The sequence below is a fragment of the Globicephala melas genome, chromosome 9 (assembly GCF_963455315.2).
Source record: "Globicephala melas chromosome 9, mGloMel1.2, whole genome shotgun sequence".
In the NCBI taxonomy this organism is placed as follows: Eukaryota; Metazoa; Chordata; class Mammalia; order Artiodactyla; family Delphinidae; genus Globicephala; species Globicephala melas.
This window is the reverse complement of record NC_083322.1, coordinates 10,975,158-11,119,336: the sequence shown is the minus strand read 5'-3', so window position 1 is coordinate 11,119,336 and position 144,179 is coordinate 10,975,158. Positions and strand designations below refer to the sequence as shown.

The 144,179-nt window shown below is 37.9% G+C and overlaps 2 protein-coding genes and 2 pseudogenes across 2 annotated transcripts; all 4 read left to right on the top strand.

Annotated features, from left to right (window-relative positions):
* Positions 1-2,608: 2,608 nt before the first annotated feature.
* Positions 2,609-3,573, top strand: LOC115851803 (olfactory receptor-like protein OLF3). The gene is given in 4 exon segments (XM_030854091.2): positions 2,609-2,692; positions 2,694-3,042; positions 3,045-3,121; positions 3,124-3,573. Coding segments are annotated over 4 exon segments (960 nt in total).
* A 15,019-nt stretch (positions 3,574-18,592) lies between these two features.
* LOC115851804 (olfactory receptor-like protein OLF3) lies at positions 18,593-19,534 on the top strand (annotated as a pseudogene).
* An 11,222-nt stretch (positions 19,535-30,756) lies between these two features.
* LOC115851946 (olfactory receptor-like protein OLF3) lies at positions 30,757-31,697 on the top strand (annotated as a pseudogene).
* A 24,633-nt stretch (positions 31,698-56,330) lies between these two features.
* OR6B1 (olfactory receptor family 6 subfamily B member 1) lies at positions 56,331-143,512 on the top strand. Its single transcript, XM_060305240.1, is given in 5 exon segments — positions 56,331-56,955; positions 56,958-57,134; positions 57,137-57,255; positions 142,563-142,869; positions 142,872-143,512. Coding segments are annotated over 5 exon segments (1,869 nt in total).
* The last annotated feature ends 667 nt before the right edge of the window (positions 143,513-144,179 follow it).

The following is a 144,179-nucleotide window of genomic DNA, read 5'->3' as shown; positions in this document are numbered from 1 at the left end:
TATGAGCTTCGGAGTCTAATAGTTTCTGCTTTGAATTCATTCTCTTCCACTTCCTGAAGCAAGCCACTTGGCCTCTCTGAGTCTCATTAACTCTTCACCTATATAATGTGGATAATATTGGCCTACTGAAAGGATCATCGGTGAAATTAAGCAGTTGAAGACCCAACTTTCCTATACTAATAACTGAATTAGGGCAGGTACCCATTATTTGGTGATGATAATTGATCTAACCTTTGATTCCATGCTCTCTCTCTCTTTCAGGATCTTATTTCTTCATTTAGTCTGTCATCCTGGGGTTTCTCCTGCTTCTGATGGACTCCCTTTCCCTCATTATAAAAAATATACATGCCTCTCACCGTGGAGAGAGGAATCTTTGCTATTTTTCACTCTAATTATTTCTTTCTTTCACATCCAGAGTTCTCAAATGATTGGTATCCACTTGCTGGGTTTATTTCCTCAAAACATTCTTCATTTAAGCCATGGAAATGCAGTTTTCACCTTCACTAATCCATAGAAACTGTACTCTTAAAGGTCACTCATGGCCTTCCTGGCATCAAACTCAGAAACTTTCATTTCATTTTCATTGCTAACTTTTAACAGTGTTAACTAATTCCTCCTTCCAACTCTCAACTCTATCATTCACTTCTGATCGGATTTTCCTCCAATCTGTTATTCCTCATCTGCATTCTTGGGTAATTTTCCTAAATTCTCCTACCCCAGTACTGTGAGAACTTTGTAAGTTTCTTGCTCACAGTTAATACTCTTCTTTCTATAGTTTTCTTTTCTTGAAGGGTTTTTGATTTCTAACTACAGTAATATTATCAACTGTATGTAGCTCACCCTCAATTCTACATTTATCTCCTAGACTTCCCTCCAAAGCTCCAGATGCTTTTCCCAACAATTTAAAAAATATTTCATAAATATCTCACGAACATCTCCATTCATCTCCCCACATGCTGTATTCCTTCCTCACTTCTTCATGTCTGACAATGGAACTAAAAGTTCTCCCACTCTTCTAACACATCATGATTGATTTTTTTCTTCTTCCTCACCACTCCATAGAATAAATCCTCATTTATTTAAGCCTCAAATAAATAAATAAATCTTTGTTTTAATTACGTATCTTCCATCTTTCATTTAGTGTTCATTCACACTTACGTTTGCCCTCATCAATCCCACTTTATGAAGTGTAATGCCTTCCTTGTAAATTTCCCTGACGTAAGCTCTACCCACTCCACACATCCTACACACTGCCTCCACGTTAATCATGCAACACAAATTTCTTCACATCACTTTCATGCACAAACAGATCTATGATGTGTAAATGTATACAGAATTAAGTTCATCCTGAGCAGAATTCCCACACAATCCACAATCTTGTCCTGTCTTATTTCTAAAATTTATTATCTGTAGAATTATTATACTATGCTTTACAGCAAAGTATTTTATTAAAATAGCTGAAATATCTTCCGTTGGTATGCTGATTAATTTTAACCTAAGACTATTCATTTTTTTTGAAAGCCCGCGTACAGCAAAAAAAAAAAAAAAGGTATTTAAACATTTGCTTCCCTTTCTCTTTTGTAAATAAAAAGTCAAGCATTCACACTCTCATTTCCTTCACTTTGAGCCCATATAAAAGGGTAGATTTTTAACAGCAGCAAGTTGAAAGGAGAAAAATGAAAAGAACAAGTACAATTACAATCATCTACCCCACTGTATCTCACTGAGGCTAAAGAGACCCAAGGCTATCAGAAAGACAAATGGTCCCCAGGTCCTCAAAGTGACCCAGCTATTCCTAAGCCCTCAGTTCTATTAAAAGTTGCCTCCAATATTATTTATGACTGAATTGTTGAGGGGGGGGTTACATGGGAAAAACATGTTTGCTACTTTATTTACGCCAAGGCAGAGATCATATGACTACTAATACCCATACTACTACAGTACTGCTACAAGTAATAGTTCACAGAGTACTTTCTCCATAAATTACCTACATGTGAGCTTAAATGTACTTGTGAGTTGTATAATATTACCTGTTTCATATGTAAAAGTTTGTCACTAAACCTACATCACATAGCTGGTAAATAAAATCAGTTTTCAAACCTAGATTCTCTGATTCCAGATCTTTTCACAAGCCCCTGCCTCTTTTCAATATTTCTTTTTATAATAGATTTATACATGTCATCATAATGGATCTAGTTGACATATTTAAGGTAGTTTTTGTAACTTTCCTACCAAGTTTTTCTTCACTGTTTATCAGTTTACCTGCCATTGCTATCTACCATCCTTCCCTTGCCCTAGAAACTTAGGCAAGTTGGTAAAGATGTGCAGCTCCTAAAATTGTAATGCATTATCTTCAGGCTTTAACTGGGCCTCCCAGGGACAACATCAAGTCCTTAGGAAGGTGCTGTCCTGTTCTCTGATGCAGAATGGATACAGTGTATATCAGGATGAAGCCTGTCATCTTGGCCCATGAGTGATGTGAAACATCTGACTAAGGGTGGCCAATTGTATATAGTTTGTATTGATAAAAGTTATTTTTATGGTTCTGTGATTCAGTAGATTCTGTTATTTCTGTCTCTCTGCAGATTAATAATCCTCACATTTTTAAATGGGAGCAGATAACCATACTTTGGTGAGAGAATTCATTCTCCTTGGCCTGTCCAGTGACTGGGACACTCGGGTTGCTCTCTCTGGCTCTCTCTGTCCTGTTCTTGGTTATGTACCTGGTGACAGTGCTGGGGAGCTTCCTCATTATTCTTCTGATCAGACTGGACAGCCGACTCCAGACTCCCATGTATTTCTTTCTCACCAACCTCTCCCTTGTTGATGTCTCTTATGCCACAAGCATTGTCCCTCAGATGCTGGTGCATTTTCTTGCAGAACATAAAGGAATCCCATATGTGAGCTGTACAGCCCAGTTATTTTCCTCCCTGGGCCTGGGTGGGATTGAGTTAGTTCTTCTGGCAGTGATGGCCTATGACCGCTATGTGGCTGTGTGTGACCCCCTGAGATACTTGGTCGTCATGCATGGAGGGCTCTGTACTAGTTGGCTATCACATCCTGGGTCAGTGCCTCTGTCAGCTCTCTCATGCAGACCACCATCACCTTTCAGTTGTCCATGGGCACAACAAGTATATTGATCACACATCCTGCGAACTCCTAGCTGTGGTCAGGCTGGCCTGTGTGGACACCTCCTCCAGTGAGATCGCAGTCATGGTTTCTAGTATTGTTCTGCTGATGACACCTTTCTGCTTGGTTCTCTTGTCCTACATCCAGATCATCTCCACCACCCTAAAGATCCAGTCCACAGAGGGGAGAAAGGAAGCCTTCCACACCTGTGCCTCTCACCTCGCAGTAGTTGTCGTGTGCTGTGGCGTGGCCCTTTTCACTTACATCCAGCCACGCTCCAGCCCTTCTGTCTTTCAGGAGAAGTCGATCTCTCTCTTCTGTGCCATTTTGACACCCATGCTGAACCCCATGATTTACAGTCTGAGGAATAAGGAGGTGAAGGGGGCCTTTCAGAAACTACTAGGGCAGTTATCTGGATTAACGTCAAAACTGGCAACTCGATGAATCATGAGCATCACTTAGAGAAAAGAGCTTTGCTCGTGTGCTTTCCCACCCAACTCAGCTATGAAGCATTGTTACTGCGTTGCCCCGGCAACCAGGAAGGAGAGGACAAAATGTGTACTTGTGGTGCCGGGTAGGGGGCTGAGTGATTGGGCTGGGGTGTGGGATGTCAGGGTGCTTTCATGTCCCAGCAGCATGTTCAGAGAAACTAAGCCCTGCTGTAATAGAACTTCCCACTGTTAACCACTCAGTATCCGTTCATATGGCCTCAGAGTATTTGAGGAAAATATCATTTATTGTTTTTGATAGCAGCATGAAAAATCGTTGTAATCATTGACCCATTCTTGGATCGTACCTTGGAACACTGATTTTATTCAACCACATTTTAAAGAGGTTATTGTATTTCCATTGGGAACAAAATGCATTTTCATATTTGAACACTCACTTAAAATATTGTGTGGCATATATAGTCAGGTTCATTAATTGTGTGAGTCAGTATCCTAAGGGGGGCGCCGCTGTCAACGCTGACTAAAATGTTTTTGTGGATGACCTACCGCATGTGGGTATACAGACTCTGTCTGAGTAATGGAAATAAATGAGAGGAGAAGCATCGACCAAAGTCACATTTTACCATGATAAGGATATAATCGAGGGTTGTTTGTACACAGTGACATTATTTAAGAAAAATATGAGATTAAGTTACTGCTAATTAGCATATGAATAATTTAATAAGAAAACTATTGCATGTATATTGGGTACCATTCAAAAGGTAAAATTGTAATTTCTGAAAATTCAGCAAACTTTCTTTTCTCTGAGATCTTGGGAAAAAAATAAGCAAATAAACAAGGAAATAAATGAATACAATGTTAAGACATAGTTAATCTAAGAAAAGCAGTTTTCTTGGAGAAGCCGGTGAACGATAATACAGCTTTGGTTTTGTGTTATCAGGATAGGTCAGTCTGCTCTGCAGGTGTTATTCTCAAGTCTCCACATTAAAGGCCTTCTTGTATTCCCCTTCCCATCACACACACACACACACACACACACACACACACGCACACACACACCAAAACTCTACTTAATCTCTGTAAATCTTGTGAGCTGGCATTGTCTGTGAGTGTACCTTGTCTCTCAGGATAAACCTAAATAAGGTAAAAGAGGGGAAAGAAATGATTACACAAGGGATAGGTAAGGGAAGGAGACAAAAAATATGGTAATAGTGGGTCCTCTCACTCTCTTCAAGGAGTATAAAAGAGGGCCTCTTCTTTTTTTTTGGTCTCATTATTAAGTCAGTTGATTGGCTTTTGGTTGATTTGCGTTTGGGCATTGGTGATCAGAAGTTGAAGGGTTTCCACCGGCACCTATTTTCTCTGTGAAATAAGATGGAGTACCCATGGCTGAGAGTACAGGGGAAGGAGGAAGAGATACAGGAGTGAGACTTGAGAATGGTGCAGGTTTTTTGTTTTTGTTTTTTTTTTGGCTGTGTTGGGTCTTCTTTGCTGTACTTGGGCTTTCTCTAGTTGTGGTGAGCGGGGGCTACTCTTTGTTGTGGTGCGCGGCCTTCTCTTTGCAGTGGCTTCTCCTTTTGCGGAGCGCGGACTCCAGGCACACGAGCTTCAGTAGTTGCAGCACATGGGCTCAGCAGTTGTGGCGCAAGGGGTCTAGGGCATGGGGGCTTCAGTAGTTGTGGCACATGGGCTCATTAGTTGTGGCTTGTGGGCTCTAGAGCGCAGGCTCAGTAGTCGTGGTGCACGGGCTTAGTTGCTCCACAGCATATGAGATCTTCCCTGACCAGGGCTCGAACCCGTGTCCCCTGCATTAGCAGGTGGATTCTTAACCACTCCACCACCAGGGAAGTCCGAGAATGTGAAGGTTAATAGTCCACATGGGTATAGACAAATGTGCCCCTTTTACCTGTGGACATCACTGAGCCTAAAGTATGTCTGAATTTCATCTCAGTGTCTTCAATTACAAGGTCACAAAGGTCATATTTTTCCTCTAATTTGACCAACTTTATCTTTATTCTCAGCCTTCTCTAAAACAAAGTTACAGTTGATCATTTTGTAGGCATTGACTTTGTTGTAGACAGTGCTTTTGACATTGTGGGGTATCAAAGTTGTGTTCAGGTATAGCCGCTACCTCAAGAAATTTACAGTCCTCTAGGGCAGGGGTTGGGAAACTGTTTCTGTATTAGGACAGATAGAAAATATGTTAGACTCTGTGGGCCATACATTCTACATCACAGCTATTCAGCTCTGCCATGGTAGCAGTAAAATAGCCATAGATAATACATAAAAAAAGAATGAAGGTGGCTGGTAGCAATAAATCTAAATATATGGACACTGAAATTTTAAATTTGAATTTTATATAATTTTTACATCATAAAATATTATTTTTATTTTTTCAACGATTTAAAAATATAAAAATATTCTTTTCTTGTGGGCCATGCAAAAACAAATGGCAGGCCAAATTTGGCCTTTGGGCAATAGTTTGCTACACCATTATCGGGGAAATAGAACAAAAGTGCAAAATTATAACACGAGGTATGCGCATAAAGAGCCCTGACACTCAAAGGAAGAAAGGGTTCATAAAGAGTCCTGATATTCAAAGGAAGAAGGGATTCTTTTCTGCATGTAGACTGTTATAATGGTGAAGGCTTCTAAGAGAAAATGAAGTGGCCCTCACTTCAGTTTGCATTTCAGAAAGCATCTCATTTCTCATAGTCGTTTAGGTCCATTTACCCAAGATCTAAGGACTCCATACTAATGGGTGAATGGAGGACGTGAATCGCACACTGAGCATAATTCTTAGATCTCGGTTGAATATTAATTGGATGATTTGTATTACTTCTTAGCCGTAGCAGCATTTAACCACAGTGACAGGTCTTTTGGGGACACATTCCCTTACATACAAGCTGAAGCTTCACTCTGTAACTGTCCCTTATCATGATGTCTGGGACCATCAGGTTCTCCCCTATTCATCCCACTAAAATTCAGGATTTTGAGATCTAAGCCTATTGTATAAAATATAGGTCCTATAAAATATACACAACCAAGTCAGACTGATGTGGTTTGGCTGTCCTTCTCGTTCCAAATTGGGGCTAGGCTACTCTCGGTGAAATCTGACCCTCAGTATCGTGAGATTGTTTTCCATCTCATGGAAAGTATCGCACCACTGTACGCATACTATTTCCTGACTGCTTTGAGCCTTCTACATCTTCCTCATCAAAGTGTAGCAGGATAACAAAACAAGAAGTGCGATCCTGGGCAAGTTATAAAACCTCTCTAAGAATCAGCTCTCTTTTTCATAACTTACAAAGAATAATAAGCTCCTCATGAGAAATTTGAGAGTATTGAGTGAAATATATGTAAAGCAGTTAGTAAAATGGCTGACACACAAAAAGCACTTGATAACTGTTTGCTATTATCTTTGTTTTTTTCCTCATAAAGTGTTCTACCCATTTTCCCCCACCTCCTGTCCTCCCTGACCAACTCACTAGTCCATCCCAAACAACCTAAGGGCTCTGACAGAAGAGTAGACGCCAGAGTAGTGTCTAGAAAACAGACCTCTAATTTTTGGCAACAAAGAACAAATTCTGTCTCATGCATTCTCATTGTAGGAGGTATCATCCCGCAAGCGGTGAAAGTTGGTCTTCATGGGCGGGGGGCAAAAATATCTTCGGTATTGGGCTTCCCTGGTGGCGCAGTGGTTGAGAGTCCGCCTGCTGATGCAGGGGACATGGGTTCATGCCCCGCTCTGGGAAGATCCCACATGCCGCGGAGCGGCTGGGCCCGTGAGCCGTGGCCGCTGAGCCTGCGCGTCCGGAGCCTGTGCTCCGCAATGGGAGAGGCCACAACAGTGAGAGGCCCAAGTACCGCAAAAAAAAAAAAAAAAAAAAAATATATATATATATATATATCTTCGATACTGCAATGGCTTATGGTCCTTCAAAGGGACCATATAAACAGATATACAGAATATCTAAGGTATTAAATTTTCATGGGGTGTGTGATTAAGAAAAAGATGTCTAAAAAGTTTTCTTTGAGGGATGATGATGAATAAAGGGCTGAGACAAACTGCTCCATCTGTAGAGAACTATTCCTTGTTTGGGCACCAATATTCACAAGTGAATCATAAGCACAGAGGTCAGAAGACGTATAGTCCTAGAGTTAATTCGTTATAGGCTTGATGTCTGCTTCATCTGTTTTTTACTATCTTAGTCTATAACCCTGGGCCTTGACTACCTTGACCTACTCTATCTAAGCAAATCTTTCTGCCCAGTTGGTTTCTACCCCTACTTTTGGTCTTTACGGCCACAAAGGTATGGACAACTGAAAGTTGAGTGAATTCACCCTGCTGTGGGACCTGAGTCACTGGAGACCCTGTTCAACTTCTGGCCAAGTACCTGGTGGCAGTGCCGTGATACTTCCTCATCAAGCCCTATGAGCAGTCCGGACACTTGATCACCTGTTCTATATATTTTTATTTAATGACTGCTTTGCGGGCTTCTGTTATAAAGTAGTTCTGTCTCACAGACGCTTATTCACCTTTTGGGAGCCAAGAAGTCTAGAGACTTTTAGGGGGGTATTAGAATTCCCATCAGTTATATAAATATAGGACTTAAGTCAGATTTATAAAAATCTGAAAGAGCAGAGTAATATTAGCTAGCTCTGTGCTACACTCACTAATTTTAAACTTTAAAGGTCTCCTAAATTCTGTAAGCTTATATTAATGCCTTTCCTTAAAATACAGATATTATTATCCACATTGGGGATAAAATATGAGTTTCGAGTATACGTAACTCACGCAAGCTCAGACAGCGAGTAATCAACACATACAGCCGAGATGCAGTTCAGCCTTGGCTTGTCTGAACCCAAAGGCGTCCTAACTCTCGACAAGGACACCCCTTTTGGGATACCGCAGGGAGTTCTGGCACTTTAAGTCTGCTGTGTGTGGATCAGCGTTCAGGTGAAGATGTGAAAAACCCACAGAGCCGTAGTGTTACCATTATAGTTAGGACCGTTAGAGTGTCAAGTGACAAGACCCAAAACAAACTGGAGAAGCAAAGCTAAAAATTAAATACCTTAACTGTGGAATATTGTAATCAGTATCATGAATAACTGAATCTAGAGTCTAAAGATTTTCTTGAAGTTTGTCTTTTTAAATTTTTTCGTATTTCCTGCCTCTTGGCTTTGCTTCTCTCTGTGGAGCTTGTTCTTTTCTATCATTCATCGATTTCCTCTGTGAGGTGGAAAAAGTGACCCTTGGAGGCCCCAGATATACAACATGATGTGAGAGACAAAATCCTGACTTGTCTGCTAGCTCCAGCGGAAAAAGCTCAGAGATGGGTCCAGGTTGGCTTACCCTGGGTGATGTGGCCCTTCCTCAGTCAAGCCCTCTGTTAGGGTTATGAGGCATTAACATATTTTTTACTTGAATTGTTTTGCTTAATGGAAACTTATTTTATCACCAGTCATATGTTCAATCTTTGTAAATGTCGCATACATACTTGAAAAAAAGATGTTTTCTGTAATTGTTGATTGGAGTATTCCATAAATGTTAATTAGTCCACTGTTGATAGTGCTGTTGAAGTTTTCTATTTCCTTACCATTTCCTTATTATTCGCTTCTTTCTACTTGTTCCATCAATTATTGAGAAGTATTGAAATCTCTAACTATAATTGTGAATTTGCCTATTTCTCCTTGCATTTCTATCAGTTTCTGCTTCATGTGTTTTGAGGCTGTGTTATTAAGTGCCTCAGTATTTACAATTCTTCTGTATTCTTGATGAATCTTTTACTATTATGAAATGCTTTTCTTTATCCCTGGTAGTGTTCTTTGCTCTGAAATCTACTTTGAGTGATATTAATATAGAAACTCTAGCTTTCTTTTGATTAGTGTTAACGTGGTATTTTTTCACCATATCTCATGGATCATTGTCCTTCATTGCCTGATGTCCAATGCCATGAAAATTGTAGTTTAATATATTTTGTCCTGATCTATAGTTCTTTCTGATGGGAGGGTAAGTTCAAGCCCTGTTTCTGTCTCTTGGCTAGAAAGGGAAACTTCTTTTGTCTGTTCCATTGATCCATGCCTCTACTGATAAAGCAGTGTTAGATTGTATTGAGTACTGTAGCTTAATAGTAAGTCTTTAAATCAGAGAGTGTCACTCCAAATTTGTTCTACATTTTCAAAATTACTTAGTCTGTATTCTAGGTTCCTTGTTTTCCACATACATTTTAGAATCAGCTTGTCAAATGTTTCAAAACAGCCTGATGGAAATTTGATTAGGATTGCATCAAATTTATAAGTCAAATAGTAGGGGAGAACTGTCAGCTCAGCAATATTGAATCCTACAGTTCGTGAACATGGTATTTCTTTCCATTTATTTAGGTCTTCTTTAATGTCTCTGATCAATTTGTTTGTAGTTTCCATGATAAAAATCTTACACATGTTTCATTAGCTCTTTTTCTAGTATTCCGTGATTTTAATGTACTTTACATGATACTCTATTATAATTTCAGTTTCCACTTCATTCATTGCTAGAATATAGAAATAAAATTTATTATTTCATACTGATGTGCATCCTTTGTCATTGTTAAAACCCCTTATTAGATTTCCTTTTTTTTGTTATTGGTAGATTCTCCTTTTATTTCTTTTTCTTTCTTTATTGCAGTGACTAGAACCTCTAATACAGTGTTGAATAGGAGTGTTGAGAGTAAATCTGCTTCATTTTTCTGGATCTTAGAGGGGAATCATTCAGTCATTCACCATTAAGAAGGATGTTGACTATTAGAACTTTGTTAATGTCCTTTTTCAGACCGGGGACTTTCTCTTCTATCTCTAGATTCCTTAGTTTTTATAATTAATGGATATTGAATTTTGTCAAAATTTTTCTCATGTCTATTGAGATATATCATATCTCATATAGATATCATATATATCATATATATCTCAATAGATATCATATATATCATATATATATCTCAGTACATATATATTATCATATATAGGTAATCTCTGTAGACTCTTGATTTGGTAAATCACATTTTTTAGTTTTTTTAAAAACGATTTTATTTTGAACTAGTTTTAGACTTAAGGAAAGTTTGAAAATATAGTACAGAAAGTTTACCGTAAAGTTAACATCTTACATGACCATAGTACAAACAACAAAACCAGGAATGTAACATTGGTGTAATTAATATTATTTCATTTTTAGGTAAATTATAGTGCTTGGTCTAATTTTATCAGTTTTCTCACTATTTATTTATTTTTTTTAATTTAGAATACTATCCAGGATCCCACATTACATTTGCTTATCATTTCTCTTTAATCTCCTTCATTCTGTAACAGCTTGTCTTTCCTTGTCTTTCATGCCTTGACACTTTTGAACAATATTGACCAGTTGAAAGTTTTACTAACTTTGCATTTCTGGGATAAACTCAACTTGGAAATAACATATTTATTATAAGCTGGATTCAATTTACTAATATTTTAAAAGTATTTTTGTGTCTATGATGATGAGTGATTTTGGTCTGTAGTTTTCTTTTTTATTTGCAATGTTTTTGTTTGGTTTAGATATCAGGGTAATATTTAAAGAATTAAAGGAGCAAAGTTACTTCTGCTGAAGGTTTCTAGAAGAGTTTGGTAGATTTTGCAATACTTCTTCCTAAAATGTTTGGTTTAATTCACCAGTAAAGCCATTTGGTCTGTTGTTTAGATATAGGACCATTCACGTTATCTGTTTCTTCTTTTACGAGTTTGGCAGCACAAAACTTGTGAAAGAAATTAAAAATTTTTCCATTTCGTCTGAGTAGTCAAATGTATTAACATAGACTATATTCATAAGGTTTTGTTTTTATTCTTTTGATGTCTGTAGGATCAGTAGTGATGTCACCCCTTTCATTTTTTATATTGATAATTTGTGTCTCGTCTCTTCTTTCTTGATCAGTCTAGATAGAAGTTCATCAATTTTATTGATGCCTTCAAAGACTCATCTTGATTTTTTTTTCTATTTTTCTCTTTTCCATTGATTTCTATTCTCATCTTTATTTTTTCTTAGGTGTATGTCCTTAACTTTGCTTGTAATATTTTGTCTGTTGACTATGAATACTTTTATCAATAACTGAAAGTATCTTTATTTCTCTTTTATTTTTAAAAGACATTTTCTCTGGGCATAGAATTCTAGGTTGGCATTTTTTTTCTTTCAGTTTTTCTGTTAATATTTTTTTTCTCTGTTATGTAATGCATTTTTTTTACAACTGCTTTCATAATTTTGTTCTTATTATTGCTTTTCAGCACTTTGATAATGTAGCACTTTGTAATGTTTTTCTTCATTTTTAAAAAATGCTTGAGGTTTGCTGAACTACTTGAATGTGTAGGTTCTTTCTCTTCATTATATTTGGAAATTTGAGTTTAATATTTTTAAAGTATTGGTTATGTCTTCCCCTATACCCCAGTACTCCTTTTTACTTCTGGGACTCTGATTTCATGTTTGGTATTTCTCACAGCTTATTGAAGCACCGTTCAATTTTTTTCACTCTTTTTTTCTCTACTTCATTTTGGATAGTTTCTATTGCTATGTCTGCAAGTTCTCAGATCTCTTCCTCTGCAGTGTCTAATCTGCTATTGATTTTATCCAGTGTATTTTTCATTTTAGGTATCATATTTTTCATCACCTTATAGTTTGAATTGGGTATTTTTATATCTTTGGTTTCTTTCCTCATCATGCTTAGTGTTTTCTCTGTCTTCTTGAAATGTGAAGTGTATTTATAATGCTATCTTAATGTGCTTGTATTCTAATTTTATCACCTCTGCTGTTACTGCATAATTTTTATTCGTTGATTTTTCTTCTCATTATGGCTTGTTTGCATTCCCTCTCCTTGGGCTGTGGCCTGGAAACTCTTCTGCCTCTTTGTATGCTTGGAAAAATTTTTTACTGGATTACAGACACTGAGTTTTATGTTTTGGGGTGGTGGATACTTCTGTTCTCTTCACCTGTATCTTAGGAAATTTTTCATGATGTTTGATTTCTTTTATAGTTTCCAGATTTAAGTGCTTGAAAGAGGAAATATTTGTCTTCTCCCTGTACCTATTAAATGGTATTTTCTAAGGGGTGGGACTACCCCATCTTTGTTCTCCTTGCATCAAGTGATATTAAAAATAGTGTATAGTAAACTATTATCCATTTCCAAGACAAATAAAAGAAGACAAAGAGAAATGGAAGAAATAGGCAATATTAGGAAAGAAAAGAGACATTACCACAGATTCTATATACATTAAAATATATAAGAAGATATTAACAGATTTGGACTAATAAATTTGAAAAGTTAGATGAAAAAGATAAATTCCCAGGAAAGATAAACCTGACCAAAATGGACACATGAAGAAATAGAATAGTCCTATATACTAAGAAATTTGAATCCATATTTAAGAATTTTTTAACAAAGAGCATTTCAGGCCAGGTAGCTTCACCAGTGAATTCTACCAAATATATAAGGAAGAAATAACACCACTCATCCACAAAAGTAATTTCATATATACATATTTAATATATAAAAGCCAGTTACATTTTTATATAATTTAAAAGTTACTATTTAAAACAGCACTTCAAACCATCATACCTGGGAACAAATCTAGTAAGACATATACAACACACAGAAAAAATATACATAGAAAAAAGGAAAGGTATTAAATAAATGGGAGAATATTTTTTTTTATGGATTGGAATACTGAATAGCATAGAAATGTCACTTCTCCCCAAATTGATTTTTAGGTAAAATCCCAATTAAAATTTCACAAAGTTTTTTTTTTCCCCTGAAAATCTAATTCTAATTCTAGAGTCAGATTGAATATTCAAATAGCCATGAAGAGCCGAAACAATTTGAAAATGTAGAATCAAGTTGGAGGATTTATACTGCTATAAACAAGGTTTATTATAAAACTACAGTAATTGAGACAATGCAGTACTGGTATAATAATAGATCTAAGTAGACCCATGGATCATTGAAAAATAGTCTAGAGAAAAACCTACACATACAAATTAAAATTTGGTTTGTGGTAACACAGGAGAATAGTGAGGAAAGAATTGTCTCTCAATAAAAGTGGATATTCACATAGAAAAAAATGAATCTAGGTTCCTGTGTCATATGCACAGAAAGAAATTCCAGATACATTGTTGATCTAGATGTGAAAAGTAAAACATTAAAACTCCCAGAAGATGGCATTGAAGAATAACGTCATGATTTGGGAGAGACAGAGATTTCTCACTCAAGACTCAAAATGCAGTAACTATATGAAGAACAATTATGAATAGAACTACATTAAAATTAAGAACATCTCTTCATCAGAGACACCATTAGAGAATGAATAGCTGGGAGAAAATATTTGTGATACATATAAATGACAAGTGACTCATATTCAAAATATATAAAGAACTAAAATCAATAAGAGAAAGAGAAATAACCCAATAGGAAAATAGGCAAGAAATTGAACACACACCTCAGAAAGTGGAATATCCGAATAGTCAGTAAATACTTAAAAATATGTAGAGCCTCATTAGTTATCATAGAAATGTAAAATATAATCACAGTGAGATACTACTATGTACACATCAGAATGGCTAAAATGAAAAAGACTTAATCCAAGGACAAAGAATGTTAGAGCAAAGGAATACTCATACGGAGTTGGTGGGAATATAATTGAAACATCTGTTTTGACAGAACTGGTGATATTAGCTAAAGTGGGACACACCCATAATCTGTGATATAGCAGTTCCACTACTAGGCAACAGAAATGAGTACAGTACATGTCTGGGACAAAAGATGTGTGTGTGTGTGTGTGTGTGTGTGTGAGTGAGTGTGTTTATGTGAATGTTCATAGCAGCGTTGTTTCTAATAGCCACAAATTAGAAACCACCTAAATATCCATCAATGGGATGGATATCAGATTTGAGATGCCTTTAAGTGGGTAGTAAATTTTTGTAGTATTTTTAGAAAATGAGGGCAAAAATCTAGATACAAAAATACATAGTGACAATGCCCAGTTAAAAGGAACCTCCCAATAGTGAGACAAAATGGAGATATGTCCCATGAAAAAGTTGCATAAGTTGTGTAGATAATAGATGATCATAGCTTATGTACAATTTCAGAACCTTGTTACAGGAGATATTGCCCAAAGATCCCCTTGACGGTCCATAAATAATTGGGCACTTTGGCTCAGATAGTCTCAATCATGAGTACATGGACAGAAAGTCATCGGCAAGTTTTAACTACCTCAAAGTGAAACTTCAACAAAGACAGGAGAATGTCTCCAGGGGAACTGGGGATTCAGATTCTCTTCTCTCCTGTTTGTGGCTCAGGGAAAACTGAATTCTCACTTGTAAATTCTTTTAAAAGCAGATGAGAGTTTAAGGTGAGAGAGTCACCATACAGAGAAGGTGAAAAAACAATGGAAACCTAACAAGCACAGCATAATTGGCCTGTAGAGATTTTATCTCTGAGGGAAAATAAAATCCCACTTCTTGCCCAGCCCTGCTCTTCCTGGGCAATGCTGACCTCTTTTTCTGGAGGTAAGGCAGTCATGCTCAGAGGCTCTCCATTGGGTTCTTAGGATTATGAGTCAAGAAGCAAGGATTTCCTTAATACACAGCTTCTTTCTGGGCTCATGTGAAACTTGGGTTGAGTTTGGTTACTACAGAGATTAAGGTCCCATTTTTGCAATTGGTTTTAAGAAAATACATTTGGGTAGCCAAACTGGGGAGAAATTTCTCTCGAATACCTCTGAGAAATGAAGCACCTAGCCTGGGGCTTTTACTGCATTCATGGGAAACATTGAACTTATTTGCTACAGGTCGTGTTCCCTGTGTCACATTGCACTCCCCCCAGCACTTGTCCACTGCTGGAAATTTGGATCTGAGAACAGGTTTGTGTTAACTAGCTCATTCTTAAACAGTGATGGTCAGACGGTAACTTCGTCTAGATGACTGGCTCTAAACTTTCTGTTGCTCCAAGCAGTGTAGTTGTAGGTATGCATTAGGGAGTGGGAATGGGGTGGGGATAGCAACTTAGCCAGTCAACATTGGTGGGAAATCTCAAGCTTTCCAGGTGGCTTCTTTTGAGAACACTTCTGATGTAGAACTTCAGGACGCTTGAATCACAGTTCTTGGAAGGAGAGGTGGTTTAGGAATGCTGTTTATCTTACTACTATTGTCACTTACAACACCTCCACCTTATTTTTGAAAATCTGTTTTTAACTTTTATTTACATACCATATTTTCAAAAGTGTTTTAAACATTTTACTTTTGGTTAAAAAATTATTCTTTTTCCTATTGATGTCATATCCTTTTTCTATTATCCTCCCTACTTCCCTCACTCCAATGAATTGGGACAGACTTGAATTTGTGCTCCCTTTAGACAGATGAAGAAGCTACAGTTGGACCTCCAGATCCACAGGTTCTACATCTGTGGGTTCACCGACCATGGATTGAAAATATTAAAAAAATTCCAGAAAGTTCACAAAAGCAAAACTTGAATTTGCTTAATGCTAGCAACTATTTACTTATCATTTACTTTGTAATTAGATATTATGAGTAATCTAGAGATGATTTAAAGTGTACAGGAGGATGTGTGTAGGTTATATGCAAATACTAGGTCATTTTCTATAAGGGACTTGAGCATCTGTGGATTTTGGTGTCCACTGGAGTCCTGAAACCAATCCCAGGGATACTGAGGAGCAGCTGTAGTAGTGACAGTCGAACTGGGAAATGCAAGTTCATTGGCCAGGCAGGTCGTTCATTCACTCCTGGGGAGAGGCACTTTAGAAAACATGAAGATGGTACAGAAATGTGTCATGTGAACCATGAGTGTTTCTATTTGTAAACAATACCTTGCTGAGCCTTTAAGCGGAATTACTGATCCAAGACCAGGGATTACTACATTTTCTTTGTCAAGCCCTTAACTATTATTAGTTTTTAAGAAGTGGAAACTCAAAACCACAAGATACTATCATCAGATTTTTCAGTCAAGTCTCCTTATCTGGTACCTGAGAAGACCTTAAAGAATCATCAGCTACCTCCTGCACTGTATTTTTTTTTCCTTTTAGCCCTCTCCTGGTGAACTCATGTTACATGAATTGTTTCATGTATTATAGCAGAATCAGAGACTGCCTCACGCACCTCCCTAGGAATATTATCTATTAAATTATCATCTGTACATTGTCAGGTTCCGCTGACAGGTCTCAGGCACTGATTTTCCCCTTTGAAGTCACTTCTCTCTCTTTTGTACCTGAGGTCTTCACCAGTGATAATTTTATATTCCAACTTTTCCCTTTTCATTGGGGATAAAAAGGTAGGTTTCCTCTTTCTTTGATAGAAATATTACAAAGTGGCTTGCTGATCTGAAGCTCTAGAGTAAATTCTAAAGAATTAAGGAACATTTTGTACTTTCATTGCCTCCTCTTGTAATTTACATAAATTATCTCTCAGAGTAGGAATGGTTTATCAAGCTTAATTCATTTCTAGATAAAAGATTATCAAATGCAAATGCCAGTAGACCCTTCTCTGCTGGCTAATCCAATCACCTTTGGCACCCTATTTATCTGCAGTTAGCTGCCCTTACTGTCATGAATGCCCTCAACACAAAATATGATTCTCATCATATATTCAATGGCACTATCTGATCACAGACAGCAAACAGATAATATCTCCTTGTCACAGCAGTGCATGCGTTTCACTTTCTCTACCTAAAGGACAGAGTAATTAGAGGGACAGGGTATGTGGGAAATCTAGAGTGGGCTTTGTTCAGTCCGTGAGGTTTTTGGAAATCACTTGAGATTTGACAAGGTACAAATAAGATTACTAAGAGTTCCAGAAAGAATACTAGAGCCCTTGAGCTTTCGGAAATACTAATATATCAGCAGGATTAGAAAGTTTGGGGATGGTATTGAGCAGAGTAGAGTATTACCTTCTGGTCATGTGAGTCACAGTAGAGGGAGCATAGCACAAGGATGAGAAAAGACAGAGTTTTCTAAGGGGCAGGGGATAGTCAAATATTTCAGATAAAGATAAAAGTAAGGACGGTTAAAGGAAAGAGATCATCAACAGTCATTTCACTGAGTTAATTCTAATTAATTTTTTCCATCACATTATATGGTCTCCAAATCACAATAATCACTATCTAGAATACATACAAATAGAATCAGAGGGAATGTGCAACCAGTTTCCCCTTACCTTTTAGTTAATAGGCCAGCACGTGTGGCAACTCTTCGAGCTCTTAGCATTTACTAAGGAAGACAGCGCATCTTTGATTTGTTTCTTGACAGCCATACTCTGCTGTCGACCCCGTGATCTGCTGCTCTTTCAAGGGAGGAGAAATGCAATATTGCAGATTGTTTCCTCTTATTCTCTCAGCCAGGTAAAAGACAAACAGGTGAAGATTTTTCAAAAATGAGCCTGGTCACCCAGGTCTTCATTTTTTATCTCACTGACTCTAAGATGTAATTTTTGATAATTTTTAGCTACTAAAAACTATTTTATATTTGCTACCTTCTAACTTACAACCCCAAATTTGTGATTTTAAAAGGGTGGAAATTTAATATCTCATTTTCATAGTCAAAGAATCCAGAAGTAAAAAAAGTAAATTAAAAAGAAAACCTGTTCATACCTATTAGGTTCCATTCAGTATGGATTCTGAGATAGTAAGGAGGGAAAAACCGGTGCCTAACAGGGAAGTAAACAAACTCCATGGTTAGGAGTTGGCTTTAAAGAAAAAATATCATGTTTTACAGTTAATCTTTTTAACTCAAATAAGCATTTTAATGAAAACATTTCTGCTTAAGGAAGCTTCTCCTTGGATCTGAGCCACATCAGTGGGTTCTGTTGTTTCCCAGAAGGAGACATACAATCTGAAAAACCACACCACTTAATACTAGATGGCTGTTTGGTCTAAGTGACCTTATAAGGTCCTCTGGCACCTTACGTATCTAGTTTTTTTGATTTATAACTTGGGTTTGGTCTTCAGAAGCTCATGGGCAGGGAAGACCAGACATGGATGAGTGAGTTCATTCTGCTGGGACTGTCCAGCTGCTGGGAGACTCAGGTCTCCCTCTTTGTCCTTCTCCTGGCCATATATCTGATGACTGTGCTGGGGAACTTCTTCATCATCCTCCTTATCAGACTGGATAGCAGGCTAAACACACCCATGTACGTTTTCCTCAGTATCCTGTCATTTGTGGACATCTGTTATATCAACATAACTGGCCCCCAGATGCTCATTCACTTCCTTCTGGTCAGCCCAGGAGTCTATCACATTCTACAGCTGTGTGCACCAGCTGTTTATCTCCTTGGCAGTGAGCAGCACAGAGTTCTTCTTGCTGGAAGCCATGGCCTATGACCGCTGTGTGGCAGTGTGCCGTCCACTGCACTGTGCAGTCACCATGCACGGAGGGCTGTGCCTGGGGCCGGCTGCTGGCTGCTTGCTGGCTGGTTTCATGAATTCACTGATGCAGACAATCATCTTTCAGCTACCTCTGTGCCATAAGGTTGTTCATCACTTTGCCTGTGAGATGTTGGCTGTGCTGAGGCTGACCTGTGTGGACATCTCCTTCAACAAGGTCATGGTGGCCATCTCATCTCAGGATTTCTGGTGATCATGCTTCCCTGTTTTCTTGTTCTGTTCTCCTGTGGTCGTATAGTTGCTGCGATTCTGTGTCTTCATTCTGCCCAGGGACGCCACAAAGCATTTGGGACGTGCGCGTCTCACCTCATTGTGGTTTCCATGTGCTTTGGAACAGCCATCTTCACATACTTGAGACCCATGGCTGGCTCCTCAGCAGAACAGGAGAAGATGGTCACCCTGTTCTATGCTGTGGTGACCCCAGTGCTGAATCCCTTAATCTACGGCTTGAGGAACAAGGAAGTGATGAGCACCTCTAGAAGAGTGTGGGGGAAACTTAGTGACAAAGGGTAAAGATTCATAGAATTTCTCCTTCCCTCCAACAGCCCATAGAACGACATTCTAAACAAAGAGAAAATGATGGACATGCCCTTTCTTCTCAGATTTTCTCATAAGGTAGATCACGGTGAACAAGTTTTTCTAGACTGACTTTCCACATTCATCCACATTTTGACCTGTTACACATACGGTAAAAAAAAAAAAAAAAAAGCCTTTAATTATTAAGCTGCAGTCTGCTGGATAATCTCTCCTTCTAGACTTCATATGCTCCCTTTTACTTTCATATACTTCCTGCCTATTCCCTCAGAAAATGAAACATAAACAGTAAAAATTTTCAGGGTGAGAAGAGCCACACTTTGTTTCATGACCCCACCCATCACCAGCAATGTTGCTTTGAAAAAGGTACTTAACATCACTGACCTCTAGTTTCCTCAACTATAAAAAGAAGTAATAATATCCAGTGTGTGTGATTATTTAGAAGATTATAAATTATCTATGTAAAATGCCCAGTAGAGTGCTGCCATAGAGTAGGTATCCAACTGTTTTTAAAATAGCTTGTAGGACACAATTATAGCACTACACACTGTGCAGAGTGACTCACAGTGAATGTTCTCCTTGTGCTGTGGCTCTAGTGGATCACTGTTCTGTGTCTGCTCCAGGTAGCCACCTTACCCAGAACCACGGCATCTGTCCACCCAATTTATTATCTCTCCATCCATCCATCCACCCATTCATTATCCATTCATCCATCCAACTTTTCTGTCTCTATCTATTTATCTATCTATGTATTTTTTAGCTCCAAGCCAGACAAGACCTTTCTCATGATCTCCAAACACATGTATCAATGCTTGCTTAACTCCTTTCACTTACATTATATGAATCTCATTGATAACATAGTTAAAATAGAGCTGTTGTTCTTGCTTCCTCTATCCCAAGCTATTCCTTTCCTGTTGCCCCAATACGCCTTCACTGTTTTAGTAAAAGGATCCATCATACATCAGAGTAATTCCTGATTCCTTTATTTTACACCCTACCCAGCAATAGATTCCATTAGCTTGTCAACAAAATATGTGATCAACTGGTCTCTCTGTTTCCACTTCTGCTTTCTACATTCTATTCTGCACACAACAGCTTTAATTTTTAAAATTATTATTTGTTTTGTGACTTTATTTTGTAAACTAAAACACAGGCAGAACACCGCACTAAATAAATGTTAGCTTAGTGAATTATTGTAAGACAAACCCTCTTGTAACCACCACTCAAGTAAAAACAAAACAAAACAAAACAAAATAAAAAACAGTTCTGCCAGCTACTGTAGCAGTCACTCCATGTGCCCCATCATAATCACAACTTTTTCCCAAAAGTAACTGCTCTAGTGACCTCTGTAGTAATCACTGTCTTGCATTTCTTTATGGCTATATTATTCAAGCAAACATCCCTAGTCACTGTCACTGTAGTTTAGTTTTGCCCATTTTTTTCAATTTGATATGCTTTGAAATCTCATTAATCTATAGGTCCCCTCCAACTCTTTCTTTTCCCTACAATTTATTTGAGTGACCTGGGCCATTTGATCTGTAGAAGTCTCCTCTATCTTAGAAAATAAATCAAGTTACATCCTTTTCCTGCTTAGACTAAAATCCAAACTCCACAAGTACAGGACCTAACTTGGTCCAGCTGCCGCCTGCTTCTTCATCTGCATTTTGACTCCTTCCTCTCTCTGCTCTCATGGCACACTGCTTGTCTAACAAGGGTTGGAAGAAAACGGCTAAATCTCTATAAAAGGAAAATTTTTTTAACAAGTCATAGACATTCATGGAAAAAATAATTGTAGACCTGTACATTTTTTGTATGTGAAATCTGAGACTTATCCAATGTATTAATAATTTACTAATAAGCACTAATAAATTTAGTAATAAATAATTCCTTTCACTGGAAATTCTGAATCCTATCAATTAGCATCATGAATAACTGGGCTCAAATTTCTGAGTAAAATCTCAAGAGTAGAGATGTTTTGATCTCCCAGTTTTACAAGGAGGAAATTCAAGTTTCTGCCTTGGAAAGGGCAAAGTATTATATTCATCAGTTAGACTGTAAGGTTCTTGAGAGCAAGGGCTATGCCTTTTACCTTATTTGTGTTCCCAATGCCTTAACAGTGCTAATAAATTCCTGCCGATTGATTTATTAATTGAAATTTTCTTTACTGTTCTAGAGGTTGCCTCTTATGAAATATATGAAGATAATGCTTGTTGGAATTTAGTATAATAGTAAATAGGCTTTAAAAATCTCAGGCTCAGAGTTAATTGGTTCATAATACTGTTCAGTAGATGAAATATTATCACCCATACAAGGCTTCTTTTATTAATTAATTCTGTTTTATCCCATTCTTTATTCCTCAACTATTCTGATATGTTTAATGCATATAATGATGTTTGAGAGTACATTTATGTATTTAAAATATAAACTACTCAGACTGTATCTTAGTTTTTTTTTTTCTCAACACTATATTTTTAAGAATGATACATATTGCTAGTCTATTACTTTTAACTGTTCAGAGTAATCCACGGTGTTCACCATATTTTAGCTATGGTACCCAGCTCCCTACCCCCACATATAGCCCGAGGATGAACATCATAATACATGTGCACTTAAGGACCTGTGAGAATTTATTTAAGGAATATACACAGGAGCCAATTGCTAGGTAATGGATAATGCTCTCCAGAATGGCTTTATAAGTCTACACTCGTACGTCAGTGCCTGACGGCTCTTATCCATCCACAGCCTGCACGTTTTGAATTTTTCTAGCCTAAAAGATATAAAATTGTCTTACTTTGCATTACTCTGATAAGTAATCAGTATGAACGTGTCTTCATATGCTGAACTTCTGATTTGTCTGCCTTCACCCAGCACCACTCTATCCATGCCCTCCCCGCTTCAATTCGTGGTAACTCCATCATTGCAGTGATTAGGCAATTTCCCAGTCTTTTTCTCATAAATTGGCAAGAGTAGCCTGTTGTCTCTATTTTCAAAATACATACATAGTATGATCACTTCTCAGCATCTCCACTCTTACACCCCAGTGTGAGCCGCCCTGACTTCCCACTTGGGTTACTGCCATTGCCTGCATCAAATTTCCCTGCTTCTATTCTTATATCCCAGCACTCAGTGATCCCTTTAAAACAGAACTCGAATCACGTCCTTCCTCCTTATATCCCAGCACTCAGTGGTCCCTTTAAAACAGAACTCGAATCACGTCCTTCCTTCTTTCAACCATGCAGTTATTCAGAATTAAATCCGAAGTATTTACAATGAACACAGGCTTTTCTCCTAACTATGCCTCTCTACCTGGAATGCTTCTTTCTCAGGTAGCCACTTCCTCATCTCCTCCAGTTCTTCATTTAACTATCATCACTGCCCTATTTGATGCTGCAGACTTTCTCCTTGCCCCCTACTCCTGTTCCCTCTTGCCTTGTTATTTAGTTTTTTCCAAAGAACTTATCTTTTCTAACATATTTGCAGTTAACTCATTGTTTAATGTCTGTCTGTCATCCCTCCACTGCCCCCAGAATATAATGTAAGCCCCTTGAGAGCAGGGCTCTTTGGTTCAGGTAAATATATGTACCAAGAATATAGAATAGTGTCTGTCTTACAGTCAGCACCAAATAAATATTTCCTGAGTGAACCATATTGTCAGCCTTTTGGGTTTCTATTGCTGGACACTCTGTGTTCATCTTCTTTGCTCATTTTTCCTTTGCGTTTTCTACCATTTCCTTGTTGGTGTGTATATGATAAATATGAATCCTTTTTGGTTATAGCCATTGCAAATACATACCTCTGATCCATCGCCTCTCTGTCAGTTTTATTCATAGAATCCTTTGTTGAATGAAAAACCTTCATTTTGATATAATCCAAATTATCGCATTTTTGTCCAATGATTTATGCTTACGAAGTTTTGTTTTTCTAAAAAAAAAATCCCTGTATCTAGGTCATAATATATTCTGTGTTATTTAATTAAGTTTTATACTTTTACCTTTCACAGTATTTCTTTAGTTTATCTTTAGTATTTTAGTATTTCTTTAGACATCTGCTTCTACATATGTTGTTAAATATGGATCTAGTGTTTATGTCCATGTGTGGTCCATTTATTAAACAGTCTATTCTTTATTCAGTCATTTTAATAACTTTCATGTACATTAAGTTTACCTATATATGGGTCTGTCTTTGAATTCTATTCTATGTGTTCGTTTGTTCTTGCACCATGTAATCCTGTTACTCTACTTCTAAAAATTGAAGTATAGTTGACATACAATAGTATATCAGCTTCAAGTATAAAACATAGTAGTTTAACATGTATATACATTACAAATTGATCACCATGATAAGTCTAATAACCGTCTGTCACCAGATAAATCTATTACAAATTACTATGTTCCCAGTACTGTTCATCACATTCCGTGATTTATTTATTTTGTAACTGGAAGTTGGTACCTCTTAATCTCTCTTGCCTATTTTCCCCAACCTCCCACCCCTCTTCCAATCACCAGTTTGTTTTCTTTATCTGTTAAGTCTGCTTCTGGTTTTTTTTGTTGGTTTGTTTTGTTTTTTTAGATTCCACATATAAGTAAAATCATTCAGTACTTCTCTTTCTCTGTTTGACTTATTTCACGTAGCATAATATCCTCTAGGTCCATCTGTGTTGTCACAAATGACAAAATTCCATTCTTTTTTATGGTTGAGTAATATTCCATTGTGTATATAGCTATATATCACCTCTTCATTATTTATTCATCTATCTGTAGACACTTAGGTTGTTTCTATATCTTGGCTACTGTAAATAAGGCTGCAATGAACATAGGAGTACATATATCTTTTTGAATTAGTGTTTTTGTTTTCTTCAGAAAACACCCAGAAGTGGAACTACTGGACTGTGTAGTACTGTTTTTAATTTTTTGAGGAACCTCCACATTTTTCCATAGGGTTGCACCAATTTACATTCCCACCAACAGGAACTGCCTAGAGGGTTCCCCATTCTCCCCATCCTTGCCAAGAATTGTTATTTGTTGTCTGTTTGTTGATAGCCATTCTGACAGGTGTGAGGTGATACTGTGGTTTTGATTCACATTTCTCTGATGATTAGTGAAGTTGAGCATCTTTTCATGTGTCTGTCGGCCATCTGTATGTCTTCTTTGGAAAAATGTCTATTCAGGTCCTGTGACCATTTTTTAACAGACCTCTTTGGGGTTTTTTTTTTTGATATTAAGTTGTGCGATTTCTTTAAATATTTTGGATATTAACCCCTTTTCCAGTATATCATTTGCAGATATTTTCCTTTGTTCAGTAGGTTGTCTTTTCATTTTATGATTTCCTTCATTATGAAAAAGCTTTTTAGTTTGATGTAGTCCCATTTGTTTAGTTTTGCTTTTATTTCCCTTGCCTGAGGAGACAGACAAACACACACAAAATATTGCTGAGACTGATGTCAAAGAGTAAACTGCCTATGTTTTCTCCTAGAGTTTTATGGTTTTAGGTCACCAGAAGATGCTTTTGTCACCAGCTCCCAGAATAAGCCCTTCTCTGGGGCAATGCCAGGTAGTTGAGCAGAGGCTGAGAACAGACTGGGCACTCTGACGTGGACAAGGCGCACAGTGGAAATCTCCCTTCCCACTCCTGGCAAAGGGAAATGGGGACTAGAGGTACCACTGCACAGCACTTAACATCCTCACTAGAGGGTTTTCACAGAGGAGGTTGTACTTTTATTAAGGGTTCCCAATGCTAAAAATCCCTAAGTACAAACCAGGATATGAAAGATCATCTTCCTTAAAGTGAAGGGAAAGGTGAAATTGCTAAGGTTACAGGATGTGATGGTAGAATTCCAAACCTGAGAGCAGCCCAATAATAAGCAACATCTGTTTAGGGATTGGCATAAAAAACTCTCCCTGTCCAACCTCGGATTAGATGATGTACCATAGAGCATCTCAGTGGTCCTGTGAGTTGCCTGGTCCAGGAGCTATTGCTTAGAGGAACGTGGAGATGGATGAGTTGGAATGAGAAAGTTTCGATTTAATCTTCACGGTCCTAAAGTGGGATAAAAATTCCCACCATCCAAAAGTGTTATCACTGAAGACTCAGACACACTTCCCTTGAGAAATTAAAGTTTGGCAAGCTCCTTCCCGTGCTCCAGGGACAAGGAAACAAAATGTTCATTTGCAAAGTTGAAATGTAGGTTAGGGTGTTAGATGCAGAAGTGACCAGACAGAGGGAAATGGAAAATAAAAGAAATCTAATAAAAAAAAATAATTGGCCCCTTGAGGTTTTATCACTAAGTTATAAAAAGTTACCTGTTCCAACTGCACTTGCTTCAAATTCCATAACTTTCCCAGCCCTGCCATCTTTCCAAGGCACAGGGTGGCCTCCTCCATTCTCCAGAGGCGAGCCAGGCATTTTCAGTCTTTCTTCATCACTCATTTAGCAACATAAATTGTGAAACCAGGTTCCTGTGATCCATGGCCTCTCCTGCCATACTCCTCAAACCTAAGAGTATGGTGGCTTGATATATTGGCCTCTAGTAGAAATTTATCCTAAAAAATATGTTCTGGCTCTTCAGATTATGTTTGTGAGTGTACAGCTGAGTAGGTTTGCAAAGGAGCTTGTCAACAGCTTGAGCGTGAGTGAGTGTGCTTATGTGTGGGATCCAAAGAGGACACTATGGAAAGTGTTCCTCTGAGTGGAGAGAACTCCTGGCTCTGTCCTCCACCTGTGTAATGATTTTGGCTTAGCTACATGGCCACTCAGCAGTTTTCCTCTGCCTTTGGTGTGACTGCCAAGTGACCTGGAAACACAGCCCACTCTTTATGTTAGTGCGATAGTAACTGTTTACACAGTAGGGGATGTATTGGCACTATTTATAAGCACTCACCACTACAGAGAATAGATTCCAAGTTCCCCGTGGGAGACAGCTCAGAAGGGACAAATCTTCCCAACCAGATAAAACTCATACCTTCAGACCAGGACCCTTCGTCATGTCTCATCTCTTACTTGTTAGGGATATTTTTGGCTAGAGAAAACTATCCTTAGGTTCAGATCTTCTTTTGAAAGCTAATTAAAAAAAATAAGCACTCGATTTATCCATTTCTGTTAAATTGTTTTTTTTCCTTATTTTCCATAATTAGAGCCCTTAATTTTCTCTTATAAGAGGAAGAAAGAACTTCCTGCCATGTATCCATTATAAGATGTTGTGTTTTCATCACCATATGAGACACAAAGTAGAAGCATGATCACCTTTTCAAATTTATGAAAGAGGCCAGTTAATCACATACTTCATGAAGAGAGTCCCTAATAGGGGTGATGGGCTGTGTTTCTTTTCCTTATGTTGCTGATGTGGCTTGAAGGCCAGACTTCAACTTCATAGGTGAGTGAGAAGTACCTGCTCTGGTCCACCATGACTGTGAAGTAAATGGATCAAAAGTAGGAACTCAATTAGTCCTCTCGATATGTCTTCTGATTTCCATGTTAGGTGAATCCACAACCTTTAAAAAATGACTGTGCTATATACACAAGGTCTGCTATGTGTAGGAGCAGGATGATTGATGTGCCCCAGGCTATCAGATAATCCTGTTTACCTGCTGACTCCTCCATGGTCTAGTCCTTTTCCCATCTGTAAAACAGAGCTAATAAGCCAAAGTTCAGAGTGTTGTTGTGAATATTATGATACTATATTATATTAGTAGATGCATAAAGTAGTATGATGCCTAGTACAGAGTAAGTGTTCAGCAAATGAAGTATTTATATCAACTCAGTATAAAAATAAGTGTAATTATGATTCTTATTTCTTCTCTTACCATCTTTCCCACTCCAGTGGATTTTTGCACTCTGGGCAAAAGTGTTTCAGGAGCTTGTTTGTTTTCTTCCTGCCATTTGTCTCCAAAATAATAGACAAGACTGAGAACATTTTCTAAAACTGAACCTTACCATTCAGTGATTCACAGGGCAATTGACCTGTAAATTATTTGAAACAGTTTTACAAAGAAACAGGTTTACTTTGACTTTACACATCACTTTTTAAAAATATCAAATGTACTTTATTTAAAAAAGACAAAATTGCTTGCAAGGAATGTGTCACTCGGAAATTCACTTGCTTGACTTCATTACTGAGCAAAAGCAACATGACTTTAAGCACAGATACCCTTTTTTTGGGATATGGTTTTGGAGATAGGTAAAAAGACACCATTTATTTTTTTGTTGTTACATTGACTTTTAAAAATTGACATTCGTTTGAGTCCTGGTTATAGAAGTGTAAACAGTGTAAATGAATCTACCGTTAACTATCACTGTCACATCCATGCTACCTATCTGCACGTATATACCTGCTGATAAACCTGGAAGAGTTCCTGCATCACAGTTACATTTGAGCCCCGGGAGACAGGCCTGAACATACAACGTAGGACAAAACACTGGTATTCCTTTAAAGAACAGGTCACAGTAGAAATACTGCTTGGAAACAATTCATCCACTTTGGTATGTTTTAGGTGTTATTAGTGATTTACATAGTTGTTTATTTAATTAAATCATAACATAAAGCATTAAACACAAAATATTAATTTCTTCAATATCTATGTTGTTAGCAAGTTTTGAAAAAAATACACACATATATACAGTTGACCTTTGAAACATGGGTTTGAACTGTGTGAGGTCACTAATACGTGGAACCACAAATATATGATATACATACACATCATGGCCATCTATAGCCATCATGATATTAGGTGGGGAAGGAGAAAGTAAAAAGAAGAGCAAACACTTCCATGTGGAGAAAATATAGTTCAGATGCTTAGATGCAAAACTGATATCCCCAGATAAAGTACTTATAATGAATTTTCCAGAAAACTCCCGTCTGTCACAAGGGGCCTGATGACTCTCTCAGTCCATATATTCTGAGAACTGCAAGCATAGGCAGCCGTATGTTGGGAATAAAGTGAATGGATGCGGAAGGATGGATGGGTCTTGCATTTAGCTGTATTTTATAGTGTGGTCTCTAGCTATTGGTAAATCTCTAAAAAGCATTGGAATGCCAGAGTCTATTTACATAGGAATAGGAAAGCACTGTAGATATTACCAGTCCATATTTTTATCATGGCTTGAAATGACTAGGAAAATTTCCAACAAGTATAATGACAATAATTTTTATTCCAGTGTAAAATGTAGCAGAACAAAAAGAGATTGATGTATAAATAGGTAAAATGCAAAATAAAATTACAAAGAAGGGAATGCACAATAATTAAGACTAGGCTATTGGTTTGTAGCTGTGAGGCTGACAAGCTGTTAATTTTCAACATTCTAGAAAAAAACTCATTCTTGATTATAAACTATACCTGTTTGTCATCAAGAGTTTGAATTCTTTATCTTTTCATGTAGTGAAGAATATTATTTATATCTTTAAATGTTGTGCATTTCTTTGCCAATGTTGCAGCTGAGTGTCTTGTTCCAATCAATTTTGGTGTAAGTGACTGAAAGCTTTCAGTGCAAGGCCTTGAACATGGTATCTGACATTGTTAGATCATTTCCACTAATTTCTGTGTGATACTCAATTTCTGAAAGCTCTCTTTTTAATAATTCCTTGACATTTTGGACCTTATTCAAAGCAATATTAAATTCTGAATATTTTATAACTAACCATATGATAATAAACTATAATATTAAGTCCTCCAACCATCTGTGTTATAAGTGGTGTGATCTGTAACAGTCATTCTAAAAGTTTTTATGCTGAAACTGGAAACTTTCAGTAAGTGTAATCTGCTGTCCATCTGTAATTATAGCATGAATAGTATAGAAGCCATGGGAATAATTCTCTTCACGTGACTCTTTCATGTACTGTCCCAGGATGGTCTCAGAGACCTCAAACTCCCGTCTGTGTATTTGAGTTATGGATCACTTATTTCTTTCTTTAAGTGAGCAAACATAAAAGAAATTTTGATTTGGGGTCAAAAAACTACTACTGTCTCTGTCGTCATGTTCTGTAATTAAGACCTGATTATCTATCCTTCTGCCTTCTCTGCTGGGGACTGATCCCTGTTATATTGGGAAATAAGTTGTCCTTTCCTTGAGAAAACATTATTATTAAGTAATAACCTGACATCATTACATGCTTTATTAAATTTCCCTTGGGGGACATAAGAGATAAACTTTAGCAGCTCTGTATACCTTCTCTTCATTCAGCCTGAGTCTTGAAGTTGGCCATCCTGGGTTGATCTTGCCCACCTGGGCCACTGGTATGAGGTGGGTGGAGAGGAGGCCTTCCACCTGCCACTCTCAAATTAAAAGGGCAAATTACAGAAAATAAGTTTAAAATCACTTAGTAATAAGAAGTATGAGAATATCACTTAAAACATTCAGGATTTCATGGATACAGTTCATTAAGGAGGGGTGAGTAGAGTTGTGTCTGAGGTATCCAGAGTAAACAAAACAAGAAAGTTAAATGGTATAGAACAGGGCTTCCCTGGTGGCGCAGTGGTTGAGAATCTGCCTGCCAATGCAGGGGACACGGGTTCGAGCCCTGGTTTGGGAAGATCCCACATGCCGTGGAGCAACTAGGCCCGTGAGCCACAACTACTGAGCCTGCGCGTCTGGAGCCTGTGCTCTGCAACGAGAGGCCGCGACAGTGAGAGGCCTGCGCACCGTGATGAAGAGTGGCCCCCACTCGCTGCAACTAGTGAAAGCCCTCGCACAGAAACGAAGACCCAACACAGCAAAAATAAATAAATAAATAAATTTACTGAAAAACAAACAAACAAAAATGCACACACACACATTAAAAAAAAAAATGGTATAGAACATCATGTAGAATTCAGAAAAAGTCATGTGGGCTAAAGAATGTCGCACCAGAAAGAAAGAAATTATCCCCTATAATAACTACTAAATTGACTAGGATTTTGTCTGACCACTTCATTAATTTCTTTCCTCCATTTAAGAGCAGATGTTTAGGAGAAGAAATTATCTTCCAATAAATTGAATTTCAAGAATGTAACTTTTTTTCTCCTTGATTTCCAGCTGCAAAACTGGGTCCCATTGTGTTCTTCGTCTACGGATATGTTCAAGCAGAGTTTGGATGATGATTTGGCCGAGACATTCAAGGAGAACTTTAAGTTCAGGTGGGTAGGTTCTCCCTGTGGTCTAAAAGCCACCTTCCAATTCTGATTTTCCTTAATTTGTTATTTTGACATCATTAGTTCAGTCCGGAGAAACTCATGGGCCAGGGAAATAAAACGCAGACATGGGTGAGTGAGTTCATTTTGCTGCGGCTGTCCAGTGACTGGGGGACTCAAGTCTCCCTTTTTGTCTTGATCTTGGCCATGTACTTGGCGACTGTTGTGGGAAATTTCCTCATTCTTCCTCTGATCGGACTGCACAGCAGGCTGCATACCTCCATGTATTTCTTCCTTAGCGTTTTATCTTTTGTGGACCTTTGTTATGTAAACAGCTTTGCCCCACAAATGCTGGCCCACCTGCTCTCAGTCTAGAAGTCCATCCCGTTCCACAGCTGTGTGCTCCAGCTCTGTGCACCCCTGGCACTGGGTGGGTCTGCGTTCTTTCTGCTGGGAGCCCTGGCCTATGACCGCTGCGTGATGGTGTGCTACCCGCTGCACTACACAGTCGTCATGCACAGAGGGCTGTGCCTGGGGCTGGCTGCCGGCTGCCTGGTGGCTGGTTTCGTGAATTCACTGATGGAAACAGTCATCACCTTTCGGCTTCTCCCGTGTCACAGTGTTATTAATCACTTTGCCTGTGCGACGCTGGCAGGGCTGCGGCTAGTCTGTGTGGACGTCTGCTTCAGCGCGGTCATGGTGGCCGCCTCAGTATTTCCGGTGGTCATGCTTCCCGTCCCCTGGCTCTGGTCTCCTGTGGCCGCACAGTTGTGACCATTCTGCGCATTCGTTCTACTGAGAGACGTAGCAGAGTGTCCGGGACGCACGCTTCTCACCTCACTGTGGTTTGCGTGTGCTTCGGGACTGCCATCTCCACCTACCTGGGGCCACGGTCAGCCTCCTCAGTGGAAGAGGAGAAGACGGTTGCTCTGTTCTATGCTGTGGTGGCACCTATGTTGAACTCCTTGATTTACAGCTTGAGGAATAAAGACGTTACGGCTGCTCTCTATAAATTTTTAGAGAAATTCAGAGATAAAGGGTAAAGACTTTAAGAACTTCTTGCTATCTATTAGCAGAATCAAAAAGGAGATCAGATAAGTGAAGGTGGGACTGCCACACTCACACTAAGGAAGACTATTATGGTCAGACCCTCGCTTTCAAATGAAGAATTCCTCCACGTGATTAATGGCTTTCCTTATATAGGCCAATACCAGATAATTTACATGGCAGTGATTCAGCAGAGGGCCTTTTTTAGATCATCTTCTCTCAGGTATTCAGTAGTATTTAGACATCATCTGCCTGTTTAAAAATTTTATTAGCGTACCAGTGTTTAAAGAAATCAGCCATGACTTCATCAAGCAGACCTGGTTTGTGGATTGAATGGGTAGATGAATTCCACCAATTAGGTTCACTTATACTTTTGTGGAACAGAATAGATAATGTCTGTTTTTCTTTCTACATGACAATACTCCAGTTGTTTGTAGAATAGCTTAATTTCCTCCAGGATAACCACAAATGGTTTTTTCAACTCTTTAAAAAATAATATCAGTTTTGAAACTTTCAGTACCATCTGTGCCTTAGTCTAGACTGTGATATTATATCCTGAAATAAATAATATATGATAGAATGTTTGTTCCGGGCATTATGCTGGATCTCATTTGCTTTTAAGATGAGAAATCTGTGGCTTCACTGTAGTCTTTTTTTATTGTGGTAAAACATACAATATGTAACAAAATTTGCTGTTTTAGTCATTTTTAAGTGTACAGTTCAGTGGTGTTAATTACATTTGCAATGCTGTGCAAACATCACCACTATCTTATTTCCAAAATTATTCATTACCAGTCTTTTTTTGGCGGTACGCGGGCCTCTCACTCTTGTGGCCTCTCCCGCTGTGGAGCACAGGCTCCGGACGCGCAGGCTCAGCGGCCATGGCTCACGGGCCCAGCCACTCCGCGGCATGTGGGATCTTCCCAGACCGGGGCACGAACCTGTGTCCTCTGCATCAGCAGGCGGACTCTCAACCACTTTGCCACCAGGGAAGCCCACCAGTCTTTTATACAACTAATTTCCCAAGACCTGGTTCCTATAATCTGGTTACAAAGACTCTACACCCATTACACTCTTTTCTTTTTTTTTAACTTAAACAAAGGTATATGCATTTTGTTCTGCTAATTGTTCCTGATTTTCACACATCACACCAACTTGCCAAGATTATTTTGAATTTTGATTCTCCAGTTCATTCCTTCTGTTTATTTCGTCTTTCTTTTTCAATGGATACAATAAGCAGAAAAAGTTATAAAAATAAACACCAAAATAGTACATGTCAATTATGTATCACTGCAAACTTGGAAGAAAGTGGTCCACAAGGTCTTATAGTTGGAATCGTATAGTATGCAGCCTTTTCAGATTGACTACTTTCACTTAGAGATTTACATTTAAGTTCATTCATGTCTTTTCATGGCTTAATCATTCCTTTTTGGAACTGAATAAAATTCTATTGTCTGCATGTAGCACAGTTCATTCATTTACCTACTAAAGGATATCTTGTTTGCTTCTGAGTTTTGGTAATTGTGAATAAAGCTGCTTATAAACATTCGTGTGCAGGTTTTGTGTGAACATATTTTCAACTCCTTTGGGTAAATACCAAGTAGCATGATTGCTGGATTGTATGGTAAAGGTATGTTTTGCTTTGTAGGAAACCACCAAACTGTCTTCCAAAGTGGCTGTATCACTTTGCGTTCCCACGAGCAATGAATGAGAGTTTCTATTGCTCCATATTTCACCAGCATTTGGTGTTGTCAGTGTTTTGTATTTTGGCCATTCTAACAGGTGTGTAGTGGTATTTTACTGTTGATTTAATTTGCATTTCCCTGATGACACATGATATGAAGCATCTTTTCATATGTTTATTTGCCAACTCGATATATTCTTTGGTGACGTGTCTGTTAAGGTCTTTGGGCCATTTTTTAATCAGGTTGTTTGTTTTCTTATTGTTGATTTTTAAGAGTTACTTGTATATTTTAGATAACAGTTCTGTATCAGATGTATCTTTTGCAAAAATTTTCTCTCAGCATCTGGATTGTCATTCCATTCTCTTGACATCATTCACTTTTAAATGGTGATAGAAATACATACTTACATACGCAAGAACTCAAAATTATGACCCATTCATCCTTCATTAAGACTACAGGCAATACAACAAAAAATGTGAAAACTTCAAACAAAAGATGGTTTAAATGAAGGACTGGGGGGCATGAAACTGAAGTTGTGATAAGACAGGCAACAAGCTAAAACCTTCTGAGTGTAAAATTGAGTTTTAAAAGCTCTAAATTTCGAGGAGAGGAACCAAGATGGCGGAGTAGAAGGATGTGCTCTCACTCCCTCTTGCGGGAACACCAGAATCACAACTAGCTGCTGGACAGTCATCAACAGGAAGACACTGGAACTCACCAAAATAGATACCCTACATCCAAAGACAAAGGAGAAGCCACAATGAGACAGTAGGAGGGGCACAATCACAGTAAAATCAAATCCCATAACTGGTGGGTGAGTGACTCACAGACTGGTGAACACTTATACCACAGAAGTCCACCCACTGGAGTGAAGGTTCTGAGCCCCACGTCAGGCTTCCCAACCTGGGGGTCTGGCAATGGGAGGAGGAATTCCCAGAGAATCAGACTTTGCAGCCTAGTGGGATTTGATTGCAGGACTTCGACAGGACTGGAGAAAACAGAGACTCCACTCTTGGAGGGCACAAAGCAGTGTGTGCATCGGGACCCAGGGGAAGGAGCAGTGACCCCAGGGGAGACTGAACCAGACCTACCTGCTAGTGTTGGAGGGTCTCCTGCAGAGGCGGGGGGGGGGGCGCTGTGGCTCACCGTGGGGACAAGCACACTGGCAGCAGAAGTTCTCAGAAGTACTCCTTGGTGTGAGCCCTTCTAGAGTCTGTCATTAGCTCCACAAAGAGCCCAGGTAGCCTCCAGTGTTGGGTTGCCTCAGGCCAAACAACCAACAGTGAGGGAACCCAGTCCAACCCATAACAGTCAAGTGGATTAAAGTTTTACTGAGCTCTGCCCACCAGAGCAACAGTCAGGTCTACCCACCACCAGTCCCTCCCATCAAGCCTCTTAGATAGCCTCATCCACCAGAGGGCAGACAGCAGAAGCAAGAAGAACTACATTCCTACAGCCTGTGGAACAAAAACCACATTCACAGAAAGATAGACAAGATGAAAAGGCAGAGGGTTATGTACCAGATAAAGGAAAAAGGTAAAACCCCAGAAAAACAACTGAATGAAGTGGAGATAGGCAATCTTCCAGAAAAAGAATTCAGAATAATGATAGTGAAGATGATCCAGGGCCTCAGAAACAGAATGGTAGCAAAGATCAAGAAGATGCAAGAAATGTTTAACAAAGACCTAAAGAATTAAAGAACAAACAAACAGAGATGAACAATACAATAACTGAAATGAAAACTATACTAGAAGGAATCAACAGCAGAATAACTGAGGCAGAAGAATGGTAAGTGACCTGGAAGACAGAATGGTGGAATTCACTGCTGCGGAAGAGAATAAAGAAAAAAGAATGAATAGAAATGAAAACAGCCTAAGAGACCTCTGGGACAACATTAAATGCAACAACATTCGCATTATAAGGGTCCCAGAAGGAGAAGAGCGAGAGAAAGAACCAGAGAAAATATTTGAAGAGATTATAGTTGAAAACTTCCCTAACATGGGAAAGGAAATAGCCACCCAAGTCCATGAAGCACAGCAAGTCCCATACAGGATAAACCCAAGGAGAAACATGCTGAGACACATAGTAATCAAATTGGCAAAAATTAAAGGCAAAGAAAACTTACTGAAAGCAGCAAGGGAAAAACGACAAATAACATACAAAGGAACTCCCATAAGGTTAACAGCTGATTTCTCAGCAGAAACTCTACAAGCCAGAAAGGAGTGGCATGATATACTTAAAGTGATGAAAGGGAAGAATCTACAACCAAGATTACCCAGCTAGGATCTCATTCAGATTCGATGGAGAAATCAAAAGCTTTACAGAAAAGCAAAAGCTAAGAGAATTCAGCAGCACCAAACCAGCTCTACAACAAATGCTGAAGGAACTTCTCTAAGTGGGAAACACAAGAAAAGAAAAGGACCTACAGAAACAAACCCAAAACAATTAAGAAAATGGTCATAGGAACATACATAGTGATAATTACCTTAAACATGAATGGATCAAGTGCTCCAACCAAAAGACACATGCTTGCTGAATGGATACAAAAATAAGACCCATATATATGCTGTCTACAAGAGGCCCACTTCAGACCTAGGGACACACACAGACTGAAAGTGAGGGGATGGAAAAAGATATTCCATGAAGATGGAAATCAAAACAAAGCTGGAATAGCTATACTCATATCAGATAAAATAGACTTTAAAATAAAGAATGTTCCAAGAGACAAGGAAGGACACTACATAATGATCAAGGGATCAATCCAAGAAGAAGATATAACAATTATAAATATATATGCACCCAACATAGGAGCACCTCAATACATAAGGCAACTGCTAACAGCTATAACAGAGGAAATTGACAGTAACACAATAATAGTGGGAGACTTTAACACCTCACTTACACCAATGGACAGATCATCCAAAATGAAAATAAATAAGGAAACACAAGCTTTAAATGACACAATAGACCAGATAGATTTAATTGATATTTATAGGACATTCCATCCAAAAACAACAGATTACTCTTTCTTCTCAAGAGCGTACAGAACATTCTCCAGGATAGATCACGTGTTGGGTCACAAATCAAGCCTCAGTAAATTTAAGAATATTGAAATCATATCAAGCATCTTTTCTGACCACAACGCTATGAGATTAGAAATGAACTACAGGAGAAAAAAAGTAAAAGACACAAACACACGGAGGCTAAACAATACGTTACTAAATACCCAAGAGATCACTGAAGAAATCAAAGAGGAAATAAAAAAATACCTAGAGACAAATGACAATTAAAATATGATGATCCAGAACCTATGGGATGCAGCAAAAGCAGTTCTAAGAGGGAGGTTTATAGCTATAAAAGCCTACCTCAAGAAACAAGAAAAATCTCAAGCAAACAATCTAACCTTACACCTAAAGGAACTAGAGAAAGAAGAACAAACAAAACCCAAAGTTAGCATAAGGAAAGAAATCACAAAGGTCAGAGCAGAACGAAATGAAATAGAAACAAAGAAAACAGTAGCAAAGATCAATAAAACTAAAAGCTGGTTCTTGGAGAAGATAAACAAAATTGATAAACCATTAGCCAGACTCATCAAGAAATAGAGGGAGAGGACTCAAACCAATAAAATTAGAAATGAAAAAGGAGAAGTTACAACAGACACCGCAGAAGTACAAAGCATCCTAAGAGACTACTACAACAACTCTATGGCAATAAAATGGGCAACGTGGAAGAAATGGACAAATTCTTAGAAAGGTATAACCTTCCAAGACTGAACCAGGAAGAAACAGAAAATATGAACAGACCAATCACAAGTAATGAAATTGAAACTGTGATTCGAAATCTTCCAACAAACAAAAGTCCAGGACCAGATGGCTTCACAGGTGAATTCTATCAAACATTTAGAGAAGAGCTAACACCCATCCTTCTCAAACTCTTCCAAAAAATTTCAGAGGAAGGAACACTCCCAAACTCATTCTATGAGGCCACCATCACCCTGATACCAAAACCAGACAAAGATACTACAGAAAAAGAAAATTACAGACCAATATCATTGATGAATATAGATGCAAAAATCCTCAACAAAATACTAGCAAACGGAATCCAACAACACATTAAAAGGATCATACACCATGATCAAGTGGGATTTATCCCAGGGATGCAAGGATTCTTCAATATACGTAAATCAATCAATGTGATAAACCATATTAACAAATTGAAGAATAAAAACCATATGATCATCTTAATAGATGCAGAAAAAGCTTTTGACAAAATTCAACACCCATTTATGATAAAAACTCTCCAGAAAGTGGGCACAGAGGGAACCTATCTCTATGTAATAAAGGCCATATATGACAAACCCATAGCAAACAACATTCTCAATGGTGAAAAATGGAAAGCATTTCCTCTAAGATCAGGAAGGAGACAAGGATGTCCACTCTCACCACTTTTATTCAACGTAGTTTTGGAAGTCCTAGCCATGGCAATCAGAGAAGAAAAAGAAATATAAAGAATACAAATTGGAAAAGAAGAAGTAAAACTCACTGTTTGCAGATGACATGATACTATACATAGAGAATACTAAAGGTGCCACCAGAAAACTACTAGAGCTAATCAATGAATTTGGTAAAGTTGCAGGATACAAAATTAATGCACAGAAATGTCTTGCATTCCTGTACACTAATGATGAAAAGTCTGAAAGAGAAATTAAGGAAACACTCCCATTTACCAGTGCAACAAAAAGAATAAAATACCTAGGAATAAACCTACCTAGGGAGACAAAAGACCTGTATGCAGAAAACTATAAGACACTGATGAAAGAAATTAAGGATGGTACCAACAGATGGAGAGATATACCATGTTCTTGGATTGGAAGAATCAACATTGTGAAAATGACTATACTACCCAAAGCAATCTACAGATTCAATGCAATCCTTATCAAATTACCAATGGCATTTTTTACAGAACTAGAACAAAAAGTCTTAAAATTTGTATGGAGACTCAAAAGACCCCGAATACCCAAAGAAGTCTTGAGGGAAAAAAACAGAGTGGGAGGAATCAGACTCCCTGACTTCAGACTATACTACAAATCTACAGTAATCAAGACAATATGGTACTGGCACAAAAACAGAAACATAGATCAATGGAACAAGATAGAAAGCCCAGAGATGAACCCACGCACCTATGGTTAACTAATCTGTGACAAGGAGGCAAAGATATACAATGGAGAAAAGACAGTCTCTTCAATAAGTGGTGCTGAGAAAACTGGACAGCTACATGTAAAAGAATGAAATTAGAACACTCCCTAACACCATACACAAAAATAAACTCAAAATGGATTCGAGTCCTAAATGTAAGACCGGACACTATAAAATTATTAGATGAAAACATAGGAAGAACACTCTTTGAGATAAATCACAGCAAGATCTTTTTGGATCCACCTCCTAGAGAAATGGAAATAAAAACAAAAATAAACAAATGAGACCTAATGAAACTTCAAAGCTTTTGCACAGCAAAGGAAACCATAAACAAGACGAAAAGACAACCCTCTGAATGGGAGAAAATATTTGCAAACGAATCAGTGGACAAAGGATTAATCTCCAAAATATATATACAGCTCATGCAGCTCCATATTAAAGAAACAAACAACCCAATCCAAAAACAGGCAGAAGACCTAAATAGACATTTCTCCAAAGAAGACATACAGATGGCCAAGAAGCACATGAAAAGCTGCTCAACATCACTAATTATTAGAGAAATACAAATCAATACTACAGTGAGCTATCACCTCATACCAGTTAGAATAGGCATCATCAGAAAATCTACAAACAACAAATGCTGAAGAGGGTTTGGAGGAAAGGGAACCCTCTTGCACTGTTGGTGGGAATGTAAATTGATACAGCCACTATGGAGAACAGCATGGAGGTTCCTTAAAAAACTAAAAATAGAACTACCATATGATCCAGCAGTCCCACTAGTGGGCATATATCCAGAGAAAACCATAATTCAAAAAGACACGTGCATCCCAATGTTCATTGCAGCAGTATTTACAATAGCCAGGACATGGAAGCAACCTAAATGCCCATCGACAGACGAACGGATAGAGAAGATGTGGCGCATATTTACAATGGAATGTTACTCAGCCATAAAAAGGAACGAAATTGAGTCATTTGTTGAGACGTGGATGGATCTAGAGACTGTCATACAGAGTGAAGTAAGTCAGAAAGAGAAAAACAAATATCATATATTAACACATGGATGTGGAACCTAGAGAAATGGTACAGATGAACTGGTTTGCAGGGCAGAAGTTGAGACACAGATGTATAGAACAAACGTATGGACACCAAGGGGGGAAACTCATGGTGGGGTGGGGATGGTGGTGTGATGAACTGGGCGATTGGGATTGACATGTATACACTGATGTGTATAAAATTGATGACTATTAAGAACCTGCAGTATAAAAAAACAAACAGAAAAAAAACAACTAAACTTTCTTTGGGTTATTTGTATGAAAATATGTTAATATAAATGTTTCAGGTATTACATGAAAGTTCTAAAAATCTTATATGTTCTTTTATAATGTTATAAGTCATAATTCTAGTTATTACTTTAAAATGTATATGTCAGAAATAACTAAATTTCCTTGTCAATTGCATTATTATGAACTTTCATCAAATCTTTAAGAAAAAAAAAACCAAAACTCTAAATTTCTTTATGTTGAAAGTGAAGAAACAAAGGCCAGAGTGGGGAGTACAAAATGAAGCTGCTGCCCCCCTAGGGAATAAGGACTTGGATATAGCCCAGTGTCTAGAAAGAGGTCTTAATTACCTCTGATTAACCACTTTCCCTTAAGAGACTATCCCAAGTAATTCTTTCATGCCTCTTAACCCTGTGTATCTGAGGCTTGGCAGGAAGTCCACAGTTTACAGCCTGTCCTTCATCATCTGGGCTTTTATCTCAATTTGTCCTAAATATCTGACCAAAATACTAATCTGCTCTGATTATCACAATCATTCCCAGTTGTCCCCTGAAACTTGTGCTCCATTATCAGCAAAATGCTCTATATTCTGAATGGCTTTTTAAAAATGTATTCTTCTCTTTCGTACTTGAATGTCAAGCCGACTGTTCACTGAGAGCTCTGATTCCACTCAGTCCTCTGAAATGCACACTCATTTTCGCTAATACTGAGTAGGAAAGTGAAGAGGGTATCTTTCCTGATCCTCTGCCACTTCCAGACCATTGCTCTTTTTACTTTTTTCCTAAATTACTCTAATTCCTTTGAAGCATATGGTATCAGACTGTTGCACCATCATCCCCTCTTTTTTTCTTCACTTACCATCCATCCTCCTTATTTTATGCTGGTTTACTACTAATTCTGTTGTACACGTGAAAATTTCTACATCAATGCAAATATCCATTCAGTATCCTGGCATCTCTGTTATTTGACTTTCTATTTCTTTCCATTGTTTTGTCCTCTGACCCACTTCAATCATCAACTTTGGTGATCATACCCTAGACCTCTGCTCATACTCCATTATTAGAGAAATGCAAATCAAAACTACAATGAGATTATCACCTCACACCAGTCAGAATGGCCATCATCAAAAAGTCTACAAATAATAAATGGAGATGGTGTGGAGAAAAGGGAACCCTCCCACAATGTTGGTGGGAATGTAAATGGTACAACCACTATGGAGAATAGTGTGGAGGTTCCTTAAAAAACTAAAAATAACATTACCATATGATCTAGCAATCCCACTCCTGGGCACAAGAAAACTATATTTCAAAAAGATATATGCATCCAGTGTTCATAGCAGCACTATTTACAGTAGCCAAGACGTGGAAGCAACCTAAATGTCCATTGACAGATGAATGGATAAAGAAGATATGGTACGTATATACAATGGAATTACTACTAAGTCATAAAAAAGAATGAAATAATGTCATTTGCAGCAATATGGATGGATCTAGAGATTATCATACTAAGTGAAGTAAATCAGAAAGAGAAAGATGATTACCATGTGATATCACTTACATGTGGAATCTAAAATGTGACACAAATGAACTCATTCATGAACAGAAACAGACTCACAGACAGAAAACAAACTTAGGGTTACCAAAGGGGAAAATGGGGCTGGGGAGGGATAAATAGGGAGTTTAGGATTAGCAGATACAAACTACTGTATATAAAATAGATAAACAAGGTCCTACTGTATAGCACAGGGAACTATATTCAATATTGTGTAATAAATCATAATGGAAAATAATATGAAAAAGAAAAAATATATACACTTTGGTCTACATCAGAAAAACTAACACAACATTGTTATCAACTATACTTCAAAAAATTAATTTGTTCAAAAAAATACTAAGACAATATTTTCAATAGATTTACACCAATAATCTCAAGAATTTAGATGAAATAGATAAAATCCTGGAAAATCAAAAAGTACCAAAACCTGCATAAGAAGAAATAGGTAACCTGCAAATTTTCTACCTATAAAAGAAATTGAAGGTACAATGAAAAACCTTTCCTGGCCCAGATGGCTCCTCTAGTGAATTCTATTAAACTATATATACTAGTTCAAACTCTTCCAAAAAACAGAAAAGGAGTAAACACCACATTATTTTATGAAGCCAGTATTACCCTCACACTGAACCAAACCAAGACATTACAAGAAGAAAACCACAGACCAATAACATTCATGAACAGACACACAGAATTCTAAAAACATTACCAAATATTACCAAATAAAATCTGGTAATTTACAAAAAAAGAACAGTTTATATTTTAGTTTAAATAAATCAGTGTACATATTTCAGTATATCAACAGACTAAAAGGGAAAACCAATTGATCACCTCAATAGATGGCAAAAAAGTAAATAAATTCAACATTAATTATAAAAATCTTTACTAGGTGTAGAAGGAAACTTCTTAACCTAATAAAGTTTATATATAAATAACATAGCTAACATCATACTTAATGGTGAAAAACTGAATAATTTTCCCTTTGAGATTGTGAACAGTACCTGATGTCCATGATCATCATTTTTCTTTATCTGGAAATTCTGGCCAAAGTGATAAGGCCAGAAAAAGAAAAGGAATGCAAATTAGAAAGAAATAAATAGAATCATTTTTATTCTCAGGCAACATTATCATTTACATAGAGAATCTCCAAGAATCTACAATAAAGGCCTTGGAATTAATAAGGGAGTTTGGCAAAGTTGAAAGATGCAAAGACAATATACAAAGTATGTGTGTGTATATATGCATTTAAATATGTAGGTTAAATATATAAATATAAATTATATTCTATACATATTTAAGGTAATGTTTCTGTAAACATTACTGAAAATGGTGAATAGGGAATTTCAAGACTTTATTTCTCCACAAAACAGCAAATAAGCTGGCAAAAACTTTTGGAATTAACTTTTGTAGAACTCCGAAATCTAGTAAAAAATTGACTACAAGAAGGGGAAAGATTAATAAAGACTGAAACTGCTGCATTTTGGTAAAATAGTGCTGGGGCATTTCAATTGCCCACTTATTACCTCTCACCTCCCATATTGGTGACAGCCATGAATGTGACAGTCTATACTCCTGGTGGAGGTTGCTAGTTAAAACCAGCAATCTGGACCTTATTGTCAAAGAATTTTGGTTGTTTCAACTTATCTGGCAGCTACCTGAAGGGCTGACATAAAGGCTTGCCTTTGTTTCACTGACTCAGTGTTCTTAGGGCTGGGATGGCTTTCCATGTGGCGTTTGCGGAAAGTATTTAAAGGCAAAAGTATTGCAGCCTGACACTAGGGTTAACAGTCGAGACAGCCAACAGCCAGACTGAAAAGATTGGGAAGGAAGAGGCTGGAAAAGGATATATATAGGAGAATAAGGGCTTTTAAAACCTCAGGTACATGCCAGGGAATTGAGAAGGCTTCAGGCATGCTCAAGGCTGGAGTCATGCTTAGAAAAAGGCTGAGAAGGATTTCGCCTCTGGGTGACCTTCAGGCTCTGCAGGAAGTGAAGACCAAGGCAGAGATATATACGTCTTGGGTAAGTGTCTAAAGCATGCCTCAAGCAGAACCAAATGTCCATCAAGTGGTGAATAGATAACAAACAGGGTAATATCCATATACTGGAATACCACTTAGCAATAAAAAAGTGAACTGTCCTTTACAATTAAAAAATCTGGGCATAACAGAACAGATACAAGAATACACCGAAGAAAGGAAAAACATAGCCAAGGGACCTCAGGACCTGAGGGACAACACAACAGACAGTGAGTTCCCTGGGTTTCCTTAATGCTTCCCACGTATCCCGGACAGAGATCTGCAAAATTCTCCAACCTGGAACTGCCAACAAGTATTAAAAAACAGCTCCAAGAAAAGCCTGTATAGCTGCTAGGATAAGATAGTGTCAGCATGTCATGGAATATAGCCGGTTTGTATCTGATGAACTTCTCTAACCTATTTGGGATTATTTGTATGAAGTTCGGACCCTAAACGTGCTGTATAAAGGCTCACAGACACAGTAATTCATAGAATTACTAGACGGACATTCCCTATCTTTGGAGTAGAAGTGTGCTCCCCCTTTTTAGTCTCCCTGGCACACTGCCACCACAACAGGTGACCAGAACGTGGTTGGTGCAGTTATTGTTTGGTGGACACTCTGCCATTTCTTTCCATTAGTGACCACCACATCATGAAAGATTTAAAATCCATTTTGGAAAATTGTGGATGATACCAAATGAAACGTTTTGGCGGATGGCAGACATTTTGGGGGATGCTAGGATTTTGAGATAAATCGGGGTCAGGGATTTGAAAGAAATGCCTTACTTTTATTTGTTGCAATTTGTTTTTTATACTTCAGCCCTAAGATAAACTATGTTAAAGGCTGCTTGATTACCATAAACACATGTGGCAGACTGAATTGCTTATAACTGCCAATATTTCCATTTATCATTTTATGAAACCCCAGTGAATTTGACAGCTTTTCTTTCTGTGAGGGTACTTAAGAGTTCATCAGATTACAGAGGAATGATTTCAGTAAACTAGAGTTTTGTCCCAGAACATGAAATACTGGTCAAGTGGTTCCCAAAGGCAGCTGACAAAGTAATAATGATCCCATCATGGTAAATTTATTTAGCACACAATTATGGCACAAGCATTTAAAACAAAAGCTTTTATTTAAAATTTTACTGAAGTCTAGCAATATGTTTACTTTGGATATTAATATCTCCCCTAGAGTGCTGATATGATTGTCCTGTTTCAAGCAACTGAAGATTGAATAATAATTGAAAATCTATAAATAGATTTAAAAGTAGTACTTTTTCTTCTTTTCATGTTTCAGCAAAGAATAAATTCAAATTGTGGTTCTTCTCAAAGCATGTAGCCATGAGTGAATTTCTTTCCCCTGTGGAACTAATGTTGTATAAAATAAGATTATACAATAGGCAAATAGAAATTTCTCATGGCTCCCACGAGAGGCCTGAACTGCCATTGTCAAAGTACTTTTCTCTTGGGTGTTTGCAGAGATGTAGGGCAAAGTCTTGAAACCACATAAAGCCCTCAGAATGCAAAGATCTTCACAGCTTGGTGTGCCTACGACCACTGTAGCTTCCACCAGGAAGGCAGTGGGTGCTCTGGCCCCAGGGTGCTGGCATGGTCATCCCGGTGCCACGTCAGGCACAGATGTGGTCCTGGTGCCCAGGGCTCACCTCTCATCTGGTCCTGGCGATCAGTTTGGAAGCAGTTGGGTAATCTGTGCCCTTTCACACTTTGTAGGTTTTAGAGAGTGGGTTCCTCACAGCTATTCAATACCTGAACCTTTCTTTTCTACTTCTTCCTATTTTAGAATCAGTGAAGAATTTCTTTTCACATTCTACCCCCTCAGAGGCTGCTGAGAGCCAAGGTAAGTGTCCCCTCTCAGAACATCACCTTCTAACGATACAGGCACCTCTGTTTCAGGTTCATACAGCGCGGCAATGTTTAAATCCAAAATTTTAATTCTGTTATCACGCTTCTCCCTCCTACCCACCCTCAATCTCCAGCAATCAGTCAGGGTGATAATCTCATCTTCTGAACTCTAAGTACAGCCATATATGCAGTGAGCAGAGAGAACACATTCCTCCTACTGTTTTTGAGGGGCATCTCTTGAAGTTGGGTCAGAAACAAGCACATCCGGTTCTGATCCCAACCTACAGATTCCTGTTAGGCCTTCTGACATCCATGTACTGCAGGCTGCTGCATCTTCCCGGCAATTCATTTGTGATGGTGGCTACAAAAACTGCTGTTGTCTTGACAGGGAAGGAGGTTATATTTTTATCAAATTTTAATTGCTTGGAATCTACCCTTGTACAGAATCCAGACAGAATTAAAAGAAAGTGTACACACAGCAGGCACAAGAATGGAGAGAAAAAGCTAAGGTGTTTGATTCTAGATCATTGGTAAAAATCTCAAATGAGGGCGTAACAAGTTTGAGTTCACTGTAGTGGAGTTAGCAACTACTATGAGTGAAAAGGTCTACAAAGTTTATGGTCAGATAATACATTGACAACACATATAGTTAATTCCTCCTATCTGTGTGCAATGGTTAGTGCTTATGCGCTCTTCATTTAGTTGATGAGAAAGAGGGAGGTCTTTTGTTGAGCTTCCTCTAGGAGTGCAGAGTTGCTTGTATGACTTATGAGCAGGTATGTCTAAATATTGGTTGTCTTTTTTCTTTAACAAATATTGTAACTGGGGTGATTTTTCTTTTCTTTGTGTGTGTCTTTAAGAGTGTGTCTGTAAAGTATGAGGATGTATTCCAACTAGTGTCTTAATCTCTGATTTGGCAACCCTGACCATCCAAATCCACCCTCCCTCACATCAGTAACCAGGGTGGAATGTGAGGATGTTATCAGCTGCTGAAAGAGGTTCAGTGATTACTTACTGTCTATAATACGGGATAATTCTTAAATCCCTTAGTACTTCATATGAAGGTCTCCGTAATCTGGTCCTTAACACTATTTTATCTCTCCTTTTCTCTCTCTCTCCCGTCCCCCACTTTCTCTCTCTCCTTTTCTGTTCATTCATTAACTTGCCCACTCACAGAGCAGGTAAATCTTAATGAGTTACTTCCCTGAAAATGTCAGGCTATTTCCTATCTCTGTGCCTTTGTTCACTCTGATTCATCTGCCTAAAATGCCTCATCCTCTAACTTACTTATATTTTAAGACTCAATCTAATGATTATCTCTTCTCTGATACATTTACCAGGCATTTTTATGTGTTCATTGCTGTTTTATATGTGTGATTAAATACGTATCTGTGTCACATTTCTTAAAATTTGAGCTCATCTCTAATAGCCTGTGCCTATAATGAAATTTCAGTACAGTTAGAGAACATTTCCTAAAGTTATCAGAAATTTTAAATCTAAAAAAGGTGTTGAGGGCAAACTCTGGTATTCCTTGCCTGTACATGAGAGAGCCTAGCGGCTGAGGCTATGCTTTTGTAGTCAGACAGACCATGGCTTCACTGTAATTCTGATTTCATTACTCTCAAACTTGGAAATGTTACTTAATCAGTCTAAACTACAGTGTCCTCTGTGAAATCAGAGTAACAATTCCTCACTGGTTTGTTTTGTGGATTAAATGGGATATTCAAAAAATACTTAGCAAATTTCCCAGCACCTAGCAATAATTGATAAATTATTATTACAGAATATTCTGGAGTGATTGTTCAGGCTTCATGTTAAAACTCCTCAAAACAAAACCCTACCAAATTCATGCCCATTGGCATCTCTTCAAATCTGAGGAAATGTCCGTTAACATCCCAAGATTTCCCCATCATAGTAAATGGCACACTTCCATATGATAAGCCGTATACCTGAGATTCCTCCTTGATTTCTCTCTTCTCTTACCTCCCATATTTAATCCATCATTTACCATTAAAGATGCTTCTAAAATGGATCTTCAGTGCACTCACTTCCCTGAAACCACTGCTTTCAAGGTTACTGTCACCTTCCCTGAGCACCCTCCAATAGTCTCACAACTCCCACTCTTGCCTCCGTAGAATCTTTTGCAATGACAAAGTTATCTTTCCAAGCATGAATCATACCGTGCCCCTGTTCAGCTTGAATCCTTTCACTTGCTTCTCATTGTATTTTCTTTAACATCTTTATTGGAGTATAATTGCTTTACAATGGTGTGTTAGTTTCTGCTTTATAACAAAGTGAATCAGTTATACATATACATATGTTCCCATATCTCTTCCCTCTTGTGTCTCCCTCCCTCCCACCCTCCCTACCCCACCCCTCTAGGTGGTCACAAACCACCGAGATGATCTCACTGTGTTATGTGGCTGCTTCCCACTAACTATCTGTTTTATATTTGGTAGTGTATATATGTCCATGCCACTCTCACTTTGTCCCAGCTTACCCTTCCCCCTCCACATGTCCTCAAGTCCATTCTGTACGTCTGCATCTTTATTCCTGTCCTGCCCCTAGGTTCTTCAGAACCACTTTTTTTTAGATTCCATGTATATGGGTTAGCATACGGTATTCGTTTTTCTCTTTCTAACTTACTTCACTCTGTGTGACAGACTCTAGGTCCATCCACCTCACTACAAATAACTCAATTTCATTTCTTTTTATGGCTGAGTAATATTCCATTGTGTATATGGGCCACATCTTCATTATCCATTCACCTGTTGGTGGACACTTAGGTTGCTTCCATGTCCTGGCTATTGTAAATAGAGCTGCAGTGAGCATTGTGATAAATGACTCTTTTTGAATTATGGTTTTCTCAGGGCATATGCCCAGTAGTGGGATTGCTGGGTCGTATGGTAGTTCTATTTTTAGTTTTTTGGTTTTTTTTTGCGGTACGCGGGCCTCTCACTGTTGTGGCCTCCCCTGTTGCGGAGCTCAGGGTCTGGACGCGCAGGCTCAGCAGCCATGGCTCACGGGCCTAGCCACTCCGCGGCATGTGGGATCTTCCCGGACCGGGGCACAAACTCGTGTCCCCTGCATCAGCAGGTGGACTCTCAACCACTGCGCCACCAGGGAAGCCCTATTTTTAGTTTTTTAAGGAACCTCTGTACTGTTCTCCATAGTGGCTGTATCAATTTACATTCCCACTAACAGTGCAAGAGGGTTCCCTTTCCTCCACACCCACTCCAGCATTTATTGTTTGTAGATTTTTGATGATGACCATTCTGACCAGTGTGAGGTGATACCTCATTGTGGTTTTGATTTGCATTTCTCTAATGATTAGTGTTGTTGAGCATCCTTTCATGTGTTTGTTGGCAATCTGTATATCTTCTTTGGAGAAATGTCTGTTTAGATCTTCTGCCCATTTTGGGATTGGGTTGTTTGCTTTTGTGATACTGAGCTGCATGAGCTGCCTGTATATTTTGGAGACTAATCCTTTGTCATTTGCTTCATTTGTAAATATTTTCTCCCATTCTGAGGGTTGTCTTTTCATCTTGTTTATGGTTTCCTTTGCTGTGCAAAAGGTTTTAAGTTTCATTAGGTCCCCTTTATTTATTTTTGTTTTTATTTCCATTTCTCTAGGAGATGGGTCAAAAAGGATCTTGCTGTGATTTATGTCATAGAGTGTTCTGCCTATGTTTTCCGCCTAGAGTTTGACGGTGTCTGGCCTTACATTTAGGTCTTTAATCCATTTTGAGTGTATTTTTGTGTGTGGTGTTAGGGAGTGTTCTAATCTCATTCTTTTACTTGTAGATTTCCAGTTTTCCCAGCACCACTTGAAGAAGCTGTCTTTTCTCCATTGTATATTCTTTCCTCCTTTATCAAAGATAAGGTGACCATATGTGTGTGGGTTTATCTCTGGGCTTTCTGTCCTGTTCCATTGATCTATATCTTTTTTTGTGCTAGTACCATACTGTCTTGATTACTGTAGCTTTGTAGTATAGTCTGAAGTCAGGGAGCCTGATTCCTCCAGCTCCTTTTTTCTTTCTCAAGATTGCTTTGGCTATTTGGGGCCTTTTGTGTTTCCATATAAATTCTGAAATATTTTGTTCTAGTTCTGTGGGAAATGCCATTGGTAGTTTGATAGGGATTGCACTGAATCTGTATACTGCCTTGGGTAGTATAGTCATTTTCACAATGTTGATTCTTCCAATCCAAGAACATGGTATATCTCTCCATCTGTTTGTATCATCTTTAATTTCTTTCATCAGTGTCTTATAGTTTTCTGCATACAGGTCTTTTGTCTCCTTAGGTAGGTTTATTCCTAGATATTTTATTCTTTTTGTTGCAATGGTAAATGGGAGTGTTTCCTTAATTTCTCTTCAGACTTTTCATCATTAGTGTATAGGAATGCAAGAGATTTCTGTGCATTAATTTTGTATCCTGCTACTTTACCAAATTCATTGATTAGCCCTAGTAGTTTTCTGGTAGCATCTTTGGGATTCTCTATGTATAGTATCATGTTATCTGAAAACAGTGGCAGCTTTACTTCTTCTTTTCAAGTTTGGATTCCTTTTATTTCTTCTTCTTCTCCGATTGCTCTGGCTAAAACTTCCTAAACTATGTTGAATAATAGTGGTGAAAGTGGGCAACCTTGTCTTATTCCTGATCTTGGAAATGGTTTCAATTTTTCACCATTGAGAACGATGTTGGCTGTGGGTTTGTCATATATGGCCTTTATTATGTTGAGGTAAGTTCCCTTTGTGCCTACTTTGTGGAGTGTTTTTATCGTAAATGGGTGTTGAACTTTGTTGAAAGCTTTTTCTCTATCTATTGAGATGATTGTATGGTTTTTCTCCTTCAGTTTGTTAATATGGTGTATTACTTTGATTGATTTGTGTAAATTGAAGAATCCTTGCATTCCTGGGATAAACCACAGTTGATCATGGTGTATGATCCTTTTAATGTGCTGGTGGATTCTGTTTGCTAGTATTTTGTTGAGGATTTTTGCATCTATGTTCATCAGTGATAGTGGTCTATAGTTTTCTTTCTTTGTGACATCTTTATCTGGTTTTGGTATCAGGGTGATGGTTGCCTCGTAGAATAAGTTTGAGAGTGTTCCTCCCTTTGCTATATTTTGGAAGAGTTGAGAAGGATAGGTATTAGCTCTTCTGTAAATGTTTGATAGAATTCGCCTGTGAAGCCATCTGGTCCTGGGCTTTTGTTTGTTGGAAGATTTTTAATCATAGTTTGAATTTCAGGGCTTGTGATTGGTCGTTTATATTTTCTATTTCTTTCTGGTTCAGTCTCACGAGGTTGTGGTTTTCTAAGAATGTGTCCATTTCTTCCAGATTGTCCATTTTATTGGCATATAGTTGCTTGTAGTAATCTCTCATGATCCTTTGTATTTCTGCAGTGTCAGTTGTTACTTCTCCTTTTTCATTTCTAATTCTACTGATTTGAGTCTTCTCCCTCTTTTTCTTGATGAGTCTGGCTAATGGTTTATCAATGTTTATCTTCTCAAAGAACCAGCTTTTAGTCTTATGGGTCTTTGCTATCGTTTCCTTCATTTCTTTTTATATCTTATCTAATCTTTATGATTTCTTTCCTTCTGCTAACTTTGGGGTTTTTTTGTTCTTCTTCCTCTAACTGCTTTAGGTTTAAGGTTAAGTTGTTTTTTTGAGGTGTTTCTTGTTTCTTGTGGTAGAATTGTATTGCTATAAACTTCCCTCTTAGAACTGCTTTTACTGCATCTCATAGGTTTTAGGTCGTCGTGTTTTCATTGTCATTTGTTTCTAGGTACTTTCTGATTTCCTCTTTGATTTCTTTAGTGATCTCTTGGTTATTTAGTATTGTATTGTTTACCCTCCATGTGTTTGTATTTTTTACAGATTATTTCCTGTAATTGATAGTTATTTTCATAGCGTTGTGGTCAGAAAAGGTACTTGATACGATTTCAGTTTTCTTAAACTTACCAAAGCTTGATTTGTGACCCAAGATATGATCTATCCTGGAGAATGTTCCATGAGCCCTTGAGAAGAAAGTGTATTCTGTTGTTTTTGGATGGAATGTCCTATAAATATCAAGTCCATCTTTTTAAATGTATCATTTAAAGCTTGTGTATCCTTATTTATTTTCATTTTGGATAATCTATCCATTTGTGAAAGTGGGGTGTTAAGGTCCCCCACTATTATCATGTTCCTGTTAATCTCCCGTTTTATGGTTGTTAGCATTTGCCTTTTATACTGAGGTGCTCCTATGTTGGGTGCATAATTATCTACAATTGTTATACATTCTTCTTGTATTGATCCCTTGATCATTATGTAGTGTCCTTCTTTGTCTCTTGTAATAGTTTTTATTTGAGAGTCTTTTTTGTCTGATATGAGAATTGCTACTCCATCTTTCTTTTGGTTTCCATTTGCATGCAATTTCTTTTTCCTTCCCCTCACTTTCAGTCTGTATGTGTCCCTAGGTCTGAAGTAGGTCTCTTGTAGATAGCATATATACAGGTCTTGTTTTTGTATCCATTCAGCCAGTCTATGTCTTTTGGTTGGAGTATTTAATCCATTTACATTTAAGATAGTTATTGATATGTGTGTTCCTATTACCATTTTCTTAATTGTTTTGGGTTTGTTATTGTAGGTCTTTTCCTTCTCTTGTATATCCTGCCTAGAGAAGTTCCTTTAGCATTTATTGTAAAGCTGGTTTGGTGCTGCTGAATTTTCTTAGCTTTTGCTTGTCTGTAAAGGTTTTAATTTCTCCATCGAATTTGAATGAGATCCTTGCTGGGTGGAGTAATCTTGGTTGTAGGTTTTTCCTTTTCATCACTTTAAATATGTCCTGCCACTCCCTTCTGGTTTGCAAAGTTTCTGCTGAAAGATCAGCTGTTAACCTTATGGGGATTCCCTTGTATGTTATTTGTTGCTTTCTCCTTGTTGCTTTTAATATTTTTTCTTTGTATTTAATTTTTGATAGTTTGATTAATATGTGTCTTGGCATGTTTCTTCTTGGATCTATCCTGTATGGGACTCTCTGTGCTTTCTGGACTTGATTGACTGTTTCCTTTCCCATATTAGGGACGTTTTCAACTGTAATCTCTTCAAATATTTTCTCAGACCCTTTCTTTTTCTCTTCTTCTGGAACCCCTATAATTCAAATGTTGGGGCATTTAATGTTTTCCCAGAAGTCTCTGAGACTGTCCTCAATTCTTTTCATTTTTTTTTTTTGTTCTTCTCTGCAGTAGTTATTTCCACCATTTTATCTTCTAGATCACTTATCCATTCTTCCTCCTCAGTTTTTCTGCTATTTATTCCTTCTAGAGAATTTTTAATTCCATTTATTTAATTTCATTTATTGTGTTGTTCATCATTGTTTGTTTGCTCTTTAGTTCTTCTAGGTCCTTGTTAAATGTTTCTTGTATTTCTTGTATTTCTCCATTGTATTTCCAGGATTTTGGATCCTCTTTACTGTCATCATTCTGAATTCTTTTTCAGGTAGACTGCCTATTTCCTCTTCATTTGTTAGGTCTGGTGGGTTTTTACCTTGCTCCTTCATCTGCTGTGTATTTGTCTGTCTTCTCATTTTGCTTAACTTACTGTGTTTGGGGTCTCCTTTCTGCAGGCTGCAGGTTCATAGTTCCCATTGTTTTTTGTGTCTGCCCCCAGTGGGTAAGCCTGGTTCAATGGGTTATGTAGGCTTCCTGGTGAGGGGACTTGTGCCTATGTTCTGGTGGATGAGGCTGGAACTTGTCTTTCTGGTGGGCAGGACCACATCTGGTCGTGTGTTTTGTGGTGTCCATAAACTTAGTATGATTTTAGGCAGCCTTTCTGCTAATGGGTGGGTTTATGTTCCTGTCTTGCTAGTTGTTTGGCATTGGGTGCCCTGTAATGTGGCTTGCTGGTCATTGAGTGGAGCTGGGTCTTAGTGCTGAGTCTGAGATCTCTGAGAGAGCTTTCGCTGTTTGATATTACGTGGGGCTGGGCAGTCTCTGGTGGACCAATGTCTTGAACTTGGCTCTCCTACCTCACAGACTCAGGCCTGACACCCGGCTGGAGCACCAAGACTCTGTCAGCCCCCCGGCTCAGAAGAAAAGGGAAAAAAAAAGGAAAGAAAGAAAAAAGAAAGAAAATAAAATTATTTTAAAAAAAGTATTATTAAAAATAAAAAAGTAATTAAAAAAAGGAGAAAGCAACCAAACCAAAAACAAATCTACCAATGATAACAAGTGCTAAAAACTATACTAAAAATATAAAAAAAATAAAAACTGACAAACAGAACCCAGGACAAATGGTAAAAGCAAAGCTGTAGAGACAAAATCACACAAAGAAGCGTACACATACACAGTCACAAAAGGAGAAAAAGGAAAAAAAAAAAAACATATATAAAAAGGAAGAGAGCAACTAAATCAATAAGCAAATATACCAATGGTAATAAGGATAATAAACTCTAAATACTAAACTAAGATAGATATAAAACCAGAAAAATTTAGATGCAGAAAGCAAACCCCAAGTCTACAGTTGATCCCAACGTCCACCGCCTCAACTTGGGGATGATTTGTTGTATTATTTGATGATTTGTACCTGGAATACAGGTATTCCACAGATGCAGGTACATCAATTTGATTATGGAGATTTAATCCGCTGCTCCTGAGGCTGCTGGGAGAGATTTCCCTTTCTCTTCTCTGTTCGCACAGCTCCCGGGGCTCAGCTTTGGATTTGGCTCCGTCTCTGGGTGTAGGTTGCCTGAGGGCGTCTGTTCCTGCCCAGACAGGACGGGGTTAAAGGAGCCGCTGATTCAGGGGCTCTGGCTCACTCAGGCCGGGGGGAGGGAGGGGTGCAGCATGCAGTATGAACCTGCAGCGGCAGAGGCTGGCGTGTTGTTGCAACAGCCTGAGGCACGACGTGTGTTCTCCCAGGGAAGTTGTCCCTGGATCATGGGACCCTGACAGTGGCGGGCTGCACAGGCTCCCTGGAGGGGAGGTGTGGAGAGTGACCTGTGCTCGCACACAGGCTTCTTGGTGGCGGCAGCAGCAGCCTTAGCATTTCATGCCCATCTTTGGTGTCCACGCTGATAGCCACGGCTTGCACCCGTCTCTGGAGCTCGTTTAGGCAGTGTTCTGAATCCGCTCTCCTGTGCACCCCGAAACAATGGTCTCTTGCCTCTTAGGCAGTTCCAGACATTTTCCAGGTCTCCCTCCTGGCTAGCTGTGGCGCACTAGGCTGTGTTCACGCAGCCAACCCCAGTCCTCTCCCTGGGATCTGACCTCCAACGCCCAAGCCTCAGCTCCCAGCCCCCTCCTGCCCTGGCAGGTGAGCATACAATCCTCTCGGGCTGGTGAGTGCTGGTTGGCACCGATCCTCTGTGTGGGAATCTCTCCGCTTTGCCCTCTGAACCCCTGTTGCTGTGCTCTCCTCCGTGGCTCCGAAGCTTCTCCCCGTCCACCCCCCATCTCTGCCAGTGAAGGGGCTTCCTAGTGTGTGGAAACTTTTCCTCCTTCACACCTCCCTCCCACTGGTGCAGGTCCCGTCCCTATTTTGTCTCTGTCTTTCCTTTTTTCTTTTGCCCTACCCAGGTACGTGGGGAGTTGCTTGACTTCTGGGAAATCTGAGGTCTTCTGCCAGCGTTCAGTAGGTGTTCTGTAGGAGTTGTTCCACACGTAGATGTATTTTTGATGTATTTGTGGGGAGGAAGGTGATCTCCACGTCTCACTCCTCCGCCATCTTGGAGCTATCTCTCTCATTGCTTTTAGACCACTATTTGGATCCCCTGTTATGACCTATGGGGTCTTGCTCATGCTGGCCCTGCCCACCTTTCCCACCTATTCCTGTGCTCCCTCCCCCATCCATCACAGCACAGCACTGGCCTCATCTCAGTGCAGCTCTCTCCCACCTCACTCTTCAATGGGCTGGGGCCCTGGCATCCTTGTCTCTCTTAATGTTACCTCCCCATCCTTCTCTCTCTTAATGTTACCTCCCCAGAAGGTCAGAGAGACCTTCCCCAATCACAGAGTATCATGTTCAGTTTTTTAACCTTTGTAGAAAATGTCTCATATTTTATTATGTATTTCTTATCGTTTGCTTATTTTATAAAAAATCTCCTCCGAGAGACTCTCACCTCCACCCCCAAGGACTTAAATCTCCCCAAGAGGAAGCTCAAGTATGCTCACCATTCTGCTTGGCCCATAGCAGTTACTCTCCTCACTACTATTAGTCCATCCCTACTTTTTAATGCCCTAATATGGGGTAAGAGCCCTTTCACACTTACTGTCATTTAGAGTTTATGTAAAATTTTATTTACATTATTTCATTTGGGTTTTGATCCACGTTGACATAAGCTAGATAAATATTAACATTCACATTTGCAGAAGAGGAAATTGGGTTTCAGAGAGGATAAGATTTCAAGGTTCATATCGCAATCTGTGGGCAAACCTGGTACTTGACTGAGGTCCAGGTTTTTAATACTGAAAAGCCTAACTGTCCTCATCGCACCTTCTCATGCACCTCACAGAACATGACAGGTTTCACTCCATCTCCATGGATTGTAGAGGGAAGAAAGTATTGGTATGTGAGGGATAAATGAATTGTAAAGGTAGAATTTCCAGAGCTCTGGGTGGATGAAAGGCCAGGAAAGCCAGGTGTATCCTTTAGAATTGGCAATGGTAACATGGAACATGGTGCTTCGATACTGTTTAATTTGGGTGTGGTTGTGAAGGGCAGTGTAGGGTATTAGATAGAGCATGTTGTTTAGACTTGGACTTGAATGTGATTCCTGCCCTGCTGCCAGTGGGAATGTGGTTAAGTAACTTAGTACCTTTCCAAAGCTCAGTTTCTTCATTACTAAGATGGGTATAATAACATGTATAAAGAGGCTGTGTGAGAATCAGATTACATTATGTGCATAATGTACCCAGTGTATGATCTAGCCTATAATACACTATTAAAACATGATATCTGTTGCTGTTATTACTAGTCAGAGAAGGCAAAAGATGGAAGTCTGACCAAGTGATTTTTTTCCCCCAGGAGAGTTAAGCCCTGTGTCTCCAACATGGAAGTGGAGAACCAGACACGGGTCACCAGGTTCCTTCTGGTGGGGTTTCCTGGGAACTGGGGTGTGCGTTCAACAGTGTTCCTCATGTTGCTCGTGGCCTATATTCCGACAGTGGCTGAAAATGTGATCGTCATCCTGTTGGTGCAGCAGAACCTGCCACTGCACGAGCCTGTGTACTTCTTCGTGGCCAGCCTGTCCTTGGAGACCTGGTGCATCTCTGTGACTGTACCCAGGTTGCTGTTTAGTTTTTGGTCCGTGAGCAACAGCATCTCCTTCACTCACTGTATGATACAACTTTACTTCTTCATTGCACTCAAGTGCACAGAACGTGTGCTCCTGGCTGCCGTGGCCTGTGACCGTTATGTGGCCATCTGCCGCCCACTGCACTGCCCCACCATTATGAGCCATGGGCTCTGCTTCCTCCTGCCTCTTGGTTCCTGTACCAATGGCTTTGGCATCTCCTTGGCTAAGATCTACTGCATCTCTTGCCTCAGCTTCTGTGGCCCCAATATCGTCGATCATTTCTTCTGTGATATCTGTCCAGTACTTAAGCTCTCCTGCACAGACATGTCCACAGCTGAACTGGTGGACTTTGTCCCGGCACTGGTCATCTTCCTGTCCCCCCCGCTCTCACTGTCCTGTCCTGTGGATGCATTCTGGCCACCATCCTACGCATGCCCACAGGAAAGCAGAAGGCGTTTCCTGCTTGTGCCTCCCACCTCGTGGTGGGCACCATCTTCTCTTCAGCTGCTATTTTCATGTATGTCTGGCCCCGAGCCATTCATGCCTTCAACATGAACAAGTTATTTCCATCTTCTATGCCATTGTTACCCCTGCTCTTAACCCTTTCATTTATTGTCTAAGGAACCGAGAGGTCAGAGAGGCTCTGAAGAAACTGGCTTACTGCCAGCCACCCGATCTCGTGAGTCTGTTATAATTGATTAGAAAGAAGTAGTTTGATTTGGTGCCTGCTCTCCCGTCCTCCATCCTTTCTCCTTTAATGCCTCACCTGGATATTACGCACGTTAACGTGACCTCACCACATCCACATTAACCGCGGGCTCTTGGCTGTGTCCTGAGGGCTGCATCAGTCTGTGTTCTAAGGGCATACCCCTTGAATAGAGAACTCCCTTTGGCTCTGATCCAAAATGGGGTTTCTAAGACTGTGAGTAAATTCCTGAGTTAAGTGGGAGAGAGAGATGGCAGCATATGAATTAGCTGTTTTATCTAGCAAGCATTAAACACTCGGGGGAAACAGATTTGCTGACAGCTTCCTGACTTCTCAGTTTCCTGACTGAGACAGAGGTAGCAGCTGCTTCAACAGTCCATTCTGGATGTTATGCCAGGAGTCAGTCTTGGTGGCAGAGACGAGAGACTGTTCCTCTACGCCTTTCAGCACTTTTTGTAAGCACCAATTTCCCTGCATTAAGTACCTTTCTGCTTCAAACAGCTGGAGTGCTTTCTGTTATCCGTAAGTGAACTGGACCTTTTTCAATGATATTTTGTCTTCTTATATAACTTATTCAGTTGTTTTGTGTTGAATTTCATATTTCCCTCCTAGATGTCACAGTATGTTTATTTGTATCCTCTAGTGGATGAGCACATAATAGCTGATAAATAAATATCATCTCATATATTATTTGCTAACGGAAGCTTGCCCTCACAGTCCTCCTTTCTTCTGATCCCAGTGTTCCCTCATTCCTCTTCAGTTTTCTTTTACTTCCTCTGGGCTCACTCCCTCACCTCATATACAAATAACTCGCCCAGTCTTAGGAATTGACAGATTTTCGTCCTATACCACAGTGTCTCTCAACTCTCCTACTTGTTTATCTGACACCCTACCCATGTACGCCTTACCTTTTTGGTAAAATGAGCCCACACACCACTGCAGAAGGGCACATGGATATGCCCACTCTCGATTCATAGTTCTGACAATGGCAAAGGGAGCTATAGTTTAAGTTGTATTCAATGTAACATGCTGATGTCAGTGGGAGTTTAAGTCTTCCATTAGAGCAGTTTAAAACAGAATGGCTTTTATAATTTGCATCCTCTTTCACAAACAATACTTTCAAGAACGTTTTCTCTTTCTTCTGAAGTAAGAGCCATTAGGTGGGCTCTTTGCTGCATTTTACAAACTTCCAGAACAGAAGGAAGTAAATAATGAATAACCACAGACAGTGGGGAGCAGAGGTCAAAACCCAGATCTGCTCACTCTAAGCTCTAGGTCCTTTCTTAGCTCATGGGATCTCCCCAGAGAGGAAACATGCTTCTTTAGCAAGCCTAGTGTGGAAGCCAATTGTGCAGGGATGTGGTTGGAATAATCAATTACTATATCTAGAGAACTGTTAATAAAATAAAAATGGACACATGTGAAGTATACTCCTCAGGAAAGAAAGAAACAAAGGTAAAATGCAAACCTCTTTAGAGAATAAAGATACAAAAGGGCATGATTCTTATAATGGAAATGATTTAATGTTTGCTCCTAGAACATATTTTGGTCCCTTCATACATAAAGAAGTGGTTATAAATGTATTTCCATTTAAAACCCAAACATATAAAGATAAGTGATTATTTTTGAGATAATTCAGATGATTCAAAACGTAACAGTACAGTCATATAGGGCTGTGAAATGTGTACACGGAAAAACAGGCAAAGACACCTTTAGCAGAAATCAGGAAATGAGGGGTGTAAACAAGCAACTGGTTGCTGACAGTCTGAGTTTTATTCCCAGGTATATTTTTGTCATGTGAGCTGAAACAAACCATCTAAACTCTCTGAAACAGATTCCTCACGTGTAAAATAGGAATAATGATGCTCACTCTGCTTCCTTTACACAGTGGTCTTGAAGATCACCTGGCATGATGCAAAAGATCTTCATTGTTAAAAACGTTGACCAGCGTGAGACCTAAGCAAGCTGAAGGTTGGTGAGGGTTTACACGAGGAAACTGGTGGGGAAGATTGTGCCCTCGACCTGTCTGAAACTGTCCACACTGCCTGAGCTTCGTGTATATAAGCTGGGAGACTCCCGATAGAAGGGGATGCTTGTTTCTTTATTATTTTCAGAAGTGTCTGAATGAGGGAGAGCATGGAAGTAGAATTTCTTCATAAATTCTGTTGTGTTTCAAAGAGCAGATGGGAATCAGCAAAATGTAGCCTTGACCTCTTTGTGAGAAGAATATCTAAATGCATGGCCTCCGAAAAGTAGACGGTACAGATCAGACCAAGATGGGAATCAGCCTCAGCAGAGAGAAGATGTTTAATAGCAGTGTAATGGATAAATGCACACAGAAGAGAGCTATTTGTAAGGTGAGATGCATAAAGCAAGTGATAAGTTTTGAGCCAGCCTGCGTGGGTTTAGGTAACCGTAATATAAACTCTGGTAGTCAGTTTTAGCAGGATTTAATTATAATCCCTCAGGATTAGTTATAATCAACCAAGCTTATAAGAAGCTTCATCAAATAAAAAAAATTACTTATACATGCAGTATATTTTTAAAGGGACTATATTAATTAACTCATTCAACTAGTATTTATTGAGTATCTACTATGTACTAGGTACAAGTGATAGGGATATAACAATAACAAAACACAAAAACTTGTCACCCTCGTAGGTAGGAACAGATAGCAGACAATATATTTTTACATTTATAATACATATATACATACATACATAATGTAGTGGGTTGAATGGTGGTTCTCAAAATACATGTCCACATCCTCAACTTGGAACTTGTGATTGTGAATTTATTTGGAAAAAAGCGTCTTTGAAATGTAATTAAATTAAAGATCTCCAAATAAGATCATCCTGGATTATCTGGGTGGACCCTAAATCCAATGACATGTTCCTTTAAGAGAGAGAAGGGGAGAAGGCTGAGGGAAAGGCCATGTGAAGATAGATGGAGGCAGAGACTGGAGTTATGATGCCGTAAAACAAGGAATGCTTGGAGCCACCAACAACTGGAAAAGGCAGGGAAAGATTCTGCCCTAGAACTTCCAAAGGAGGCACCAGATTTTGGACCTCTGACCGCCATCATTGTAAGAAAATAAATCTGTGGTGTTAAGCTATCAAGTTTGTTGTAATTAACAAATCAGTTAAGTTTTAATTAATTAACAAATTAGTTAATACTGTAACAACAGTAGCCCTAGGAAACAAATATGTATACCAATTCAGGTGGCAGTAGTGCTATGGGGAAAACAGTGTATGGAAGAGTACTGGAAAGTGCTGGTGGAGATTTGAAATTTTACTTTATTTTTTTGTTTCATATTTTAGAAGGATATTTATTGTCATGGGGAAAATTTCATGTAATACATTAAGTAAAAATTGTGGGCCATTGAACTTTTATCTATTTTATACATATTAGTTTAGTGTATATATGTTAGTGTATATATGTCAATCCCAATCTCCCAATTCATCCCACCACCAGCCCCCCACCAAGATTTGAAATTTTATTTATTTATTTTTGGCTGTGTTGGGTCTTTGTTGTGGTGCACAGGCTTCTCTCACTGTGGTGGCCTCTCCCGTTGCGGAACATGGGCTCCAGGCGCATGGGCTTCAGTAGTTGTGGGTCGCGAGCTCTAGAGCGCAGGCTCAGTAGTTGTGGCACACAGGCCTAGCCTCTGCGGCATGTGGGATCCTCCCTGACCAGGGCTCGAACCCGTGTCCCCTGCATTGGCAAGCAGACTCTTAACCACTGCGCCACCAGGGAAGCCCAAGATTTCAAATTGTATTTACGAGGTTCCAGAAAATCCTCACTGAGGAAGTGACATTGGAGCAAATATGTGAAGAAGCTGAAGGAGCAAGACATCTGATTAACTGGGCAAAGATCATTCCAGACACAAGAAATTGGGATTTTTGTTATCAAGACAAGGGAGCAATTTGAGTTTGGCTGCTCAAAACGGCAAATGCCCACTACATTACTCCATTTTGGTTGCCTAGAACCCCCGTGTACCTTATTTCCTAAGGTAAACTTTCTAAGATGCTCATGCTTACCAAAAAAAATCCTCCCCCATGGCTCCCCTCTACTGCTGGATGGAGACAACCCAATTCTCATGGGTGCTACATTGAGCTCCAGGTCCAAGATGACAAGCCAATAAGCAATCCTCTCTGTATAGGAAGAATAGAGCTCTTGTTCTATTTTAAAAAAAGTTTTTTCAAACTTGGAAAAAAGGCAGAATGACAATTTCTTGACTTTTTGATATTATACCAAAGCCTTTTTTAATAAGCCTGTTTGATAATGATGGAGCTTTCTTGGAGAACGTTGCCGTATATTTGACCAACAATTTACAACAAAGGTGCAGAATTTAAAGCCCTATATAGTTATCAGTTAACCTGCAGACATTGACAAGATGTTGTAATTCTGCAGCCTCTTTAGAAAAGTTGAACCAAAGTTGATTTGGGTTATTGGGCTGTGAAAAGTTCACCAGGCTTATATCTAACTCAGTAGTCTTATGTTGGTATTCCTTTCCTGGCTGACTGTGTAAAGTTCTGTTCCTTAATGCTGTTGGGACAATTTATTTTGTCTTCCTGTTTATTACTAACAGGTTAAATGAATGTTGGCACATGTTCATTATTTATTTGTTGGAGACTAGGTGTGGGGCAGTGGGGCGAGGCAGGGCAAGTGGTAAATGAGCAACATGATAATAGCATGTGGCTAGGAAATATTTTATTTTATTCTTTTATTGAAATGTAGTTGATTTACAATGTTGTTAGTTTCAGGTGTACAGAAAAGTGATTCAGTTATACATACATACATATCTTTTTTTTTCAGATTATTTTCCATTATAGGTTATTATAAAATATTGAGTATAGTTCCCTGTGCTATACAGTACGTCTTTGTTGGTTATCTATTTTATGTATAGTAGTGCGTATCTCTTAATCCCAAACTCCTAATTTATCTCTCACCCTTCCTTTCCCCTTTGGTAACCATAAGTTTGTTTTCTATGTCTGTGGGTCTGTTCTATTTTGCATATAAGTTCATTTGTATCGTTTTTTTTAGATTCCACATACAAGCAGCATCATATGATATTTGTCTTTCTCTGTCTGACTTACTTCACTTAGTATGATGATCTCTAGGTCCATCCATGTTGCTGCAAGTGGCATTATTTCATTCTTTCTTATGGCTGAGTAATATTCCATTGTATAAATACCACATTTTCTTTACCCATTCATCTGTTGATAGACATCTAGATTGTTTCCATGTATTGTAAATAGTGCTATTGTAGATAGTGCTGCAATGAGCACTGGGGTGCATGCATCCTTTTGAACTATGGTTTTCTCCAGGTATTATACCCATGAGTGGAGTTGCTGGATTGTATGGTAGCTCTATTTTTAGTTTTGAAAGAAACCTCCATACTGTTCTCCATAGTGGCTGCACCAATTTACATTCCCACTAACAGTGTAGGAGGGTTCCTTTTTCTCCACACCCTCTCCAGTATTTATTATTTGTAGACTTTTTGATGATGGAAGACTTTGGTAACAGTGGTCTAGGAAGGCCTATGAGGAGGTAACATTTTACACAAAGCCTGAATGATGAGAAGTAGCCAGTCGTGACAAATAAAGTCCAGTGACTGAAAAGCACAGGTTCTGGGGCCACACTACCTACTTTGAAACTAGTTCCTGCTGCGTAAACTTGGGCAAGTTTAATCTTTCTGTGCCTCAGTTTCCTCATTTGTAAAATGAGGCTAATAACTGTACCTACTTCATTGCATTGGTTTGAAGATAAGTGAATACAGGTAAAGTAATTAATTTAGTGTTCAGCACAGAGTAAGTGTTCAATAAAGGATTATTTTTATTTCTGTTTGGGACAAAGTTTTATAGGCAAAACACATGAGTTTAGCCGCTTGTAGTGAGAATTAGAGTGGCATGTTACGTGGAGAAGGTTAATAATGCTGGGAGTAAAGTAAAACTTGTAGTATAATAATTCCAATTTAGACATTTATAGTAAGGAAATGCATACATGTGGGAATAATTAAGGAGATTCTCATTGCAATGTTGTTTATAATAGAAAAAAATGAATAAAGAAAACCCCAGCATGTTAAAAAATATACTTGGATAGAGAAAAATGTCCTTGTGATGGAAAATATTGTAGCTAAAAAAAATGACACGGAAAGTGGCTCATAGTATACTATTGGGTAAAAATTAATTTGCAAATAAGCAATTACAAAAATGATGTACAGTATGATCTCATAAAATACATGAATATATGGCATAGGTATACTTTCATGAAGAGAGATAAAAGGAGGAAGCATTAATAATGTTCAGGATGCAGAGATGAGAGTAGATGGGTCAGATATTAATCAGATGAAGGTTTAATAGCCCAATATAGTTGGAGAGAGCTAGGCGGCTGTTCTTTAACCTGCTTCCTACGTTCTGTACTAGTGATATTACACCAAGGCAGAATAACAATGAATGGCAAAATACGATTTTCCTTTTTCCCTTTTGTTTATTGACAGATTCTTCTGAGGCCCAGAAGCCTCTGTGGGTTGGGCTGGTTATGACCCCGTAAGTGTATACATAGGGTAAACAAGTTATATTGAAATATGAAATTCAGGTAAATTAATGTTTCTGATGTATAACAGAGTATGCACGAAGGCTGTGGTTTATTTGATGTTAAAAAATCTAAAGCATCAAAGAGCGAGGTAGAGCTTCTGGATCAGAACAACTTCATCAACCTGCCTTTGCTGTGAAGGTTGTCATGGTAACGGTAGGGCTCAGAACTGAGAGCATACTAAAGCAGTTATTATAACTCTACATAAAACATATTTGACATTTGGAGCGTTTCTCTTTTGATTCATGATTAGTCTGAGACACTGAAATGTCCCCATGGTGGGCTGAGGCCATGTGGACAATAATAATCTAAAAAGAAAAAAATCTAGAGATATAGATACAAAATAGAAGAAGTGTTTGTCTAGGAGTGGACGCACTGCAAGATTTTTGTGTCTCGTCCTCCTCTCTCTGGTCCTCCTCCTCCTTTTTTTACGTACCTCATATTTTATCCTGCTTTTCTGCTTAATAAATGCTGTATTGCCTGTTTCCAAGGTAAAATTATTCCCCCCTACATGAAAATGCTCCTGTGCTCCTGTCACACTCCTCTTTAAAACATTTCATTGTTTCTCTTCACCACCTGCGAAGACGAGGCCCTTAGCTGGGTCGTAAAGCTCTCTGCTGTGTTCCTGCCCATGCTTCCCACCTCGGCACCTACTTCTCCAGCATCAGTGTCTGATATTCCCGCCTAACATTTTTGGTCTCAAACTTCTTGTAGTTTATAAACACAACATGCTGTTTTAGGCATCCCTGTCTGGTTCAGGCTATTTCCTGAGCTTAAAACATCCTGCCATCTCCAGTTATGTGATTGGGTTGTTTTTGTTTTTCTCATTCTTTTAACTCAATTTAGGTATCACCTCTTTCAGGAACCTTCCCTTCCCTTTCTGTCTGAGGCACAATCAGCTGTCCTGCATTCTCTTTCCTGATATCAAAGGAACAGGAACTTGTCTTGTTCATCTTTGTCTCCCTAGAGTCTAACACGGCCCCTGGCATATAGTTGATGCCTGATTAACAGTGTTAATCTAACCTGAACTGAATTAAGGGAGAGTTTGTGCTTCTGAGTAAAAGGAAAGGAACTAAGAAGTTTATACAGGGTATTTCTCTAATACTACTCTAAATGTCTTGAGAAGTTTCGTTATGAGAAGAATCCTAAAGATGTACAGTTCTGTAGCTATTACTAACAGACTCAAGAAAGACCTGGCTATGAGCGTTTGCTTTAGATGATGCTACAATCATAATGCTTACTCAACAAATCTAGTAGCTTTTTAAATCATCAGCGAACATGTAGCATGCTACAAAAACAGAAATGGGGAGCTGTTGCTGTCGCTGAGCAGAAAAAAATACTGGATTTGTGGAGAGAGAAGCTGTAGTGTCAGCTTCTAAAACTCAGGATGTTCAGATTAATCATTTTAATATCTTCGTAACTCTTAAAAATAAAACTGACTCATTTTCTCCAGTTATTACCCAGTTATTATCTTTGTTCTCATTTTCCTCGCTCTCCACTTCAATCCATCCCTTACTACGTTCCTTGATGGCCTATACCCCTCAATCCCTGTTGCCATCATTCATCTCTAAGCCATCAGAATCTCTCACAAGAATGTACTGTCATATCCCTTCAACCAGTAGCCCTATTTCCTTTCTCTTATTCTCATCAAATAACCACACCACCAGCAGATATATCTTTTATAAAAATTGCTTTATTGAGGTATAATTGACATGTAAAAGCTGTGTGTATTTAATATACTCAACTTGATGAGTCTGGGGATGTGTACACCTCAAGTACATCACCACCATCAAAGCCATGACATAATAACCATCACCTCCCAAAGTTTCCTCCCACCCCCTTTTTGTTGTTATTATTAATTATTGTTATTTTTTAGTAAGAGCACTTAGTATAGATCTATCCTATTAGAAGAATTTTAAGTATACAATGCAGTATTGTTAGCTCTGAGCACTCTGTTCTGTAGTAGATCTTCAGAACTTATTTTTCTTGCATAACTGAAATTTTGTACTCTTTGATCATCCCCCTTGCCCCTTCCATCAGCCCTGTCAAACACCATTCTACTATCTGCTTCTTTGAATTTGGCTATTTTAGAGTCCATGTATCAGTGAGATCATGTAGTCTTTTTGGGAGCAGATATAACTTTTTTTAAACTGAAGTATAGTTGGCTCACTATACTAGTTTTAGGTGTAAAACATAATGGTTCAGTATTTTTATAGATTATACTCCATTTAAAGTTATTACAATGTAGTTGTTATATTTCCCTGTGCTGTACAATAATATATCCTTGTTGCTTATTTATTTTCTACATAGTAGTTTGTATCTCTTAATCCCATTCCCCTATCTTGCCCCTCCCCACCTTCCCTCTCCACGGTGGTAACCACTTTGTTCTCTATATTTGTGAATCTGTCTTAATTTTGTTATACACATTTATTTGTTTTATTTTTTAGATTCTACATATAAGTGACAACACAGTGTATTTGTCTTTCTCTGTCTGACTTATTTCACTAAGCATAATACTCTGTAGGTTTATCCACGTTGTTGCAAATGGCAGAATTTCATTCTTTTTGTGTGTGGTTAAGTAGTATTCCATTGTATATATGTACCACATCTTCTTTATCCATTCATCTTTTGATGGACACTGACATTGCTTCCGTATCTTGGCTATTGTAAATAATGCTGCTATGATCATTTGGGTGCATGTATCTTTTTGAATTAGTTTTCATTTTCTTCTGGTCATATGGTTGTTCTATTTTTAGTTTTCTGAGGAAGCTGCATGCTGTTTTGCATAGTGGCTGCACCAATTTACAATCCCACCAGTGGTATACAACAAGGATTCCTTTTTCTCCACATATTTGCCAACACTTGTTATTTGTTTTCTATTTGATCATGGCCATTTTGACAGGTATGAGGTGATATCTGTTGTTTTGATTTGCATTTCTCTGATGATTAGCAATGTTGAGTATCTTTTCATGTGCCTGTTGGCCATCTTTATATCTTCTTTGGAAAAATGTCTGTTCAGGCTTCTGCCCGATTTTTAATTGGGTTGTTTGGTTTTTTTGATACCAAGTTATGTGAGCTGTTCTTATATTTTGGATATTAACCCATTATTCGTCATATCATTTGCAAATATTTTCTCCCATCAGTAGATGCATATTTATTTTGTCAGTGGTTTCCATGGCTGTGCAAAAGCTTTTAAATTTAATGAGGTCTCATATCCTTATTTTTGCTTTTATTTCTTTTGGATTAGGAAGCAGATCTACAAAAAATATTGCTGTGATTTATGTCAAAGAGTGTTCTGCCTATGTTCTTTTCTAGGAGTTTTATGGTTTCAGGTCTTATATTTAGAACTTTAATCCAATTTGAGTTTATTTTATTTTATTTTATTTTTTTTGCTGTACGCGGGCCTCTCACTGTTGTGGCCTCTCCCGTTGCGGAGCACAGGCTCTGGACGCGCAGGCTCAGCGGCCATGGCTCACGGGCCCAGCCGCTCCACGGCACGTGGGATCTTCCCAGACCGGGGTACGAACGCGTGTACCCTGCATCGGCAGGCGGCCTCTCAACCACTGCGCCACCACGGAAGCCCTGAGTTTATTTTTGTATGTGGAATGAGGAAATATTCAAATCTTATTCTTTTACATGTAGCTGTCCAGTTTTCCCAGTACCACTTATTGAAGACTGTCTTTTCTCCATATATTCTTGCCTCCTTTTTTGTAGATTAATTGACCATTACTGTGTGGGTTTATTTCTGGACTCTCTATTCTGTTTCATTGATTTATGTACCAGTACCATGATGTTTTGGTTACTATAGCTTTAGAGTATAGTCTATTTTCTTAAATTTGTTGAGAATGTATTTTGTGGCATAGCATGTGATCTATCTTGGAGAAAGTTCTATGTGCACCTGAAAGCAATGTGTATTCTGCCGTTTTTGAGTGGAATGGCCTGTAGATATCTATTAAGTCCAACTGGTCTGTTGTATCATTTAAGACCACTATTTCGTCTTTGATTTTCTGTCTTGATGATCTGTCTATTGATGTCGGTGGGCTGCTAAAGTCTCCTACTATTATTGTATTTTTGTCAATTTCTCCCTTTATATCTGTTAATATTTGCTTTAGATATTTAGCTGCCCCTGTATTGGGTGCACATATGTTAACAAGTGTAATATCCTCCTGTAGTGGTCCCTTTATCATTATATGATGCCCTTCTTTGTCTTTTGTTACAGTCTTTGTTTTAATGTCTGTTTTGTCTGATGTGAGTATTGCTACCCCTGTTCTCTTGAATGAAATACCTTTTTCATCCCCTCACTTTCAGTCAGAAAGTCATAACTTTTAAACATATCTCTGATCATGAAACTCTGTGTGGAAAAGTCTTCAGTTTTATCTCATTGTCTGAATAAAGTCCAAAGACCTTTGTTTTATATTCAGTATCCTCTACTATCTGCTATAACAAGCTTTTTTTTTTTTTTTTTTTTTTTTTTACGGTACGCGGGCCTCTCACTGTTGTGGCCTCTCCCGTTGTGGAGCACAGGCTCTGGACGCGCAGGGTCAGTGGCCATGGCTCACGGGCCTAGCCGCTCTGCAGCATGTGGGATCTTCCCCAACTGGGGCACGAACCCATGTCCCCTGCATCAGCAGGCAGACTCTCAACCACTGCGCCACCAGGGAAGCCCCAAGCTTTTGTTTTTTATGTGACACAACAAATTGAGCCCATAACCCCCAAATAAAATGCCCCATTCCCCATGAAGACGAGTGCTGATTTCTGACCTGAAAGTAATATCTGCAGCCTCTGAATAAACTCATTTTCAATTTGTATTTTGTTTTTTAAAATTGTGTGTGTTTCATTTTCTTTATAAGAGCATCCACGCATGATTTACCTTTGTGTAGTCTCAAACAACCATCATGTTTTTGTGTTCAGAGTAGGAACTCAGTAAGCATTTGTTTAACACGTTATTTTCGGTTGATTTCACAAACATTACTGCAAAAAATGTGGGTTTTGAGGATACTTATTGTTGTTTATTAGCAAATAACTGTCCATTTAAAAAAGTAGAAAAAATTCTGTGATTCTCTGTAATTGATTTTTCACAAATTATAACTGGTATACATAATAGGCTACCTATTCTGATAATTTACTTTTACAACTCACTTAATAAAAAAAAGTCAATTTTCTCAAGCAGTGTTTATTTGGTGTCAGTACCATCTAGTGGCAAATGTGAGTAATACTCAGTGATTAAATTGGCATTGGAGAGTTAGTACTGAGACAGGCCTTGAAGATCATCTGGTCTATATAATCTGTATAATTCATTATACAAATTACTAAACTGAGATTTTGAAAGTTTAAGAAGTTTCTCATGGTCTGCAAAAAGCTGAGCACTTATTATGTGAAATGAACTGTTAGACGGGATATTAAGAATTATAAAGCATGGTTCATGACCTCACATAATTTACTGCCAGCACAGGAAATAGACATTAATATGTCAAAGATGACAATGAAATATTTAAATTATTCAGTATGAGTTAAAATACTTAATGAAATATCTGGACAAAAGTTTCTATAAGAATTCAGAAGAATAAGAAAAATGTGCTAAGAGTGAAGTGAATAAAAAGTAGTTTCTAGAAGAGGTTGAATTTGTGTTGTGTTTTGATGAGGTTTTAGTGCATTTATTGTACTTTGCATCACTGATTTGAGATGCCATTTTCATCATAAAATTCCAATATACACTTGTCTATTTATGGCCTTTTTATTCTGATCCAATGATGTATCTCTCTACTCATGCACCAGTAACACACTGTTTGATTACCGTAATCTTATGAAGTTTGAAAATAGAAAAAGTTTAGTCTTCCTTATGACTCTTCTTTTACAAAATTTTGCCAGTTGTTCATGCTTTTTAGTTTTCCATATGATTTTAGCACGTCCTATCTAATTTAAAAATCCTGTTGCTACTTTGGAATTGCATTATATTTATTGAATTGCTTAGGGGAATTGACATATTTATAATGCTCAGACTTCCTATTCAATAACATATAAGTTTTTCCATTTGATCAGGTTTTTGCATCACTAAGCAATTCTTTAAAGTTTCTTTGACATAGTGTTTACATGTTGTGTTAAGTTTTAAGAGACCATGGATGTTTAGTTTTCTTACTAGTATTCTATATTTTTTTGGATTGTGCTTAGGAAATAATGTCTGTATTAGTTCTAATTTTTGAAATTAGTTTTCTTTAAGTCTTGATATGTGACCTTTGTGTGTATGTGTGTATGTGAGTGTTCTATTGGCATTTGGAAAGAAGACTCATGTTTTTTCAGAATAGAGTCTGTGCAATATTAATATGATGTACTTTATTGATTATGCTATTTTTAATCCTCCATATCTTAATTTTTTCAGTGATCTGATAGGGACTGGGAAACGTGAACTAATGTCTCCTACCGCTTCTGTTTTTCTATTTCTCCTTAAATCACTTGTAGTTTTTGCTTTGTGAAGGTTGACCTTATTTCATTTGAAGTTACATCGTTATAACTATTGTATCTTCTGTGTTAGTTACATTGCTTGGTGTTATGAGTGCCCTTATATGATTTATGCTTTTTTTTGTCTGTATTAAGCCTTCTCTGATATTGAGATTACAACTCATGCTTTACTTGTTTACTTGCTTACTTGCTTTATTTGCCCCATTTGCCATTGTCCACACTTTTCTTTCTAAATATTCTGAATCTCTGCTTTGCCTGTGTTTCTTGTGAACAGCATAGACTTGAACTTTGATTTTCTTACCTAGTCTCTAAGATTTTTTTGGTAAGTGAGTTTAAGTCTATTTACATTTATTGTTGTGACTACAATGTTTGGTATGGATTCTACATCTAATTTTATGTTAAACTTGATGGGTTTATAGCCTTGAAAAACTGTGTTGTATATGTTATTTTTGTCATGCACATGTCTATTAATAATTAGGAAAACTGTGGTTTCATTCTACAGGTTATGTTTTATATCTATAGCTTTGTATAACATCCTTAATTTTCTATGTTTTTACATTGAATTTGATTATCTGCCACAGGTAATAATTACCTACTGTGGGCAATAATGAAATTTTTCTGAGTACTCACTCTTTATCCTTCTTTCTTTCTCTCTTTTCTTCCACCTACATTTAGTTGATCTTATCATTCTTGGTAATTACTGTCATCAACTAAATGTACTTATAAATCACCTGGTTTTCTTACTTAAGTGAAATATTTTTGTTCCTAGATACGAAAGATGAGAAAGTCAGCATTACAGAACTCCTCTCCTTCTTTCCTGTCAACTTTTGTTACTTATATTTGTTTCTGCATTGTCAGGGCATGTTTTAAGCATTTGAATTTTGCTCTGTCACCTTAATCCTCATAATTATATTCATCATAGTCTACAATTAAAACGCTTCAATTCTCACTGCCAATTCTTTTGCCATAGATTTTCTAGGACTGATATTCTTTGGATTTTTTGCATGTTCTGCACTGTGCTTTTGTGTTTGTATAACCATTTGGCTGGGTATATAACTTGGTTGATTCCTTCTTTCCTGAAGGATTGTGTAGGTGTTACTTCACAAACTTTAGCATCGAATATTGCTATAGAAATGTGTTAAGTCCAGATGGAATTTTTTTTTTGCTTTATAAGTAGTTTTTTCTGCTCTCTAACCACATGATTCTTTATGTTTTTAATCTAATAACATTACTAAGATATATTCTTATATGGTCATTCTGTGTCAGTTTACCAGGGGCAAAGTTTGTCTTTTCAGTCTCTAGATTCATTTATTTTCTTACTTCACAAAAATTTTCTTGAATTGTATTTTTAAATATTTGTATTTTATGATTTAGATATTTCAGAAAATGAAAGCATTGTCTCCTATGCCTAACTTTCATATCTTTTATTTTCCTAATTCAATTTAACTCTATTTCAATTTGGTTATGCTGCTTTTATTATTTTTATGCTCAATTTCCTTAGTGGGTTTCCAGCAGTGCCTCTATTCTCTTTTCCCCATTCCAATTTCAACTTCATTTCTGGAGTTTTTTCCATAGTTTTTCGTTTCTATTTTAAGCTTTATATTTCCATATTTCATCTCCTTTTGCTGCATCACTGTGTTTTTCCTAAATTCTTTTTCTTTTTACATTTTTTATTGAGAAAAAATTCACGTAACATAAAATTCACCATTTAACCATTTTAAGGTGTTTCTTTAGTAAATTCATGATGTGATGCAACCTTCATTCCTAATTCTAAACCGGCACTGACTTTTCAGCTTATTGCACCTGAACAGGTGTGGTGCTCCTGACACCTAGTGGGCAGGGGCCAGAAATGCTGCTAAAGTTCCAGAAGAGAGAATTATCTGTCTCCAGAGTGTTGAGACTGAGAGATACCACTCTACATACACCATTAGAGCACCACATCACATCCAAGGAAGTAAACAGCCATTCAGTCGTGTCATCCCTACTGGTCTCAAGAATGTCTTTACAGAATTTTTTATTTCAGTTCAGGAGGCAAGGTTCACATGTTTGGTTGTTAGGTCTTTTTAGTCTCTTTTAATATAGAAGAGTATTCTCTGCCCCATACTCAGCCTTTTTGTCTGATTACTTTTTGTAAGAGCTCAGGCCAGTTTTAGCACTGCATTTTGTTTCCATATTTTATTATTACCCTTTTTTTACTGAAATGTAGTTGATTTACAATGTTGTGCCAATCTCTGCTGTACAGCAAAGTGACTCAGTTACACACATACACACATTCTTTTATTTTTTGAATTTTATTTTATTTTTTATACAGCAGGTTCTTTTTTTAATTACTTAATTTTATTTTATTTATTTTTGGCTGCACTGGGTCTTCGTTGCTGCGCGTGGGCTTTCTCTAGTTGTGGCAAGCGGGGGCTACTCTTTGTTGCGGTGTGCGGGCTTCTCATTGTGGTGGCTTATCTTGTTGTGGAGCACGGGCCCTAGGCACGCAGGCTGCAGTAGTTGTGTCACGTGGGCTCAGTAGTTGTGGCTCGTGGGCTTAGTTGCTCTGTGGCATGTGGGATCTTCCTGGACCAGGGCTTGAACCCATGTCCCCTGCATTGGCAGGCAGATTCTTAACCACTGTGCCACTAGGGAAAACCTTACAGCAGGTTCTTATTAGTTATCTATTTTATACACATCAGTGTATACATGTCAATCCCAATCTCCCAATTCATCCCACGACCCCCACCCTGCTGCCGCTTTCCCCCCTTGGAGTCCATACGTTTGTTCTATACATCTGTGTCTCACTTTCTGCCCTGCAAACTGGTTCTTTTGTACCATTTTTCTAGGTTCCACATATATGCGTTAATATACGACATTTGTTTTTCTCTTTCTGACTTACTTCACTCTGTATGACAGTCTCTAAGTCCATCCACATCTCTACAAATGACCCAATTTCATTCCTTTTTATGGCTGAGTAATATTCCATTGTATATATATACCACATCTTCTTTATCCATTTGTCTTTTCCTAAATTCTTGATTCTCTACAAAGTTGTGAGTCTCTGTAAAGTTTTGTTTTACAGAGAAAAGAGCTTCATAAAATTTTATGGAGAAGTGTTTGGTTACCATTTTTGTCTATTATGTGAGAAAATTTCTCTCATGAGTACTCTTTATCACCTATTAAGTTTTCTAGTTTCTTTCCTTTTTTCGTGCAGAGTATTTTCATAGATACAGCCAATCCTCATTATTTGAATATTCTGTAACTGTGAATTTGTCTACTTGCTAAAACGTATGTGTAACCCCAAATAAACACGTGGGATACCTTCATGGTCATTCATGGACATGAGCAGAGTGGCTGAACATTTTAGTTTCTCAGTGTGCATGTTTCCAGCTAAGGTGAACAAGCTGATACTCTGCCTTCTTGTTTCAGCTCTCGTGTTGTAAACTCGTGTCCCTTTTGTGGTCTAATTGATGCCACATTTTTCACATTTTGGTGCCTTTTGTTGGTAGTTTCACTGTTTAAAATGGTTCCCAAATGTAACACTGAAGTACGGTCTAGTGTTCCTAAGCAGAAGAAGATTGTGATGCACTTTATGGAAAAAATCACCGTAAATTTGGTTGATGAAGGTTAGATAACCTTCTTCAGGCACGGTTTGTAGCGCTCTTGGCCTTGAATCCAATGTTAATGAATCAACAATACAGTATATCCAGAAAGACAAAGAGGAAATTTGCTGATGTGTCCATAAGAATTCTCTTAAAATGCTAATGTAACAGCTATAGTGCATGATGAAGCTATGGAAGAGGCGGAAACGTGGCTAAAATGTGCATTCATGAGATGAAAACTGATAAAAGGTGTAATGGGCAGCATTGTTGTGAGGCTTAAAGCCAAAAATATTGTGATCATGTTACCCAGAGTTAGAAAAATGTTAGCCCTTCTCAGCTAGTGCTGTCTGGCTCACAGTTTTCAAAAGGCAGTGCAGCGTGAAAAATGTTACACGCTCAGGCAAGGTATTCTCTGCAGATATGGGGACCGTGAAAGAATTTTTAGAATACTTGCTAAGTGTTATACAAGAAAAAAAGTTACGTGGAAGAGTAAGTTTTCAATGCTGATGAGATGGGCTTGTTTTGGTAAGGGAACCTATATAATGCAAATGGCATTTTGGTTGATAAACATGTTGTGACTGGAGGTTTGCAGGAACCTAATGCTGTATTTTACCTGAGAGCACTAGTTCGGTATTTGGTAATTCAGTGTTCACAGTGACTTTATAGAACACAACTACTGCAAATAATGAGAATCGGCTGTATTGGTCTGTTTCCCATGGACTATCTGAAGCAGATAAATTTTTCCTGGACAAGTAAAGAAAGAGTCAAAACCAACAGGAAATTTCCTTATGAACCAGAATAATGCAGTTGATTTTTAGTTATTTGTAGTAGTTACGTTCTATAAAGTCGCTGTGAACACTGAATTAACCAGTACAGAACTAGCACTTCTGGGGGAAATACAGGGTTAGATTTCTTTTTAGACTTGTCTTTTTATTTTAATGCTTTATATATAGAGCAATTTTAGGTTTACAGCAAAACTGAGCAGAAGCTACAGAGATTTCCCATATACTCCCTGCCCCCCAACATGGGCATAGCCCCCCCATTATCAACATCTTCCACCGGAGTGGCACATTTGTTATAATTGATGATACAGAATATTTTCACTGCCCTACAAATTCTCTTTTCTTCACCTATTCATCCCTCCGCCCTCAGCCTCTGGTAACTACTGATAATTTTATTGTCTCTATAGTTTTGCTTTTTACAGAAGGTCATACCGTTGGACCCATACCGTAGGTAGTATTTTAAGATTGGCTTCTTTCACCAAGAATTATGCATTTAAGTTTCTTTCCTGTCTTTTTATGGCTTGATAGTTTATTTTGATTTAGTGCTAAATAATATTCCACTGTTTGGATATACCATAGTTTATTTATCCATTCACCTCCTGAAGGACATCTTGGTTGCTTCCAGGTTTTCACAGTTATGAATAAGGGCGCTATAGATATCCATGTACAACTTTTCTTGTTGGACTTGCATTTTCAACTATTTTTGGTAAATACCAAGGAGTACAGTTGTTTGATCATATGATAAGAGTATGTTTGTTTTGTAAGAAGCCACCAAACTGTCTTCCAAAGTGTACGTACCATTTTGCGTTCCTTTCAGAAATGAATGAGAGTTCCTGTTGCTCCACATTCTCACCAGCATTTGATATTGTAATTGTTCTGGATTTTGGCCATTCTAGTAGGTATGTAATGGTATCTTATTGTTGGAATCTGCATTTTCCCGATGACATATGCTATGGAGCATCGTTTTATATGCTTGTTTGCCATCTGATGTCTTTTTTGGTGAGGTGTCCATTGAGGTCTTTGGCCATTTTTCTAATTGAGTTGTTTGTTTTCCAGTTATTGACTTTTAAGAGTTCTTTGTTTGTTTTGGATAACAGTTCTTTATCAGAACTGTCTTTTGCAAATATTCTCTCCCAGTCTGTGGCTTATCTCTTACCACCTTTATTCAGTATTGTACCGAAGTATCCAGAAAGTTCATTGTGGCAGTAAAAAGAAATAAAACGTATATAGGTTGGAAATGAAAAAGAAAAATATCTTTATCCTCAGATAATGTGTGTGTGTGTGTATGTACATGTACACAGAGAGAGGTACTGCAAAAAACTACTAGAACTAACAAGTTATTTCAGCAAGATTGCAGGACATAAAGCCAATATACAAAATCAATTATATTTCTAAGTACTAAAAACAAATAAAAATTGAATTTGGAAAACAAAAACCATTTATAATAGCAACACAATTATGAAACATGAGACAAAAGTTGTGAGAGCTATACTCTGAGAACTACAAAGTATTTTGAGGCAATTTAAAGGAAACCTTAGAAATGGAGCTATATCATGCTCAAGTAAAAGAATATTCACTATTATTAAAATGCCAATTGATTTTTGACAAAGGTGCTAAGAGAAGTCAATGGGGAAACAGTTTTTTCAATAAATTGTGCTAGAATAATTGCATAGCCATATGTAAATAAACAAAAAATAGCAAAACTCAACCACCCTTATCTCTCATCACATATAGAAATTAATCCAAAATGTATTATAGCTCTAAATGTAACAGGTAAAGTTATTAAAACTTTAGAAGAAAATATGAGAAAATTTAGTGATATTGGGTTAGCAAAGATTTCTAAAATAATATCCAAAAACCAAATTATAAAAGGAAATATTGATAGTTGGACTTTATAAAAATTGAAACATTTTAGTCTTCAAAATGCAGTATAAAGAAAATGAAAAAGCAGCTTATAAGCTGGGAGAAAATATTTGCCAAAAATGTACATCTGTGTTAGGTATAGAATTTCCTCAGTTCAATAATAAGACAAATGACCCAACAAAGTAAGCAAAAGATTTGAATATACACTTCACAGAAATATATACATATAGGAAATAAGCACAAAGGAAATTACTGCATACTATTAATTATTAGGAAAATGGTAATTAAAACCACAATGAGATAGTAATATAGAACTATTAGAACAACAAAAATTTAAAAATCGACCATACAAAGTGTTGATGAAGCTGGACCTCTCATCATGTGGTAGTGGAAATGTAAAACAGCACAACCACTTTGGAAAACAGTTTGATAGTTTCTTTAAAATTTAAACATATACCTACCATACAGCCCAGTCGTTGTCCAAGAGAGGTGAAAGCATTGATCCTTACAAATATTTGCATACAAATGTTCATAGAATCTTTATTTGTAGCCAAAATTGTCCATCAACAAATGTCCATCAATAAGTGAATGGATAAACAAATTATAGTACATCCATACAACAGAATAATGTGTATCGATACAAAGAGATAAACTATTGATACAAGCAACCACACCTACAAATTTCAAAATAATTATGCTGAATGAAGAAAGTTTTATCAAGAAGAATGTATACTGTATGACTCTTTTCAAATAAAACTCTATAAAATATAAATTAATCTATCGTAACAGAAAACAGAGTTGAGATTAACCGTGAATGAGGTGTGATGAAGGATGGATTTCAAAGGAAGCTTTTGAGGGTGATGTTGATTGTGGTGCTATTTATGGGTGCATGCATATGGCAAAACTCATTAAATTGCACTCTTTAAATATGTGCAGTTTATTGTTCTTCAATAATACTTCAATAAAGTTATAAAATAACAAAAGGATGACCTTAGTTTTTCCAAAATAGAGCTTGTAATTTTTGTTTTTTATTGTCTTTGAGGTTTATGGAGAACTTCAAGGAAGAGAAGATGGAAATGTCAAATGTTTCTATGGTTTGAATATTTGTGTCCCCTCAAAATTCATATGTTGAAATCCTAATCCCCAAGGTGATGGTATTAGGAGGTGGGGGACTGGGAGGTGATTAGTTCATGAGGGCTGAGACCTCCTGATTAGGATTAGTGGCCGTATAAGACGTCACAGAATGCCCTAGTCCCTTCCACCATGTGAGGACACAGTGAGAAGGCGCTTGTCTATGACACATAAATCAGGGCCCCACAAGACACCAAAACTACTGGCACCATCATCTTGGACTTCCCAGCCGTCAGAACTGTGAGAAATACACACTTGTTGTTGCTGAGCCACTCAGTCGATGGTATTTTGTTACAGCAGCCCAAAGAGACTAAGACACATCCCATTACTAAAGCTGGAAGCCCCCGTTTTGAGATTTTTAGATAAAAATATCTAAGATCATATGTTTTCAGCAGTGCTCAGCCTGAGTCTGAAGGGAGAGACAGTGGAAGAGTGGGGTGGATCCGAGAGCGTGTCTTCCCAGGCAACTGCAGAGAAAGGACAGTGGGGTTTAGATCATTTATTAAAAACATTGTTAAGGAGATGGAACATGAAGTATAAGTAGGTTGAGAAAGAAAGTGAGAACAGCTGAGAGCAATAGAAGAAAGGGAGGAAAAATGGAAAGACCAGAGGGTCTCAGGAAGTCAGAGAACCAAGATAAGTGAATTCCAGTGCATGGGAAAGCTAATGAGTGGATTTTGTGCTTGAGAGATTATGGGTGGCCACAGGGCTCAGTGGTCAGAGAGTGAGCAGAGGAGAGAAATACAGGCAATTCAGCTGAACATATTGTACTGTTTTTTCTTCTTTTAATCACATTAATCTGATTCTTTAAAAAGCAGCTTGGTAAAATTATTAATCTTTAGCTTAAATGATGGAATTAAAAGTAGCTGAAGCTAAATAACCTTACCAGAGCCTTAAGTGTGGAAAGAACAGCTTGAATAATGTTTATTTTAATTTTTTATTAAACTCAGGGTTTTAGCATGAGAAGAGAGACTGGAAAACGGGGGAAGAAAAAGAAGGTTGGAGTAAGGGGGCCCAAGCAGGCTGACTTGGAAATGTGTACTCACTAATTAGACTGATTCTTCAGGGTAGGGTTATTTTATTTGTATAGTAGGGTTTTTTTTTCATAAACAGAACACCATCTTCTAAAACCCAAAGCAGAGCATGAGTAGGGATGATGCTGGCCCTAAATGTTTCACAGTGGCAACGACAGCTTGTGTTTGGTGGCCACCTCTGTGCCAGGTAACTGCTCTGTGTTGGATAATTTAAAAGTATAAGAAATAGAAAAAATACATGAACAGATTTTTTTGTGATCTTTGGCTATCAAAAGTAAATCAGAGTAAATGGTGAGAGAAGGAAAGTGGGTCAGAGTCAGACTGACAGATACAGACTGTTTTGTATCTCATGCTCTTACTTTGTCTTCTTATTTTTGGATCACATCTTTTGGCCAGTCTAGTTGATGTTTTATTTGATTCAATTTTTCTTTTTAACCGATGTTTTATTGTAAGATTTTAAAATTCACAGAATTTTGGAAAGAATAATGTAGTGAACACCTATATCTCCTCCTATATTTACTAATTGCTAAGTATTAGTATTTTGATATATTTTATCTATTGCCTATCAACTATCTATTCACCTATCTTGCTTTCTCTTGATAACTACCTAGCTCTATATAGATGTATAGCTATTCATATACATATATCCATGGCAATTTTGTACCCCTTTCCCAAGGGATATATTACAAAGTCTGGAGATATTTTTGATTGTTAAAATTGGAGAGGGATGCTACAGTCATCTACTGGGTGGAGACCACGGGTGCTTCTAACCATTTTACAATGTATCAAACAACACTCCACAACAAAGAATTATGTAGTCTAAATGTCAATGATGCTGAGGTTAAAGAGGGAAATAACATATATATATGTCTGTGTGTGTTAATATAATATATATTATGTGATACAGTATATAATGTATATTCAAAATAAATGTATATAATTTACATATATATATTGCTGAATCACTTTTAAGTACATTAGACATTTTGAGTAAACTTTAATAGAATATATGTACATACAACCTTCTCACCAATGAATAACATGTATCTCCTAAGAACAAATATTAAACACAATACCATTATTACACTCGCAAAATTTAACACTGATACAATATTATTATCTACAAATGGTTCTTTGGATTTTTTTTTCCCAGTTCAGAATCCAATCAAAGTTCATGCATTGCATTTAGTTTCTTATCTCTTTAGTTTCATTTAATCTCAGACTTTGTCTTTCACATCATTGACATTTCTAAGAATGCAGGCTAGTTGCTTTGTAGTATGTCCTGAAATTTGGATTCATCATATTTAGAGCCAGATAAAACTTTTTTGGAAGGAATTCTACATAGATGATGTTGTGTTCTTCCTAGTGCATCATATTAGGGGGCCCATGATGTCAGTCTGTCCCAATATTGATAATGTTAAGTTTGGTAATTTGGTAGACTGGTTTCTATTAGATTTCTCCATTGTAAAGGAACTTTTTCTTCCTTTGAAATCAATTAGTATTCTGCAACATGAATCTTGGAAATTATGTGAGGATTATGTCTCCTAAAACTATTTTCAGCCAATTATTTTAGCATCCATTGACTGCCTGAATCAATTATTAAGTTGGCCACAAAACAGTGATTTTCTAATTCTGTCCTTTTACAATTGTTAGTTAACATTCTTTGCTAAAGAAGAACTTTCCCTCTTCTTATCACTATTAATTAATGTACTTTTATTACTATCCAAAATGTTATTTATTCATATAAGGAAATATTTATAAATAAAATGTGTGTAATTTCTTTGAGGTTTCTGATCTGATGGAGTCTAAAACCATGGCCAGTTATGATGAACATACAAATCAGATGCTGTGTGGGCATCTTCCATTTGCCTCTCCACATCCACACTTTACCTTTCTCTCCGCTGCTCTGTGCCTGGGAAGACTGATCTGCATGTACTACGTCATGGGGCTTCACTGCCCTCTGGCGTCTTGTTGGGTTTGGCTCATTAGAAACAAAGGCAAAAGACCAAAGAGAGGGAGGAGAGTGAGGCTAAGTATTTATTACTTTCTGCAACATCAGTGTGGACTGGTCCATTTGCCTTAAGATTCCAGTTTCTATCAGGCTGCTCTTTCTGCACAGCCCTCCTTGTCTCCAGGTTCTAGTAACATCAGTCTCTTCTCCTTTAGACCTAGGGGTTGTAAAAAGCTTTATCAATAGCCCAGGTTCTTGCACTAGCATGGGATCTTGCACTTTCCCTTGTGGTTTCCCCACACCCTGCACATACCTTTGTAAAGAGTCCCTTTATTAAACTTTCCTCAAATTATCACATTTGAGTGTGCCATGTTTCCAGCTGTGGCCCTAGGTGATACACATGCCTTGATCCCTTCCTTCTTTCTCTCCACCACAGGAATGAGACGAGCATCAGATGGCTCCTCAGGCTTTCACTGGATCCCTCATTTTCCCTCATGGTGTTTTCCCAATAAATCCCTTGCGCATCTAATCTTGTCTTGGCACCTGCTTCTTAGAGGACCCAGACAAACACTGTAGGTCATTAACCTCAAGCATTCCCCCATGCCTTGAGCCTCAGTTAAGGCTTACAGAAGAACTAAGAGGGCTGAATAATTTACCGTTGATTTGGTATCAATCTATTGAGACAGTTCTATTGTAGCATATCAGCAAATGTGTATAAATAGAATATATGGCAAGGAGGTGGTTGAGTTAGACCTGGGGTTATCATCATATCTTCCATTAATGTTGCTTTGTTTTGTCTTCCTTGCTGTTGCTAAGAAAAAATATACAGGGCAGCTGTTTGAGTATCTGAACTAGAGGCTATGAGATGGTCTAGAGACTGTGCTTGAGTTCATGCTAGAGTCTATTAGCAGAAAAATGGAAAAGGCTTCAGAATCATTTTTAAATTTAGGGGCTGCCATTTATATGGCCTCGGATGAGTTATTTAACTTGATGGAACTTGCTTTTATAAACAGGAAGGTCATAAACATCTACTTTAAAATATCATTTGGATAATTCACAATAATTCATATAAAGCCCTTAACAGTGTACCTGGAATATATTGCAGGTAGAGCTCAATCCATTGATAAGACACTTGGAGCCCCAATCTCCAAGGAGGGTATCCCCACACTCCACTTAAACCTTAACTCTCGGGCCCCACTGCTGAGCAGAGGACTTTTTCTTGAGCAACTGCCTGAGGAGAGCTCTGCTGCTGTAATTAATAGTGGCAAAGTTTTAATGAACTCCACAAGGACATTTTTTCTGACACCTAGTTTTAGATCCTGAAATAGTTTCTATTCCTTCCAGATCAATTAAAAAGTTTTTTTTTTTTCCATCTCTGCCAAGATGCCTGAGGCAGCTTTCCAGCTGTGTCTTTTTAATGAGTTCTCTAAAAGGCTCCTGAGCCTTTAGGTTCTGTAGAGAACTAACTAAAGTTGCAGGAGCTTTGGGGGAGTAAGGGCATGAAAACCTCCAAGCAACCCTAACGGTGATTTCCCTGGGCAGGCTCAGAGGTGCACACACCTTTTAACTTAGAATCTCTCCAGATTCATTTGCAGTCACTGAGGGAGGGAGGAAGTGGGGGAGAGTACTTTGGAAGTCTTTAATAAGTCACTGATAAGTGAGACTCTTCCAATTAGTTTCATATTTGAGTACAAACGTTGGGCCTCTGTCCTATTGGCTGGCAACTGGGGACCTACAGCGCTCACCAGATCTACAGTGCGGAGCATAAGCACACACTCACCAACTCTGTCCCCAGACTCAGGCTACCTCAGGGCTTTAATTAACCTGATGGGTATGTCAGGTGATCCCCTCATGCCCAAGAAATCAACAAAGAAAAAAAATACATATGTATGCTTATAGGTGCACAAAGCAGATTGGACATGTAATTGAACCAGTCGGGCAATTCATGCTGAAGACCATTTAATTTAAACTCATGTGTAGAAGTAAGTGTGGGTGCATGAAGCAAGTAATGGAAAGGACTGAAATTTATTGCTGATGTGACCAGTTCTTCTGAGTTCTTTGACCTTGCATTTACATTGATTTTCATACTTAACCACCTATCAAACATACCGGTGGAACAGCGTTGGGATTAAGGTAAATGGAAGAAGAACCTGGGATGAGTTCAATTCATCATAGACAGTCCAGGCAGGAGAGACACTGACATGATATCTCTGATGGAATTTAATAAAGAGGATTTAGACCATTATGTAAACGTAAATAATTTCCCCATTTCTCAAATACCTCTCGAAAAAAATAAGCCAGCAAACTACTAGTAGTCAAAAGATTTTCCTGAATATGCTAGGATTATTTTCTTGTGTAAAAATTTAGATGAATTAAATGCAATTTACTTTAGAGAGAGAGAATTCTTAGGGTGAAGAATTACTTGATAGAAATAAAAAATTTTAAGTGATAAGTACTATTTTAGCGCGAGGAAGATTGATCATACATGTGTATCTTTTCTCCCTTCTAAGATACCACTGATATAGCAATAGAGCAAGAGGTATAATCCGCAAGAACAAACAGAATGGCAGAGGAGACATAGCGAACGAGAGAAATTGCAGCATTAAAAAATATATGAAAAGTACGTGGAGGGATGATAACGAACATATCAGAGAGGAAGCAACCAAATAACAAACATGCAGAAGGGGAAACCATTAAGAAGTAAGATGAATTACCTCTCAGAGCCCCTTAGGGGCTAGGGACTTGAGGACACTAGCAACAGTGGAGGGACGGGGTGCCCAAAGGGTGAAATGGAGATAAAATGAAAGTCTGTTATTACAGTGGTTGGATCTTCTGACTTCTGCACCATCCCTACACAGCTAGATAACATCTCACCCTGGGCAAGAGCACATTTAATTTAAATGAGCCCATTCAATTTAAAAGATCTCATTCTATGGAAAACCTGAAGATTAGAAGCCTTAAATTCTGGTGTCCCAGACAAAGCAGGAGCCAGTGAAGCTTCGGTCTGCAAACAGAGGAATTAAGTGAAAGTCTGAGTACTGAAGGATAAGAAGGTGAGCCCGGTTACTCTCCCTGCACCTCATTCTCTCACACTCAGGTGCATTCTACACCTCCTGCTCACAACTAGACAAGATGTTAGAGAATTCGTTGGATAAACCAAAGAGCCCAGGAGACACTTATATTTGAGAAAATCTCAACAAAATGGCTAGCTGGACCATCTGTAACCTTATGTAAAAACTCCATATATGGATTTTTCCAATGAGAGACAAATGCAAAAAGAAAAGAAGAAATCAGTGGAAACAGATATAATGAGGAAAAGAGAATAAAACTATAAAATGGAACAATTAAATATTTCTATCTTTCCCACCTTCTTTTCCTATAAGAAGAAATCAGCAATTGGCCAGCTGTATGGATGTGGGTGGGGTGATGTGTCAGGAATCTGTGTACATGTACTGGATTGTAGAAGTAGCATGGTTTGGAGATTGGATGCATTGAGCAAATAAGCAATTGATTGAGCAAGTAAGGAAATAATTTGAGGACTTGCAACTGGAAAAGGTACTCACAACTGTAAAATGGTAATAGGGTAGAAAGCACCCAGAGAGAGTAGGATTGAAATGGAGCAATCAGTATGAACTTATTTTGTTTTTTAGTTAGCTTCATTGAGGAATAATCGACACACAATTAAGTGTATTTCTTTTAAGAATACAGTCCAATGAGTCATGACAAATCAACACAATAAAAATTTAGATCATTTCCATCACTCAGAGAACTCTCCTGGTATCCCTTTTCAGTGGATTTATGCCCTGTTATCCTCTGCCCTATCCTCTGATATGCCGCTATAGATTTCTGCCACTGTAGATTAGTTTTGCCTGTTATACAATTTCATATCAATGCAATCACAGAATATTCTCTTTTTAATCTTCTTTTACTTATGTTTTTGATTCATCCATGTTAATGCATGTATTAGCACTTCATTTATTTTTACTGAATGACATTCCATTGTATGGATATATCAAAATTTTTTAAATCCATTCAACTGTTGGTTAATATTTGGATTGTTTTTAGTTTTTGCTATTTTTTTTCAAAGCAGCACTGAACATTTGTGTACATGTCTTTGTGTGACTTCATTCTCTTTGGAAAATGTCTAGAAGTATTTACATACTTCACCATGTAAAAGTATATTTTACTTTATTTGGCACTGAAAAATAGTCGTTCCCACCAACAATATATGAAAATTTCAGTTGCTCAACATTTTCATTACAGTTGGGTTTTAATTATTAACCATTATAATGTGTATATTGTGGTATCTCATTGTTTTAATATGTATTTCCCTGATGACTGGCAATGTTGAACATCTTTTAATGTGCTTACTGACCCTTTTTATATTATCTTCCTTGGAGTATCTGTTCAAGCCATTTGCCCATTTGTTATTTGGGTCGTTTGTATTCTTATTAAATTTTAGAGGTCTTTATATGTTCTAGATAGAAGTCCTTTGTCAGATATGTATTCTAAACATTTTATTCAGCTCTCTGGTTTGCCTTTTCATGTTCTTAATGGTGTCTTTCAAAGAACAGATGTTTTTAATTTTGATGAAGTACAATTGATCATTTTATGTAAAACCATGCTTTGAAATATATTAATACAGAAGTAGTTATAGATGTATGTTTATATGTAAGTGTGTGTATGTAAGTATGTAAATACATTTATTTCCTACCCCTGTTTGCTGGCCTAGAGGGCTTAGAAATACTGACACACAACTGGCAGTGAACACACTGAGAGCTCAGATCTTGGTTTTTAAATACTCATCTCCACTGAAAGTTACAGGGCTTCCTGAAGAAATGGCTATTTCTAGGGTAAGATTCAAAAAAAAGTACAAGAGCCTTTAATGTCTTCTTTTCCCTTCCAGTTTTATTGGGATATAATTGACATACAGCACTGTATAAGTTTAAGGTGTACCGCATAATGCTTTGACTGCATACATCATGAAATGATGATCACAATAAGTTTAGTGAACATCTATCATGTTATACAGATACATGAAAGAAATAGAAAAAAACTTTTTTTTTCCTTGTTATGAGAACTCTTAGGATTTACTCTCTTAACTTTTGTATATAACCTACAGCAGTATTAATTATATTTATCATGTGATGGATACGTTACATGTCTTGTACTTATTTATCTTGTAACTGGAAGTTTGTACATTTTGACCGCCTTCATCACCATACAAAAATGCTACCTTATTATTGACTATATTCCCCACGTTATACATTACATCCCCCTGCTTGGACCTCTTACTTTCCCTCACCTATTTCACTCATAACTCTCCCCCTCTTTTCTGGCAACCACCTGTTTGTTCTCTGTATTGTTAACTGTTTCTCTTTTGTTCATTTGTTTTATTTTTTAGATTCCACATATAAATGAAACCATATGATATTTGCCTTTCTCTGTCTGACTTACTTCACTTAGCCTAGTGCTCTCTAGGTCCACCCATGTCACTGCAAATTGCAAGATGTCATTCTTTTTTATGGCTGAGTAATAGTCCACTGTGTGTATGTATGTGTATTACATCTTCTTTATCCATTCATCAGTCTGTAACATCTTTTATACCAGAAATAAGAAAATACTCAAAAAACAGTGGGGATGCCACCTTGAAGGAACTCTTATTGGCTAAATAAAAACAAAAAATGAAGGTAACAGATTACAGTCCACTGAGTAAAATATGGATCCATGAGTCCATACTGATATAAACAAATAAATTACCAATAAAATAATGAAAGATGTGTAAGCTCTTATTTAGTAGAATGATAATTCATAAATGTAGGATAAATGATAGAAATAGAAACTTGTCATTTGGTGACCATTATAATGTTGATTGATTTAGACAGAAGTCATCAATTGAGGCTGAACCTGGTGGATAAAGTTCTCAAAGATCAAAATGTTGGTACAATGTCAGAATATCTCCTACAAAACTCTATAACTACAAAGGGAAAATCAGGAGTCTGTGGTGGAGAAACCTGGAAGATATCAACATAATCAGATGATCAAGGTTAAAACACTGCCAGTGGTGAGATGGGTCAGTGTCAGGTATGCTCTGATGTACTGCGAAGAGGACAGCACTGTCGCTAACAATTAGATATATGCAAACAATGGAAAGGCATAAGAATTGTAGTTTGTGACCTGTGCTCTTGAGTAGAAATAGAAGTGTGGTTGGGGTAGAAGGGGACAAGTGATCATTAAACCGAGAGCATACTTCTGGCATAGGGATCAGTGAGTGAAAAAACCCCAAGGCTGGAAAGAGTTTGATATGGTCTAGAACTTGTTCTAGGCCCAGTGTGGGTTTAACTCACTAATCAAAGAGAACGATAAAAAGAGATGTGGTTTAAGAAGGAGGAAGGGCCAGACCATTTATCTCTTTCAAAACTTTTGAAAGGAATTTGGTTTTATGATGTGCAAAGGGAGGATGTTATAGATTTTTAAGTAGGAGACATATGCAATATGTTTTGCATTTTCAAAGGATAATTTTTACTATGTAGAGAAAGTCTTGTGTTGAGGCAGGAATGGAAGCCAGAGGCCAAGTTAAGTGACCTTACATTAGTTTCGTGGGTTTGGTTGGCCCCGACTAGAATAAAGCCTCACAGAGGTTAAGAAAGGCACAGATAAAGTGTTTTCATATAACTAATTAATGTTTTTAATACACAAAAATAACAAAATCTATCTTTGTTAGAGATAAGGTAATTATAGGATAATAAAATATTATTTATAGTACTTCATAGGCAGCATGGTCCAGTAATGGGATGAGAATTGAAGGTTATACAATAAATATAAGTTGATGTAATGAATTTATATCTGTTTACACTATTCAGTTTGGAAGTAATGCTAAATATATGCATTTAAGGCCATTATAACTATGAAGCTCAAACCTCTCCTCTTTTCTTATCCAGGAACGAACCCCCCTAATAGACTGTGGACTATGGTGGTGGCACTGATGGTGGAGAGAAGTGAACAGAATTAAGACACATTTTGAAGAGGAAGAAGAATGAAGAGTGATTCCTTTCTCACTTGAGTAACTTGAGGGTGCAGTGATACAACTTACTGTGATAGGTAAGACAAGGAGAAGAAAACTAATCATTACATTTTGAATACACTAGATTCGAGATGCCTGGATTATTATCTTAAATCTGCTTTTAGTCTTCAAGAAATCATACCTTTTACAGCTTCAGTATTCTCATCTTTAAAATGACACCTTTGGACACTATGGTCTCTAAAGTTCTTTGCATGCATAAAATATTTTATTTTAAAAATAGTGTCTTACCTTTACTTTCAGCTTTAGAGTTTGCAAAGTCTTTTAGCTTCCATATAAAGAGTGAAGTACTCTTCTCATGCTGGAGGTCCTTGGACCATGCTTTGAGAAATACTTCTCTGTCAACTAAGCACTCTACCAAATGTTTAGTAGTTGAGAGGTTACAGGAGAATTTGATGGTTTCCTTAAAAACGCCCAACAAGGGCTCTTTGGTGGGGATAATGGCGGACTGTGGGAGGGCTCATGCCAAAGAGTACTTCCCAGAACTTCTGTTGCCAGTGTCCTTGTCCCCGCGGTGAGCCAAAGCTACCCCCCGCCTCTGCAGGAGACCCTTCAACACTAGCAATGGCTGACAGGGCCTTGGTGCTCCGGCCAGGTGTCAGGCCTGAGCCTCTCAGGTGGGAGAGCTGAATTCAGGACATTTGTCCACCAGAGACCTCCCAGACCAATGCAATATCAAATGGCAAAAGGTCTCACAGAGATCTCCATCTCAACGCTAAGACCCAGCTCCACATCAACGACCAGCAAGCTACAGTGCTTGACACCCTATGCCAAACAACTAGCAAGACAGAAGCATAAACCCACCCATTAGCAGAAAGGCTGCCTAAAATCATGATAAGGTCAAAGACAGCCTAAAACACACCACCAGACGTGGACCTGCCCACCAGAAAGACAAGATCCAGTCTCATCCACCAGAACACAGGCACCAGTTTCCTCCACCAGGAAGCCTACACTACCCACTGAACCAAACTTACCAACTGGGGGCAGACAGGAAAAACAACGGAAACGATGAACCTGCGGCCTGCAGAAAGGAGACCCCAAACACAGTAAGTTAAGCAAAATGAGAAGACAGAGAAATACACAGCAGATGTAGGAGCAAGGTAAAAACCCACCAGACCAAACAAATGAAGAGGACATAGGCAGTCTACCTAAAAAAGAATTCAGAATAATGAAAGTAAAGAGGATCCAAAATCTTGGAAGTAGAATGAAGATACAAGAAACGTTTAACAAGGACCTAGAAGAACTAGAGAGCAAACAAACAATGATGAACAACACAAAAAATGAAATTAAAAATTCTCTAGAAGGAATCAATAGCAGAATAACTAAGGCAGAAGAACGGATAAGTGACCTAGAAGATACGATAGTGGAAATAACTACAGAAGAGCAGAATAAAGAAAAAAGAATGTAAAGAACTGAGGAAAGTCTCAGAGACTTCTGGGATAACATTAAACGCACCAACATTCGAATTATAGGGGTCCCGGTAGAGGAAGAGAAAAAGAAAGGGACTGAGAAAATATTTGAAGAGATTATAGTTGAACACTTCCCCAATATGGGAAAGGAAATAGTCAAGTCCAGGAATCACAGAGAGTCCCATACAGGATAAATCCAAGAAGAAACACGCCAAGACACATATTAATCAAACTATCAAAAATTAAATACAAAGAAAAAATATTAAAAGCAACAACGGAAAAGCAACAAAAAACATTCAAGGGAATCTCCGTAAGTTTAACAGCTGATCTTTCAGCAGAAACTCTGCAAGCCAGAAGGGAGTGGCAGAGGACATATTTAAAGTGATGAAAGAGAAAAACCTACAACCAAGATTACTCTACCCAGCAAGGATCTCATTCAGATTCGACAGAGAAATTAAAATCTTTACAGACAAGCAAAAGTTAAGAGAATTCAGCACCACCAAACCAGCTTTACAACAAATGCTAAAGGAACTTCTCTAGGCAGGAAACAAAAGAAAAGGAAAAGACCTACAATAACAAACCCAAAACAATTAAGAAAATGGTCATAGGAGCATACATATCGATAATTACCTTAAATGTAAATGGATTAAATGCTCCAACCAAAAGACATAGACTGGCTGAATGGATCCCAAAACACGACCTGTGTCTATGCTGTCTACAAGAGACCCATTTCAAACCTACGGACACATACAGACTAAAAGTGAGGGGTTGGAAAAAGATATTCCATGCAAATGGAAATCAAAAAGAATGCGGGAGTAGCAATTCTCATATCAGACAAAATAGACTTTAAAATAAAAACTATTACAAGAGACAAAGAAGAACACTACATAATGATCAAGGGATCAATCCAAGAAGATAAAACAATTTTAAATATTTTGCGCCCAGCATAGGAGCACCTGAATACATAAGGCAAATGCTGACAACCATAAAAGGGGAGATCGACAGTAACACAGTAATAGTAGGGGACTTTAACACCCTGCTCTCACCAATGGACAGATCATCCAAAATGAAAATAAATGAGGAAACACAAGGTTTAAATGATACATTAAATAAGAGGGACTTAAGTAATATTTATAGGCCATCCCATCCAAAAACAACAGAATACACTTTCTTCTCAAGTGCTCATGGAACATTCTCCAGGATAGATCATATCTTGGGTCACAAATCAAGCCTTGGTAAATTTAAGAAAATTGAAATCATATCAAGTATCTTTTCCGACCACAGCACTATGAGACTAGACATCAATTAAAGGAAAAATGTAAAAAATACAAACACATGGAGGCTAAGCAATACACTACTAAATAACCAAGAGATCACTGAAGAAATAAAAGAGGAAATCAAAAAATACCAAACAAATGACAATGAAAACACAACGACCTGAAACCTATGGGATGCAACAAAAGCAGTTCTAAGAGTGAAGTTTATAACAATTCAATCCTACCTCAAGAAACATCTCAAATAAACAACCTAAGCTTACACCTAAAGCAATTAGAGAAAGAAAAAAAACACCCCAAAGTTAGCAGAAGGAAAGAAATCATAAAGATCAGATCTGAAATAAATGAAAAAGAAATGAAGGAAATGATAGCAGAGATCAAAAACTAAAAGTTGGTTCTTTGAGAAGATAAACACAATCGATAAACAGCCACTCATCAAGGAAAAAAAAGGAAAAGACTCAAATCAATAGAATTAGAAATGAAAAAGGAGAAGTAACAACTGACCTTGCAGAAATACAAAGGATCATGAGAGATTACTGCAAACACTATATGCCAATAAAATGGACAACCAGGAAGAAATGGACAAATTCTTAGAAAAGCACAACCTTCTGAGACTGAACCAGGAAGATATAGCAAATAAGCAGACCAATCACAAGCACTGAGATTGAACCTGTGATTAAAAATCTTCCAACAAACAAAAGTCCAGGACCAGATGGCTTCACAGGTGAATTTTATCAAACATTTAGGGAAGAGCTAACACCTATCCTTCTCAAACTCTTCTAAAAAATTGCAGAGGAAGGAATACTCCCAAACTCATTCTATGAGGCCACCATCACCCTGATACCAAAATGAGACAAAGATACTACAAAAAAAGAAAATTATAGAACAATATCACTGATGAATATATGTGCAGAAATCCTCAACAAAATACTAGCAAACAGAATCCAACACCACAGTAAAAGGATCATACACCATGATCAAGTGGGATTTATCCCAGGGATGCAAGGATTCTTCAATATATGTAAATTAATAAATGTGATAAACCATATTAACAAATTGAAGAATAAGAACCATATGATCATCTTAATAGATCCAGAAAAAGCTTTTGACAAAATTCAACACCCATTTATGATAAAAACTCTCCAGAAAGTGGGCACAGATGGAACCTACCTCAACGTAATAAAGGCCATATATGACAAACCCATAGCAAACAACATTCTCAATGGTGAAAAATGGAAAGCATTTCCTCTAAGATCAGGAAGGAGACAAGGATGTCAACTCTCACCACTATTATTCAACATAGTTTTGGAAGTCCTAGCCACAGCAATCAGAGAAGAAAAAGAAATATAAGGAATACAAATTGGAAAAGAAGGAGTAAAACTGTCACTGTTTGCAGATGACATGATACTATACATAGAGAATCCTAAAAATGCCACCAGAAGACTACTAGAGCTAATCAATAAATTTGGTAAAGTTGTAGGATACAAAATTAATGCACAGAAATGTCTTGCATTCCTATACACTAATGATGAAAAATCTGAAAGAGAAATTAAGGAAACACTCCCATTTACCATTGCAACAAAAATAATAAAATACCTAGGAATAAACCTACCTAGGGAGACAAAAGACCTGTATGCAGAAAACTATAAGATATTGATGAAAGAAATTAAAGATGATACCAACAGATGGAGAGATATACCATGTTCTCGGACTGGAAGAATCAATAATGTGAAAATGACTATACTACCCAAAGCAATATACAGATTCAATGCAATCCCTATCAAATTACGAATGGCATTTTTAATGGAACTAGAACAAAAAATCTTAAAATTTGTATGGAGACACAAAAGACCCTGAGTAGCCAAAGCAGTCTTGAGGGAAAAAAACAGAGCAGGAGAAATCAGACTCCATGACTTCAGACTATACTACAAATCTACAGTAATCAAGGCAATATGATACTGGCACAAAAACAGAAACATAGATCAATGGAACAAAATAGAAAGTCCAAAGATAAACCCATGCACCTATGGTATACCAATATATGACAGAGGAGGCAAGGATATACAATGGAGAAAAGACAGTCTCTTCAATAAGTGGTGCTGGGAAAACTGGACAGCTACATGTAAAACAATGAAATTAGAACACTCCCTAACACCATACACAAAAATAAACTCAAAGTGGATTTGAAACCTAAATATAAGACCGGACACTATAAAACTCTTAGAGGAAAACATAGGAAGAACACTCTTTAAAATAAATTACAGCAAGATCTTTTTCGATCCACCTCCTAGAGTAATGGAAATAAAACCAAACATAAACAAATGAGACCTAATGAAGCTTCAAAGCTTTTGCACAGCAAAGGAAACCATAGATAAGATGTAAAGACAACCCTCTGAATGGGAGAAAATATTTGCAAACGAATCAGTGGACAAAGGATTAATCTCCAAAATATATAAACAGCTCATGCAGCTCAATACTAAAGAAACAAACAACCCAATCCAAAAATGGGCAGAAGATCTAAATACACATTCCTCCAAAGAAGACATACAGGTGGCCAAGAAGCACATGAAAAGCTGCTCAACATCACTAATTATTAGAGAAATGCAAATCAAAACTACAATGAGATATCACCTCATACCAGTTAGAATGGGCATCATCAGAAAATCTACAAACAACAAATGCTGGAGAGGGTGTGGAGAAAAGGGAACCCTCTTGCACTGTTGGTGGGAATGTAAATTGATTCAGCCACTATGGAGAACAGCATGGAGGTTCCCTTAAAAACTAAAAATAGAATTACCATATGACCCAGCTATCCCACTACTGGCCATATACCCTGAGAAAACCATAATTCAAAAAGACACTTGCACCCCAATGTTCATTGCAGCACTGTTTACAATAGCCAGGCCATGGAAGCAACCTAAATGCCCGTCGACAGACGAATGGTTAAAGAAGACATGGTACATATATACAATGGAACATTACTCAGGCAAAAAAGGAACAAAATTGGGTCATTTGTAGAGACGTGGATGCATCTAGAGACTGTCATACAGAGTGAAGCAAGTCAGAAAGAGAAAAACAAATATATATTAATGCATATACGTGGAACCTAGAAATATGGTACAGATGATCCAGTTTGCAGGGCAGAAATAGAGAAACAGATGTAGAGAACAAACGTATGGACACAAAGGGGGGAAAGCTGCGGGGTGGTGGTGTGATGAATTGGGCGATTGGGATTGACATGTATACACTGATGTGTGTAAAATTGATGACTAATAAGAACCTGCTATATAAAAAAATAAAATTCAAAAATTAAAACAAAAACAAAAAGCTAATACTAAACTTTCTTTGGGTTATTTGTATGGAAATATGTTAATATAAATATTTCAGACATTACATGAAATTCCTAAATTCCTTATTTGTTCTGGTATAATGTTATAAGTCATAATGCTAGTTATTATTTTAAAATGTATATCTCAGAAATAACTAAATTTCCTTGTCAATTGCATTGTTATGAACTTTCATCAAATCTTTAACCGTGGTCATTTGTAAGTCTTTTGTCATTTACAGACAGTTCTTGGTGTACTCTGATGCTTTTGCAAAAATGTTCCTATAAAAGGGTTTCATCTTCAAGGAATTCATGGAAAAGACTCTGACAAGTACAGGTTTCTGGTAACTGACTATACTGCTGAACTGAATGAAGTAAGCATTTTCAGAACTGGAAAACTGATGAATTCATAAAAGCACTAACAAAAGATCAGGATAAAAAAAATTGCTTGGACTGAGTGAACCGATGAGGATGATTATAATTTTTGTGACTTTCTGTTTGAATTTAAAAAAAAGTATGGTACTGGCACAAAAACGGAAATATAGATCAATGGAACAGGATAGAAAGCCCAGAGGTAAACCCATGCACACATGGACACCTTATATGTGATAAAGGAGGGAAGAATATACAATGGAGAAAAGACAGCCTCTACAATAAGTGGTTCTGGGAAAAGTGGACAGCTACATGTAAAAGAGTGAAATTAGAACACTCCCTACACTATACACAAAAAGAAACTCAGAGTGGATAACAGACCTAAACTTAAGGCCAGACGTTATAAAATTCTTAGAGGAAAACATTGGCAGAACACTCTGTGACATAAATCACAAGAAGATCCTTTTTTTTTTTTTTTTTTGGCGGTACGCGGGCCTCTCACTGTTGTGGCCTCTCCTGTTGCAGAGCAACAGGCTCCGGACACGCAGGCTCAGTGTCCATGGCTCACGGGCGCAGCCGCTCTGTGGCATCTGAGATCTTCCCGGACCAGGGCACAAACCCGTGTCCCCTGCATCGGCAGGCGGACTCTCAACCACTGCACCACCAGGGAAGCCCTCTATGTTTAGTTTTTTAAGGAACGTCCATACTGATCTCTATAGTGGCTGTATCAATTTACATTCCCACCAACAGTGCAGGAGTGTTCCCTTTTCTCCACACCCTCTCCAACATTTATTGTTTGTAGATTTTTTGATGATGGCCATTCTGACCGGTGTGAGGTGATACCTCATTGTAGTTTTGATTTGCATTTTTCTAGTGAATAGTGATGTTGAGCATTCTTTCATGTGTTTGTTGACAATCTGTACATCTTCTTTGGAGAAATGTCTATTTAGGTCTTCTGCCCATTTTTGGATTGGGTTGTTTGTTTTTTTGATATTGAGCTGCATGAGCTGCTTGTAAATTTTGGAGATTAATCCTTTGTCAGTTGCTTCAATGCAAATATTTTCTCCCATTCTGAGGATTGTTGTCTTTTCATCTTGTTTATGTTTTCCTTTGCAAAACTTTGAAGTTTCATTAGGTCCCATTTGTTTATTTTTTGTTTTTATTTCCATTTCTCTAAGAGATGGGTCAAAAAGGATCTTGCTGTGGTATATGTCGTAGAGTGTTCTGCTTATGTTTTCCTCTTAGAGTTTTATAGTGTCTAGCCTTACATTTAGATCTTTAATCCATTTTGAGTTTATTTTTGTATATGGTGTTAGGGAGTGTTCTAATTTCATTCTTTTACATGTAGCTGTACAGTTTTCCCAGCACCACTTATTGAAGAGGCTGTCTTTTTTCCATTGTATATTCTTGCCTCCTTTATCAAAGATAAGGTGACCATATATGCGTGGGTTTACCTCTGGGCTTTCTATGTCGTTCCATTGATCAGTATTTCTGTTTTGTGCCAGTACCATACTGTCTTGATTTGTATTTTGTCTGATATGAGAATTGCTACTCCAGCTTTCTTTTGATTTCCATTTGCATGGAATATCTTTTTCCATCCCCTCACTTTCAGTCTGTATGTGTCCCTAGGTCTGAAATAGGTCTCTTGTAGACAGCATATATATGGGTCTTGTTTTTGTATCCATTCAGTGAGCCTGTGTCTTTTGGTTGGAGCATTTAATCAATTTACATTTAAGGTAATTATCAATATGTATCTTTCTATTACCATTTCCTTAATTGTTTTGGGTTTGTTTTTGTAGGTCTTTTCCTTCTCTTGTGTTTCCTGCCTAGATAAGTTCCTTTAGCATTTGTTGCAAAACTTGTTTGGTGGTGCTGAATTCTCTTAACTTTTGCTTGTCTGTAACGGTTTTAATTTTTCTGTTCTGAATGAGATCCTTGCTGGGTAGAATAATCTTGGTTGTAGGTTTTACCCTTTCATCAGTTTAAATATGTCCTGCCACTCCCTTCTGGCTTGCAGAGTTTCTGCTGAAAGATCAGCTGTTAACCTTATGGGGATTCCCTTGTATGTTATTTGTTGCTTTTTCCTTGCTGCTCTTAAAATTTTTTTCTTTGTATTTAATTTTTGGTAGTTTGATTAATATGTGTCTTGGTGTGTTTCTCCTTGGATTTATCCTGTATGGTGCTCTCTGTGCTTACTGGACTTGACTGTTTCCTTTCCCATGTTAGGAAAGTTTTCAACTATAATGTATTTAAATATTTTCTCAGACCCTCTCTTTTTCTCTTCTTCTTCTGGGATCCCTGTAATTCGAATGTTGGTGTGTTTAGTGTTGCCCCAGAGGTCTCTGAGACTGTCCTCGATTCTTTTCATTCTTTTTTCTTTATTCTGCTCTGCAGTAGTTATTTCCCCTCTTTTATCTTCCAGGTCACTTATCCTTTCCTCTGTCTCAGTTATTCTGCTATTGATTCCTTCTAGAGAATTTTTAATTTCATTTTTTGTGTTGTTCATCATTGTTTGTTTGCTCTTTAGTTCTTCTAGGTCCTTGTTAAATGTTTCTTGTATTTTCTCCATTCTTCTTCCAAGATTTTGGATCCTCTTTACTCTCATTACTCTGAATTCTTTTTCAGGTAGACTGCCTATTTCCTCTTCATTTGTTTGGTCTGGTGGGTTTTTACCTTGCTCCTTCATCTGCTGCATATGTGTCTGTCTTCTCATTTTGTTTAACTTAACTGTGTTTGGGGTCTCCTTTTTGCAGGCTGCAGGTTCGTAGTTCCTGTTGTTTTTGGTGTCTGCCCCCAGTGGGTGAGGTTGTTCAGTGGATTTTATAGGTTTCCTGATGGAGGGGACTAGTGCCTGTGTTCTGGTTGGTGGGGCTGGATATTGTCTTTCTGGTGGGCAGGGCCACGTCCAGTGGTGTGGTTTGGGGTGTCTGTGAACTTAGTATGATTTTAGGCAGCCTCTCTGCTAATGGGTCTGGTTGTGTTCCTGTCTTGCTAGTTGTTTGGCATGGGGTGTCCAGCGCTGGAGTCTGCTGGCTGTTGGGTAGAGTTGAGTCTTAGCATTTAGACCGAGATCTCAGGGGGAGCTCTTGCTGATTGATATTACGTGGCGCCAGAGCCTCTGAGGTGGGAGTACTCGCCTCTCTCACCTCAGAGGCTCAGGCCTGACACCCGGCCGGAGCACCAAGACCCTGTCAGCCACACAGCTGTGCTCATTTGTTGCTGGGTGCTGCTTCATTACCAGAGAGTTTCTGTTGCGGATTTTTAGCCCTCTTGGTGTCCAGACCTGTCTGAAGGAAGGTCCTGGTGTAACATCCCACTGTGTGCGGCAGATGGCAGGCAGGATATGGCGGCAGTATTTACTTCCTTTTAAAGAAAATATTAGTAAAACAAGTCCATAAAAATAAAATTAAATTATGATAGTTTTTATTCTGAAAATGCAATAGTTGTTTAACCTTCCAACAATGAAAAACAATTTGTCATATTAACAAATTAAAATATACAATGAAGAAATTGTTTGACAAAATTCAACATCAATTCATAAGACTCTTAGCAACCTAAAGAAGATTTACCTGCCAAATATAAATAAAACAATAACAATAATAAATTAATTTGTTAATATAATTCGTAATTAAGATGAAATGTTATAAAATGCTATCATAAACAACAGGACTTAAGTTTGAAATGCTTATAAATAAATCTAACAAAGGATGTTCAAAAAGATAAAGAGAGAATTAGAAAATTTTATTGAGGCACTATGGTAACTATGTATACAGACATACAATGTGAGATAAGCCAGGCTCTTGGGTTGAGAGACATAATATTACAAACATTCAGTCTCTTCAAACTGATGAATATATTCAATATAATTCTAATCACTGTCCTACAATATCTCAGAAGAATGTGTGGGTGTCTGCAGAACTTGACAAGCTGATTCTATGAATACAATGTAAAGGGCAAAGTCTAGACCAGGCACCATTAAAAAGGATGAAGTACTAAGTGAGAGGATTTTATAATAAAAATGTATTATAAAGTGTGAGTAAGTAAAACAGTGTGGTCTTCATCCAGGGATTGACCAATAAACAAACTGAACAAAATACAAAGCACAGAAGCTGACTCAAGACTTTATAAACTCTTGCTATATGAGAGACATGGTATGGAAGATCTTTGGGGAAAGGAAGGGCTTTGCAGAAAAAGGTTCTGGTACAAGTAAGTAACCATGTAGATGCTCAAGCCTAGCACTTTCAAGGCCTAAGTGTCAAAGGCAAACTATAAAGCTTTTAGAAGTTATGAAGGGGAAGGATTTTTAAATTAATGTACAAAATTATTAGCCACCAGAGAAAACATTGATAAGTTTGACTAGATTGGAATTAAGAATGTCTATTAATCAACAAAGAGCATAAAAAGACTGAAAAGACAAGACAGAGAATTCTCTTCTACCAGATCTTCTAATTTGTCAGGTCTCAAATGTCACCTCCTCAAAGACCAGCATATTTCAGAGTCCCACTTGTCTGGACTAGGTGAATTTCTGTCATATCTCTCAAGCGTATCTTTTTCCTGGCATTTTTAAGGATCTGAAGTTATCCTGCTTTATTTCTGTTCAAATGTTTATTTTCAGTTTACAATTTCTAACATACAAAATCACTATAAGTTTCCACTTTGTCTTCCTCATAGCTGTGTCTGTAGTATCTAGAGCAGAACTAGGCACAGAGAAGGCCCTCAGTAAATCTCTGTTGACAAACTGAACAATAGGCATCCCCACATCTTCTTCTTGAAACCAAGGAGCACACAAGTTAGAGGAGAGACAGATACATTTTTCTTTTCTTTTTTTAATTCCCATTTTTTAACATGAGGAGACCAAGGAATAGAGAGGTTGAATAACTTATCCAGGGTCATTGAGATAACATATGAAAAAGTTGGATCTAAAACATAGGTAATCTAGATCCAGAGCCTGTATTCTTTTTTTTTTTTTTTTTGTGGTACACGGGCCTCTCACTGTTGTGGCCTCTCCCGTTGCGGAGCACAGGCTCCGGACGCGCAGGCTCAGCGGCCATGGCTCACGGACCCAGCCGCTCCGCGGCATGTGGGATCTTTCCGGACCGGGGCACGAACCCATGTCCCCTGCATCAGCAGGCGGACTCTCAACCACTGCGCCACCAGGGAAGCCCCAGAGCCTGTATTCTTAATGCTATGCTAATTCTATATGCAAGTATAGTTTACACTAAGGATCCAATGATTCTACACAAAACATAGACAGTTCTCTCTTCTGTCCGAAGGAGAAAGAGTTAGCAAAATTACCAAAGGAGAATAAAGGTAAGGCAAGAGTAGAAAGAAAATAAGGTCTTTAATTCCCAGAATAACCTTTAAGAATGGAAGTAGTATGAAGATTTATTTGGGGAGAGCAGTATGGTTGATGAGCCATTTTTAGATGTTTTGGTGGGAGAATTTTTCTGACATAACAATATTTAAAATTGACAAAGAAGCAAAGAAAAATTCTTTTTGTATGTATTTCCATTTTTATCAGGAAAGAAAATCTTTTCCAGAATAATTCCTCTCAGCAGATTCTTACTTGCATTCCATTGGCGAAATTGGGCCACGTGGCTATCTCTAAACCAGTCACTGAAGAAGCAGATGAAATTGAGAGCTTGACTTAGATCAGTTCCCTGCGGCTCAGAGTGAGGCCCCTTTCTTTGATAACTCCACCACCTAATACCTGAAGAAGATCAGTTCTAGATCAGTAAAGAAGGGGCTAATTGCCATAGGGCAGACAACTGGCAGTATCTGCTAAAAACTTTTAGTTCTGAAGCAAAACTTCTTAAATCTTGAGAAGTGGAAAATTGAAATGTGCTAATTTTCTCATCCTTCAGTTTTAGAGATTCAGTTAATACTCTCTCAAAATAAGGCATTATGTTTAAAAACCTAATGGCTACAATCTAAATACAATGAAAAATTATATTTATATCAAGGAGATTGTGTTAAGAATTTATGCAGTTAAAAAAGGATTCTGCATAGATTTTTGTTTCATAGTAGATACTTTTCTTTCTGCTACATTAAAAATACATATATATGTGTATATATATACATGCATATATATTAAAATAGCATGAAGGGTATGAACCAATTTTTATAAAAGTATTTCTTATTATCTGTTTATCCTTTTTTGTTTATATTTCTCTAAAAGCAAAGTGATATGTAGGATTCCAGTAACCAAATGTGTGGGTGATATTGTTGTAATTTCCTGAATTACTTAATTTATTTTCATACTGGGAAAATATTCCCTTTACACACAAAAAAAGTCAAAATACTTTCCTAAAATATCCTATGATGACATTGTGTTAAGTTATTCATCTGTCTGTCCTATTAGCCTGGAATCTGTATGTATTCATGAAGAAATCCCCAGGATATTGAGCTGTTAATCATAATGGGTAGTTTAGGTGATCTGGTGTGGGATACTTTCAGATTTTTCCTTAGTATTTTTCAGAATTGCTTTACTTTGTATTATGGAACATATATCCTTTTTACAACAAAAACACTCCATTTTTTTTTTCCCTAAAAGTGGGTGGAGAGAGAGGATGGTAAAGAACGGTGGAGAATTTAAAGAAAGAAGGTGACATGAATGCAGCTCTCCTGTTTACTCCTAGGATGTGAGTCAGGGGAATGCAGATTTTGACTCTCTGGATCAGTGGTGTCCCTTAGTGCGTGTAACCTAAATGGTGCCTGACACGTTACTGGTGTATGGTAAACATTTGATAAGGGAGTCAGCACCAAATCTACAACTCCTGAGCAAAGTGCAGTGCAGTGTGTGGTCCTGTTAATCAGCCCGATCAAGGAGAGGCAATCACTGGAGATCCACTGCTGTAAGAAAGAGAAGCAACACCCCACTTGAAAACCATTCATCCACAGCACATCAGCAGTGGCAGAAACTTTGAATAGAAAACTCTTTATTAGTCAATATTTTCTGTTGCCTGATTTTCTAAGCAGGAAGTATGGAGCGATAAAAGGCTCACAGCTGCAAGTAATAAAGGTGATGTTAACCAGTTCCCTACTTTTTCCCTCTGCTTGGATTCTTTGTGCCAATGGCTAGGAGTTTCTACACCTTACAAATGTCCTAGGCCACCTCTGATAATATACCCATCCCTGAGGAGATTCTGTTTTCCTTCTGTCTGGACTGGTTGCTTTCTACCAACTTCATCTGCCTTTATACTGTATTGTACTCCTTAGTATATTTAATCTCGTATCTTTCTCCGTCTTGGTTTACTCCTTTGTTTTGGTGGAGCAATCCTACAATAGCTTCTTCTGGTTAAAAACGTGTGCTGTGGCAGAAGTTATGGTAAAAAGAGTCATCAGCACTTTTAATTTCTCATCATTGCTTATAACATTTATCTTTTTCAAATACCCCATTGAAATTCTATATGCTAAAAGGAGTTAAAAAAAATAAGAAAGAACTCAATCCTGTGTAGGAAGAATTTCTGTCTCAGAGATGGTGAAATATTAAAATGATATTTAGGTGCAGCTGTAGGTATGTATTTAAATGTAGTCTGAAAACTCATTTATCTCTAAATTGACTTTCATTTAATACATGTCCATCATTAATGATGGAGCTAATTATGCTTTGTAATATTTATTTTTAATAAAATATAAAATATGGATAAATATAAATACTAAATAGACACAAGAAATCTAAGACTTTCCAGAATAAATATTTTGCCTTAGCCAATTCAAAGATTAAAGCAAAAAAAAAAAAAAAATGGAGACAGATGGTGATGACACCTCTTTGTATCCATAAAGCTGTGTTAAATGTCACCATATTGTCTTCATCAGACTAAATAAAATGGTAACTATGCATATGTGAAGGAACATGAACCAGATTATTATCCTTAGCTCTGTCTGGTTGTTGGTGAGTTAAATGTATTTTTCTGTAATAATCTGGCTTTGCTTGTAAAATATAGGAAAGGTGGACAATAAAAATACTAAAATGTAAAAAAAAAAAAATTAAGCACAACCTTGAAGGATGCTATAAGTGTTTTAGTCAACCAGAGAAGGGAGTCCAATTTCGTTTGAGGTGGTTGAAGAGGCTCCATGAGTGCTTTGAAGGATTAGTATTATGTTTGATGTCAAATGGGTAATACGAGGATAAAATTGACTTGAAACAAGGAGTAAACATTTCAGAGTAGGAGTACTGGGGAGCAGTACTTGAATGAAACGAGAGTATATATTGGAGAATAAGGAGGTAAGTGGACTGAGGAGCTGTTGGACACATGACTACTATAAGAAAAGAAATAACCACAGTTTGCCTCCTCTTAAAATATTTATTCTGCTCTCTAATACATTAAATATATCACTTATATGTTGAAGTGCTTCTTGCTCCACAGTTTAAGAACTAAGACTCTCTATGAAACTAGGTTAAGATCAAAACTTAGAAAGTTAGAACTGTAAGGACTTTATAATCATCAAACATTATCACTTAGTGCACAAGAAAGAGGACAATAGAGAGAGACAGAGAGATTAAGAGAAAGGTGTACATTTCAATTGTAGGCCTTAACCTGCAATGAAGAAATAAAAACGTAGCTGTGAAATTTAGAGATGTTTGAAAAGAATGGCAAACCAGAGAAAATTAAGGCGAGATATCTAAACTGCCAAGTCACAAATACTTGAAAGTGAGAAATGTGCAGTGATTATTTGGCAACAACGTTTTCTACATGGGGAGATACCTGTGTCCACAAGATGATGCCTTAACAGGGTCCATAGGGCCCCTCCCATGAAAGATCAATAAATATATCCTCTCCTCTATGAACAGGAGAATTTAGAGAGTAGAGCGACCTTAAGACTGACAAAATAAGTATTGAGAAAAGTTAATTTATGACATGATCTTGAAATTTCTGTTTTCTGTTCCAGGGTCTTACATACTTTAGAGACATCTTGGCCTCACCCAATCAAGCAAAACACACAAACACACATAAATCCCAAACAAATGCACGTAACAGTTCTCATGGGATACTGAAAGACCAAAATGAATAAACATGGGAAATGCATTCACCTGCTGATAGGAAAGCAGCAGAGACGTTAAATCTCTCTAAGGAGGACGTGATTAGAGGTGATAACACACTGTTCTGTCCCCTGATTATTATTTATGTCTGTAGGGAGCGGGTTGTGTCCAAATGATAGAAAAAGCCTTCACTTGCAGGAGCAAGTCTATCATACATTTCTGTGCTGAGAGCTGTGTGTCTGGGCTTCACCTCCCGATGAGGCCCCTGTGGAGGAGAATCAATCCTAGTTCTCCCTCTGTGTGAGGTTTCTTCTCAGCCTGAGGCCATGTTGTAGAGGAAAGAAGAGATTCTGCACTCTAAGTTCATTAGTCATGAGAAAGCTTGGCACGTGGAAACAGGAAAGGGGGAGTGAATGAACCACTGGCTGCAGGTATTAGAGACTGAATGTCTTCCCTGTGTCCTGAACCTATCTTCAGACTTTGGTCCTGAGGGTATTTCTTGGGCCCACTATCTATCCCCGTGGTGTGGCCTTAATGCCTCTGGCCCTCCAGGACCCCTGTCTATGTCCCCTTCTGTGGCATCTCTTGGGTTTGTCATGACTGTGTCAGAGAAGAGGAATCGGCTATTCATCCATGTAGGACAGGATCTGGCTAAAGGGCTATAAAGAATGTCAGGGGACGTTCCCCAAATAAAAAATAAAAAATTGCGAAGGAAGAGGTCAGTGGTTTGCTTGCCCAGTTCTGTTGGTATACAGATTCTCTTTTTGTTCCTTATTTTAGCAGAGAAATATTCAATATTATGATTCTATGACATGCTTCCTTATGATATTAGAACCAGAATTCACTCTCCAATAATGGCTTCCATTCCTTATAATAAATATTTAAACTCTAAGTGGCTTATGTGCGATAACTCATTTAACTTTTCAAATGTCCTACGAGGTAAGGTTTATCCACCCCAATTTGCAGCTGCGGGAACTAAAGAATGGAGAGGAACAGAGAGATCACCAACCTAGCCTACAGCAAAGCCAGGATTTGAACCCAGGCGGTCAGGGTCAGAATCCATGTTTGTTTGTTTTTTACACTAAGCTATTCATGAGGATCAGGCTGTGTTGAAGTTACAGATGCAGAGAGTAAATAATATCTGAGTAATTATGAAAACTGGACAACTCTGTGCTTCCTCAGAGCTTTGACTTTGACAGCCCCAGGGCAGTCACTCTGAGAGAGTGATCAGTAGAAACTTTTAATTTGACTCAGTGTGAAATATTCTAAATTGCCCCACTTTCTTTCATAAGATTTACTACTTTTTCTCACATTGGTATTTTGGCATAGCAGAACTGCCATTTGACTATTAAAACCTGTATTTTCTTCAGTCTAGGAGTGAGGTTACTTTAAAGGATTCTTCTATTTCTTTAAATTCCTTTTTAAAGTTAATTTTAAAAATCAGCACATGGGCTTCCCTGGTGGCACAGTGGTTGAGAGTCCGCCTGCCGATGCAGGGGACACGGGTTCGTGCCCCGGTCCGGGAAGATCCCACATGCCGCGGAGCGGCTGGGCCCGTGAGCCATGGCCGCTGAGCCTGCGCGTCCGGAGCCTGTGCTCCGCAATGGGAGAGGCCACAACAGTGAGAGGCATGCGTACTGCAAAAAAAAAAAAAAAATCAGCACATAAAAATATTAATAGAAATGAGAGTAAAGTGGTGTGTTTTCTATTTAAACTCAAAAATAACTGAAAAGAAGCAAGATAAATGTGAAAGAGTTTACAATACCATAATTTTGTTGCATCTTTAATCCCACTGATTTATGTTCTCTTGGAATTGTGGTCCCTTTAATACAATTAGTAAGAGCTAACATTTATTTAACTCCTACCATGTACCTGTTTAATGGTATTTATTCTTCACACCAGCCCTTTAGACCCTGCTGTCACTGTTTTCCAGATGAAAACAATGGCTCAGAATCAGTGACTCAAGGTCACATGGTTCTCCTGCAGAGTCGAGATGGGAGTGATGGTCTCACCAGCACTGCTGACCCTGCTGCTTTCATCCCTATTCAGAGGGATCTTGCTCTTTTCAGTCCTTGCTCATTTTCATGCTATGGAAGAACAGAGCGATGTATTCATGAAACCTTTTGCATCATTCTGTGCACTGAAAGCCTTTTCCTTAAGGTGTAGCATGAAGGCACCTTCATTTCAGGTATTTTTCTCTTTATCTTATCTGTCACAGGCTTTTTCTCAGGAAAAAAAAATTCTGGCTTCTTGAACTGAGATTTTTAAAATGCAGAAAACCATTCCATATTGAAAGGGAAGAAAATTGCTTTCTTTATTTTACTGTATTTTTTCTATCTTGTCCTCACATACGTCCTCAACAGTAGTCTGTGTAGACAGCTACCATAATAGAGCTGTCTCCTCATGACCTTCCTACAAACCTGTAAAAAGTGCTCTTGACACCCAGTGTAACATATGGTTTGTCTGGAGTTCACGCCTGATGAAAAATGTTTCACTAGGAAATTTTTTCCCTCCTTATTTATTGCTGCCATTTGAAGATAGTTTTTTTCTAGGCCACTGGTTTCATTCAAAAATATTTTACTAAAAAATGTTATGTGTAAAACTCTGTAATTCCAGATTGTTTGAATTATGAACTTTGATTAGTCAATTCTAATCATATGGGAAAAGGAGGCTAATAACTTGGTACATATATACAATGGAATTTTTTTTTTTTCGGTACGCGGGCCTCTCACTGTTGTGGCCTCTCCCCTTGCGGAGCACAGGTTCCGGACGCGCAGGCTCAGCGGCCACGGCTCACCGGTCCAGCCGCTCTGCGGCATGGGGGATCCTCCCGGACCAGGGCACGAACCCGTGTCCCCTGCATCGGCAGGCGGACTCTCAACCACTGTGCCACCAGGGAAGCCCTATACAATGGAATATTACTCAGCCATAAAAAGGAACGAAATTGAGTCATTTGTTGAGACGTGGGTGGATCTAGAGACTGTCATACAGAGTGAAGCAAGTCAGAAAGAGAAAAACAAATATCGTATATTAATGCATGTATGTGGAACCTAGAAAAATGGTACAGATGAACTGGTTTGCAGGGCAGAAATTGAGACACAGATGTAGAGAACAAACGTATGGACACCAAGGGGGGAAAACCGTGGTGGGGTGATGATGGTGGTGTGCTGAATTGGGCGATTGGGATTGACATGTATACACTGATGTGTATAAAATTGATGACTAATAAGAACCTGCAGTGTAAACAAACAAACAAAACAACTAATACTAAACTTTCTTTAGGTTATTTGTATGGAAATATGTTAATATAAATGTTTCAGACATTACATGAAATTTCTAAAAATCTTATACATTCTGGTATAATGTTATAAGTCATAATTCTAGTTATTACTTTAAAATGTATATCTCAGAAATAACTAAATTTCCTTGTCAATTGCATTGTTATGAACTTTCATCAAATCTTTAACCGTGGTCATTTTTAAGTCTTTTGTCATTTACAGACAGTTCTGGGTGTACTCTGATGCTTTTGCAAAAATGTTCCTATAAAAGGGTTTCATCTTCAAGGAATTCATGGAAAAGACTGACAAGTACGGGTTTCTGGTAACTGACTATACTGCTGAACTGAATGAATAAGCATTTTCAGAATTCTAATGGAAAACTGATGAATTCATAAAAGTGCTAACACAAAAGATCAAGATAAAAAAAATTAATTACATGGGACTGAGTGAACTGATGAGGATGATTATAATTTTTGTGACTTTCTGTTTGAATAAAAAAAAAATCCCACAAGGACTCAGAGGCAAAAAATATACAAATCAATTTTCACTGCAAAGTAACGGAGCTGTTACAGTGGAGGATTCCTGGATTGAATGTCAATATTATGACATAGTGTGAGTGTGTTTCGTGTGTGGTAATTGCAATCATTGTTGCTTTTGTTGTGGTCATCCATTTACAGTGCTTGGTGTCAGTCTATTTATCCCTTGTAAAAATAAAATATGTGTGTGTGTGAAAAAATAAATAAAAATAAGAGAAAAAAGGGAAAAATAAATAAAAATTTTAAAACTACATTAAAAAAAGAATTGAAGCGCTTAATCTTCAAGTATTTTGGAATTTTCCGGCTTTGTTTTTGTTATTGACTTCCAGTTTGACTTCGCTGCAGTCTGAGAACAGACTTTATATGATTTCTGACATTTTAAATTTGTTAGAGTGTGTTTTATGGCCCAGACTGTGGTTTGTCTTTGTGTATACTTCACGTGAGCTTGAGACAATGTGTATTCTGCTGTTGTTGAAGCAGTCTGTAGATGTTTATTATATCCATTTGGTCGATGGTGTTGAATTCAGCTATGTCTGTACTGATTTTCTCCCTGATAGATTTGTCCATTTATGATAAAGCGCTGTAGAAATCTCCAACAAAAACAAACAAAAGAACTTGCATATTTGATAGTGAAGCATCCCTGTGCCTGCTGTCCTAGGTCCCTGGTCTGGATGCAGTAGGAGCACAGATGCTCACTTCACAGCTGAGCCCACTGGGCTTTTCCCTTGTTGTTCTCCCAGGATCCATCTCAGGCCCACACAGGCTTCCCTGGCCCAGGTCCTGACTCAGCCTGCTTGTCGCTCTTCAGCTTCTTACCCATACTTCCCCTCCTGGAGGTCTCCCATGACTCCCAACATTCTCCTTGGAAAGAAATTTAGTCTTTCCAGCTTCCTGTGTCTTTTTTAGCTCTAAACATATGCATATGAGACTTTTTCTGAAGTCATTATCTAATTTTCTGTCATTACTTTTGTTCCCTGCTTTCCTTGATGACAGAATGTACTTACTCAAAAAGAGCCTAAAAAATTTACAAAATATCCATGCCTCTAGATTAGGAGCTCCCTGAGCCTTCGTATTCAGATTGATTCATGGACTTATTAACATAGTAATTGATGTGTCCCCGAAGTGCCAAATTCCATTCTGTCATTATGCTCTATTGTTTTCTTCTTGCTTTCTTGGTTCTCCTCAATTTGAAATCAACATGCCAATTTCTGAATTGCATACAACTCAACTGTGAGTAATTTTTCTCTGTTTCTACCAATTCCCTGGTATTAAAATATTCCACTGACAAATTGCTCTGCAATTTGATTTGAAATATCTTTTTGCTATCCTTTCACAAAAAGATTTGGACATTTCTGTCTTCTGTCCGTCTTACTCAAAACACGTATTAAAAAAGAAATATATGAAGTAATTTGAAGAAGAAAGAACAGTTTCCAACTGTAAACTTCAAGCTCGAAATGATGAATCCCTGCTCTATAAAAGCAAAATAAAAATAAATAAATTTTACCAAAAAAATCTAGATATCTTAAGTTAATGACTTTAGTGCTTTTCTATATATAAGAAGATACATGAGTCTGGGCTCATTGAAATCATTCCTTTGATATGCACCCTGACTATCTAGGGCCAGTATCCTGGTTTCCTCCATCCTGAATTCCCCTCAGGGTGCGCGACCAGCTGCAGTGCTGACGGCTTGATGAGGACATTCTCAGAGCTGACAGGCTGTCTCCCTGAGGCTATCGTCCTCAGTAATGTCCCACAATTAAACATAAATGGCACCTTCTAGGTTGTGCGTTCTTAAAAATTTGACAACAGTAAAGGAAGTCTAATATTGATGCCTCAAGAAAAGCTCACAGCTAGAGAATGTTGTCTCTTAACACGATTATGCCACATGCACAAAAATGTGAAGTCATATGTTTGCCGAAACCAACGCTGCTTTTGGAACCTAGAATGGAAGCGTGCACTCCTGAGTGCCAGTGCACTTGGGACCATGTTGGTCTTATGATAAGTTGGCGCCATTGTTGGTGACTGAATGGAACTGTAGTGATATAGCAGTAACTTTTGACGTTTATTTTTCAGGTTGCTTCTACTGCAAAGGATCTCATTAGGAAGAAATTTCTGGGAGCCATTATCCCTGTGGCCGTCGGACCATGTGTTGTACAGTTCTCAGCTGATGGATCACTGTGTAACTATAAATCTTGATGATCACATGCTTAGAAAGGTCTTTGGTTATAATGGACAAAATATATCAGCTTCATTCCTAGCAGTCCATAGTGTGCTATGGACGGATACACATCACCTCCGTTTTTGTGGATGGAAAGCTGTTAAACAGAATAGGAGAAGACAGTGGGTTTCTGACAGGAATAAAGCATAGACTTCGCACAGTGGGTATGAATTGCATGGGAAATGACCCTACCCTGACAGGAGGAAGATTCTAAGAGGACTTATGGCATACTCATACTAAATTACATCTAGGTAGGCTACTTATCAAGACCTATATGCGGGACCCAGTATTGTGAGGGAGCAAAACATATGCATAACTGCACTGTTAGTACACAGTGGCAACAACAAGCATGGTGGATTGTCCCACAAAACAAAAAAGTGGCTTTAAAAGAGATAGGCGGCCATCTAGACATCACTGAACAAGCTGAATTCATTTTTAATGAGGCATGACAGCAAGTAGAAAAAAGATTTTCTTAACTAGAATGAACAGATTAGAGGGAATTCTTTCTAGGAAAAAAGCAAGGGATAGGAGTCAGCCTGAAAACATGATGAGATTTCAGTGAAATGGGTCAGACAGATTCAACAAATAAAGCTGGTTACTGCTAGGACTCAGCTCTGACCCAAGACCTCTTGACTGTTTTGATCCAGATGGAGACCAAAGTAACTATGGGGCGGAGCCCCTCCATTCTAGCTGCTGAAGCCAAAGGGGTACACTTATGGGGATCTTACTGACCTTGGAACTTACTCTTTTTCTCTGGAGGCATTTGTAATTTTCATTGATGCATCGTGATTGCCCTCTTGTTTACGAAGAACAGATCAGAAGAAGACATAATCTGTAGTACGTTAGGAGGAAAAGAAACTCGTCTGAATAACGCCATGTCCTTGTCACGGTGGGGCAGGCACAGAAGTGGGCCCCACTATATAACAGCCCACAATAGAAACTAGTTTTAGTACGAGTCTTTAAACTGAGATAGGGTAACTGGCTTTGTCCCCAACTAACTTGAAACCCAGAAATAAGTGAATCATGGATAATTGTAGTGACACCTGTCCACAATAATAATCTGGTATATGGACAAGGGCCAGATCTGTTGGAAAGGCATAGCAGAGACCTCTAATTCTTACTGATTGGTTCTGTAATGAAACTGAATTGTACCATGCCTGTACTGTAATACGGTGTAATATTGGCTTGTTGCTAAGATTCAACTACCTTATTTAAATAAGTCACATGATAATAATACTGATACTGATGATCAAATGTATGGGGAGATGGGTTAAAGCTGCCTCAGAATCTAATACCAATGGAAGATGGCTGGCCTGAGGAAGAACTTTATTTAGCTAACCTTTATTCAGCTCACTTCTACACTAAAGAGTTCTGCACAAGCTTATTACAAACTCAAAGGGCAACAAGTAATCAAATCAGTACAAAAATATGAAAATGTATATCATGGCTTTATAGGGTATACAAGTTTCTTCAAGGCTGTCCCTACCTTACACTCGCTCCTCCAAGTGTTAGGTATACTCATGTTATTGCTGTATCTATTGTATTAAATAAACTATTCCTGTAACTGTTTTATAAATGCTCTTCTAAATGTAAATGCTTAGAAAAATATGATGATTTTGCTGCAAGAGAGACTAGACCATGGTCCAGGTGGGTGGACTCTGTAAAAAGAGTTAACTCAATTAAATTCCTATAATTTGGGAATTAAAAGAAATTAAAATGTTTTAATCTTATCACTTAGAGTAAGACAGAAATAGACATTTTTTCATTCTGAGTTAGGATTGAGGGTCATGATTATTTTGGGTGGGAATTGTGGAGACATAGGCGGCTGATAATAAAGATGACAAGATGCCTCTTTCTGAGGAAAAATGTAGGATCCAAAAAATGAAAGCGCTGCTCAGCAGTTATGAAAAAAGGCTTTGTGCAGGCAGAATTCTAAAGATGGTCTCCTAAGATATCTGCCCCCTACCCCCACTATTTAATCAAGCACTAATATGGGTACTTATGTGAAGGGATTTTGCAAATCAGTTGATGTTAAATATGGAGGTTATCTTGGGGCTTGACCCAATCAGGTAAGCCTTCTAACAGCAGATGGAGCCTTCCTCCATCTGTTATCAGTGGGGGAAGTCAGGAGATATCTGCTGTGAGATGAAGCTGGGCTCATGCGAGGACCTCAGATAAGGATCGCAAATCCAGCCAAACCCTCGACTTCAGTCTGTGAGACGCGTGCAGAGAATCCAGCTGACTGGGACCAGGACTGCTGACCAGTGGAAATTGTGAGGTGATAGATGCTTTATTTTAAGCTGTTAAATTTGTGTTAATTTGTTGCAGCAGCAATAGAAAACTAAAACTCTTTGGTGTCAGATAAAATTCATTTGTTTCCAGCTCTGGCCCCTGGCAGATTGGTAATCTATCATTTACTTCAATGGTATCTAACTTTTTGGTCAGGACCCCTTTGAACTCTTAAAAATTACTGAGGATACAAACATATTTTATGTACGTGGTTATCTTTGTTGATATGTGTCATGTTAGAAATTAAAACTGAGAATTTATTAAATATTTACTTTTAATTCATTTAGAAAGATTTCCATTATATAATATAGTGTATTTTTATGAAAAATAACTATCTTTTACAAAACAAAAAACAGTGAAAACAGTAGCTGTGTTTTACATTTTTGAAAAATTTTTAAATGTTTGCCTTAACAGAGAAGACAGATGGATTTTATATCTTCTTCTGCATTCTATGTGTGGCGATATCACATGCCATGATGCTTCTGGAAAATTCCACTAAGAGTGAGAGTGAGAAAGGCAAAAAGTGTCTAAATATTATTGTGAAAATAGTTTTGATCCCATGGACCCTTGGAAATATTCTCAGAGATTCCCACTTAAAGAATCAAAAACTTTTAAATAATTTATTTATATAAGTATGTATACTATGTTTGTTATATATTAATATATGTAATTATATTAATAATTTATACATTATAATTTATTTTAAATTTATATTTAATATAACTTCAATCTCCACATCTGTAAAATGAAGATAATGATGATATTAAACTATGTAGTCAGTATAAAGCATCTGGCACATACCCTGAAACAAAGAAGGGCTTAATAATTTTTGCCTTTGGCTATTAGAATCCTTCCTCATTTGTATCTATCCACCCTTAGTGCAGATAGAAATATACCTTGGCTTGGGGGATCTGTTCTCTCTCAGGGTTGCCATAACAGTCTCCGTGGAAACCCACCTCTCAACCATCTAAATGTATACTTCATGGGGGTTATAGAGGAGCATGAGTTCATAAAACTAATCGTTTTAAGGGTGTGGGTACCGTAATGTGTGATATCTGTCTCTGGTTTATAACCCTAGAGATATTTGAAAATCTGTGTAGAAATAGTATGATGCTAGTGTCTGCTCTGACTGTTCCCTAGAATTTTTCCTCCAAGGACAATTCAACATAATCTTAGCTCTCTTCCAGAGAGAAAATTCAGGAGTTTCCCTCCACCTCCTCCTTAGAGAGAAGACAAAAATGTATTATATCTTATGATCTTTCTGGGAATTTGAATTTTCAGTAGAAACTCAAGAATGTTTTAAATTTGATTCTAAAATAAAACCTATGCTCCTGGGGTTCCAATGAGCAACTCCTCTTGTATCTGGAATTCAATCCTCTGAAAGCTGCTGGGGGAGCAGAGTACTGTACTCATTTTAGAGGTACATTTCTCACCTCTGTGGGGTTTATTCTAGGTCAGAGAAGATTCTCATGAGAAGATCCTGAGCTACTATCTCCTTGTGCAGAAGAGATTAATTTACCCTGGGAGGTAGTTTTCAGTACAGGTAGGTGAGATAGGACAGGACAGCAGCAGACACCACCATGGCTCTGTGGACAAGAACGACATCCCTGGGTGAGCTTTCCTCCAATTCATACTGTACATTGTAGGCAGAATAATAGACACCGATGTCTCCCTCCCCGACTTTAGGGAACTTCTGCCTACTCTGCTGTGGGTGGAGGGCTCTTGCACTCCCTCAGCAGCTCTCTCACAATCACCTCCCAGTGTAACTGAGTGCTGCCGGTCTGGGCTAGCACCACTGTCTCAAAGAAAAGGGGCTCAGAGAATGAAAGGCTCTATATCTAGGCATTGTCTCTGAATAAGGCTCTGAAATAGACAAATTAATAAAATGACTTTATATATTAGCTAGCCTAATAAAGATATTGATGTCCAGGGAAGCCTCCCTTGATGGAAAATAAAATTCTAGTAACAGTTACAGTAAATCTTTGCTGAAACAATGTAAGAGGTAAGTTTGCCATATATCTAATTTGTTTGGAACCATCCTAGGTTATCACCCTGTCGTGATGATTATCAGATTGAAATCACAATATTTTATATAAATATCTTTCCTATCACAAATAGGATAGAATGAGTGCCAACACTCCTGACAAGAGGTGGAGAAATAAATAGCCTGCATAGATCAAGAAACATTCTGAGCCACAGGACTGCCCAGGTAGACAGAATTGCTCATACTGACCATGTAAACCTTTTGTTATCTGAGCTGTTATTCTTTTATTTACTCTATTGGGAAAGTGACATTTTTGGCATCATTTTTTTGATCTTTTCTTCTCTATTCCGGTACTGTATCTGCTTAAGAGTTTTGAGCTATCTTCAATTTTATTTTCATGCTGATGATTTTTTAACCACAAAATGGTAGTAATGGTGATGAAAAAGGAAAGTTAAAAGATTTATTAATTCAGGCACAAAAATAACTAGACCAAAAAGCTGACAAACACATATTCCTACTGAATACTAATAGACTGAAGTACCTTCAACAATATTATTGTCCTTTCTGTTCAGAGATTAAATGTGTTAGACATTGCTTTTTGTGTTCAAGTGTGTCTTCAGAATTTTGCAGGACAGATGTTGCTATCTCCCACTTTATGTAATATAGAAATATTCTTTAACTGTAGCAAAAATCAATGTCACAAACTTAATGCCCATTTATATAGAACCCTCCCAAATGCAGTCATATTTATGGAAGTGAAGGGATCTATGATTTTTGTCTCTGTTTCATTTCCCAGTGATCAGATCCTAACTGTGAACTTTTCTACTAAAATAGAAGGCATGTCTTGGTTAACTGAAAGTGGCAAATAGAAGATAGTTAGTGTATGCATGTTTTGAACTAAAAATGACAATCATCCGTTTTACAAACACTTCCTGAGTGCTTTTTTCATCTAGAATTATACTAGTTATTATGAGACATAAAGATATGTAAGACTTACCCGTAAGACTTATTATTTGGTGAAAGGGTATCTCAGTTCAAATAAATGACATTTGGTATAAGTACCTTTTGATTTTTATCTTGAGGATTATCCATATCTCATAGTGAGGAAATATCTCTTTTAACTTTTATATTTGACCAAGGTGCCTGAAGAGCCTCACCATATGAATCTACTCTAATTCCAAGAGTAGAAAAGACCCCTTTTATAGGTCATTAGCTTATAATGGGGCCTAGAGAAGACCAAGCAGGCTGCCACTTTTCTGTTTATAGTAACTGGTAGTAAACTGCCATAAAATGGTTCAAAAGAGGATGGCCATGACCCAACTGCAACACCCTTTCAGGATTATGCAATGAGAGGAGTAATAAGAACACTTTGCAATTGCACTGGTCTTTTTGCATGACTCCTATGCATTTTCCAACTCAGTATATACCAGCCTGAGAATTTGCATTTACTGACACCTGATAGCCCCCAAAAAGATATACAATAATTCTCAGCATTTTAAATGGCTGAATTCATCCTATACTCGTAAACATTAAAAAATGTGTGAACTAAGATAATATCCATCATCTTAAGAGAATTAACTCATAATTATCTGGGAGGGAATACATTGTTCTATTGAAACTTTACTGTAAGCCATGTGTGATAAAATGGCATTATATTTATGCAACATTTTAAAGTGATATGGTATTAATTATATTAAAATATTGTTAACTTGTAATTATTTAACTTGTATAGGTAAAAACCTTTCCCTCTTTTTGACACACAGAGTCTAATAATTACAGATGTTATCACCTAGGAGAAACAGGAGTTCTTCTCAAGCCAAAAACTCGAATTGAGAAGAAAACACTAGATTAGATACCACTTGAGAAATCGGTATCTCTTATTCTTAATAATATAGATATAAAGCTGTCCAGAAAGGAAATCTGAATAGTGGTGTCAGAGTGGTTTCTTTCACGTGGAACCACATGGAACCTAGGGAGGAAGAAACACAGACAAATTTTGTATAAAATTGTGTCAACTCTCTCAAAGGGTAGATAGCTCAGGTAGCAGGTGGAGAAAGAATAAGAGTAAGAGAGAATTTCCGCCTGTTAACCAAATAGCTATACACATTATAAGTCAGGCTGTACTTAAGCTTTGTGGAATATTAATTTCCATTTAATATTTTTCTTCCTGCTCAGTATCTAATATCAAGCTGAGATAAGAATGAGCCAAAGGAAGTTGGTGTTAAGCGGACTTTCACCAAAGTGTTTAAAGAGGATCAATGGCCCTTTGGGAGCCAGCATGATAGGAAAAGCCATAAGAGTGGGACAACCACAGGGAAAAGGTAGATTTAGGATTGTAGAGTCATGACTGTCAACTTAGACATCCTTTCCCACTGGGGAGATGTCTTTGTACACGAGGGACTTCTGCTTGTTTAATTTTTGGACAACCAGAGATACATGCATACATACACAGTGATTGATTTGACTGAGCACATTCCAGTCTCAGAATTTATTACAGGAATTCATGAAAAAAATAAAACATATATGTATAAAATTTAATCACTGAAATATTATACTGTATGTACTTAATGAGGAGATAAAATATTAAATAAAGTAAGATACTTTTATTCAAGGAAATAGTATGCAGCTGTTCAAAGTATGATGCAGAGAAATATTTTGACATGGAAAATCATTCCTGATGTGTTTGTAAATGAAAGAAATAGGTAAAATTCATTATATATATATATATGTGGATTATAGAGTAAAAAGGTATAACTGTATATACAAAGCATTAACAATGATCATCTGTGATTGTATGTTTTGGGGTATTACCTCTTTAGTCTTTTAAACAGAGTTTCGTAATGTTTTTGAAAGAAGCTTTTGAAATGATGTCAAAAACTCATACAAGGTAGGTACCACATTATTCACACAAGGAACCAAACTCTTAAAATTTTACTCTCTAAATTAAACTGTTCAAAAGTCTGTAATTTTCTAAATAGAAATAAAAGCGAGAAAATAGTATAAACTGGATCAGTAATAGGGTGCTGGTTACAATATATATTTTACCTAAAAATAAACTACTGAATAATATCAAGACCATTTTCTTCAAAGCTGTTACTCAATTTAGTGAAATTGATTTGAGTCCATAAAGGAAGACAGTTAGGGTATGTTTTCAGAAGTAATTAAAAGAATCTGTTATCCCCTGTAACAATTTGTATACATTCCCAAATTAAATGCTAGCTCTTTTCAATGAGGACATCAAAAAATTGGTAAAAATCATAATAAAAATATAAATTATTAAAATTCAGATATTGCTTTATATGATTATTTACTGAAAGTAATCAGATCTTTTTGAAGAAATGGCTGTGTCCATGGCTGAAGTGGGGAATGTACAAAAAAAGCTTGAAATGTCTTATCAGAAGTAAGGAAGTACTCAAAAATTATGGGAACATGTTAAAATGACAAAGGAGTAAGCTTTCAGGGTTCATATCTAGAACATTTAAGCATGTAATGATAATAAATAATTGTAATCCCTTGATAAAAAAATTCATGAGCCCATATTGACAGATAGATGAAAGAGAGGAAGAGAGAGAGCAAGAGAGATAAGAGATAGATACAGATGCATAGAGATAGAGAGAGAGAGAGAGAACTTTTCCGTATACTAAAATTGACAGCCAATACTAAATACAAAAGCAATGAAGGAGTTGGAAGGCCACATTTTGCAAAAATCATTACCAATAATTGAGTGAGTCAAGTAATCAATAGATGCTCAAAATAGTGGCTGAAAGCTTTATGAGGAACAGAATATTTACATATTAATTTTAATGGATGCTCCAGAAATCACATTAGGGAAAAAAGGAACGATTTTATAATGGAGATAGTTGGGAGGCACCATCTTCACAAAGTGATCCAAGTTAGCATCACCAGCAATGGGACAAATTAACATCATACACCCACTCATGGGTACACCGAGGAAGATACCTGTTTTTCCTGAAGAGAGTGAATAATCTGAATCGAAAATGAGGAATTTCATACAATTTCAACTCGAGGAGCAGGAGCACTCTACTAAAGAACTGCTCTATACTCTTAAAAAATATCAGCGTCATGAAAGGCAAAGACAGGTTTAGTGACTATTCCAAATGAAAGGAAACGAAAGACAGATGACATTAAATATAATATGTAACCTTGGATTGGGTCCTAGATGGGGAGTGGTTGGGCTAGAGGCCAATTATATATAATTTACTATAAATTGAAGAATCATGTCAATATTAAACTGTCTGATTTTGATCATTGTATTGTGGTTAGGTTAGTAAATATCTTTGCTCTTAGTGAAAAAATGAGGAATTTAGGGTAAACGGGCATGATGTCTACACTGTAACCCCAAGGGGGTTGGTCAAATGAAGGAAATTCATTAGTAATGTTTAAATTGTACTGGAGGTATGGGTTTTGAGCATTGCTCAGACTTTACATTTATTGTGGGATTATTTCTAATAAGGCAAAGTAATCAGCTGTTGAAGCTCTTGAAATTTTTCTCACCAGTGTTTTAGTAATTTTGAAACAACTTCTCTGAAGATGCTTTAGGGTAGCACCAAGCAGCATGAGACAGCTATGTTATAGCCAACATTATTTCTCTTTCATGGTGGCAGAAGTTCCTCTGGATTTATGAAAACAGATTGAACAACTGTCTTCATGATGCTAATGGTGATTTTTATGATTAGATATTTGTATATATTGCAAAAAGATCACTGCAATGTCTAGTTAACATTCATCACCATACATGGTTACAAAAATTTTTTCTCTTGTGAAGAGAACTTTTAAGATCTACTGTCTTAGCAACTTTCAAATATGCAGTATAGTATTATTAACCATAGTCACCATGCTGTAATACATCCCCTTGATTTATTTATTTTATAACTGAAAGTTGATCACTTTTGACCTCCTTCACCCATTTTGCCCACCCTTCACCCCTTGCCCCCTACCTCTGACAAACACCAATCTGTTCTCTGTAACAACAAGCTCAGTTTTTGTTTTTATTTTTGTCTTCTTTTATCTTAGATTACACATATTAGTGAGATCATATGGTATTTGTCTTTCTGTCTGACTTATTTTACTTATCCTGTGCCTTCAAGGTCCATGCATGTTGTTGCCAATGGCAAAATTTGTCATCCATTATGTATATGTATGTGTAAGTGTATATATATATATATAATTTTCTTTATCCATTTAATCTTTGATGGACACTTAGGTTGCTTCCATGTCTTGGCTATTGTAAATAGTGCTGCAGTGACCATGGGAGTGCACATATCTTTTTGAGTGAATGTTTTTGTTCTTTTGGATAAATAGAAGTGGAATTGCTGGATCATATGGTAATTCTTTTTCTAGTTTTTTGAGAACCCTCCATACTGTTTTCCATAGTGGCTGCACCAATTTACATTCCCACCAACAGTGCACAAAGGTTCTTTTCACATTCTTGCCAACAGTTATTATTTCTTGTCTTTTTGATAATAGCTATTCTAATAGGTGTAAGGTAGTATCTTACTGTGATTTATTTGCATTTCCTTAATGATTAGTGATGTTGAGAGCCTTTTCATATACCTGTTGGCCATCTGTATGTCCTTTTCAGAAAGAAGTCTGTTCAGATCCTCTGCCCATTTAAAACTGGCTTGTCTCTCTTCTTTTTTCTTTTGCTATTGTTGTATGAGTTCTTTATATATTCTGAATATTAACCCCTTATCAGATATATGATTTCCAAATATTTTCTCCCATTTGGTAGGTTGCCTTTTCATTTTGTTAATGGTTTCCTTTTTTTGCAGAAGATTTTCAGTTTTTATTCTAAAATGTATCATAATGATATTGATTATTCTCTATTTTCTGACAAGTCATAAAAATTTTATTTACCTCGAGTTATAAAATTCTACATTAATTACAAAATTAAACATAATTAACTTTCATTTAAAAAATATATAGTGCCCAAAGCTTAAAATATATAATATTCAACACGGTAAACAAATATAGGTATTAAAAAAGGTGAAGTCCAGATTGCTGCTGTAGACACTTACAATATCTAAATAAACATATAAATAAACAATTCACTTTACTTGGTAGAGGATCATTATCCACAAACTTCTTTGTTGCAGGTTTTTTCCATCATAATTTTGTCTAAATTGTTCACATGTGCTGCCAATGTATGATTGTCATTATAATTTTAAAATAAAGGCAATTCTATGTTTCTTCCCCTTTCTGAGCAAGATAATCATATTTCCTTGAAACATAAATTGCCAACAGTTTTAGAGTTAGAAACTCTTCAAAGAAAATATTTCTGGAGATGATCTCAGTGTCCAGTTCAGTGCTTCCAGTGCGAATTTAAAAACTGGCTTAACTGTTGCCCAGTCAGTACCTCAGATTCTAAAATGTGAGGCTGTATATTTTGAATAAGCTTAAGTATATGCAGCAATATCAGCAAGTCTTGTAAACTATGAAGTTATTCCAGTGAATCAAATGTTTATCTTCTCTATATAATCAAAAATAGGAAAAATCATATGGTTATAATATTAAACATGGCTCATTTTTAGGTAAAAATATAAAGCATTTCTCCATTAACTTGTTTTACAGAGAGAATGAATGGAAAAATCAAAGAAAAAAGTTAATATTCTTAAAATAAGGGAATAAAAACTGCATTTCTAAACTATCATCTGGTTCAAAATCATTATTTTGAGAGAATAATTTCTAGAGTAAAATTTCACTTTCACACATCTTTCCATTTCTGTAATACTTCCAAGATATTAGAGCTATGTTTTTGTTGTTCTGATGTAGTTGGGAATACTGTATTGTAAGCTGCGTTATAGTAAAGCTTATAGAACCTTGCATTACAGGAAAAGACCAGCAGTAGTGGCCTTCTGGTGATTGGAGGGTCTTCCCAAAGTTAGGAAGTTTCTACTAAGTCACAGTGGAGACAAATGCTCCCTGACAACCTGCCTGCGCACACACCCACACACACACCCACACACACACACACCCCACACACACCCCTGGACACAACACTGGCATTATATGAGAGCAGTGCAATACCTCAGATATCAGAGGTCAAGAATACAGAGATACATGAAGTTATAAGAACAGACACCGACTGCTAGGCTGGAGCCAGAGAAATGGGTTAATGAACCCCGTTTTCCCTACTTACTATATGGATGGAGCGAGTACTTAAAATACAGGACCCTCATCCGTAAAATAGGAATAACCTTATGTCATAGAAGATTAAGACCTGCCTATAAGATACCGCGTCAGCACAGTGCTTGACGCATACACTGAGAAAATGCTACTCTCAAGTACATACTATCCAGAGACCACTGGTCAAGCCTGAAGCCTGAGGATTGTCCCCAGCTGTGGACACAATATGAACAGAGTCATGTGTGTCCAGCTGCCCGGAAGTAAGGCTCTTTCCACTTGAGGTTTGCATTCAAGAGCAGGGGGCCCACTCTGGGGCCTCTCACACCTGAAGAAGCAGTTTTGTTGGTAGCAGCCGTATACTTACTAGTTATCATTATTACACCTGATTATTATTGGTTTTTTAGCCTTCAGAGTCTTCAGAGATCTCTGGTTTCTTATCCCCAGCAAGGATCCTTTCATTCTTGTACTACCTGAGAAAGTGGTATTTTTAAAGCCTCGAGAAAATGGCAGGGGCTCTAAAAACATCAATGCAGTAATATCTTCTATCCTGAGATGGTACATTTTTTTTCTTAAGAATAATGTAGAGAACCTGCTAGGTGACCAGCAGCATTTACAGTTGACCCTTCAACAACATGGGCTTTTGAAAATCCGTGTGTAACTTATAGTTGGCTCTCCTTACAGGTAGTTCTTCTGTATCCGTGGATTCAACCAACCACAGATTGTGTAGTATTATAATATTTACTCTTGAAAAAAAATTGCATATAAGTGGGTCCCTGCAGTTCAACCCTGTGCTGTTCAAGGGTTAACTGTACACAGGTAGGGAACCTTATTTAGGGTTAACTGTACACAGGTAGGGAACCTTATTTGTCAAAACAGGTGCTTCTGGGACACTTTCTCTACCATCTTCTCAATAAGGGCTGATCCTAGTGCCTATGGTGTAGAAGGTTCAATCCAGGGACAGATGACAAATATAAATGCACAAGCATCAGACCGGGCAGTGGGCGATACAATTCAATACAAGGAAATGACCTAGGCTTTAATTACCTGCACTAGGTATTTCATTCCCTCCTACTGGGGCCCTTTAAAGTTCAACTTATTTAACATCTGTCATCATTTGATCCCTGACAAGGCACAGCCTGACTGGTGGAGAATCAAGCAGAGGGACAGGATATCAATTAGTAAACAGTTTGGTGAACACAGTCTTTGGATCCAGCTTCCTGAGTTCAAATCCAGGTTCTGCTACTTACCAGATACTGTGCCTGGGCTGGTTATTTAACCTCTCATTTTCTCAATTCTATCATCTGTAAAATGGGGAGAATAAAACTGCACCTGCCTCGTAGGGTAATCATGTAGATTGAGTTAACTTTTGTAAATGCATAGGGCATGCAAACACATAGCAGAAACTATGTAAGTGTTTAATTGACACATGACATAGAATAAATAAATCTACCACAGGCTTGGCATTATGGTTAGATCAGAATCCAAGAATAGAAAACTACATCATATTAACTTTCCCCTTTAATGTATACTTTTGATTAGTCAGTGATAGACCTTGGAAGACTCTAAAGAGAGAATTGTTTTTTTCTAGCCTTATTCTTTCATTTGGGGAAGAAATTATTTTCCCCACTTTATAGATGAAGCAGTCAGGAAGATTCGGGAAGATTAAATTACTTACCAAAAATGAAAAAAGAAAGAAACTCCGTGAGAAGAGAGAAACTAGAAACTGAGGAAAGAGTTTTCTTAAACCTGTAGTGAGACAGGCCTTTTGGGAAGAGGCAATTCACAGCCCCTGCTGAAAGCAATTACAATCCTGATAAAACTCCAACAGTTCTAAGGGACTTGCGTGATCTCTCAAGATCCTTTGGGGATCACCCACTCAGCTGACTATCAGTTTTGAAACTTGCCTGCATTTTAATCTATTTTGTGAGTGGCCTAATAATCTTTAATCGTACATTTCTTTATTGTTATTGCCTCTCTTTTTTCCTACAAAATGTTTTTACTATCAGGGGGCAACCTGGAGCGCGGCTTACCAGCAACCTCTCATTTACCAGCAACCTCTCATTTACCAGCATGTTTGAAACAAAACTGTGATGTGGGCACAAAACTATTTTGTCTGAGAAGTTGTCTTTAAATATATACATATTTCCCAACTTAATACAGCATTCCTTCCTATATTCTTAATGATTCTTACTCCCTGCTACTTTTTATTAATCCTAAAAACTCCTAGATCCATTGAATTGGCTTTGGAAGAGATATTAGGGATCAACTAGGCCAACTTTCTTAATTGAAAACAAAAGCATCTTCTCAGCTGCAGCTACGGAGACTCAAAGAGAACTTTAACCGAATGTGTCTTGAATAAGCCATTATTTATTCTTTCTATGGGCAAGTGTGTCCTTTTCTATGTTCAGTGGGTTTATTATTTATTTGTTTATTGTCTCTCTCTTTTCCTTACAGGCTCCAGACAAAAGTAAAAGTAGTAGTAAGTCCCCTTTGTTCTCTCTCTCTCTTGCACTTGGAAAGGAGAAGAACACAGAAGACACGACACACCAGTGGTTCTCACACCTGAGTTTGCACCAGGATTACCTGGAGGGTTTGTTAAAATTCTGATTGCTGGGCTCCACTCTGGAGTTTCTGTGAGGTTTTGCATTTCCAACAAGTTTCTGGCTGATGCAGACGGTGCCAGGCAAGGAATAACCCACGAGGTAAGCTACCTCAAAGGAAAATCCCTTCTTGACCATCACCTTCAGGACAGACACACGTCTTCTCTTCTGCCCCCAAACGCCAAAGTTTTCCGTCCCCCAGGAGAGGGGGTGTACTAAGAGAGGGGTATAATCCAAATGCATGTTGCTAGGAGACTATCAGACTGGAGGGGAAAGTGCCGAGTGGACAGAGGGTTAAAGGCTGTGGTGGGGGAGGGTGTCTGGAAGGTTCCTGGAGGGTCTCGGTGGGAAGTTCCCTGTGGTAAGTAGGTTCTCACCCAGAGAAGCCCCTTCTGATTCTCTGTCATCTGGCACCTTTTGTAAGGATTGGATTGTATCAATGTAAACTGGAAAAAGAACTGGTTGAACATATTTCAAAACTCCCTTAGGAAAAGGTCAAGACACTCCCCTACTTGAGCTTCAGCAAATTTCTCCAGGGTAAGGGGTAGGGAGACAGATCCAGGCTTGACCCAGAAGTGTCTTTGTTGGCTCCTAAAATCGAGTCCCATCCCCCCATCCCTAAATGCCTTGTTTGATAGAACGAAGGGGTGGGGAAAACAAATGCAATTTGACTGTAAGGTTGATTCCTTCTCCCCATTTTAAAATTCCTGCAGGTGGTATAGATCTAAGAAGGGGCAGGTTCTCTTGATCAAAACGATCCTCCTGAAGGTTCTCCTAGTAAGAGGTTATTTGGGGAATAGGTTTAACTTTTACAAACATCACTCCTCCCCCACCCCCATTCCCCACAACACCTAGTAACATCCTTCAAGTTGTTTTGACCGATGTTCCCAGCCTCAGCACTGTCCTTAGCAGCACACGCGGAGCGTGACAGGCCAGGACTCGGCACCACACCGACATCAGAATCAGGTGCTGTGAATTGGCATCAGGTGATTCTGATGTTCCCAATAAGGGTAAAAAAAATCCCAGTTTTAATCAAATAGCCAGTTACAGCTCTGTGGGAGCTGCCTGTCTTTTAATCTGGGTAGTGAGGAAACGCTTCAACCACGGGCCAATTTAGGCAGCGGGAAAGCAGCCCGAGGGAGCTGTGCTTACGGAAAAAGAAGGAAGACTGTAGGTGGGAGAGCTCTTCTAAAAAGGAGTCGTCATAGAAGACCATGGAACTTCGGTAGAAACATCCAGTATTTTGCTAAGCTTGCTGCCCAAAGTCACCAATGATCTCAGTCAATTATGGTCTTTGAGAAGTACAGCAACCGAAAACCTCAGCTTTCCCAAGGTAGCCGAGTTTCCGTTCCAGCTCTGAATCTGCAGTGGGGTGAGGGAAAGACTGAAGGTAAGTGCCTGTAACTTCTTTCACCTCCAAAATCTTCCTTTATTTTAGGGTGTAGTTTGTGTTATTCAAAGGGCGACCCTAATATGGCTTCTTTATAACTGGGAGACTGCTCTTGGGCGCTTAAAGGTATCAGTGCTCGGAGGATGTCCACAAAAGGGGACAGTGGTTATTTCATGCAAGATGAGGTTGTTTTTTTTTTTTTAACTTTGTTAATGAATGGTTTGAATCTCTCCTGGAGGGAAATGGGATGCATTGATGATAACTTTGGTAACTTGTGCCATTTACATGGCGAATAGAACACAAATCTGAAACATTTGGTTAAAGTCTCTGTTTATTCATGAACTTAAAAAATAAAATTCACTAACACACATTGTGAATAAATCCTACTTTCTTAGCTGTAGAAAAAGCTATTTCTTTTCTGAAGGCTTTCTCTTGTATAGCTGTTTTTAACTAGTTGACTCAAAGAGTCCTGAGAAAATTTCTTAAAAATGGGCTCCTGCGGTTAGCATGTAACACTTAAGTGTTTTTCTTAATCTGTACAAACTCTTCATTCCTGGAGTTAGCTTTGTATTTTCCACTAGTTAGGAAGGGCAGAATTTTCCCTCAGTCTCTGGTATTCAGAAATTGTGTTTGTGTGTATTTTTCTCCAAGGCTTAAATGCTAAGCATTTTTTTTTCTTTCCCACAAAGAACATGTGGATCATTAAGGCCAGAATTATTTTCAAAGTAACATCTCTGTGCTTAGTAGTGATTCCCTTATAAGTCACTTGGTCTCTCTTTATTAATGTCTCTCTTATAACCTTCTTTAAATTTTTGTTTTTTTATTCACACTTGTTTTCAAAACCCTGTAAATGATATCCAAAGGTCTAGTCCATCAAATCCAAACTCTAGTCGTAGGCATTCAAATTTCATCTTCTGGTGGCACAGGTTTCATTTCTCATGACCTCTCATTAGGGTGGTCTTCTCACTGTTTAAATAGCGAGACCCCTTGTTTGTTGATTATCACTTCATGTCTTCATTCCTGTTGTTTTCCATGCTGGAGTGGTCTCCACCTCTTTCCTAATGACAACTGCCTGCCATGGCACAGGGCTGCCTGCCACCAGCCCTGTGAGGACCATTGTGGCAGTTTGACCCCCCAGAAACACCTCAACCAACCACTTGTTTCAAGAAATGGAACACAGAAAATACTTCTAACATTGGACAACCCTTCTGCCTTTGAGTGTCCCTAAACTGCTCCCTTACCTCCTTGCAGCCAACCAAGAGCTACCAAATGTCCTTAAAACCCAATGAGAAGGACTCTCCCTCTTCAAAAAAAAAAAAAAAATTCCCACCATAGTAGAATGTTTGCCAATCAGAGACTTGTCTCAGTGTTTCCTTTTTTTACTGTATAAAACTTACTGTCCTTGCTAACAATTTTGTACCCCTACTGACATAATAGCAACAGCAGATGAGTTTGAGCCTAACGTCTACAAATAAACAGCCTTTTAAAATTGTGCCCCAGACTTAGTTCCGTCTTTGACACCAACCATCTGAATCCTATCAACTTTTCGGAAGCAGTTTTGGTTTTAACCTCTCTGTAGCTCTCCAGCGCTCAGTTTCCCCTTTCCTGTGTTATATGCCCCACGCCCCCCCCCAACAGCCTCACCCCCCGACTCCCCCCGCAGGAATTGTAAAGTAATAGTGAGGAAGTGAAGGGAGAGGTGCTGTACCTTCTCTCTTTTCCTCCCTGTGTTTTCTCTCCGTCAACCCTCTCCCTCCCTTCTTCTCTACTTCCTTTTTCTTTTAAAATCTCCATATACCTGAAACTGAACTAGGCATAAACACGCAACGTCTTGTCAATCAGTGTTTTTGAGCATGTTCATACTCATCTCCCAGGGCAGTGGGAACAAAGCCAACCAGATTACCATGTTATTTTACATATACAATATTTACTCACAGTATAGAATTTTTAATATCACTTTGACATTATTAGGAGAAACTTCAATATTTCAAACGCTCGTGTAAATAATGTTAAAAGAAACTTAAACTTTTTAAATAGCCTAAGAAAACAATATTTCTGTCCATTCTAGTAATCAATTGATCTTTACCCTTAGTGTTTGAATAGTACTATAGTGAAGTAAGTATTTTTGAATGAATGCATGTATGAAAAAATGACTGACTGAATGAAGGAATACCCATAGAATATGCTTATAAATGAGGAAAAGGACTTGTAGATAGGAAATGTAGAGATGTAGAGAATGGACTTGAGGACACGGGGAGGGGGAAGGGTAAGCTGAGATGAAGTGAGAGAGTGGCATGGACATACATACACTACCAAATGTAAAATAGATAGCTAGTGGGAAGCAGCCACATAGCACAGGGAGATCAGCTCAGTGCTTTGTGACCACCTAGAGGGGTGGGATAGGGACGGTGGGAGGGAGATGCAAGAGGGAGGAGATGTTGGGATATATGTGTCTGTATAGCTGATTCACTTTGTTATAAAGCAGAAACTAACACACCATTGTAAAGCAATTATATTCCAATAAAGATATTAAAAAAAACTGAAAAAAAATTGTGGTCCATATATACGATGGAATATTACTCAGCCATAAAAAGCAACAAAATGGTTCATTTGTAGAGACATGGATAGATCTAGAGACTGTCATACAGACTGAAGTAAGTCAGAAAGAGAAAAACAAATATCGTTTATTAATGCATATATGTGGAATCTAGAAAAATGGTACAGATGAACCGGTTTGCAGGGCAGAAATAGAGACACAGATGTAGAGAACAAACATATGGGCAACAAGGGGAGCAAGTGGTGGGGGTGTTGGTGTTGGTGTGATGAATTGGGAGATTGGGATTGACATATACACTAATATGTATAAGATAGGTAACTAATAAGCTGCTGTATAAAAAAATAAAATTCAAATGAAATTAAAAAATTTTAATTAAAAGAATTATGGGACAAATGAAAATATAGTGTTCTTAAATTTTTACATCATGCAGAAGAAAATCAGGAGAATCTTGTTAGTGTTGGTAATGTTTAATGAGGCATAGGATTTCTAATACCTTCCTCTAAACTGCAATAATTTGGTTTTTTCATCCATATTTTAGCATTCTAATACATAAGATTCAAGATACTATTTATGAGGCTAACAAGGGTTTCATATTCATATTAACCTAGCTTTTTGCTGTGTAAAAGGTAAGAATTAATGATCTGCTAACAGGAAATTACTGGAAAGGTAACCTAGGTAGCCCCTAGAGCTTGTAAGTCAGAGTCCTCTGTGGTTGTACTAGGTGTGAAAAAAAAGGGTTTCACTTCTGCAGTAAGTCAGGGAAAGCAGTGATTATTCTCTGTAGATGTGAGGTAGGATGGGAGAAGTTCCAGGAATAATCAATATTGAAAAAGCCCTCTTACAATCAACTTACAGTGTTTATTAATGCTATTTTCTTAATTAAATACACATTTTAAGCATGTATTAAAATTATGTGGAAATTTAAATGTATTAGCTGAATCTCCCATAAGGTATATTCTTATATAATGTACAATATGACAAATATCTTCTTTTAGTCTATGAAAACAACATGCCAGGAATATAGAAAAAGTTTAGAGATATTGAATCTATTGGGAGCTGGACTTAGAAGCTAATATCAGGTAACTGGGAGCTCCAAGGAGACAAGGTGAAGAAAGAGGCATTTGAGAGCGCAAGTCTGGGAGCCAAAGAATCAGGCAGTGTTGTCAGGGTACTACTGCTTGTAGAGGAAAAAAACTACTGGAGTTTTGATTTATCTGTAAACATATGAATTTGTATAGAAGTCAGATGCCGCATTAAACTAAGTTGCTAAAGTCCTTAAGCAGACAACACAGGACAGGAGGGCACACCAGAACTAGCAGTTAAACCAGCAGCCACCATGGAGGCTTTTAATGCTCGTGCTGACATTGATAACATTTGATGTTTATGCTGCCATTAACTGTAACATTAGTACCTAAATCTTGGGTATCAGGGACATGCAGTGAAATAGGGTGAGGGCCTTAGGGTCATTTTACTACCTGACGGACTCAACCTGCTTGCGAAACTCTTAAATTATCATTAAATAGAAAAATCTCTAGGGTGTGGGATTATGAGATACAAACTACTATGTATAAAAAAGATAAGCAACAAGGATTTATTGTACAGCACAGGGAAATACAGCCATCGTTTTATAGTAACTTTAAATGAAGTAAATGAATGATTCTATAAAAATACTGAATCACTATGCTGTACAACTAAAACTAATATTGTAAATCAACTATACTTCAATTTAAAAAGAAAGGAAAAACCGCTGATCGATTCTGCCTGGCACAAAATACAGAGATTTGTCATTATAAAAAAATTAATAAATCAGTGCCTACAATATGCTGTATTTGCCCATTTGATTTTTTTTTTAGGGCTCATGTTTGAAATCAGTGTTTGATTATTTTACCCCAATGGTAATGATTAAAAATTAGACTTTTCTGCAGTTTCAGGCTTTGAAGGATGACTGTCTTCCTTGGTGAATGCCCCTGAAATAGGACTTTGTACACATTATCTGTATCCCATCCTAAATGTGCCTTCTTGCTGAAAAATCTGCGGAGCACTTTTCATGTGATAAATAGACCAGAAACTTTAATTCATTTACATAGATTTACCACATCATTCTCATTACTGATGCACTTAAATAGCTTTTCTCATTTATAGTGAGTAACAGAGCTAATATTAGATAGTATCCTTTAGATTACATTTTGTCCAAATAGAGAGATTTTATAAAATTCCTCAGGGCCAAGATACATAACATAAAGGAGGCTAGTATGTTGAGTATAATTAAAGCCAACTTTTGACATTAAAAAACTCAACTTTGTTTCAACTTAACTGTGGATAATTATGCTACTGTAATTTAAAAAATCATTAGAAAAAATATATTTATTAAATTTTTGTAATTATCCTCTTCAATTTAGAGCCAGGAAACCACACCTATTCCTCTGCCTGATTATGTCCAATCAAATTTTGGATTACAGAGGTGATGTACAGGCAGGGATTTTGTAGCTGATACTGTGGGTGACCTTTACATAACACCTTGCCTTCCCACTTCAGTGCACACTAGCCTGACTTCCAAATGCCACCATCTGCATTTCTTTGCCTGGGCAGGTTCTCTGGAAACCAGAGCCACTTTACTAGCCTATTACTCTGGGAAAAGGAGCCCTGTTACTTGGTCCATCCACCTCAAGGCACTCATCCAATAACAGATACTAGTTGGTGACACATATGCTACGCTGGCTCCAAGATTTTTCCATTAGGGTTTAACTTCAATTATTACAATTTTCTCCTTTGATCATCCAACCTTCAGTGGCTGTCTTTTCTTGGTTGTGCCCCTTTTCCATTCATCTGTCTACTTATAGTTCCCGAGATTGCTTCCCCAAAACTACTTGTAGTTGAATAACTGTCCCAGGGTTGGCTTCTGAAGGAACCCAAACCTAGATATATCTTTTAACTGGAGGCAATATTTAGACTTACTTAATTCATGATGGGAAAAGATATTCACAAACCCAGGCAATTTCGAACATGGATAGGAACTTGACATGGTGATTTTTATGTTTACAAATATTAAAGATATTTGTAGAAGTCTGGGTATTCCAGCGCCAAAATACTAGGTTAACAATATATTACATTACAGTTTTAAAAATTCTCATTGATACCATTACGTTCATATGATAGAGGCAAATTAAGTAATGTAAATTGATCATAGTTTTTTAAACACCTTTATTGGAGTATAATTGCTTTACAGTGGCGTGTTAGTTTCTGCTTTATAACAAATTGAATCAGCTATACGTATATATGTATCCCCGTATCTCTTCCCTCTTGCATCTCCCTCCCTCCGACCTTCCCTATCCCACCCCTCTAGGTGGTCATTGTTTTTCTCTTTCTGACTTACTTCACTCTGTATGACAGTCTCTAGGTCCATCCACCTCACTACAAATAACTGTTTCATTCCTTTTTATGGCTGAGTAAGATTCCATTGTTTATATGTGCCACATCTTCTTTATCCATTCATCTGTTGATGGACAATTAGGTTGCTTCCATGTCCTGGCTATTGTAAATAGAGCTGCAATGAACATTTTGGTACATGACTCTTTTTTTTTTTTTTTTTTTTTGCATTACGCGGGCCTCTCACTGTTGTAGCCTCTCTCGTTGAGGAGCACAGGCTCCGGACGCACAGGCCCAGCGGCCATGGCCCACAGGCCCAGCCGCTCCGTGGCACGCGGGATCCTCCCGGACCGGGGCACGAACCCGTGTCCCCTGCACCGGCAGGCAGACTCTCAACCGCTGTGCCACCAGGGAAGCCCCATGACTCTTTTTGAATTATGGTTTTCTCAGACATATGCCCAGTAGTGGGATTGCTGGGTCATATGGTAGCTCTATTTTTAGATTTTTAAGGAACCTCCATACTGTTCTCCATAGTGGCTGTATCAATTTACGTTCCCACCAACAGTGCAAGAGGGTTCCCTTTTCTCTACACCCTCTCCAGCACTTATTGTTTGTAGATTTTTTTGATGATGGCCATTCTGACCTGTGTGAGATGATATCTCATTGTAGTTTTGATTTGTATTTCTCTAATGATTAATGATGTTGAGCATCCTTTCATGTGTCTGTTGGCAATCCGTATATCTTCTTTGGAGAAATGTCTATTTAGGTCTTCTGCCCACTTTTGGGTTGGGTTGTTTCTTTTTTTGATACTGAGCTGCATGATCTGCTTGTAAATTTTGGAGATTAATCCTTTGTCAGTTGCTTCATTTGCAAATATTTTCTCCCATTCTGAGGGTTGTTGTCTTTTAGTCTTCTTTAAGGTTTCCTTTGCTGTGCAAAAGCTTTTAAGTTTCATTGGGTCCATTTGTTTGTTTTTATTTCCATTTCTCTAGGAGGTGGGTCAAAAAGGATCTTGCTGTGATTTATGTCATAGAGTGTTCTGCCTATGTTTTCCTCTAAGAGTTTGATGGTGTCTGGCCTTACATTTAGATCTTTAATCCATTTTCAGTTTATTTTTGTGTATGGTGTTAGGGAGTGTTCTAATTTCATTCATGGGTTTGGCATATATGGCCTTAATTATGTTGGGGAAAGTTCCCTCTATGCCTACTTTCTGGAGGGTTTTTATCATAAATGGGTGCTGAATTTTGTCAAAAGCTTTCTCTGCATCGATTGAGTTGATCATATGGTTTTTCTCCTTCAGTTTGTTAATATGGTGCATCACGTTGATTGATTTGCATATTGCATTCCTGGGATAAACCCCACTTGATCATAATGTGCTGTTGGATCCTGTTTGATAGTATTTTGTTGAGGATTTTTGCATCTATGTTCATCAGTGATATTGGCCTGTAGTTTTCTTTCTTTGTGACATCCTTCTCTGGCTTTGGTATCAGGGTGATGGTGGTCTCATAGAATGAGTTTGGGAGTGTTCGTCCCTCTGCTATATCTTGGAAGAGTTTGAGAAGGATAGGTGTTACCTCTTCTCTAAATGTTTGATTCGCCTGTGAAGCCTGTGAAGCCATCTGGTCCTGGGCTTTTGTTTGTTGGAAGATTTTTAATCACAGTTTCAAATTCAGTGCTTGTGATTGGTCTGTTCATATTTTCTATTTCTTCCTGGTTCAGTCTCAGAAGGTTGTGCATTTCTAAGAATTTGTCCATATCTTCCAGGTTGTCCATTTTATTGGCATAGAGTTGCTTGTAGTAATCTCTCATGATCCTTTGTATTTCTGCAGTGTCAGTTGTTACTTCTCCTTTTTCATTTATAATTCTATTGATTAGGGTCTTCTCCCTTTTTTTCTTGATAAGTCTGGCTAATGGTTTATCTATTTTGTTTATCTTCTCAAAGAACCAGCTTTTAGTTTTATTGCTCTTTGCTATCGTTTCCTTCATTTCTTTTTCATTTATTTCTGATCTGATCTTTATGATTTCTTTCCTTCTGCTAACTTTGGGTTTTTTTTGTTCTTCTTTCTCTAATTGCTTTAGGTGTAAGGATAGGTTGTTTATTTGAGATGTTTCTTGTTTCTAAGGTAGGATTGTATTGTTATAAACTTCCCTCTTAAAACTGCTATTGCTGCATCCCATAGGTTTTGGGTCGTCATGTTTTCATTGTCATTTGTTTCTAGGTATTTTTTTGATTTCCTCTTTGATTTCTTCAGTCATCTCTTTGTTATTTAGTGTACTGTGTAGCCTCCACGTGTTTGTATTTCTTACAGATATTTTCCTATAATTGATATCTAGTCTCATAGCGTGTGATCAGAAAAGATACTTGATACGATTTAAATTTTCTTAAATTTACCAAGGCTTGATTTGTGACCCAAGGTATGATCTATCCTGGAGAATGTTCCATGAGCTCTTGAGAAGAATGTGTATTCTGTTGTTTTTGGATGGAATGTCCTATAAATATCAATTAAGTCCATCTTGTTTAATGTATCATTTAAAGCTTGTGTTTCCTTATTTATTTTCATTTTGGATGATCTGTCCATTGGTGAAAGTGGGGTGTTAAAGTTCCCTACTATGATTGTGTTACTGTCGATTTCCCCTTTTATGGCTGGTAGTATTTGCCTTATGTATTGAGGTGCTCCTATGTTGGGTGCATAAATATTTACAATTGTTGTATCTTCTTCTTGGATTGATCCCTTGATCATTATGTAGTGTCCTTCTTTGTCTCTTGTAATAGTATTTGTTTTAAAGTCTATTTTGTCTGATATGAGAATTGCTACTCCAGGTTTTTTTTTTTTATTATTGTGGTACGCTGGCCTCTCACTGTTGTGGCCTCTTCTGTTGCGGAGCACAGGCTCCAGACGCACAGGCTCAGCGGCCATGGCTCATGGGCCCAGCCACTCCACGGCATGTGGGACCCTCCCAGACCGGGGCACGAACCCGCATCCCCTGCATCGGCAGGCAGACTCAACCACTGTGCCACCAGGGAAGCCTCCGGCTTTCTTTTGATTTCCATTTGCATGGAATATCTTTTTCCATCCCCTCACTTTCAGTCTGTATGTGTCCCTACGTCTGAAGTCGGTCTCTTGTAGACAGCATATATATGGATCTTGTTTTGTATCTATTCAGCCAGTCTATGTCTTTTGGTTGGAGCATTTAATCCATTTACATTTAAGGTAATTATCGATATGTATGTTCCTATTACGATTTTCTTAACTGTTTTGGATTTATTATTGTAGGTCTTTTCCTTCTCTTGTGTTTCCTGCCTAGAGAAGTTCCTTTAGCATTTGTTGTAAAGCTGGTTTGGTGGTGCTGAATTCTCTTAACTTTTGCTTGTCTGTAAAGGTTTTAATTTCTCCATCAAATCTGAATGAGATCCTTGCTGGGTAAAGGAATCTTGGTTGTAAGTTTTTCTCCTTCATCACTTTAAATATGTCCTGCCACTCCCTTCTGGCTTGCAGAGTTTCTACTGAAAGATCAGCTGTTAAACTTATGGGGATTCCCTTGTATGTTATTTGTTGCTTTTCCCTTGTTGATTTTAATTTTTTTTCTTTGTATTTAATTTTTGATAGTTTGATTAATATGTGTCTTGGCATGTTTCTCCTTGGATTTATCCTGTATGGGACTCTCTGTGTTTCCTGGACTTAATTGACTATTTCCTTTCCCATGTTAGAAAAGTTTTCAACTATAATCTCTTCAAATATTTTCTCAGTCCCTTTCTTTTTCTCTTCTTCTGGGACCCCTATAATTCGAATGTTGGTGTGTTTAATGTTGTCCCTGAGGTCTCTGTGACTGTCCTCAATTGTTTTCATTCTTTTTTCTTTATTCTGTTCTGCAGTAGTTATTTCCACTATTTTATCTCTAGGTCACTTATGCATTCTTCTGCCTCAGTTATTCTGCTATTGATCCCTTGTAGAGAATTTTTAATTTCATTTATTGTGTTGTTCATCATTGTTTGTTTGCTCTTTAGTTCTTCTAGGTCCTTTTTAAATGTTTCTTTATTTTCTCCATTCTATTTCCAAGATTTTGGATCCTCTTTACTGTCATTATTCTGAATTCTTTTTCAGGTAGACTGCCTATTTCCTCTTCATTTGTTAGGTCTGGTGGGTTTTTCCTTGCTCCTTCATCTGCTGTGTGTTTCTCTGTCTTCTCATTTTGCTTAACTTTCTGTGTTTGGAGTCTCCTTTTCGCAGGTTGCAGTTGCATAGTTTCCTTTGTTTTTGGTGTCTGTCCCTGGTGACTAAGGTTGGTTCAGTGGGTTGTGTAGGCTTCCTGGTGCAGGGGACTAGTGCCTGTGTTCTGGTGGATGAGGCTGGATCTTGTTTTTCTGGAGGGCAGATCCACGTCTGGTGGTGTGTTTGGGGGTGTCTGTGGCCTTATTATTATTTTAGGCAGCCTCTCTGCTAATGGATGGGGTTGTGTTCCTGTCTTGCTAGTTGTTTGGCATAGGGTGTCTTACACTATAGCTTGCTGGGTGTTGAGTGGAGCTGGGTCTTGGCGTTGAGATGGAGATCTCTGGGAGATTTTCGCCATTTGATATTATGTGGAGCTGGAGGTCTGTGGTGGACCAATGTCCTGAACTTGGCTCTCCCACCTCAGTGGCACAGCCCTGACGCCTGGCTGAAGCACCAAGAGCCCGTCCTCCACATGGCTCAGAATAAAAGGGCGAAAAATAAAAGAGAGAAAGAAAGAAGAAGATAAAATAAAATAAAGTTATTAAAATGAAAATATATATATATATATATATATATATATATATATATCTCGTTGCTCCCAAAGTCCAGCTCTCCAATTTGGGATGATTTCTTGTCTGTTCACGTATTCCACAGATGCAGGGTACATCACGTTGATTGTGGAGATTTAATCCGCTGCTCCTGAGGCTGCTGGGAGAGATTTCCCTTTCTCTTCTGTGTTCGCACAGCTCCCAGGGTTCAGCTTTGGATTTGGACCCGCCTCTGCGTGTAGGTCGTCTGAGGGCATATGTTCTTTGCTCAGACAGGACGGGGTTAAAGGAGCCCCTGATTCGGGGGCTCTGGCTCACTCAGGCCGGGGGGGATGGAGGGGCAAGGAGTGCGGGGCGGGCCTGCGGTGGCAGAGGCTGGTGTGACGTTGCACCAGCCTGAGGCGCGCCGTGCGTTCTTCCGGAGGAGTTGACCCCGGATCCTGGGACCCTGGCAGTGGCGGGCTGCACAGGCTCTCTGGAAGGGAGGTGTGGATAGTGACCTGTGCTCGCACACAGGCTTCTTGGTGGTGGCAGCAGTAGCCTTAGCGTCTCATGCCCGTCTCTGGGGTCCACGCTGTTAGCCGTGGTTCGCGCCCGTCTCTGGAGCTTCTTTAAGCAGCGCTCTTAATCCCCTCTCCTCGCGCACCAGGAAACAAAGAGGCAAGAAAAAGCCTCTTGCCTCTTCGGCAGGTCCAGACTTTTTCCTGGACTCCCTCCCGGCTAGCCGTGGTGCACTAGACTCTTCAGGCTGTGTTCACGCCGCCAACCCCAGTCCTCTGCGCTCCGACCGAAGCCCGAGCCTCAGCTCCCAGCCCCGCCCGCCCCGGCCGGGGAGCAGACAAGCATCTCGGGCTGGTGAGTGCCGATCGGCACCGATCCTCTGTGCGGGAATCTCTCCACTTTGCCCTCCGCACCACTGTGGCTGCGCTCTCCTCCGTGGTTCCGAAGCTTCCCCCCTCCGCCACCCGCAGTCTCCGCCCGCGAAGGGGCTCCTAGTGTGTGGAAACCTTTCCTCCTTCACAGCTCCCTCCCACTGGTGCAGGTCCTGTCCTTTTTCTTTTGTCTCTGTTTTTCCTTTTTTCTTTTGCCCTACCGAGGTACGTGGGGAGTTTCTTGCCTTTTGGGAGGTCTGAGGTCTTCTGCCAGCGTTCAGTAGGTGTTCTGTAGGAGTTGTTCCACATGTAGATGTATTTCTGATGTATTTGTGGGGAGGAAGGTGATCTCTGCGTCTTACTCTTCCACCGTCTTGAAGCTCCTCTTGATGCTCATAGATTTTGAAATCAGGGAACTCTTTACGGAATTCAGTGTTGATCACACAATTTTGGGAATGTGCCTATGACTGTCATTTTTTATTTCTACAAAGTGACTTTGTAAAGAGATACTGTCCAGATTATTCTCATCAAGTGGTTTCCCCAAACTTAATTTTTCTAGGAATAAATAAATTAAACCATACATATCTAAAACTAATTATAGGAACCCCTGCAAGAAATATTTATTTGCTCACATGGATTGTAAGTTCAAGGAAAGAGATAAGTCCATGTTTCAATCTTGTTTTATAAGCTAAGATAAATTTTTCCCTTGGAAGATAGGAAAAAAGTTATTATAATCATCTTAAGAATATTCATATACAAACTTTATATATATATATATACAATCTTTATATAAATCTATATATGTATATAACTTATGTATGTGTATACACACATTTATTTGGATGTATCTGGAAGTAGAATCCATAGGTCATTGTTATGCATATGTTTGAAAACAGTATATAGTTCTAGAGTTTTCCAAAATGGTTGCATTAAATTACATTCTCATCAGTAATGTATCCCTGGTTTGTACACTTGCCAAGGCCTCGTAGTTTCAAACTTGTGAATTTTAGCCATTCCTTGTGAGTTTTATTTTTATTTCTTTGGTGACCTAGGAAATTTAGTATCTCTTAATATCTTAATGTGCTGTGGGTTATTTAGATGATTTTTCATGTGAAATGTAAGTTCAAGTATTTTGCCCAGTTGAAATTGGATTATCTATCTTTTCATTAATGAGTTGCAGAAATTCTTTTATATTCTGAATATGAGCCCTGAATTTATTATACATGTTATATATATTTCCTTCTATTCTGTGGATTGTGTTTTCACTCTCTTATTTATGTCTCTAGATAAATAGCAGTGTATTTCTTAGTTTTATAAATCTTTTATGCTGTTTCAGTTCCACTAACTCCCAGGTCATAACTATATGCCATTGTTTAATATTCTACAAAGCTTGTTTTTATCTTTCATACTTAGATCTATTACCTACCTGTTTTGCTTTAGTTTCTTCACGCAGATAGCCAATTGATCCAGCATTATTATTGAAAACACCACTGCCTTTCCAGTGTGCTTGTGGGGTGATGGCATGTGCATGTCTGTATTTCTGGTTTAACCATGCTATTTCACAAGTCTATTTACTTATCTTTGTCCCATTACAGCATTGACTGACTGTATAAAGTCACTGTAACTCTATAGGTCTCAGTATTTCATAGAGTATGTCCTTTTCCTTCATTTTGCTTCAACATTGACTTGACTCTTCTTGATATTTCATAATTTCTCATGAAACTTATAAATAAGATTATTCAATTTCCGCACATAAAAAAACCTTCCTTAATTTCTGATTTAGATTTCATTGAACCTATAGATTAATTTGGAGAGATCTATAATCTTTACAAAACATTCATTCCATAAAATGTTATGCATCTTCCAGATTTTTAGAAATTTGCTTATTTGGTAAAATAGAGTATCTACAGAGATTTTAATATTTTCAACATGCATAAGCGTGTTGTCAGTAAAAACTGAAATTTATTTTTTGAATTATTTTATTGAAGTATAGTTGATTCACAATGTTAGTTTCAGGTGTACAACACAGTGATTCAATATTTTTATAGATTATACATCATTTAAAGTTATAAAATATTGGCTGTATTCCCTGTTCTGTACAATATATCCTTGTAGCTTATTTACTCTACACATAGTAGTTTGCACTTACTAATTTCCTACCCCTATCTCGCCCCTCCCCCCTTCCCTAATCCATCCTTTATTTAGAATGGTCTTAAATAAAGTTTACATGTGGCTAGAAGGGTGTATTGGTTACACCTTAATTGGCACAGAAAATGAAATTTCAGTCTTTAATGTTTGTAAACCATATACTTCAATTTTCAACCCTTTATTTTGACTTTCCACTTCAAAATGTGGAGATTAGTTTTCTTATTATTCCTTCTCGTAATTCTTCTCCCGTACTAGCTCACACTTGTTGAGTGCCTATTTTATCTAGAATTCTGCAAGTTATTATATGAGACATAAAGCATGTACATGACATAGTACCCACTCATGAGGCTGTTACAACCATTTAAGTCATCTCACTTAAAATAAATGACAGTTGGTATTAACCCCACCTCATCTTGATTTTTTACATTGATCTTCCTAGTGAGATTATGACTCTTTTTACTGTCATAATTGTCCAAGCCTGTTACATTAATCTATGCTTCATAGTAATCTCCTCTAATTGCCTGGGACAGAGAAAGATACTCTTGGTGGTAGGAAATTTTGGAGGTAATGGATATGTTTGTAACAGATTATGGTGATGGTTTCATTGGTAATACTTATTTCCAAGGTCATCAACTTGTATACATTACGTAAGTGCAGCTTTTTATATGCCAATCATAACTCAAAATGTTTAAAGAATAAGACCCTCTTAATAGACTTCTTGTCACATAGACATTTAGTGATGAGAGGAATAAGCAAGACTGCCGTCTTTCTTTGTACACTAATTGATTACGGGCATACAAGAAAATCCCTCGAATGAGGAGCCTTATGTCTTCACTGCTCTCTAGGACACCCCTTCACGCTTATATAATGAGATTAGTGAATAAGCATAGTGTGTAGCCATACTAGTACTTTTGAATGACCCATATGCATTTTCCAGCTCAATATATGCCTGCTTCAAAATTTACATTTGCCTAAACCTGATATTCTTCACAGGGATATATAATTTCCAGAATATTTTAATTACTAATTACTTCCAAAGTATACTTCCATAAGTCCAAAAGTATGAATTAAAACTATATGTATCATCTATCTTAAGAGATTTATGTCATATCATCTGAGAATACGTTAGTTTTGTAGAAACCATGCTTTGGCCATGAGTGATCAAAGTCACATCACAGTTTGCAATATTTTGTATTTAAAAGCCATGGTGTTAATTATATTAAAATATTATTTAACTTGTGATGACTATATTGGTAAAGACATCTCTGTGTGGTGTATGGTGTAGGTCTTAAATGTCAAGTCATTCCTTCTTGTCATTCATCTAGGAAACAGGAGTGTCTCTTCAAGCCCCAAAGTGAAATTAAGAAGAAACAATAGGTTAGAAGCAATGTGAGAAATTTGTAGGGTAGGGTTAATTAAATCAAATTATGTAAAAAGACGTCTAGGGGGGAAACGCTAAATAGTGGGTGTTGAGATAGTTACTTCCACATGGAACCATTTGGATCCTGGGCAGTAAGAAACACAGACAAATACGATTTTAATCATAAATTTGTAATCAGAGTAGATAGCTCAAGGTTATGTGTAGACTAAGAGGACAGATTTAACCCAGTAAACAAGAAGCTACATCTTTTGTAGTCAGATGATACTTAGACTTCATGAAGTTGCACTTTCCATGAACTATTCTTGTTCTTCCTTGGGATTTACTATGAAGCTGAGATGAGGATGAACCTAAGGAACTGCATTTTATACCAGGTTTGACTAAATTGTATTAAAGTGTAAGAGTCAACATGATAGGGCTTCCCTGGTGGCACAGTGGTTGAGAGTCCACCTGCCGATGCAGGGGACACGGGTTCGTGCCCCGGTCCGGGAAGATCCCACATGCCGCGGAGCGGCTGGGCCCGTGAGCCATGGCCGCTGAGCCTGCACGTCAGGAGCCTGTGCTCTGCAACGTGAGAGGCCACAACAGTGAGAGGCCCGCGTACGCAAAAAAAAAAAAAAAGAGTCAACATGATAAAAGTAGAAAGGTTGAAGTGGGACAGCTTCATCGGAAAGCTGAACTTGAGATTAGAGTCATGATTGTTAAATTAGAAATCTTTTACCATTTAATGGTTTCTTGCAGTGATGATGTTTTTTGATTTTTTTGGGCTTGTTTGCTTTTTATAGACGATGATGGTGGTGGATATAGATAAAAAGATGATAGGTGGAGAAAGAGAGGGATATTTGACTGAGAACTTCCGTGTCTAGGAGTATACGACAAGAAAATAATAAAAGATACACAAAAATATATGTATAAAATTTAATCAATGGCATTACAGTACATACGACCTAGTTAGAAGGTAATGTATTAAATCAGTTTAAATATTTGTATGCAATAAAATAGTATGCAAATGTTTAAAGTATATTGTATGGAAATATTTTGACATAGAAGATGTACATAATATTTAAATGAAAGAATAATGTTTATATAATTTTAAGTATATGAAAATATAAGTAGAGTGAATAGTGGAAAACTATATGTACAAGTTATTAGCAATGATCACTGTTGGCCATAGATTTCACATATGTATTATCTCTTAAGCCTTTTATTGAATGTTGTGTTTCTCTAAGACTTAGGAAAACTTGATGTCAAAATCTCATGAGGTAGATGCCACTTTGTTCACACAATGAACCAGACTACTGAAACTTTATTAAGTGTAAAATTTCTAAGAGCCTATAATTAGCTAAATACAAAGAAAAACAAAAAGTATAAACAAGATAATTTTGAATTCTAAATGTACTTTTGCCTAAAAAAACTACCATATAATATTGATATCATTTTCTTTAACGGTAATGTTATATTAGTGGTGTTTTCCAAAAGAAGTCAGTAAGGGTGTATTAGGATTAGGCAAGTGAAGTTGAGAATCCATTAACCCCTGAACAACTTAGGTACTCTCCCAAATTATATACGCTCTCTATTAAATGAAGATATTAGCAATTTGGCAACAATCCTGATAAAAATATTACTTTACGTCCAATAAATCCAGATACTGCTTTGAAAATATGATTCTTCAGTAAGGAACCAAATATTTTTGGTGAAATAACTGATTCCAAGCTGAAGTGAGAAATCTACAAGATGGGTATGGATAATTTGTTAAGCCAGCAGGAAGAAAGTACTTAAAATTATGAATTAATAACTCTATAATGGAGATAACTTGGAGACACCACCTTACCCAAGTAATCCACATTAGCATCACCTATATTGAGAGTAATTAACAGTATCTCTGTATTCATGAGAGGCTTTAAGATTAAGAAGGATATATTTTTTGCTACCAAAAATTTATAATCTGAACTTAAAACATGGACAATCGATGGAAAACCCCAATTGAGAGACATTATACAAAACAAGAACTAATCCCCGTCAAAAATATCAGTGTCAAGGAAGGAAAGACTGAATAACGATTTCAGATTAGAGGAGGTAAGATATTTTATTATTTTATTAGATTTCAATCTTGGACCAGAGGGGCTGAAAATGCTATACCTAGAATAGTGAATCATGTTAATATCTCCTGATTTTGGTAATTATACTGAAAATAAAGTAGTGAATATCCTTGTTCTTGGAAATAATAAACAGTTTAGGGATAAGCTGGCCTTATGGTTGCACTTAACTCTTACGTGGTCCAGAGAAATTAACAAAATATATACAGAGAAAAAGAAATGATAAAGCAAACATGAAAAAAATTGGTAAAGTGTATATACTAGTATTGTTTATAATTCCTGATACTTATCTGAAATTTTGAATTACATTAGAATAAAAGGTAAGAAAAACAAAAAGGCAGAGAAATATTGAAGAAAAATTCAGTGGAGTAGGGACAAGCATAGAAGCCTACTCCGAATTCACTTCAGATAAATAACTCCAGTTTTCATTGTTATCCAGCTCTGACCTTTCCACCACACTTTAGTCCTTTACAGACTGTCATTAAGATTGGAGGCGGGGGGGCTTCCCTGGTGGCGCAGTGGTTGAGAGTCCGCCTGCCAATGCAGGGGACACGGGTTTGAGCCCTGGTCCGGGAAGATCCCACATGCCGCGGAGCAACTAAGCCTGTGTGCCACAACTACTGAGCCTGCACCGTAGAGCCTGAAGCCTGTGCACCTAGAGCCCGTGCTCTGCAACAACAGAAGCCACCACAATGAGAAGCCCGTGCACCGCAATGATGAGTAGCCCCTGCTCACCGCAACGAGAGAAAAGCCCGCGCGCAGCAACGAGGACCCAACACAGCCATAAATAAATACATTTATATATAAAAAAACAAAACAAAATGGAGGGGAACCAATCATGGGTCACAGAATTCATCCTGGTGGGATTCCAGCTCAGTGAAGACATAGAATTTTTCCTCTTCGTTATCTTCTTCCTATTTTATATCTTCAACCTGCTGGCAAATGGCATGATCTTGGGACTCATTTGCCTAGACCCCAGGCTGCACTCCCCCATGTACTCCTTCCTTTCTCATCTGGCCATCACTGACGTATCCTATGCTTCCAGCAATTTACCCAATATGCTGGAAAACCTAGTGAAACACAAAAAAACTATCTCCTATTTCTCATGCACCAAGCAGATGGTTTTCTATTGGCCTTTGCTTCCGTAGAGCACCTGACTTTGGTGGTGATGTCCAGTGACAGGTATGTGGCGATCTGCCATTCCCTCCAGTACACTGTCATCATGAACTGGAGAGCGTGCACGTTCCTGGCCATCATTTGCTGGCCACGTGGATTTTCCCTGGCCCTAGTACAAGAAAGTCTCTTTCTAAGGCTGCCCTTCTGTGGGCCCCAGAAGGTGAACCACTTCTTCTGTGAAATCTGATCTGTCCTCAAAGTGACCTGTGGTGAAACCTGGATCAATGAAATTTTCCTCTTTGCTGACAGTGTGTTTATCTTAACTGTGCCCCTTTCCCTGCTTCTGGTCTCCTACGTGCGCATCCTCTGGGCCATCCCGAAGATCCAGTCAAAGGAGGGCTGCAAGAAAGCCTCTTCCACCTGCTCCTCCCACCTCTGTGTGGTTGGGTTCTACTTTGGCATCGCCATGATGGTTTATATGGTCCCTGGCAATAGTCAGTGAGAGGAGCAGCTGAAGATCCATTTCGTGTTTTACACTGTCTTCAACCCATTGCTCAACCCCCTCATCTACAGTGTAAGGGATGCTCAAGTGAAGGCTGCTTTCCACAGAGTATTGCAGAAAAGTAGAACAATTTGGCACAAGGCACAATTATAGCTTAGTGAATTTTTCCCCTAGAGCTCAAGAAAATTTTCTAACAAAATACATGACTTAAGGATGAGAATTATCTAAGAGTAACATCACAAAGATGAGAGACTAGGAATTCCCAAGCCCCCACTTCCTCCATGAAGATGACATAATATAGATCAAATTGCCTTTCTGAGAACACCAGAAACCACATAGGAGTTTGCAGCACCCCAGACTAGCACAAAGCCAAGAAGAGATAGAGTGAAGCTTTTAGGCAAATTTATGGCATTTTATTGCCATATCCACCTCGCCTCCCTGACCCACTGTGTTAGGATCTGGAGAAAATTCCCAACTCCCAGCTCTTTGTCAAGAGGGAAAGAGAAGAGTAGACCATGCCTACTACATTCTAGCTTTTCGGGTGGTGGTGGAGCCTGCGAGCATGATTTCTGTCATGCCTGACTCTGAGCCCTGATGGGAATGGGAATAATGGCAGTTTGGACTCCATGTTTCGACCACTGAGAAACATAGCAAGCACCCAAGTTTTTACAGTAATACAGAGATTTTTGAATTTTTACAATTCTAATAGATGTGCAGTGGTATCTCATTCTTGTTTTAATAGAAAATTCCCTGATGACGTGATGTTGAGTATGTTTGCAAGTGCTTCCTTGCCACCTGTATATCTTTTTTGGTGAGGTAT